This window comes from Cupressus sempervirens, chromosome 6 (assembly GCF_028749045.1).
Source record: "Cupressus sempervirens isolate cs-2001-9-10 chromosome 6, ASM2874904v1, whole genome shotgun sequence".
Classification (NCBI taxonomy): Eukaryota; Viridiplantae; Streptophyta; class Pinopsida; order Cupressales; family Cupressaceae; genus Cupressus; species Cupressus sempervirens.
In genome coordinates, this window is record NC_143123.1 from 611,517,904 (window position 1) to 611,662,082 (window position 144,179).

A 144,179-nucleotide genomic window follows, 5' to 3' on the forward strand; every position below is an offset into this window, starting at 1 on the left:
TCTGGAATGGTGTTGGATGGCTTTGGTTTCGATGACGGATTTGGACCTTTAACACATAAGTTTTATAGTAATTCAACACTTAATCAGTAACTCGAATGCACATTTTAATTTTAATCTCAATATAGCAGTTACTAAGAATGAGCACAGACTACAGCGTCCAAGTTATTTGTAAATCTTAAAGAATACAAAGGATATATGAAATTTTAATAACGTTATTACTCAACAACGAGTAGCAAATTGTTAATAATAAAAATGTGATTCAAACTAGAAGTAAAATTTGATTCATTTTTTCCAATTCCAATCATCATCTAGACTATATCATACACATGGAAGGATGATTGACAGCTTTTTTGCTTTGTTTCTCCCGCTGATCTCTAGATCGATCTACTAAATTAGAGGTTGTTTTATCTTTATTCCTAACACTTAACTCTAGTTGGTGGTTAGTTTCTGTTGTCCCCTCATTTTTCAGGTACCCTACTGCATCCCAAAGGAAGTGTGCCACAAGCTCTTTTGGTCCCCTCCTATTTTATTGTTGTATAGTTATGTAATTAATCATCAAAAGGTTCTTTTGATATCTATCTCACTGGGGTATGCCCCTTTCATTTATGTATAACAAAGGACACTAGTGTTGGGCCAGAGTGGAGGTTTTCTTTCTCCATTCTTTCCTACTAGTGCCCATCAGAATGGAGACTCTAGTAATTTTGATTTTATAATCTAATATAATATAATGCCTTGGTCATTTATCAATCAAAAAAAAATTAATTAATTAAAATAAATTTTATTAAATAATTGCTTACTCTCTCTTATTAATTTTTAATATAATATTTATTAAATTAAGTAATAATAATATTTAACATTTATTTAAAAGTGAACTCCTAATTATATTATTAATAAATTGAATAAATATTATCATGCCCAAAATTAGACTATAACTTTATCTTTAAATGAATTCTTTTATTTAATAAATTCACAAAATATTTTTTAATAATATATTTATTAACTTAATTAATAACATTATTTAGAGTTTATTATTAAAATAAAACTCCTAAATAATTATTATTAAATTAAATGTAAATACATCAAAATAGAACTTCAATAAAAATTTTAAATTTAATTCTTTTATTTAATTTTCTTTATTAAATTTCCATTAAATTAAATGATTAAATTATCTTTTAATTTGATTTAATTATAATAGAAAATCACAATAGACCCACAAAACCAAATAATGACAACTCAATCAAAGACAAAGGACAAAATCAAACTCCAGGGTCAAAATCACGAATTCACGTCACTTGATGAATTTAGATGGGTAAACTAACTCAAATACTTGTCCTACTTTCTAGGATAATTGGCTTAGGGTTTAGGATTTGGACTCAAGAGTTATCTCCCCACTTATACCGTTGAAATACTACAATAAGGTATGCTCATCCTGACAATTCAAAGAAGTCAATACACGATACCTACAATCTGCATTAAATTGATTTATGTACAAACACATATATTCTAAACTAAACAGGCAATGGCAAAAAGTGGTGCGTCATGTAGATCCCGACTAGCAGGTGATTATGACTCCCTTCCTCAACCACATTAGAAACATCAAACATAAAAAAATATACACGCACACCATATGCATGCAAGTATGGGGTAAGTATCTATAGAAATCGCATAAAAATAGTTCATCTAAGTAACATCACGAAATAATTAGAATCACTATATACAATCATTATCAAAGTATAATCATGCATACGTGAAATAACTAGTACTAAAGTAACTCAACACATATATTAACTGAATATGAAATACAATTAATCAATTCCGCTAATCTAGCACTGCTAATCATAAAATATAATAATAGGACATGCCTAAAAGAATCTGGTCAAAAAAAAAATCAAAAAAGTCAACTAGGGGTAGGCATTACAACTAGTCATGATGTTTACCAGAGGCTTGGGGGTTTGTTATATGATGTCATGATGATGTTTTGTATTCGATCTTTTATACCCAACCATGGTAATGTGTCATGTATTTTCTATGATGAGTTTGATTTATTGGTGGTTATTGCTTTTTGTTGTTCTTGTGTGAAACTGAGGTGAATGGTGTGACTTATCTGATATAATCTTTGAGTCTTCAACCAATTATCTTTAGATTTCTTTCCAGTTGCTTATATAGGACTGAGGTGATTATGTGATTTTTTTTTGGTGATGTCATGTTATGTCATGGTTTAGTTTATGTTTACTTGACTTTGGATCAGTCTTGTTAGGATGATCATATTGGTGAAATCTGTGGTTATGATCAATAATGTTTTCAATATCTTTCTAGTTACTTGTTTAAGAACTGATGTGTGGTTCATTGTCATATGAGACCTTCTGCATTTGCTAAGCTTAAGGTAGGTTATTTGTATGACATGTTGGGAAGTGGCTTGCAATGGAGGTCAGAGCCCTAGAGAGAATGCCTAGGTAACCCATTATAGGTTATTTTAATAAGTGATAATATTTCATTAAATGGGTCAAAATAAATTAATAAGATAAGGTGCCACAAAGTCACTAAGGGTTCTAGAGTCCTAAAAGACTGCCAAGGTAACCTTAGAGTTGACTTGTTAGTATGTCTTGTCTGTACGAAATGATATTGATGCCACATAGAGACACTAGAGGGTTTGAAGTCCATAGTGGCTACCAGGGTAACCCTAGAGTTGGCTCATGCAATGAAACTTACCCACTTGCATAGTAGATTTCCTACGTGTCTATGTTGCCTCTAGGATTAGATAATACTTGTGTCTTGGTACCCTTTGAGATGGTTTGCTTTCAAGTGATTCCTTGAACCTAGATGTTGGTTATGACTTGTATTTTGATATTCGTATGGGACTTGAGTTTATCTCTTCAACGCAATAGGAGTGGGCCATTTAAGTTCCACGAGGTTGGGTGCTAGTGAATTTTTTTATACCGTTGAGATTTGACTATTGGATAACATTGTTAGATGTGTTTGTGCAGATGTTCCTTTCATTTTGTTCTTGTGTACTATGATGGATGGTTATACTCTATTGTATTGTATTTGATTTCATAGATCTTACGAGATGATGTAATCTATTTTATGATGTATATTCTTTCATCCTTTCATACCCTGTGACTTGTATAGTGGATGATTGTGCATTCTGATTATTACCAAGTGGCATCTTGTAATTGTATATTATTTAAATGGATTCATACTTGTATTTATTCCATGATGTGAAATTGTTATGTGTTAGATTTAATATTAATAAAACTTAAATGTGATTCAGCGTCATGGAACCTTAAGAGATGTAATTTGTTTATGGTATTTTTTTTATGTGTATGTTATTGCTTCCGCTATATTATATTTGTTGTTGTTAAATTATTATCTTTCAAAAAAAATGTTTAGCAAACTTAGTAAACCTTTAGGTTAATTTCTTTTGGGTTCCCTAGTGGGGCATTACACTATCCCACCCTCTCCCATCTCCTACTTTCTTCCCATCCTCTACTCTCTCTCTCACTCTCTATCCTCTCAACCTCTCTCTTGCGCTCTCTCCTTCCCTCTCTCCTTCCCTCTCTATTGAAATTTAGGCTTACAAAGTGTGTGTGCACTATAGTGTGTACATGTTATGTAAGCTTGAATATAAAAATGCTTTGACTAGTGCATGCGCACTATCTAAAGCTTTGGATTCTTCCAAGCCTAAGGCTTAGATTTACCTTGAGGATCCAACCCAAAGGTTTGGAGTCTCTAAACTAGTCTGAGACACATTTGCAACAAGCATACAAAAAATGATTAATTCTTCTTGTGTACTCTCCTTCAAGTTTCATCATGGTTGAGCATTTATAAAAAAAGGTTACATGATATTGTGGATCTCTATGTTAGCTATAGAACCATATAATTTATTTCGAATTTTAACTATTTTGGGCCTTTCAATTATAATTTCTTTTGAATGTATGTCCATTTTCTCTCAAAAATCAACATGTACTAATTGGGGTGTAGATTTTAGCTCGTTTATCAAATTTCGCAACAACTTAGTTTTTAAGAAACCAAACTCCATTCTACACACTTTGAAAAAAAGAAGTTTTGATTATAGATTAGTTTTCAATCATTTCTAGGGAGAACACACAGATATTTCATGTTTTTGGAATGTGTCCAATTACAAAATTCATTAAAAAAATACACATTATAACATTACTCAAAAAATATGGGATAAATGACACAATGTTAGGTAACTTTTGAATAGAGTGATTAAATAATTTCAGAAACAAATATATATATATATATATATATATATATATATATATATATATATATATATATAGGGGGGCACACTTTGCACTATATTATGTTTTTTTTGAAAAAATAGTACCACTTTCTATGACCCCCTTTTTTGAGGACCTAAAACTAAACCATTTTGAAAAGAAATTAGTAGTTTAGAAACTAGATTCAAATGACTACTACTTCTTATTTTTTCATATTTTAAAATTTTGAGCATAACTATATTCAAATTCTTGTTGAAATTCAAAAATTGTTGATTTCAGAAAAAGAACAAAAAAAAGAAAAAGAAAAGCAGCCACTTATACCCCCATTTTAGCACTACAACTTAGTGGACTTACCCACATAGCTCACTCCATCGAACCAAGGAAGCATAAGAACCAATAGAAGAACACCACCCCCCCCGCCCCCCCCAGCCAATGCAAACAAGGGTAAGGTGATAGGCAGCTGGAAAAGTGGTCCAAAAGATCTGCACGTCAAGGAACCATGATCAAGATGCACAAAAGAGTACATATGTGTGTACTAAGATGATCAATCTCACACACGTCATGAGGCTAATGTCATGGAGGCAAAACATCAACCTCTCATGGCACTTTAATTAGAGTATATGGTGAATTCAAAGTATACAATAATTTGCATGAGTGTCCTCACATAACACTGCTTGAATTAGAAGGCAAATCAACTAAAACAAAAATGCAGATGCAATATGACACTTTATCATAGTGTGTATGCAAGGATGCATACAAATGATGTCTACAACTTAGACCAAAAAAGACAAAGAGTGATACAATAGATAGTACAAACTATGATGAATCATCTAAAGTAATGAAATTGATCCTCAAACCTGAAACAACTAAGATATCAACTAGAAAGTAAAAATGCCAAAAACTAAATAGAATATGCTTGGAGAAGAATCTGGAAAAATAACTAGCATCACTAGAAGGAGTTCTGAAAGACCTTTTCAACAATATAAAAAGTTCACAAATCAGAGATCAAAAGCTTAAAATACGTCTCCTAGAGTGCAAAATAGAACTCTAGACTTTGACAACAAAAAAGCAATCAAGAAAGCATCAAAACTGAAAATAACCTACATCAATGTAACGGGGATGGAACCATCTTTCCAATAATATCTTGTTTGCAGAAAAGAAAGTTTGTATGCCTAAAATATGAGCAAAAACATGAAAAGAGGTCCAAATCAAGCCATGAGGGCTTGCAAGGTCGATGATGTAGTGTTGACATGGCACTAACATCAGAGAATGACAGGCATAAATTTGATGACCATTGACCATCGTGGGAAAAAAAATGCCAAAAAAGGGACCTCATTGGAAAAAACAAGATGCCAAAAGAGCACTGAGTGACCAAAAAAAGAAGTCAGTTCCAAAGAAATCTAACGGCTATAAAAAAACACGCGCATTTCAAGCACCGAAAAAAAGAGGCAAAACACCTTTTTGGGACAAGTAATACCATAGCTTACGAAAGTTCATGCCTGAAAAACCTTTGTAGAGGGCCAAAAACCACCAATGCATGAACAAAACCATTGGGTAGCCAAAAGTGGGCCTGCATTTCATGGATGCAATTCCCACCAATCTTTGCGAAAAAATTGCGTGTCTCCAAAAAACTTGCCGCTTCTTGCATGGGGAATAAAGCTCGCCTAATCAATACAGAAAAGATGCATGTGGTCTCCAAGGAAAGAACGCACAATCATGGGGAACGTAGCCAAAACCATGCCAAGCAGGGGCAGGAAAAAGTCACGCGCAGTCATGGATCACCAAGGACTTTGCTAACATGGACCACCAGATGTGGAGAGGGGAGTTGCCTCGAACAGAGAGCTAATGCAGTGCTTGAGTGCACAAGGGGAGTCTAATCAAATCATGTGACCCCAAAAATTGGATGTCCCTATGCTGACAATGTCAATGGTACCCCAAAAAAGTGCCCACGATGCCCGAAAAAAAGACTTTTTGGATAATAAAAAAATCTTAGTTGCAAAAAAGTACAACATGTGCTCTTTCCACCTTGATGCATGTGCATTAAAAGCCATGCTTTTTTTGAACAATTCAAAAGAAATCAACGTTAATTTTGTTAGAGTAATTATTTGTTCTAACTTATTAATTAAATCACTTTGATTTAATTAATTAAGTTTCCTATTACTCTAGTTTGCTTAAGCTATCTTGTAGGTGCATATAATTAATATTTTATTAATTATAATGTGCAACCCTAGCTTTTTTAGGATTTAGTTTCCCAGCGGTTGTCGCCATTTAGGATCGCCAGCGGTGACTGCTAGCGGCTCCGCTGCGGTTTCTTAACCGCGACGGCTTAAAACAGCAGCAAAATCAATTTTTTTGCAATTTTTTTGATTTTTGATGCAGTTTGGTTGCTTGTTTTGGCAGTCAAAGCCGGATGTTTTGTTTTGCACTCCGGGAGGCGTATCTTGAGCTTCCGATCTCCGATTTTGGACTTCTTTATATCGCTGGAAAGCTCTTTCTGTGCTCTTTCTAGTGATGCTGGTTGTTATTCCATATTCTGTTCCAAGCACATCCTATTCAGTCTTTTGCGTTTTAGCATTCTGGTGGATATCCTGTTTGTTTCAGGTCCGGAGATCGATTTTGTTGCTTCAGTTGCTTCGTTTTGGGCTCTACCTTCTGTTGTTTCAGCCTTATGTTTCTTTTTATCATTGTTGATATTCATTGTAAGCATCTTTATGCAATGCACTGAGATAAAGTGCCACTCTTGCGTTTCGAGATCCTTTTCATCATTGTGATTCATTGTAATCGCACTATTTTATAAAGTGCCATGGGGGGGGATAGTTGTTTGTCGCTTATAGGCCCTCTTTCTCTATTTTCTCATGCAATGTCGATGACACATGCCTTTATTGGTGTTTGTACCTCACTCTCGATGTGTTTGGCTCCTGTGTTGTAGGAGATTTTTGGCCCATCTTTTCAACTGCCTATCACCTCACCTACCTTAAGGGGAGGTTATATTGTTGTTTTATGCTTCTTTGGTTGATGGTTCGTGCCTTCTATTTCCATGGAGGTTCTACAGATCAGCATTTTGACAGAGTTTTGCGGTTCTTCATGCTTCAATGATTCTCTTCTGATCTCTTTGTTCCTTCTTCTGGAACATTCTTTGCTATCTCTTTTTGGAGTAGGATTTTTCCCATGTGGTTTTCTCCATTTCTCCTCTTTATAGAGATTTTTTTGTGATTGGGTACCTGATCAGGCCTTGTTGCCAGGACCCAATTCTCTTTCATAACTGTGCTAGGTTAGCTTACCTCCTGAGCTTCGCTTAAGGGGGGGTGTTAGAGTAATTATTTGTTCTAACTTATTAATTAAATCGCTTTGATTTAATTAATTAAGTTGCCTATTACTCTAGTTTGCTTAAGCTATCTTGTAGGTGCATATAATTAATATTTTATTAATTATATTGTGCAACCCTAGCATTTTTAGGATTTAGTTTCCCTTTTCGAATTTTGTGATTCCTTTATAAGGATTCACCTCTTTGTATTTTATTCATTCACTTATTGGATTATATGAGATATTGCTTTGATACCATGTTAGATTAGGTGAAAAACTAATCTCCCAAGAACACCTGCATGCATAAACCTGTCCATAAGATGGATCTGGCTTTTTGGCCTCCATAATTTTTTCTTGCTTCTGTTCTTTGCTTCATCCATGTGACAGGTTTATGCATGCAAGTGTTCTTGGGAGATTAGTTTTTCACCTAATCTAACAAATTTTTTTGATAAAAAATTAAATAAAAATTGTCACTTCTCCATTTGCATGCTTAGGCCATACAACCTATGTAAAAAAATAAATTGCCTCAAAAATAACTTTGTTCAAATGAGACATTTTTTAATATGAAAATAAGGGTTTTCTAGCACTTTGAACTCAATAGTGATATCCATTTGGGCTCAAAGTGCTCCAAAAAATAGATCGCCCCATATCTAATACAAAATGCTTCTGAAAATTGAAACCCTCTGAAAGTGAAAAACATAGATCTGAAATCCAAGCCAAACCTCTTAGAAACAGAATAGGGGCATGAAGATTTGGAGCTTTGATACCATATTGAAGTTGATGAAAGATCAACCCACAGCTCCCAAGATTCACCTGCATGCAAACACCTATCACAGAAAAAGAGAAACAAAAGCTATAGAGGTTGCAATTTTAGATCTGTAGATAAAACATTCTTGATGAGTAAAAAGAGAAATTGCTATTATCAAAAGTGAATGAATGTAAATTTAGATTACACAGAGATATCATTCTTATAAAAGAGACAAAAACCCTAACGAGAATCCAAGATAGGTTTCATGATAATAATTAATAAGGGAATTAATTATTAAATGCCTAAAGTTTAGCTTAAGTAGAATATAATTAATTAGAAAATATCTAATTACTTAAGTTCAATTGATGCCTATACTTCTATGTGTACGATGAGAACTAAAAATAGATATGTTATTTTTTTTTTTATAGAACAATAATTTTTATTATATAATATTAATTAATTAATAATGATTTGCTAAATATTTTAAAATTATATATTATTATATCAAATTTTATAATTTTAATTAAATTAAATATTATAATAATTATTCTATTAACGATTAATTATAATTAATTATTCAACAAATATGGCCATGTAGGAGTTGGTTAACAATTTGAATTTGGGTATTAGAAAATTTGAGTTTAGATTCATGAGTGTAGGATTTATAACAAGTAATGAAATGTATGGTAGTTGGTTCAATTTTAATTTGAGTATAGAAAGTTTGATGTTAGACCTATGAATGTAGGTTGTGTAGCAACTAATTAAATTGTGGAAGTTGGTTCAATTTAAATTTTAGTACTATAAAATTTGAGATTAGACCCATGAATTTAGGATTTATAACAACTAAGGATATTTGTGAGTTCGTTTAATTTGATTTTTAGTAATAGAAAATTTTGAGGTTAGACCCATTATTGTAGGGTTTATAGCAACATACTCCTTTAATTACTAAATAGAACGCGCAACCGCATTTTTTTATATTAAATATAATACATTATAAAAACGAGTTCCTCATAAAGAGGAATTTAGGTAAATATAAAAATATTCGTAGGTTGTATATTCTACCAACTGCACATTCCAACGACTTTTTATTCACTTTGAGAAAGAAAATCCTTATTAAAAAAGCTTTGCAGAATGTGAAAGGGGATTCCTTAAAAAAAAAACCTAAATTGTATGCACGGAGATTAGTCAAAGATTCTAAATGGAGAAGTCCACGTCTGAATGATAGATTCCGTATGCATGTCAATCAAGAACGGGAGCAAAAACCATGACATGCAGATAAAATCTAAATCTGCAACGGATTAAGAGAAATTCAACAGTTATTTTTTAGATCGAACCAATAACCAATGTATCGCATGACATTTTAACTGGCTAAGATTCCTTGGACTTATCTCCAGGTAGGAATTTTATTAAGAATGTGCTGGTCATAAATAGCCAATTGAACACAACTACCCATTTGATTAACTCCGTGTGAATTGGGCTTTGTAGACAATAACAATCGGGCACGTCGAATAGAGAGTCCTTTGAATTGTTTTAGGTGTAGTTGACTAAAGGTATTCACCGAGTGTGACAATAAAAGGAATTGTTTACTTGGTGCTGCTGGAGTTCAGGAAATGCAAGCAAAGCAACCCATCTTTGTTCCTGTGTTGTCATAACGACCCGGCGTTATATCTTTGAACTTCAGGTATGCTTCTGCACGAAACCCATTGTATTGATTGTCTTTCTGAGCTTTTCCAAAATTTTATCTGTTCAAGGGATTCAAGAAGAAAAGTTGCAAAGGGAGATATCTATGTAAGGAATTGTATGAATGGCACGAAGAGACTGAGTTCATGTTTGAGAGATATTGGGGACAGTTTTTCTGTTGCTGTTTCAATTTGAACTCTTATAGGCCTTCCAGATCACCTAAGACCAGGTGGGTGCTTCACTTTGCAAAGCAATGCAAAGCAAAACAAGTTTGTTGATAGGCTTCGAAATATTAGCCATTAAGAGTAAGTAGATTTCCACAATCCATGAAATCAATTGCTATTATTTTCATCCTGATGCTCTCTTTTATTCACCCTGATGATGGATCACAGAGCACCATCCGAAATGTTGATGCAAAAAGGTCACACAATAGAATCCAAAAATAATAACAATAGATATTAGCCACTACTTTTACAAATTTTTACTGTTTCCTTCTATTCATGGGACCTTGTTTTACACTGATACCTCAATTTTCGACTGCACTGTACAAAGGTTTAAAATCTTAAAACGTATCCTCTATGCATTGGTAGTACCAGTACTTGTCCTGTGTTAAGAGCATTTCCTTGTGAAAGATCGGCAGGGTCTATTAGGAATACAATTTTATATCTCCCTACAGGTAACTTGCTGTATGTTGTTCAGAAAAATACAGTTTTATATCTCCCTACAGGTAAACGAATAAATGCCCATGTCATATAGACCACCTTATATTAAAAGCTCTGGACTAATCATTTCATAATTCTCACCGTCATAGTACAGCCGAACAAACCTGGGACTCAGGCTACCTGTACAAGATTAGCTATAGGTCATGTGAGCTTCAAATTCTCTAATAGATATCCTTATCATAGGATGCTTCTCAACCATGGGTTCTAGTGTTCACTCACAAGTTTAATATTTGTTTTGTGCTTTGCAGAGCCAATTGCTTTAATCTAAATGTCTATCTGGTCCCCCTTAACTTCTACCATTGGCCTCTAGTAGATAATGTTACATTAAATTGAATTCTGTTAAATGCATTAATTATTTATTTGAGCAAATTGGAAATTACTTATTCTCTCTCTCAGCTCTTGTGATTCAGTATGATTGTGAAACTTAATAGACCTATTCTGCATATGTTTTAATGATTACAGGTATGATTAACTAAGATAATGAGCGTCCATAGACCTCTTTCTGATATCTTTTACTGATTGTGAAGGCTTTATATGTTGAATGTTATGCAAGCAATATGATGCAGCTTGTAGGCTATTTGGCAATTTTGTTTTACTCTTGATTTTGTATCTTGTCTGTAGTTAGTGCCGTTGTCTCTCCTAACTTTAGAATACCTTTTTAGCTCCTGTTTTTTAGCAGACTGGATGATTATGCCTTAGCACTTCCCTATCAATTGTACATGTCAATTTTCCATGGTGTCTTTTGCTTCCTCTCTTAGAATTCAGCTCAAAGAAATATGTTCTTTTGGAAAAGACTTTAGAACCCGAGTTTTCCTGCCAATGTAGTTTTCTGGAAACTTGAATTGATTGGACAAAGCTGATTGCTTTCTTGTTTTCGTATTCAGAAAAAAAGCATTGAAGTTTCAGTATTTGAGTTGGCATAATTGTCTTCTCTAAAACTAATATGGAATTTTAAATGAAGTCATGGTCCAATTTTTAAAAGTATCTTTAGTTGCAACACTAAAAAAACTATTTTCTAGCATTCAAGATGATTAAGTGATCAAATCGAAGTAACGAGAATCGGAATCGTATCGGAATTGGCACGGCCGAATCAAATCATGAATCGGGGGTGAATTGCCAATGAATCGGCGATGAATCGGCAAATTTGAAAAAACCCTTTAAATGTAGAGATTTTAACAATTTAAGACTTATTTCATGCACCCTTTATTGAATATAACTTAAACACACTATAACATCATCAAATAGAAGTTAAAACTTAACATACATAAACATGAAACATAAAATCCATCACATACGTAACTATGTTATCATTATGTACTAAAATGTAAATTGTAGGCTAGCTGAAGTAAATAAAAATCAAATGATCATAATGATTCAAATCATAGAATGTATGTAAGATGAAATCATGAAGATCTATAAGACATCAAATCATAAATGTATGTATAAATCTAAGATGAAGATCCATGAAAGTTTGAAACTTATGTCTATCAGTGATTCAGTATCACTATCAATATCTATAGAGTGTAAACAAAATATAAAAACAAGGCTCCAGCTCAAGCCTCTTCTTCTCTCTCACTTTTTCTCTCTTCTACTCATGCTTAACAAATAGAAGGCCCTTTAGGGTTATAACAAAGAGAATAGGTCAAAAAGAAAGTAAAAAAAACAAGTTATTTTTTTAAAATTTACAACTCCATACTTTTCTAGCTGCAGGCGATTTCTTGCCGATTTTTTTGTCCGATTCATGCGATTTTTTTGATGAATCGCCGATACTGGCAATTCATGCGACTCGTCCAAAAAAATCGGGTGTGGCGATTCCTGACTCCAAAAAAATTGCCCACCTTGAATCTTATCACTGAATCGCCGATTCATGCGATTTTCGAGCGATTCTCATTACTATGGATCAAATAATAGAGAGAATTCTTGGTGAATTCTGAAATGGTCAAAAAAAAGACAAAAACAAAATGTCATGAAAGCAGTCAAACATGGCTCTGAATAGAATTTCAGGGGAAGACATGACAATGATATATTTTGGTTAGGTAACAAGTATGCGGTGTTGCATTTACTCTTTGACACCCATTTAACCATGATAATGATATCAAGTCCAAGAGGGCACAGCACCTAACCTAGACAACTTGTCCGTTCGCCCACAAGTGCCAGGAACATCCACCATGATGATTCCATCCCTTGGGGTGGCGTACTTAATTCAGGAGAGCCCATGTCTACCACCTCTCTTTAACTAATTTCCTTCCATCCCTTATATAATTGGTTATTTCACTTTCCAAAACCAACCATCATGGGAAGTGGAGAGGATAGCACAAAGGGTGCCCAAGGGCACAGAGCATCCAATCAAGGCAACTCGACCCCTTGGTCCACAAATGGATGGAACATCCAACCAAGACAAGACAATTCCATCCTACTCTAGGTGGTGTTCTTAGAGGGGAAACCTATATTAGTTCGCCCAAATGCATCTCCTTCCTCACCCATATATGATTGTTTCCTTGATTGATTAGCATTTCACATCATTAATTATACCAAACACATAAGAAAATATATGGTAATTATCTTCATCATGTTTATACTAAGCATATGTCTCATGCATACCACAAATGTATAAGACTGCCATTGCCTACAAATATAGTAATCACTGATCTGATCAATCTGTATACTTGGTTGCTGGTGACTTATAGTCTGATTTTCTCTTTTTGATGCTGATTGGATTGACTGTCTTTTTGGTTTGATGCCCTTCCTCAAATGTTGTTTTCCTCTGTTTATATCTCCCTTTTTGTGTAGGATGTCACACCCTTTCACTGTTAACACCCTTCTGAAAGGGTTACACCCCCTTATTCTATCACTGCTTAATATTTATTTATTTACCATTGCTGCTTCTTGTTTACAAGTTAGTCAGACAAAGTTATTATCACTGCCGTTTATGTTAACTAAGCAAGATCTCTGCTTTAATATTTATGAACTGCTCCTTAATTGTTTCTCTTTCTTAAATATTCCCCCATATTAATATGCCAAGCTCCTCATTATTTGGGCAATTTCATAAATATATTTTTATATGATAGCCTTTGAAAATATTCCAATGTTTGATTAGCTGCATGGTTTATCAAAATAGATAATAAGGTAATATTAATTCTTAAATAACAAAGGTAGTCAGCCAGCAATACGGTAATGGTAATGTTATTGTGTTTTCTGCTATGGAGAGATCGATAAGTGATCTTTTGTATAAGTAATACTTTCATGGTGGGGATAGGGCATGACACATCCACTTCGATGCATCCAAGTGTAGGTAGTAAAGTGTGAGGCATTGGAAGGAAAAAAGATTTCTAAGCTTTTGCAAGTTTGGAAATGGTATTTTTCAGAAAAAATTAGCTTATTGAAGGGCCAGGCCAAGGTCAATAAAAAGTGTTCAGCAGTTTCCAGTAGCTCATTTTGTTATCTATAATTACAATGTCTTCATAAAATTTTTAGTCCTATGGCATTCATTTGTTGTGCTTTTTGACCATATGAGTGAGAATAACCAACACCAAAGCAAACCACCATGACTCCTTGAGTGACTCTTTTGTCAATTTGACCTTTTTAAAGAGAATCTGCAACTCGCCATGACTTGAATCTGAAAACTCTAGACATTCAAAATGAAACATTTTTTTTTTTTTTTTGTGTTGATTAATATTCACTCAAACAGTCAACAGTATAGAAAATGAATCCAATATGAGTAGAATTTTTACCAGGTTTGGGACTGCAGAAACAGGGCATGGAAAAGCACAAAGATTTAGTGATAAGTATGCAAACAGGTGCAAACATTGTTGTTTCATTACTGCTACCATATATTATTCAATCTTTCCCATGTGTGTTGGTTGTATGGAAGATGTGTTGCTTTGGATGATTCAATTCAATAAGTTAGTATTGGAATGGCTGTGTCAATTGTCCTTATGATTTATTTGAGAACAACTCATAAATTGAAATACCATATTTGAATGATCCTTTGGAAAAACTTGAATTAATTATCAACTGCAAGTAAGAACAGAGATTTAGTAATAAGTATGCAAGTGTTTGACAGAATTACATTGGGAAATGGAGTAAATGCTGAATGTTATTTACAGACAATTTTTTGACTAAATGACAATGCTCTTAAAATGAAAATTTCAAGCCTATTGGGTGAAGGGATTTTATAGATGGCAAAAGTTGGAGATGATGGCAAGGCCTAGCTCAAGACTTCAAGAGGAGAACCAAGTAGATGCTACAAGGAGATGGCTCAAGCTTGAGGATTCTTAAATGAGAAGAAAGATTCAAGTCATCAAAGTGCAAATTCAAGCCAAGATCAAGATGAAATTCAAGGAAAATCAAAATCTACAAGGGGAAGAATTTTTTATCAAATTGAATTTCCTCCAGAAATCCAAGTTTTCTTTGAAGGAATTCAGCCACATGAAGGATTTCATCACTTCAAGAAGAATCAAAAGGTACATCAAGCTCAAATCATGGCAATGAGAAAATTTCAAGTATGAAGATGGATGAAGATTTAAGAAAAAGCAATTTGGGAATATGCCATCACTATAGAAGGCTTGGAAATGTTGAGTATCAAAGAGACATTTTCTAGCACCAAAAGATTGATCAAGTCTACAAGATGAGGATGATGAGGTGGCACCTACTTGTCTTCTACAAATTAAGTTATACATGTCCAAGCACAATGAATCCTATCGTGCCAAGTTTACAATTTTCTCATTTGTAATAACCCTTGGCAGTTATAGCTCAAACAAACACTAATTCTTTCTTTACAATTTAATGGTTTGACATTACATCAAACACTTAGCAAGCATTCAACTATGATGTCTAGAATGTATTTGTTTTAATTATTTTTCCCTAATAATGTCTATATGAAAACAAATATATTCCAAGAAGGGAATTACAATGCAATATGATTCTTCACTTGTTAACTATGATTTTATATTCTTGACGGACGCCTTTTCTAGAGCTTCTTCCATGATTCGAGGAGTGAGAACATCAATTGCCCCTCTGATCCTATTATTCAATCTCATGATAAATTTTCTCACTTTCAGGTTCCTATCCTGTTGATATGGTGGTACATATTTCAGTAGTCGAGTGAATTTCTCCCAATAATTATGTATAGTCATATCTCCTTGCTTGAGATTTTTGGAAATCCAACAACTTTTGGTCATAGAAGGTTTGGGGTAACCAACGGTTCCTAAAGATGGTTATAAACTTTTCCCAGGTAATCTCAGTGATTTTAATATTTAGCTCAACCTTGGTGTTTCCCCACCATGTAGTAGCTTCTCTAGTAAAGTGGTATATTCCTCAAACTGCTTTTGAGGTCTCTAAAAAATTTATAATTTCAAAGTACTATTCCATTTCTGTTAACCAGGCCTTTGCATCCTCTCCGGATTCAAAACTAGAAAACTTGGGTGGTTTGATCTTCTTAATATCTACGGATAGGTCACTTTCTATTTGAAGTTTCTTTTGTTTTTTGGTTTGGGTGGGTAAAATTTGAGGGGTTTTCTTCTTGTGTTTAGAGACTTATGTTTATGTTCTGGGAGGGGGCGAGGATTGCATTTCTTCTTGGTTCTCCCCCATCTAAGCTGCCATTTCATTCATTCTTTTTTCCATATTATCTAACTTAAGTTTCATTTCTTGCAAAATCTGAAGTAATAAATCAATGGAAGATTGTGGGTTATTTTCATGCACCATGTCATGGCCTACAACGTTCTCATTGCTGCTCATATTTCTTATTGGTTTGTCCTGAAAATTTTACAAGATTCTTATGTCAATTTTATTGTTTTTTTTTAATACATGTTTTTCACAAGATGAAAGAGATTGTGAGTAGATAAAACATATGAATGAACTAATTTATTTAATCAATTTTAATACTTCTATGTTGCATTTACAACAACCTTAATTTACTAAAATCTCCTCCTTGGAGGATGTTTACATTATGGATTCAGTTATTCTGAATTTTCTTTATTTTCAGTATTCAGTTCAATTTCAGACTTGTACATATCCCACACCATCCAATGTTTAACATATGGGTTAAATAGATTAATGCATACAGACAACGAACAAAAACAACAGTATTCCTTTTATTATTCGCATATGCCAAAGACATTACATTATGTTTATGATGATGATTACAATGATCTCAGAGGGCGTATAAATACTTTCCTAAGAACCTTCCCGAAGGGGTCCATCGGCTACATGACAATTACCCAAGGGCCCATTGGCTACATAACAAGAACCTTCGCGAAGGGCCCTGTTGGCTGATTTACAATCATTTACCGACTACATCATCCCCCCCAAAAAGAAAAGTCGTCTCCGAACAACAACAGAACAAAATTCAAAATTGCACAACTAATGACATCACAACAGAGATACTAGGCAGGGGGATAGGTCCCTAGCATGGTAGGTGCCCGTGCTCTCAGATCACTCAGCTCAGCCCATAGCTTGTAGACTTGCTCCTTCCAAACCTTCAATTCAGCTTCCACTTCCATCTGAAGCTCCAAAGATGACTACATCATCTCTACAATTTCCCCCAACTCTTTCTCCTTTTCTGCTGCCACCTGCTCCTTTTTTGTTGCCAACTGACTCTGTCTAACTAACAGGGCTGCCCTCTCAGATTCCCAAGCCACCCTCTCGGATTCCTAGGCCGCCCTCTCTGAGGCTATCCTGGCAACTGACTCCTCTCGAGCCCTCTCAGCTGCTACCCGATCTGCCTGGCTCCTCTGAAGAGTGTAATACACCTCCCTGTATAACTTGACAAGCTCGTGAATCAGAATCTCAACCCGGCTCTCCACACCAAGATCTCTCGTCGTGGCCCAATCCTGATGCATCTCATCGGTCTCCACATCCGGCCATCCCCGCTCCTCAAAATAGACCGTAAAGGCAGCTGGGCATCCCAATCTCATAAAGGATATGACTCCCTCCAGCTCCTTCACGACTGAGTCCAATGCCAGAGTCTCCGTCGAAGCTAATACTTGGCGAGCCCGAGATACTAGAGCTGTGACATCAGCAAGAAATGCTTCTCTCATCCCTGTCTGCCATGCTACTAGATGTTCTTGCTACACACCCATAGCCATCTCCACGGCTTCCACCATATGCTCAACAGTACTATCTGATGGTCCAATATCCTGAACTGGCTCTGCTACTTGCGCTTGCTGAGTGCCTTCCTTCGAAATATCATCTCGTATAGGAGTTTGCATATAGGCCATCTGAGGAACTGGAGTACGGTGGAACCGCGTACTCAAAAAAGTACTCAGCCTCCGAGTTCTACTCTCCCTATCACACTCAGGTGATGCTAAAAGTGCTGCATCCACCATAACCACTACATCAGACCCTACTACATCCAAGTGCACACCAAGCGTACTCTGGCTATCTACTATCTTTGGTACTAGAAGGTCGGGTACCTCCATGGCAGTCTCCTCTCTCCCCTCCAGTACGCTCTCTACTATAGGTGCCCCAACTTTTTCTGCTAATTGTGCTTCGGCATGAGCTGGCATACTCTCTCGTCTGACGGGTGTTGCCACTCGTGCAAACCCTACAACAAACCCAACTCATGCAAACCCTACAGCAAACCCAACTCATGGTTGGACTGGAGGAGGCCTTACCTCATGCTGCCATGGTGCTGCTACTATAACGGCCTGCTGGGGTGCTGCAATCATCACTATCGGCTGTCGTGTCTGTCCAAACTCTGGTATATGAGCCATGTGCAGACGTGCTGGGACCAAACAAGGAGTGGCGGATAGTGTAGGGTGCGAAAATAACAAGGGGGTGGCTGTGACAATCTGAACCTCTTCCCCTTCTTCGTCCCCCACACTGTTCTCCTCAAAAGATGTCTCCGCCAACACTTTGTATTTCAACACCAACGCTCATAGCGCCGAATGTTTACCGTATGGGTTAAATAGATTAATGCATACAGACAACGAACAAGAACAACAATACTCTTTTTATTATTCGCATATGCCAAAGACATTACATTATGCTTATGATGATGATTACAATGATCTCAGAGGGTGTATAAATACTTTCCTAAGAACCTTCCTGAAGGGGTCTGTTTGCTACATGACAATTACCGAAGGGCCCGTTGGCTACATAACAAGAACCTTCCCGAAGGGCCCCATCGGCTGATTTACAATCATTTACCAACTACATCCAAGATCTATGGAAGTGCATAAGAGAATCGGTCTAGCATGCATTCCATATTTGAATCAGTTTGTTTCTATAAGTTGCTTTACTAGTAGGAGTCCACCTGACTCTTTCCTTCCTCATTCGTAACAAGGCCTGTTTTAGGGTTTCATTGTCCTAAGGCATGGAACAACAAGTGTAATCGTAGTTCGGCATGTTCTTAATCAAGTATAAAAAGATGAGATGTCGCGCTTTCTTGCAAGCTGTTTTATGTACTTACATCCTATACATTTAATCTAAGAGTTTTCGGGTTTACTAGTCTTTATTTAAGTAGTGTGCTCTAGGTTTAGTGTCGAACCCAACACTCTGATATCATATGTAACAAATGAATTCTCCTAATAGAAAAGGAAGACAACTAAAATCTCTTTTTAAGTAGAAATGAAAATAATACTTCAACTAACTTCCGAAACATAACATCTTATAATCCATTTCATGAGATATCAACTAAATAACGATTAACTGAAGTAACGATTAACTGAAATAATAATTAATTGAAATAATGATTAACTGAAATAATGATTAATTAAAATAACGTTTAACTAAAATAACCATTAACTAAAATAACCATTAACTGAAATAATCATTTCCTAATCATTCTTTGTATACAAATAAAGTAGATTACTGTCATTTTACTATAATATAAGATGAAACAAATGCATAGCAGAGATATAGAAAGAACATACTAAAAGTAACTGATGAGTCTATAACTGGTTGTGCAAGCCTTGGCTTTCGAGTAAGAGGAGAAGCATTGACTTAGGCTTAATCTCCAAACCGCAGACCATATTCATCCCCACACAATCTTTTGAAAAGAAAGACTCTCCCTAACCTAGTACTAGGCGTGGGGTACTACTAGTCCAGCCATCCGAGCAATACCGGTGTGTAGAATGTCCGTATAGTTATGGACGAACATGTTTAAGTAACTGGCACTACCAACATCATGTGATCTTAAAAAGGCAAGCATGCCTTTAACGACCTTGGCCAAGGTTTTTGGATGGGTTTCTATTACTCGATCACCACTGCTTGACTTGACAATAGGGAAACAAGAAATATGGACATGCATGAGCTATTAAATGATTTCTTTTAAAATAATAAATAATTATTATGTCACATTTGATTCTGTTTCATGTTATTGCAGATTTCTCTCTCTCACCTCTTTACCCTCTTCCTTGGCCATATAGCCGGGTGAATCCCAGGTGTTTGAATAATCCAACTCTTTCTGCTGAAACTCAACTAGTGTAAGAATATTACATATTCCAATATATCATGATTCATATCATAGTTTCTATGACTTGAATAATGATCTTAATGGCTTGCAAGGAAATATAACTTGATTCGGATATTCTTCAATAAAAAAAAACAAAGATGTATGAACATGTCATGCACATTTGGTCTTGAATCAACATAGAGAGATTAGACCTATCAAATATCCATTCGATTGGCAATTCAAAAGTAATCTATGGAATTTTCATGGACACATTCCTTTCTGTCGTAAATTCTAAAACAATTTAAAAACATATAGCAATTTGAAAATGGAAGGCTGACCACATAACCTGGTCTGGAAAAAAAAAAGACATGAGCCTTGGCTTGATTCTAAGAAGCTAGTTCCTTAGACATGAGAAAATCCTAATGCAAAACTCAAAGTAGATATGAATTACGACTGGTTTGAATCACCTGCAACAAAAGGGTAAAAGAAGGAAAAATATGTAAGAGAGCAAAGGTAAAATCGTGGAAAAGAATGTCTTTGGCTCTCCCGACTTGCATAAATAAAGGAGGCATTCGAAAATGCCAAAGGCTTCCAAGAAGTCGTAACTCTTGAGCAGTTAAAAGATTTCTCTTCTTGAATCACCAATATCATATGCCAAGTGTACATTTCGGCCTCTTATAAGGAATGAATAAATATGGTAAAGAATTTGAAGGTTATAAATTAAAAGGATAATTTATAATCATATTTATTTACTTGCACATAAATATATTTTATTGAGATGGCACCATATTAAATGTTTATCCAAGGTAGTACCTTTTAAATATGTATATCTAAATACATGTTTCATCTGGAAGATTATTTTATCTTCTTGTACACATATTTAAATGTAGGTATTAAATAGATAAAATCTTGCATAAAAATAATACTATGGTGTTACCTTTTTTTTATATCTATGTGCACGCACATAAATATGTATTATAATGAAGTGATGAAAATGTCAATCATAATTTAATAAAGGTATGTATTTTAATTAAGTTAAGATTTATTAAAGCTTTTTTTTAATGTTTATCTAATAGCTCATGCATGTCCAATGATTGTACCCTATTATACAAGTCGATAGGTCCTTACCAAGATAGTTAGAGGTTACACCTGTCGATCAAATAAATGGACCAAGGTAGTACCCCATTCTGTAGATCTCGTTAAGCAATGCTTCTCTCCTTCATCTGCTCCTGCAATCACCCATGCAACAATTTTTCACAATATTACCAAGTTCCATGATAAATCCATAGTAACATTTAACATTGATATTTAACAAGGAATTTAGTTAATAACCATAATTCCGAAACCAAGCAACTGTTAACTCCTGTCATCATCATATGACAAATAACAGATAACGATCATCATCATTAAAAGTTAAACAATTCCATAGGATACAATGATTATATTTAACTACCGTTTTCACCTGAATATGAAAAAAAAACCCATTCAACTCAATGGCTATAATAATCTACATTATGTCAAAATTTGGGATGTAACACAACAACTCCAAATTGAACTCCCAAAATGTAGACTGAAAGGTAATTAAATCTCCTTCAGCAAGTCAATCACTTCTCAGCCATAGTAGACATGGTATGAGAAGTCTTTTCAATTTAGATTGAAAATTAAATCAATAGCACTTTACCTCAGCATTGGATTGATGCACAAAATCAGTCTCAAACCTTTATATTTCAGCAAGGGCACATAAAATCAAAACTTTAGGAAACTCACAAAGACAATAAGCCGATAAGATGATCAAATAATTGAATGCTTTACTCATCAAATGGGCTCATATTTATAATCTCCAAATGGCACAAAGTTTCCCAAATGAACTTCACTCAAAAAGCTTCCCACACACAACATTAAAATATAATAAAGTGTCATTATAATCTAATTTATTAAATGCTTTTGGCTCTAAAAATGACCTTTTCCACCATAACTTAATATTTTGACACGTAAAGCCACTTTTTCTTGTTCCCGCGATTTAAAACTTTTCGTCCCAATTTCAAAAAGCTATGATACTGAGGTGACCAATGAACAACACCAACAAAAATAACAACCTCAGTGTATTTAGACGAATAATAATAACAATTCACCCGTCTTGCGAAAACAACTGAAGAAGCATCAAAATCGAAATTCAACAACAACAAAGTGATCCTGATGATGAAAAATGATGAATGAACTTGACAGGGTGACTTACTATAAATAAACACTCTAAGATTCTTGGAGCTCAAACTGGAAGCCCTAAACAAAAGCTGAGAGCATCACCCAACTCCTCTAACTCAACTGAGCTCATCAGAACCAACAGATTGACTTAGTATAAATAGTAAGTCCTTCAAACGGAGCCAAAACACACCATAGGCTGTTGGAAAGCCTATAACCACACAACTGAGACCCTTGAATCCCATCGTCAACTCACGAGGGTCATGATGGTGAACTAACCTAGCCAACTGCAGGAACCTACTAAAAATGTGGACATTACATCATTGGCTATCAATATTGTAATTTTCTTATTAGCTCACAAGATAGTGTCTTCATGTAATTGGTTGATAGGGTGGAAACTCTAATTAGGGTTTGTAATGGGTAAATCTTGGCCCTTCATTATAATTGAACAATTATAAAATGTCGTCAGTAGAAATTGTGTATCAGCCGACGGGTCCCTTCGGAAAGGAAATTGTGTATCAGCTAACGGGTCCCTTCGGAAAGGTTCTTGTTATGTAGCCGACGAGTCCCTTCGAAAAGGTTTTTGTTATGTAGCGACATGTTGTATGTGGCCGACGGACTCCTTCGGGAAAGTTCTTCGGAAAGTATTTATAACCCCTTCGGGAAGCATTGTAATCATCAGATCATATCATTCAAGCATAATGTAATGTTCTGGCATATGTGAATAATAATAAGAAGAGTTCTGCTGTTTGTGTTCGTGTTCATTATCTGTGTGCAATTCTTAATTAACCTATGCGGTAAACATTTGGCGCCGTTGCCCGATGGACCTGGTACGCAGGCAGACGGATATGAATAAAATGCCGAATCAGTTGAACAAAGATAAGAGTAAGCTGAAGGAAAAAGATGACATACACGTTGCACAGGAAAATTTAATTCTGGCTCAGCAGATAGAGCGCCGAAGGAGATTCCAGAAGATTTTCGACAGAAACAGGAGTGCGGAAGGATTGTTGAAGGAGACTCGACAATGGCTTGATTTGGTGGAAGAAGCGAGGGAGGAATTTCTGAACTTGCATACGCCACAGGAAGAGAATCCTGACGGAAGGAGATCGACTTGCACGGCTCGAAGTGCCGAAGGAGCACGAGCATGGAGTGACCTCTTCGTCCGAGATATACTTCCGGAACGAACAGCTTCGGTTGACGAACCCTCTTCTTCACCAAATAGCGCGGAAGTCGAAAACAACGCGGGTGTTGAAAACAGTGCGGGTGTTGCAAACAACGCGGGTGTTGAAAATAGCGCGGAAGCCGAAAATAGCGCAGAAGCTAGAAACAACGCAGGTGTTGAAAACAGCGCGGAAGCCGAAAACAGCGCAGGTGTAGAAAACAACACAGGTGTGCAGAACAGCGCGGGTGCTGGAAATAACGCGGGTGTGCAGAACAGCGCGAGTGTCCAGAACAGCACGAGTGTGCAGAACAGCGCGGGCGTTCAAAACAGCGCGGGAGCTCAAAACAGCGCGGGTGCTCAAAACAGCGCAGGAGTGCAAAACAGCGCAGGTACACAACAAAACCCTCAACATACAGTGATAATGGCAGGTCCGAAGGAAAAGTTGCCTAAATTTGATGGTGATGAAGTAGCTGATCCCATTTGACATTGTAAAACATGTGAAACCATCTGGAGGGCAAATGGCATAACAGATACAAATGAATGGATCCGACAATTTCCTGCTACCCTACGGGGTGTTGCGATTGATTGGTTTACTGATACTGATCCACAAAAGTTAAACAGTTGGGATAACATTAAGAAGGAGTTCATCGCAGAATTTCAACTTCTACGCGACGATAATGAAATTGTAGTGGAGATATTCAATACCAAACAAAAGAAGAATGAAACAGTACGGGTCTTTGCCAGGAGGTTGAAGGACTTAATCAGTAAAATGGAGAATAAACCGGCAGATGGGCTCCAAAAAAAATGGTTCATTGAAGGCCTTCACCCGAAGCTGCGGAAAAAGATGAAGATCGTGCCACCATCGACATATACTGAAGCATACAATCGGGCATTGAACCTCAAAAGTGAACAGAAGACAAAGAAGAAGAAGAAGACCAGCTCATCCGATTCAGATGACGACGAACCTTCGAGAGAAGATAGCAGCGACGATGAAGGCAGCAACAAGAAAGTTCGTGCTCTTCAAAAGGACATGCTTCGGATGATGAGGGAGTTCAAAAACATGAACAAAGAGACTAAGAGCAACGACCTATGGTGCACGGAGTGCAAGAAAGAAGGCCATACGAAGGGATCATGCCCAAAAGATCAATTTTGTGAGATTTGCCAGATTATGGGACACCCGGTAAAGGAATGCTCTTTCAACTTGAAAACAAGAACACCGCAGCAAGTGTTCCTGACACAGGAGGCATCCCCATTAGGAGGGAATGGGAACACCAGTACGGAAGGTTCCACATCGGGCGGATATAGAAACAACTGGCATGGTCAAAATAACAACAATAGCAGCAACAACAATACAGGCGAAAGAAGTCGAATTCAATATGATGCGAATGGTCGACCGATTGTTCAATGCCGCGCATGCAATCTGTGGGGTCACTTCGCCTGAGACTGTACCACGACAAACACACCGAAGTTGTTATGCAGATGGTGTGGACCTGGTGATCATGAAGATGCTAGGTGCCCGAAGTCCGGAGTAAACTTGATTACTGTTGGGATGGATGAGGAAGAAGTTCTGGCAATCACACGGCAGCAAGCGAAAGTGTACCCCGACCCGGCAGAAGAAAAGAAGAGATTGGAGGAAGCACGGGTAGAGATCCAGAAAGCAACACAGGCAGAAACAACACACCTAAAGGACACGCCGAGTACTTCTGTACGAAACTGCGCAGAACAGAACATTGTACAGCAAATTTCGCAAGCTGAGATACCTGTCAGGATAAGTGATCTATTGCTCACTATGCCTCAGCTCTGATCGGCACTCACAAACATCGTTCCCGCTGCTCAACTACCAGGAGAACATGGAAGGAATGGAGAGTGGAGCAAGTACAGTGGACAAAAAGGAGAAGGAAAGTGGCGCAAGTGCAGAAGATCCGATGTTGTTAGCCCTCTCATCCGAACGCCATCCAGCAATTGTCGAAATGGGAATTCTCAAGACTGTATTGACGGAAACAATTGTGGACGGAGGGTCCGGTGTCAATGTGTTGCCTGAAGACACTTGGAAAAAGTTGGGACAGCCGACATTATGGCTGCCTACATTCCAGCTGCTAACGGCCGATCAACATAGAATCAAGCTATTGGGAGTCCTGACAGCACAACCAGTGATGATTGGAACACAGCCATTCCTGTTGGACTTTGTCGTGATCCCATTGAAGCGAAGAGGATATGATGTCATTCTTGGCCAGGGGTGGCTGATACAAGCCAAGGCAAAGCACGATTGGAAGAAAAATACTTTATCACTCGAAAGCAAAGGCCGGAAGTATGTCATCGATCTACACACTCAGATGGTTGGAGAAGAAGCTCTATCGTCGGATTCCGAAGGAGAAGATGATGAGAGGAGGCAGAGTATGGAACCCGATCAGGAGGGAGTCCTACGATTGGAAGGAGATGATGATCTGGATTCAGTAAATGGTCTTTACCACTGGCAGATAGAGGATTACGAGCTCTTTCCAAGTTGTAATATGCTAAGGATCGACGAAGGTAAGAAGGAAGAAGGAAATGAATGTTCGAAGGAACACAGAGAAGCCGAAGGAGGAAATGAATGTCCGAAGGAACACAGAGAAGCCGACAGAGGAAATGAATGTCTAAAGGAACATGGACAAGCCGAAGGAGGAAATGAATGTTTGAAGCAACACAGAGAAGCCGAAGAAGGAAACGCGGGTATGACTGAAGCTGAAGGACAGAACATACAGTACGAACCCAAAAGAAGGAAAGATTCTACTGTACGATTGCGCAGGAAGAAAGTATTACGTCGAACCACAGATATAGCAAAAAGGTACCGGCAGCAAGGAAGACACACGATACGGTCTGCACAGACAACAAAGAGGAAGGGTTCAATAAAAGTTGTAGTAGTACAGAGTGAATGTGTTATTGACGGACAGAAGGGGCAGCTGACGGAGTCCATGGTAGTGAGCTTCGGGAACAAACTGGGCGATATGGAAATGACACAGAACAAGCGTAGCAGGTTTCAACTCGGACAGTGGGTGTTGAAGTACGATGACCAGAATGAGATCAAACCAGGCAAGTTCAAAGTTAAGTGGGTCGGGTCGTATGAAATCTGGGAAGTAGGGGACAATGGAGCAATAAAATTATGGACTTTGGATGGACAGGAAGTGCCTCAGGCGGTGAATGGCTCAAAGTTGAAGGTATACCACGGCCAGAAGACTCCTGCGTCAAATAATGGCCTTCGGGCGACCCCTTCGTCATTGCAGACCGACGATGCCAACGGTCAGAGGGAAAACTGACTTTGCTATTGAAAAAAAAAAAAAAAGAATGAAAAAAAAGTACCGTACGATTTTCAGGGAAAAGTACCATACGGTTCCATATTTGAAGGGAAAAGTGTCGTACGGCTTCCATATGTACCGTACGGATTTCATAGTTGAAGGGAAGAATACCATACGGCTTCCATATTTACCGTACGGTTTCATATTTGAAGGGAGAAGTGTCGTACGGTTTCCATATCTGAAGAAAAAGGTAGCACTGTACAGTTTTTCATATTTGAAGGTGTACGGTTTTGCTGTAGTACGGTTTTTAATACAATGTACGGATTTTAATTGAAGATTGGTGTACGGTTTTAGGTGTAGTACGGTTTTTTAAAGTGAGGTACGGCTTTTTAAGAGATGCATGTTGTAATTGGGACTACCGTACGAATTGTAATAGCCTGAGAATGTACAGACTCTTGCACTGTACGGATTTCCATCATTCCTGCCGTACGAATTCAGAGTGGGAAACTATTGTACGGATTTGTGGTCTTTTGGTGGTACGGCTTTGTTATTTGATTTTCCTTCTAACTTCTTCAGAGTGCGCATTTTCAATCTCCTCTTGCGTGTACGGATTGTGAAAATCATTTCAAGGGTTGCAATTCACCATACGTGTTTGAAAGAATTCTCCACTGTACGGATTTTCAGTGTAATATGGTGTACGGGTTTTGCATAAATGATAAATATGGCGTACGACTTCTACCTGTTATTGCATTCAGACTTTGGAGGACGTTACAGGATATTGCATAAGGAAGGAGTCAATACAGTGGCAGGATGTATGGTGTAGCTATACATTGGTAGCATAGAAGGGTGACAGGAGGTTTTCTGCTTAAACAAAAAAAAAAAAAAAAAACGTCGACAAATCAAGAATGCTCAGAATGAGTATCAGATGATGCCATAGGGAAGGGGAAGCATCAACGATTGCCAGAAAGAGTGTAGAATCAGCAAGAAATGACAGAAATGGTGTGTTTCGTGCAGTTTTGTGTGGGTTTCAGAGTGCTAATTTGGTCTTGGCGGCGAGGGGCGCTGCCCCTCGACCCCACCGGGGGCATTGCCCCCTAGACCCCCAGTCGTTGCGGATATCAGTCGTGGGAGTCTGACCAGTTGAGAAGACTTAGAGCTGCTGCAAGCATGGAGTGTTTGTGTACCAGAGGCACTGAGAGTAGATGTTGGCCGTGAGGCTGTCTTGGTGGATGCGTAAAGAGCTCGGGAGGAGCTGATCATCCAGTTGGAGGCAGTGCAGCGACACTTGGTTCAGTGTACTCGGAATTGGAAGGCAGAAAGCGGCACAGGTGGCTATCAGGGTCAGATGTCAGATTGGCTAAGGTGACAGTGTTGAAGACTAGTTAGTCAGTCAATGTATTTTGGTTGTTGATTTGTCTCAAAGATTTTGTAATAGTCGTCAGGAGACGACTTTTCTTTTTGGGGGGGATGATGTTGTCGGTAGAAATTGTGTATTAGCCGACGGGTCCCTTCGGAAAGGAAACTGTGTATCAGCTGACGGGTCCCTTCGGAAAGGTTCTTGTTATGTAGCCGACGAGTCCCTTCGAAAAGGTTTTTGTTATGTAGCGACATGTTGTATGTGGCCGACGGACTCCTTCGGGAAAGTTCTTCAAAAAGTATTTATAACCCCTTCGGGAAGCATTGTAATCATCAAATCATATCATTCAAGCATAATGTAATGTTCTGGCATATGCGAATAATAATAAGAAGAGTTCTGTTGTTCGTGTTCGTGTTCATTATCTGTGTGCAATTCTTAATTAACCTATGCGGTAAACATAAAAGGCCAAGGCCTTCTCATTTGTAATTCATTAGTTTTAGAGTAGGTTAGCTAAGATAGAGTCTTAATGAAATTGTTGCCATAATGTTATCAAAGTGATTAATGATTCATTTTTGGTCTTATGGTGGATTTCTTGTTGTTGCTTTAAAGTGTTGTATGGAATCTTAAATCCCTCAAATGGACTAGATTACATTTCATGTTGTTTAGAAGTAATTTAGTTGGATGAAATAAATTATGAATATAAACTAGGTCACTAGCCTCTTCCTGATTGTAAGTGTGTCTTGTGTGGTGAACTTAACTTCAATTGATATTTAATCTTTAGTTTGCATCCATCAATGGGATTGAAGAGGAGATATTGATTTGAAAATCATTTGAGTATACCTTAGAAGCTTGCCCTAGGTGGGTGAAGTCATTGACAAGATTGCATCTAGTAGAGTTCAAGTTCATCCATACTTCCTTTGATTAATAATTAGAAGTAGAAGTAGTAGAAGTTAAGTTTAAGTTGAGTTCAAGAATTGGAAAATCAAAAAACTGTATTTTCATTGTAGATTGTGAAGCCAAATCTTGAGGACTTGATATCCATTGAATGAATAATGTAAGTCCCCTTAGTGATCCTAGAAAATCACATTATTTCATTGAAAAAGTCCACAATTGAAGGGAACCTTGAAGTCATTTCATGATCTTACTTTGCAAGCTTAGCATAATAAGAGACCTTAGTTGAGAGAGGATTGAGTATTTAGTATCTCAATTTGAAACACTAAGTGCTTGATTCAACATGTCGTAGTGGAAGAAAATTCACATTAACACTTAGGAATTTCACTTGGAAGTAAGGAATTTGACTTGGGAGCAATTGAAAAATTCCATCAAGTGTTGGATCATGACTTGACAATTAAAACTCTAATATCCTCACTTGCAACCAGGGTTTGACTTGTATCTCAATTGTGCTCAAATTTACTACCTTATCAACCTAAAGATTTCAAAATTAAGACTAAGCTAACAAACTACTAACCTGTGAAGCAAAAGAGGGGGTCCCCATTTGCAATGGAGCAATGATATGAAAAGGTCACAAAACATAATGTTGTAAAGTATATCTTTGTTCAAACAAAAATATCAAGAAAAAGGTGTACATCGATCAATTGATACTTAGATATGACATGGAATTGAAGACTTCCAAGTGAGCAAGACATCAAGGACTTACCAAGTGGATGGAAGATACAAATTCAGATGTGGTAGAATTGTATCAAATGAAGTATTATTTAAAAACCTCTTTCTCGTCATTTGATGAGTTGCCCTTGATACAAGCATGATTTTCTATTTGAAGAAATGATCTGCCCTACAAAATTGACTAATTCACAAGAAAGAATGTTGAAGATGGTGGCTCAAAGGTATAAACTGCTCGAAGACTAATTGATTCGGAGAAGCCCTTTTTTCTTCATAAATATTTAGATTGTAGTAGTTCATAAAATTAATTAAGAAATGTCACCAAGGATTTTATGGGTACATTTCATGTCAATGACTTGTGCTCATAAGATAACAAGACTAGGATATTGGTGGCCTACATTATTCAAGTATGTGGCCAAGTTTGTCAATAGATGTGACACTTGCCAAAGATTCTTAGGTAAGATGAAGTTTGCTAGTGCGCTCCCCCTCACATCCATATCAGTTGAGGCTTCATTTCTGAAATGGAGCTTTTGATTCTATTGGGAAATTATTAAAAGAGGCAATGGATGTAAATAGATTTGGTGGCCAACAACTACTTTACCAAACAGGTAGAGGCAATCCCCACAAGATATGTTACATCCAAAGTGGTGATTGACTTCTTGATAAATAACATCATCACAAAGTTTGATGTGAATACAAGAATAGTTGTCAACAACTGAATGTGTTTAAGATCCCATGACCTTATTGACATGTGTTTTCTTTTTAGGATAACTCTGGAATATTCATTGCTTTATTGTTCATAAGAAAATGGCCAAACTGAATTGACAAGTTCATCATGACCATCCCTTGTTCCCATAGATAGTTGGAGAGAATGTAGAAGTACCTACCCACAAGAAATCTCAAAGTTAAAATCTTAGTACCATGTGAAATCCTTTTAGTAGAAGCAAATACTTATTTGTTGGATGCACAACTAACTAATAAGTTATTTAAGACATGGATACCCAATACTACCCAAAATTGCATTGAAAGAGGGTCTTGAGCATACAAAGAAAACTAAGATGAAGCAAAGCAAAAACTAGTTGAGAAACTGGAATGTCAAGCTACAAGAGTGCCTTAATACCAATGAGGAAATAAAAACGTTTGTCAGAGAAAAGTTTCAGACTACTATGTGGACCAATTGCATTGGTAGAAAAAAAGATTACTACATCAAAGAGTTTAACCCAACTCAGAAACAAAAGGAGAAAGCATATTTAGGGGCTGTAATTAAAGTGAAAGAAAGGTTTTTAGTGTCACACTTGAGGACAGGTTCACATCATCTAGGGTGCGTGATGTGTAGGTGGAAGAGGCCCAAAGGGCTATTGGAAGAGAGAGCTTGTGCATTTTGCAAGATGGATGCAATTGAGATAGAATGGCAATTTCTCATAGTGTGCACAGAGTATGAAGATATTTATGATCAGTGTGAATTCATTTTGAAGGCAGACAACACACATTTTATTTGATGAGGATAAGATAAACCAAACTGCTAGCATTATTGTCAAGATCCACAGTAGGAGATCTGACATTGAAAGGAATAAGGAGAGGGCTTAAGGTTGTGATCCATTGGTCCCATAGACTTATCAACCTCATGGACATCGTTAAAATATTTCTTTCTTTTGTTCATTACATGAACTCTAGTTTCAAACAAGAAATGATGGGACAGTAAGCTAAAATTTGTTGCTTGACTTTGTTGGGAAGACACTATATTTCATAAGAGTGCTATTTGTTGGAGCTTATTTGAATTGGTCCAAGGAACTAAAACCAATATGCCAATCAATTTGGCATTGCGAGGATGCAAATCACTCTGACAAATTGAAGGAGAGAAAAGTAATACCACCTCCTTAAGAGTACATGAATTGATTGAATTAGAATAATCAAAAAGAAACCCCATGAAAGACACCTACAGTAACAAGAAAAGATCAAATATTTGTTTTACAAGAAGACTATTAAAGGATTTTTTTGGTTGGGGACATCGTCCTCTTGTGGGACTCTAGGCTTAAAGATAAAGGCAAACATGGCAATTTTGAATGCCTATGGGTTAGACCCTATAAATTTGCAAATAAGTATTGCCAAAGCATTTTCTACGTCAAATGTTTTGATGGAATATTCACAGAGCTGCTTGTTCATCGTTAGAATGTCAAGCAATACTTCTATTGATGTTGAGACTTGGCGCAGCTTATATACATATCGTTCTATGTTTTCCTTGTTTTTTTGTTTGTTCATGTGAATCTTGTACCGCCCCTAGACTACCTCTCGAAGTTGGTTGGATTTTTATTGTACTTACAAGTGAAACATATCCACAACTAGAGATAATGTTGATGCTCCATTGATCACTCCCCCAGACTACATCTCGAAGTTGGTTGGATTTTTGTCATACTTACAAGCGACACATATCCATAGCTAGAGCTAATGTTGATGCTCCATTGACTTGTACAAGTTTTAATGTTTAGCCCCTTTTGTGCTTCATGTGTAATATTATATTGTACCCATTGTCTATAACTGATCTGAGATCATTTCTAATGCATTTCCTTCTGTCAAAATCACGAAGGTGTTGTTTCTTCGATTCTTCATGTCCATAATTATGTGTTAGAAGTTGCAAGAATATTAGAAAATCCTAAGTCAGCAAAGTGTTTTATTCGTATTCTACTATTTTCACAGTGTTGCAGACTTTTTAGTGTGGATCTAGATAGTTCTTGCTCAACCAATATCCAATTCCTATGTGAAATTTTGACCATTTGACTTCTCTCTCCTCCCATTTCCCTTTCTATTAGTCATCAGTGGAATTTCAATGTGGATTCAAACTTTGTTTTCATCTCTCGTCCTTCTCTTTCTTCCTACATGAAACCATTATAGACTCTATAGAGTCTTCTTTTCCTTCCATTTTCTCCCATTTGTAAGAATTCAATGCCATTTAGATATTTTCCTTGTGTCCCTTTCTTGTTTTCTCATTCGAACTTCTAATCTCTCCATGATCCCCACAAAATCCTTAAGCCTTCTTTTCATACATTCTCATGGACTTTTGAAGTGGATCTAGACTTATTAATCCTTCTTTTTATAGATTCTTATGAGCTTTCAAAGTGGATATAGACTAATTCCGTGGCCTCGCATCCACTTCCTTTGTCCTGTTTTGCAAGATTATGCTACACCACCCCTACCACCTTCTTGTGGGATTGTGTCCACCTTTAGCCATCCATAACCTTTAGTTCCAATCTCTTTCTCCTTAATCTCTCCCCCAAGCCTTCTTTTAGGCTTCCCTTGGACATTTGGTCTTCCACATCTGAATCTAGATCTTCTATCCCATTGAATTCCCACACAGGTCTTTTAGGAATTTTCCATTAATTTCCTCATGTGCAAAGGCTGACCTAACTTCCAAACCTACTTCATGCAATCCACTTCCCCTATCTAGTTTAGTCTCAAAAACCAAATCTATCATTCTTGCACCCTATTTCAGCTCAAACTTCCATCAAATTTTCCAAATTACTCCTTTCACTCCCTTGAATCTGTAATGTTCCCAACGAAACTCCTGAGGGAAAGTACTGGAGGGAGGCAAGCACCCAAGGGAAAGTATTCAAGGGAAAGCATTCGAGGGATAGTCCCAAAGGAAAGTACCCAAGGGAAACACTTGAAGGAAAGTTCCTGAGGGAAAGTAGCCAAGGGAAATTATCCGAGGGAGAGCACTCGAGGGAAAGTACTTGAGAGAAAGAAACAGAGGGAAATACTGGAGGGAAAATGCCCAAGGGAAAGTGCCTGGGGCGAGGGAACATACCCAAGAGAAACACCCAAAGGAATGTACCCGAGGGAAACATCGGAGGGAAAGTACTCGAGGGAAGATTTTGATGCCACGGTATTGTTTGAGGAATGTGCCAAAGGGAGTGAGCTCGAGATGTTGAGGGGAAGATATAATCCACTGTGTACACCAAATAATAGTCAGACAAAGAGGCGCATGCCAACACAGAGATATAACAGTTTATTGCCGAAACTCAAAATATTATATTTGCAAAGCAAAGATGCCAAATCCGAAGCAAAGTAATACAAGACAGAATAGGGTGAGGGTTGAATCCCACCGAAACCGGAATAGCCAAGTAGGGAAGATCTTCCACTTCTGAAATGACAAACAATACCGAACTCCAATAGGAATAATCCAAATCACATATCCTAACAACTAATCCAACGGACATATATACCCCATTGGAGGAAATATCCTGAGGGAGAAACAACGTGCTGACACATGACACAAAAAACACCTACAGCTACGGAAAAATTAATAAAATTTGGGTCCCTTTATTAAATAATTAAAGGTCCAAATAATATTATTTAAATTTTGGGGCCGTTAATTATTTAAAGTATTTTATTAGAATTGGGGACATTACAGAATCGCCTAGAAGCACCATTCATGACCATTTGACATTGTAACTATCCAATCATGCTTTTTATGTCAAGAAAACAGTATTAAACCCTTATGCCATAGATTTATATGCTAAATTCAAAATTGAAGATGAGGAGGCCCATGCCAAGATTAATGAGGTAGTTGATTTTTAACTCTCGAGAATCTTCACAGCGAATCTTGATTGCCCATCTCACTGATTTTGATGAACCCTATGCTGCAAAATCATTATCTCCACCTCCATCAAGTTTCACAAGAAATAATTGCAGTGTTTTAAAGGCAATTAAAGAGCTCAAGATTAATGTGACGACTCTCACACATTTCTTGCTACAAGGCCATGTATTGGTGACATGAACAAACTGGACAATCTCTGCAGTTGCAAGAACTGCCTATCTTTTCCTACAACTCATATTCTTCATTGAATGGTATAGATTTAAGGGAGTTTTTGCTTACAATGACTTGCTAGAGAAGTCACAAGTGATCTGAATACAAAGATTCATACCTACTCCATAGGACTGCAGAAGAAACTTGACAGAAAATTACATTATAGTGTAGCTTATAACGTAGTAGAGAAAAAAAATCAACTAATAGAAGTTTAGAGAACTTCTGGTTCAATAATCAATAACAGTAGAGTATGGAACTTGCTTTGGCCCATGCTGAATCTAAGTTTTATTCCAGCATCAAGAGTTCAGTAGATAAGTCCTTATTCAAAGTGGTCTATGGAGGATATCCAAGAGGGGTAGTGGGCTTGATTGACTTATGATGGAATTCATGTTAGTCACGATACTGAAGATCATACAAAGCATATTCCTGATGTACAATGGAAAGTTAAACTGAGGATACTTGAAATGAATGGTCAATAAAAGCAAAGAGCAGATTTTCTTGCAGAGATGAAACCTAGCAAAAAAGTGAATTAGTTATGACTCACTTGTGTTGCAAGACAATTATAACAAATTGAACTAAAAGGTTGGCCATTGATGAAGTCTTGAAGAGTATTAATGACAATGAAAATGTAAGAGACCTAAGCAGGGAACTTATCATCAGTCCTATAGCAGATTTTCTTGCAGAGATGAAACCTAGCAAAAAAGTGAATTAGTTATGACTCACTTGTGTTGCAAGACACTTATAACAAATTGAACTAAAAGGTTTGCCATTGATGAAGTCTTGAAGAGGATTAATGACAATGAAAATGTAAGAGACCTAAGCAGGGAACTTATCATCAGTCCTATATTTGATGGACCAGATCTATACCCATTTCAGCAAGATTACGAAAAGAAGCTTGGAAAACAAACAGGACAGTCTCAGAAAATATGAGCAGATTGAATGAATAATAAACACCAAGTTTTCGGCTACAGGATGCAACTAGTGTAAAACGTTCTTACTAAAGCATAAGGAGTTTCCAGATGGTTGTGACACTTGAAATTGAAAAAAAGAAGAAGAGCCATCGAGTTTAAGTAAACCCAATGAATCTGTACCAGGAGTTTCAGATATTCTCTGACAGGAAAGAAATGTTGTATAGAAGCTGACTGGTAGTCCCTCTGCCTGATTTTAATTTAGAGGGCCACTGTGTAGATCGGATCTGCAAGATTTAGGACCACATGATAGGAATCCAAAGAAAAATAATTAAATGATCTATTAATTATGGTATAGGGAAAATTCATTTGGATAAAGATGAGGGAAAGTGAAATAATATCTAAGCTATAATTTTTAGGGGTAGTGGTTCTCCTGAATGGAAAGAGCTATTTGTCGATCTGAGAAAGGGAAAATACAGGACAGTCCTGTTTCTTGATTTCAAAATTTTGTAACTTCAGCTCATTCTATATGTAGACTGCTTTATTTCTAATGTTTCTCTTTGTAAGAACCCTTACTAATTCTACCCTTTTCTTTAGTTTTGGATGTTTGATATTTTGTCAAACATTTTGCATACAAGGTCTCATTTATGATTTCTTGTAAGAACCCTTAGTAATTCTGCTCCTTCATTTTTAGTTTTGGAACTTAGACATTTTGTCAAAAACTTTGCATGCAAGGTCTCATTTCTTATTTTTGAGTTCTTTTTTGTTTTTCTTTTCTTCTTAAGGTTGTTTTCAATGCCAAATAATGAAGAACATGTAGAAATGCAAATCCTAAATGCATATAACATAATCATCAAGTTTCTCATTGAAAGTTCACTTTATTAGCATAATAATAGACCTAAGAATAAATATAGGTCTGATACAATTACAACAGAAAATAAAGTGTTTAGTTTTTAAGTTTATTACAAATCAAAATGGACACGTACATACCAGGAAGCAAGGATAGAAGCCCAATATTTCGAAGGTACATCCGTCTCAAGTGGTGACCAAAATGAGTGATAACAGCATAAAATGTTCTCTAAAAATTTGATATAGTGCTGACCTTCAAATCCTACCTGAGCTTTGTCCAACTCTCCCAAAATATGCATTACCTTTATGCCAAAATAGCATAAAATATTCTAGCAATGACAAAAAAATTATTCTATGTCCAATCGCTTCTAAACATTTGTTCAAATCAAGTCACCCTCACTGGGAATGTCATTAGAATTTGTCTTTGCCTTAAAAAATGCATGAATCATCAAAATGGGATTTGAAACCCACACTCTAGAAACATAAAATGTAATGTTCTCATCATAAAATAAAGAATTAATCAAACCTTTGTTTATGGGCCAATTGATTTAGTATATCTCGGACCCATTTTTTATTTAATTGTTTCCATAGGAGTGGCCATCGGCTATCTTTGTAAACCCTCGGGAAGTTTCTCTGAAGGGTATTTAAGCATGACATGTAGGAAATAGTTGGTATGCGATTTTGATTATTCCCTTTGAATGCGAATTCTTGTTGGAATTCAGTATTGTTCGCCATTTCGGAAGTGGAAGATCTTCCCTACTTGGCTATTTCGGTTTTGGTGGGTGTTTACCGTACTAGTAAAGAAATCAACGCATACAGACAATGGAATAGAATAGCAGAATTTATTCGCATATGCCAAACATACATTATGCTTGATAATATCCGTAATAGTAGATGATTGATGATTTACAATGATCCCAGACGGGATATAAATACTACCGCCGAACCTTCCCGAAGGGTTCCGTCGGCCACAACATTACATCCGCTACAAACTATTTACTCGTCAGCTACAAAATACCGCCGGAACCATCCAGTCGGTTGATACCATCCCCCCCAAAAAAACAGTCATTTCCTGACGACTAACAAAATTAAGAGACAACTTACAGACAACAGAAGAAATACTAGAGAGAAGGGGGCGTCCCAAAAGTGTGTTGCTAGCGACGTAACTCATACACCTGCTCTGTCCTGATGCGGAGATCTGTCTGAATCTGAGAATTAACCTCGACGGCCTCCTTTAGAAGAAGCGCCGCATCCATAGCCTACCTCCTAGCTAACTGCATTTCGTGCTCAGCCACATCCTTATCTCGGACCACCGCCTCTGTACCTTGCCTAGCCACGTCCCTCTCCTGCACCGCTGTTGCCAAATCTGCCAGTAGTGTTGCCCGCTCTGCGGCCCATGCTGCCTACTGGTCGGCCAAGTCGGCGACTATCTTCTGTCTAGCCTCACTCTCCGCTGCTAATGATCACTCTGCTGCAACCCTGTCCGCCTCCGCACGCTGACGACCATAGTAAACATCTTTGTACAATCCCACAATCTCATGTGCCAGCTTCATCATAGGGGTGTCACTGAGTCCCAACTCCAGCTCAGTAGCCCAATCTGCCAACATCTCAGCTGTCTCCACCGTCGGCCAGCCCCTGTCTACAAAACATGTCTGAAATCGTCGAGGACAGATCCCATGGATATATGCTTTGATCAAATGCCACTCCCTCTGCCGAGTCGGGGCCTAAATTGCCACATCATGTCCCTTCTTCAACGCAGACTTCATAGTCCTGAGGTAATCCCGGCACCTGTCCTCATCCGACCCGTAATCCTCCTTGGAAAAGTTCTCCAATGACCATTCCGCATCACTGTTCTCCTCCTCATCAGCGGGAGCCATGCCCACATCCGGTGCTGCCTTCTCTGCTGTTGGTGCAACCACGGCATGTGGCATTCCCTCCTCCTGAAGCTGAGGCTTTGGTACTGCTGGTGATGTTCCTGAACGCCTAGGAGACTGAATGGACGGACCCCGCTTGGCAGGAGTGAGTTGGAACTGCTGCCTCAGAAACTCACTAGCTCTATCCATCACCTTCGGTTGGTCTGACTGCGCGAGCTCCATGTTCTCCTCCGGTACTAGCTAGGCTGACTCAGCCTCTGCTAAAAAAGATGATGAAACAGTGACAACTGCATCACAATCAATGACCTCCAACCGAACCTGTGGCTCAGACTCCGGTGGTGGCAACTGTGCTCTCTGTGAGACTGCGATAGTGACATCTGCTGGTACAATTGGAATCACCTCCGCTACAGTCGTCGGCAATATCTCGTCGGCTGTCCGTGGAATAACATCTATCGCTGTCTGTGGGACCATCTTCGTCATTGTCCGTGGGACATCTACGTCCGCTGGAGGAGTCATAAGGACCGGGGCATGACGCTAACCAAACACTGGAATGACTGTCGGAAAAGTAGTCAAGTGCGCCGAAGTTGACAGCAGAGGAGGGGTAAAGAATGTGGGCCTACTACCCGCTGCCTCACCAACAACTTCTGCCAATGTGCTCACCTCTTCTTCCACGGACTCAGCCCCGTCACTCATCGAAGTGCCCTCTCGTCTGCTATCTGTCTCTTCGGAAGCAGCCAGTCTACGGAGTACTTTCTTGTGACCTGTTGCTGATCCTCCTGTATCCAAGTGTCGCCAGTAGAATATGGGAGGCTCCCCGTCTGCCAACTTGCCCCTTGGAGGAGCCTCAAAACCATCTAGTGGAATCTGGCTAGCTGCAGCCTCCAGAAACAGCCTGATGGCATGGTGTGGCATAAAAAATGTTTGGTGCTGAAGCGTCATGAATTCCTCTATCCCGCTGACAAGCACTGAGGCCCAATCATATACCACTCCCTGCATGATACCATTCATAAACACAATCTGCGGCAATGCTATATCCGAAGCTCGAGTGGCGCCTGTCAACCTGCTCTTGATGACGTCCATGATACACCACCAATGACCCTCCCGAATAAAGTCCCTGCGAAGTCCTCTGCACTTTGTCCCCTGAACTGCGGCCTCCCTCTCCACGGGTGTAAGGTCCCTGCACACTAGATCTATCCAATGCTCCTTCTGTTCCCGTGAGAGTTTATGATTCTTGATTTCCACTTTCCTCCCATCGGGGCCAGGGATGCCGAAAACCCTAGTGAAATCCCTAGGTTTAAAGGACATCGTCATCTACTGCTGCTTGTACAAGAATGTGCTTGTTCTGCTCCGGGCGCTATGTCTTTATCATGGTGCGCAATACTGATTCGAACAACCGGATGGAAAAGATGGGAAGCTGGATGGCCTAATGCACCTGTGCCCGCATCAAAATCTGTTTAATCTAGTCTGCCTCCGGGGTCTCCTGCCACCACTTCCAACATTCGCTCCCACTAAGACTCTCAAACTGGACGGTGAGATAAGTGAGTTCCTCCTTGGTCTTCTATTTCTTGCCACCGGAACCGGAGGGGCCTGCAACTCGAATCCCCGATGCCAAAACCCTTGAATTCTTTTCCATATTGGCTGCCAACTGACTCTTCCACGGCTTCCGCTTGCCCACTGACTCCATGCAAAAATGGCTTATTTCTCCTTATATTTGTTTCCTTAGTCCGTTACAAAAAATCTCACTTTGGATGTGTCGAAGTCACCTTTCCCACGGACCATTACGGTGGCAGAGATAACTAGTGGAGTCCGACCCAAATGAGAAACCCAGGCAATCAAAACGTCTCCTACAAATTTCCTCCCTACTTTAACCGGTGAAACTTATCCTATGGCCGAGATCCCAACAGAGCTTATGGTCTCCTCCAGTGCAGGGCAGACATAACCATGGAGGAATGCGTGAGTTGCTCGCAGGAAGCAAATGCGTGCAATTACAAATTTCGTGGGTCTTCCACCTCCAACATCAGGAGCTAGAGACAGTAATTGGCATCCTTTTTGCAGAACTTGAATAAAAAGACTTTCGAGGCCCTTCGTATCCTGTCTACTGTCAATGCCACCAAATGGAAATATATGGACATCGAGCAGTTCGCCACGGCATCTGTCCAAACACAAATAAGCCACTGCCAATCTTCTATAAAGTATGTTGTTGGATCAACAGCTACCTCTCGTTCATTTCATACCATACAAGCGCAATTCGTCAGTTGATGGATGCGATGTTTGGTGCAGAAGGACCCAATTCGGGAGGAAACCAGACTACCTGCCTTGACTTTTGTTCACCCGCAGAGAAGTCTGCTACGCCGGGCCAGAGGAGGAAGTTTGAAGTTGGGCGAAAATTGCTTGTTTTGCTTGTATACCCGCAGGCCTTTCTGGTGGAGGAGTTTTTAGAGTTTAGAGCCCGCGGACAGGCTACCCGCGGGGCCTTTGGCTTTCTCGCCCGCGGACCGTCAGTTGCCCGCGGGGCTTTGTCTTTAACGCCCGTGGACAGACTGTTGCCCACAGGCTTTCCTGTCCGCGGGGCCCCTCAATTTTTTTAATTTATTTATCTTTTTTTTGTTTCTCTTTTTTTTTTTTTTTTTATATATAAATTTTTTTTTTTTCCTTTTTTTTTTTTTTGTTACTTTTTATTAAATTTTTAAAACACATCAAATAACAGAGGTACCTCCAAATGGCATCGCCGCCAGAGAGTCCTTTAATGATGACGACGGAGGATTCAACGACAATGACAACTTTCTTGCGCAATAAAGTTTCAATTTAGATCCGTTAACTGACTAAGCCATCTCCTGTCCCTCCAAGGTCGCCAGTTTGATTGCTCCATTGTCACCAACCTCTTGGATCTGGTATGGTCCAACCCACCTCACCTTGAATTTTTCTGGCTTGATTTCATTGCGACCATCATACTTCAATACTAACTGCCCCGGCTGGAATCTACTACGTTTCAAATACTTATCATGCCTGAGCTTGCGTCTGTTCTATGCCACTTTCGTCGCCCACTGTGCCAACAACCGTTTCTCCTCCAGCTTATTCAAATTATTCAACCACTCTTGTAAGCTTCTGTCCTCGTCCAGTTTGTTTTCCAACGCTATTCGGAGACTCGGAATCATGAATTCCACTGGGAGCACTGCTTCCTGTCCAAACATTAACTGGAATGGTGTATGCCCTGTCATCACCTTGTACACCGTACGGTAAGCCCACAGGGCAGCGAGTAAGTTTTCCTCTCAATCAACACCTTCCACCCCGCAGGATTTGTAGATGATGGATACTAAGATTTTATTGGTGGCCTCCGCTTGTCCGTTTGCTCTTGGATAGTACGGACTCGACAGTGAATGATAAATCTTAAAACTGAGTGGTGAGCAGTCGAATAACATGATTAACAAAATGACCTCCCCTATCACTTGTTAATTGTAACAGGATTCCATACCTGGTGATGATCTGTTCATAAATAAATTTCGCAATGCTGACGGTCGAGTTATCTGGTAACGCACATGCCTCCACCCACTTGGTTAGGTACTCCATTGCAACAATGATGTACCGGCACCGTCGAGTCTTGCTCACCCTCAGTAGTCCAATGAAATCTAGTCCCATCTCTCAAAAAGTTCCTACGCGTGTGAGGGTTGAAGTGGCATGAAATCTCTCTTCAGGGGCTTCCCGGCCCGTTGGCAAGTGTCACATCCAACAACCCATTCCCGCACGTCATTGTACACCGTCAGCCACCAAAGACCCGCGAGCAAATCTTCCGTACAATGGTGTCGAGCCCCATGTGTCCTCTTGTGGGACCCTCATGTGCTTCTTTTAACACCTGTGGTATCTCTTCTTCCAACACACACTGCCGAAGAATATGATCCGGCCCCATTTTGTAGAGCAATCCATTGATCAATTGAAATGTACGACTCCTGATTATCAACTTGCGCCTATCATTTGGTGACATCCCAGTGGGAAACTGTCCTGTTGACAGGTACTCGCCAATACTCCTATACCATTCCAGCAGTACCCTAATCTGAAATAGCTGCGCGTCAAGGAAGTCGTCATTCACACCCTCCACTGGTTCGCCTGTTTTGATCCGCGACAGGTGGTCGGCACTGACATGTTTCTTCCCTGGCCGGACAATGATTTTGAAAGTAAATTCCTGCAACAGGAGTAGCCATCTACTGATCCTCCCTTGGATGACAGGTTTATTAATCATGTACAGCAGGGCCTGGTGATCTACATAGAACACGAACGGTGTAGCAAGCAAATAATGATGGAATTTTTGCACAGCATAGACCATTCCCAATGCTTCTCTTTCAGTCGTACTGTAATTCTGCTCGGCCTTTGATAACAACCGGCTGGTAAAGTATATTGGATGATCCAGTCCGTGATTACCAGTCTGTGCCAAGGTCGCGCCAATCGCATAGTTGGAGGCATCCACATGAACATGAAACTCCTTATTTTAGTCCGGATATGCCAGGATGGGTGTCATAGCCTGTCGTACCTTTAGCCCTTCAAATGCCTTGTCCTACTCTTTATCCCATCTAAATGATTCTTCCTTGCAGGTTAACTTATCTAACGGTTGGGACACCTTGGCAAAAATTTTAATAAATCTTCGATAATAACCTATATGCTCGAGAAAAGATTTTACCTCCGTCACACTGGTAGATGGCTGCATTTCAAGAATGACTCTCACTTTGTCAGGATCCATCTTTAACCCTTCCTTACAGACAATGTGTCCGAGCAGTCTTCCGTGCGGAACCATGAATCTGCACTTCTTGGGATTCAACGCTAGCTGGGCTCTGCGACATCTCTCCATGCATTCACCAAGTGCTGCCAGGTGTCCGTCCTCCGTGCTAAATATTGACCAATCATCGAGGAAGGCTTTGAAGTTTCCTATGGACATCCTGTCAAAAATATGCAGTATAATCCGCTGGAATGTGGCCGACGCGTTACACAACCCAAATGACATCTGGTTGTACGCATAGACCCCATCTTCGATGACAAATGTTGTCTTCAACTTATCCTCCTCCGCTATAGAAATTTGATTGTATCCGGAGAACCCGTCCATAAAGGAGTAAATTTCATGTCCCGCAACCTCGTCCAGAATGCTGTCTGTGAATGGAATCGAAAAAGGATCTTTGATCGTTACTGCATTCAGGCATCTGAAATCGACGCATATCCGGATCTGAGTAGTATCCTTTAATGAAATGACTATCGGCGACACCATTCACTGGTCTGCACCTTGAAGATAATGCCAGCTTCCAGCATCTGGTTGATTTCCTCTGTAACCCGGGCCGCATAGTTCTTGTTCATCCTGTAGGGTCACTTTCGTACAGGTACAGCTCCCTCCACCAGCAGGATGCGGTGCACACACAATTCCGACGATACTCCCTTAAGGTCCTTGTATGTCCATGCAAACACATCCTTGTAGTCCATAAATATCTTGAATGCTGCGGCCTTGAGTACTGAATCCCAATTATCTCCGACTAGTATGTTCTTCGGCTCTGCCTCGTCCCCCAAATTCATTATTTGCAATGTAGCTTCATTATACTTGATTGTCTCCCCTTCACTGAATGCATGGGCGGGTGTAACATCCAACGGTGCCTCCCCCTCCTTTACTTCAGTAAACTCCTTCGGATATTCATTCTCAATTGACAAAACATTGCAGCTGTGAAATAATTCATAGTCCTCCATTTGCCAGTGGTAGAGACCGTTGACGGAATCCAAGTCATCATCCATTGTTCCACCGTCCAATCGGAGGACGCCCTCCTGATCCGGTTCCATCCGTTGCCTGCCTTCGTCCTCCTCTCCCTCAGAATCTGACAACAGGGCCTCTTCCCCTACCATTTGGGTATGCAGATCAATGACGAATCGGCGGCCTTTACTTTCCAGTGATAAGGTGTTCTTCCAGTCATGTCGAGCTCTTGCTTCGATAAGCCACCCGCGGCCCAGGATGGCGTCATAACCCTTCCTCTTTAACGGAATCACCACGAAATCCATCAGGAACGGCTGAGTGCCAATAGTTACCGGTTGTGCCATGAGAATACCCAATGGTTTAATGCCATGTTGATAGGCGGTCAACAGCTGAAATCTCGGAGGCCACAATGTCGGCTGTCCAAGTTTCCTCCAGGTATCTTCTGGCAATACATTTACGCCGGACCCTCCGTCAACTATGGTGTCTGTGAGAACATGGCCAAGTATCCCCATCTCGACGACTGCAGGGTGTCGTCTGGATGTTAGTGCCAGCAACATCTGATCTCGTCCTACAGCAATTTCCTTTTCCTTCCCTCGACTTGGTTCTCCCAGTGACTTTTCCTTCCCTTGAGTTGATTCTCCTGCAATATTTGAAAGAGCAGATCGAAGTTGAGGCATGGTGAGAAGCAAATCACTTACCTTTACTCGCACCTTCGTTTGCAAAATTTGTCGTACTATGTTTTGTTCTGCGGAATTCCTCGCTTAAGTGCCGACAGTGTCCGGAGGTGTTACTGCTTGGGATACTTTTCCAACCTCCGCCCGTGCTTCCGCAAATTTCCTCTTTTCTTCGGTGGGGTCCGAATATTCTTTTTCTTGTTGCCGAGTAATTGCCAGAACTTCTTCCTCATCCGCCCTGACAGTGATCAAGTTCACTTCGGATTTTGGACACTTTGAGTCGTCGTGATCGCCGGGTCCGCACCATCGGCACAATAGTTGAGGTGTATTCGCCGTTGGACACTCCCGCGCAAAATGTCCCCACAAGTTACATGCGCGGCACTGAATAATCGGCCGTCCATTTGCATCATACTGGATCCGGCTTCTGCTTGTATTGGTATTGTTATTGTTGTTATTATTCTGTCCACACCGATTATTCCTGTATCCTCCGGATGTAGCACCGGGTGTATTTGTGTTTCAGCCACTGCCCGACGGGGAAGCCTCCTGTGTGAGAAGCATCTGCGCAAATCCTCTTGTCTTCATGTTAAAGGGGCAGTCTTTTGTGGAATGGCCCATGATCTGACAAATGTCACAAAATTGGTTCTTCGGACACGATCCTTTAGTATGACCGTCGGTTGTACACTCCGTGCACCACAGTTCACTGCCTTTTGGCTCCTTCTGCATGTTTTTAAACTCTATCATGCGAACCATATCCTTTTGTAGGGCCCGAACCTTCTTGCTGCTACCTTCGTCGTCGCTGCTATCATCTCCGGCAGGCTCGTCGTCATCAGAATCAGAGGAGCTAGTTTTCTTCTTCTTTGTCTTCTGCTCACTTTCCAAGTCCAGTGCTCTGTTATACGCATCCACATATGACGACGGTGGCACAATTTTCATTTTCCTCCGCAATTTCGATCCTAGGTCGTCCACGAACCATCTTTTCTGCAATCCGTCCGCCGGCTTGCTTTCCATTTTGTTTATTAAGTCTTTTAATCTCCTGGCATAGACGCGGACAGTTTTGTGCTTCCCTGTTTGGTATTGAAAATTTTTGCTACGATTTCATTATCATCCCGCAAAAGTTTAAATTCCGCCAGGAACTCCTTTTTAATGTTATCCCAGGTATTCAGCTTTTGTGGATCTGTATCCAAAAACTAGTCAATCACCACACCCTGTAGGGTTGCCGAAAATTGCCTGACCCATTCGTTGGCATCTGTGATCCCATTTGCCCGCCAGATCGTCTCACATGTCTTACAATGTCTGATGGGTCGGCGGTACCATCGCCTTCAAACTTCGGCAACTTTTCTTTGGGTCTCGCCATCACAACACTGGAGGTCTGCACTCCCACACCGGAGGTTTGCACTCCCACACCGGTGGTCGGCACTCCCACACCGAAGGTCTGCACTCCCACACCGGCGATCGGCACTCCCACAGCAGTAGTCTGAACTCCCACACTAGCGGTCTGCACTCCCACACCGGAGGTGTCGACAGTTGCGAACCTTGGTGAAGAATAAGGATCTTCTGAAGTTGTTTCTTGCGGAAGTCTATCCCGAACGAAGAGGTCACTCCACGCTCGTGCTCCCTCGGCACTGCGAGCCGTGCAAGTTGATGCTCTTCCGTCTGAATTTTCCTCCCTCGGCGAACACAAATTCAAGAACTCCTCCCGTGCTTCTTCCACCAATTCCACCCACTGCCGAGTCTCCTCCAACAATTCTTCGGCGCTCCGATTTCCGTCGGCAATCTTCTAAAATCTCCGTCAGCGTTTGGCTTGCTGTGCCAGAATTAAATTCTCTTGTGCAGTATGGGTTCCATCTTTTTCCTTGACCTTATTTCGATCTTTATTAAGCTGATTTGGCATTAATCTTCATTCCTCCCTGCCTTCCAGATTCAGAAGGCAACGGCGCCAAATGTTTGCCGTACTGGTAAAGAAATCAACGCATACAAACAATGGAACAAAATAGCAGAATTTATTCGCATATGCCAAACATACATTATGCTTGATAATATCCGTAATAGTAGATGATTGATGATTTACAATGATCCCAGACGGGATATAAATACTACCGTCGAACCTTCCCGAAGGGTTCCGTCAACCACAACATTACATCCACTACAAACTATTTCCCCGTCGGCTACAAAATACCGCCGGAACCATCCAGTCGGCTGACAGTGGGGTTCAACCCTCACCCTATTCCGTTTGTGTATTACTTTGCTCAGATTTGGCAAATCGGAGCACCATCTTTGTTGCAGATTCATATATACATCTCTAGAATCGGATTGAATCAATTGTTTTGGCATTAATTAGCGTAGTTGGTGAATGTATTGCTCTGGTATCTAGTGTAGCTCAATCTCACACACCATACAACCCATTACCAGTTCCTTGGTCTAAAGAACACCTACCATATGGCCTAATCAGCTGCTGCTCCACCGTACAACCTATTCATCCCTCCTGTCTCATGGTTTCCACTCCACATACCGTACGGCCATACCATACGACATTGCACTCCGCCTTCCCCACGGCTCCATATCAACACTATACAGACACAATCCGTACAACATCTCCCTAATACCGTACGATCATATCAGAAGCTCCTTATGGCTCACAATTGCATCCCAACTCCACCATACGACCTCCATTGTGTTCACTGCCTATCATACACCACCATACGGTCTTTTTATTGTACATCTGGCGAATGATTGATAGCCATTTCACCATTGCAACGTGTCAGAAGGGAAACGAAACTTTACATAAAATCCTTTCAGTCCATATATCCATGTCATGACACCTAAGTTGTCAGTTCAAGTTTGGGTTCAAATTACTAGTTCACTCGATTTTTTTTTAATGGGGTTTGGGTTTGTTAGTACTAAAACATGCGAAAATCATACTCACACATATATATGTATGTATGTATGTATGTAGCCTAGAAGCATGAATTAAGATTAGAATGTCACATGGTATCATAAAAACAACAAAAACACTATGAACTTGTAATCATAGCATCATATCAACACAAAATATTAAAATAATAATATTGAGTTAAAGTTTTATTGCTTTGACTTTAAAAAATTGGAACTTAAAACTAAGTTTCAATCATCTAATGGATTATCTAAATCTTCATCTTCTTCTTCTTCATCAAAGGTATTAGTTGATTCACAAATAGTGCAAATGTTAATGGGATCAGCTACACCAATAACATTCTTGCTTTCCGAGTCCTCAATTGCTTATTACTTTTTTACCATACATTTTTTGTAATCGACATTCTACTTGAAAAATGTTTTATAAGTATCTTGCAACAAGCTTCTGATATTTGGATGGGATCACACTAGTGTTTAGGTTATGGGCTTCAGTGTAATTCTTCCATTTTGACCATTCTATGGTTCACTTGGTGTTTCCTCATCTTGGATTTGTTATCTTTTGATTGGGCTCTTCTTTCTATTAGGCTAACCTAGTAGCCATTTTCTTATTGTAATGCAACAAGGATGCAAGGTTTTCTTACTAGTTCTTTCCCTGTGGACTTATCGAACTAGTTTTATTAATAATATATTTATATATAATGGCTCTGTCCATTTTTGCCCAAAAAAAACCTTCACCTATTGAAATTATTATTTAATGTTTAAAATATGATTTATCACTACAAACAACTTCCAATTAGTCATACAAGGGTCATTATCAGCAATTGGATATAAAAATTCCAGTAGAAGAAATCTTAAGAGTTAGTTTAATTTGATGTAATAAATATCTAAACTTCAGCAAATTTTGTTTTGAAATGTCAAAGACCTTAATTTAAATTTTGTAATAATTGTTTTCCACACTAAATTAAAGAATGTTTCTTGTGGAAATGTGCCTAGCTCACATTTTTTCTGCCTAGGTCTACCCTAATGCAACCTAGGTTTGGCTTGGATGAACCAGTCTGCTTGGGTGAACCAGATGCGAACCAAGAAATAGTTCAAGCCCTAGCCAAACCAGGGTCCCAGATAGGCAAACCAGACTTCATACCAAACACCATGAAATGATACCAAATGGATGCCATAGATGTGCCATGATAAAATTTGCAATTATCTTCAACTTCTATCAACACCCAAAACCAAGGAATGTGATAACCTGCAATAAAAAAACCCTCTCCCTGGCTGCTCAAACTCTACAATATGCTCAATAGGAAAGGCTAGATGGATTTATCTCTCAAGATGGACTTGGATTGTAGTCCATTTCACAAATTTCTAAAGGTTTCCGTCCTCAAAAATCAGCAAAAAGAAACAGAATTCCTTCAAGAATATAAGCATAGGAAATAACAATATACAACCAAGCATTTGAAATAAGCTCCACGACATTATTTTTATATCATTCCCAAGAAATTTGACCCTCTTCACCAATGCATGTGGGGACTAAATGAAATCACTTTTTTTTTTCCAAAAAGGTACCCTTTTTTGCTTTGACATCAGTTTTAAATCCAGACTCTAAACCTTGCAGCTGGCCAAACAACACATTTTTCATTGAATAGCTCTCTGTTATCTGTTGGATATTTGTAACTCAAAAAACTATCAAACTTTTAATCTAAAAATGAGCATGTTTAAGCCTCTTTTTTTCCTATTATCTATATATGACAAGCATATTACAATATCACACGATCAGTGGCTGTAAACTCTACAGCAGTCCAAAAAAATTACATAACAGCATTCCTATCTATTACAGCATATATAATATTTGTTGACATCCATAGCCTGAAGTTCACCAATACATGTCTACACTTATGTTGCCAAATGAACTGGAAGAACATATATCATATCATATTAGACCACCCTCTCTACAAGGGATCCAGGCAGTCCAGCCTCCGTCATCTTCTTTCCAGCAGAGCACTCTCTCTTCAGCTATGAAATGATGTTTAAGCCTGTTATTATAACAATAATAATAATAGATAGTATATACTTGATATATAACTTGTTTTACTTGGCAATTCTCTAATATATTTGGAATAAAAAATTGATTCATAGACTAAAACAATGCTATCTCATTGAAATTGTCCAGTGATAAGTGCCGGAACAAAATATTTGGAAGTCCAAGCATGACGATAGATGGTGCTGTTAGACAAGATGATTTTCAAAGCTCTCTTCCTCCAAAGAAGGTAAGATTCGTGAATTCATAAATTTGATTACATGATTAACTAGGAATGTATTTTATTGTTTTATTTTTATCCAATATGACATGTTTCTTCCAACAGGGACAATACAGTGCATATGCAGTTTGTTGGCTTCTTGGAATCGGATGTCTTTTCTCTTGGAATAGTATGTTGACAATTGAAGACTATTATCAATATTTATTTCCGGTTAGTACTGCAATTATTGATTTTCTTTTCTTTCTTGCCTTTGTTTTCCAAATATAATCTGTCCAGAGAAATCCAAGTTGTGATGGCCTGTCTTGTATTTGTTATTAACTTATTTCTAAATAAAAACAAGGAAACCATTATTGCAAAGACACTGCATTAAATAGTAAATATTACCACTTGATTTTGTTGAGTAATTTGAGATAACAAATCACTTAAATTTTTTGGTGAGATAAGATAAGATAAGATAATATTAATGTCCACGAAAAACAAACAAGGTTTATGGGACTGAGCATACAAACAGAAGAGCCGGCCAAAGCAGAAGCACCAAACGGTGACTGAGAAGAAACAAAAGCCAGAAACAAAACAAGAAAGAAGACAAGGTAAGGACTAAGGGTCCTTCCTTGTCACGAAGAAATCAATAATAGATGGGTAAACCCGTGAACAATCCATAGTCTTAGACCGCTGTATAGAGCTGTTGTAGGACTGTCGCTGCCTGGAGAGACTGGTGCAGTATCTAACTGATCTAGAATGAGAAGTACTGGAAGGCCTTTTCAAATCCCATGGAGGAGACAAGGGAGAGAAAAAGGCAGTAATGAGCTGGTCTGAAGTACGCCCCTGAGCTAGAAAAGATTGCATGGTAATCTCTCGAAGATGGGTGGCCTCCTGAAAATAAAGTGCAAGACACCACTGATCAATATAACTAAAGAACATCGAAAGAGAAGAATAGTCTCTGAAAAGGTAGTAAAATCTCCCTCTAATCTCATAGTAAAGAGGAATTGAAAAATGAAGTAGATCTCTGTCTCAACCTCTGCTAAAGTACACAACTAACATATCCGATCCACCCAATCCATATGGTGATCGGTCTGAGCCCAGAGGCGATGAGAACCAACCCTGAATGAGCCTAGAGAAAACTGTAAGGCATGATTCCAACGCCGATAGAGATAAGCAAGGCGAGCATTAATACCATCCTGAATCACAAGAAAATACTCAGCATAGAAGGCCATTCTAGGTTGAAGACCTCCCAAGGGATTACTCTAGGTAGTGGTAATGTACTATCTATAAATATCATGTCTGACGTGCTCATTCAACTCCTGACGTGAGGGGAGAAGATGAGTAGGAGGATCAAGTGAAAACCGATAAGGAGAAAGACGATATATCTCAATACCAATCGAACCCAACAAAGAGGTGGCCTGGGCGTACTAACAATGGGATCTAGTAGAGGTGTCAGATCTCATGATCTCAACAGAAGAATAGTATGTCAAATGAGAGAATCTGTGCTGGTCAACCCCTAACTCCATAAAACCACAAAGCCGATGAAGAAACCAAATCAAGTCAAAAATGGTGGCAAGTTTGAGAGGGTGAGCTCCAAACTCAACTAAGACAATGCTGTGAGAGGTGAGTCTGTGACATCTTATGATACGCCGTAACATCAACGTCTAAACCCTCTCTATAGAAGCCCTATCAGAAGCAATAAGAGAAGGCCCCCAAGCTACTGAGCCATAGAGAACTTCGAATGGACTAAGGAGTCAAAAAGAGACAACTTGGACAAAATATCCTGGAAATGATGCCTGAAGCACTATCTTTCCAACAAAGCAAGAGAACCCATGCCCTTACTGACTCTGGACTGAATAGCTGGTCTCAAGCTAAAGTGTGGCCCCGAAAACTTCACACCGAGATACATATAAGAGGAAGTAATCTCAACCTCCTGACTCTAAAAGAAGAAATGAAGATCAGAGGTCTTTAAACAATTAAAGACCATAATCCTAGTCTTAGACAAATTGACCACAAGCTATCACTGATCACAAAATAAGCCAGACCATCAAGGAGTCTTTGCAAGCTATCGGGAGAAGAGGCCAAGAGAACCACATCATCAGAAAGAAGGAGAATGGAAATCAAAACCTGATGTAAATAGCACCTATCACTCGGTTGAGAGGAGTTCACAAGGAAATCCTCCAACTCATCAATATACAAGCCAAACAGTGTAGGAGAAAGAGAAAAGCCTTGCTTCACACCAATGGTGCTCTGAATCGGAACAAAAAAACCGTTCGGAGTCCTGAACCTACCAGTTACCTTCTCATAAAGCCTCATAATAGCAGTCTGTAACATATCTGAGATCCCAATCTCATGAAGTCTCTAAAATAAGGCCAACTTAGGAACAAAATCAAAAGCCTTATGGAAGTCCACAAAACAACAATATACCTTCTGAGAGCGGTGCCTAGCCTCCTCAATGATAGCCCGCAGTGTGAATACATGGTCCATAGTCTGATAGTTTGCCCAAAAACCAGCCTACCCTTTAGCTCTACAGCCACTTGTATCAAGCTCACCAGATAACATGGTGTTCAGAGCAATGGCATACAGTTTGGCAAAAGTATGTCCGATCATAATAGTTCTATAATTACTCGGATCAGAAACAAGCCCACACTTGTGAATAGGGTAAACCACATCTCTAGACCAAGACTTAGGAAACCTAGTGCAAACCACTCTATTAAAGAGTGTAGAAAGGTAAGATCCAAGAATCGAAGCACCAAGTTTGAAAAGTTCTGCCTGGAAACCCTCTTCATCTGCTACTCTGCTGCATCTCAAAGATCTAATGGCCTCAATAACACTAGAGTAGGTGAAAAAATGGCAATGAGATGAAGTGGAGTGAAGAGGTGGCTGCCAAGGAATGTCATAAAGCATAATGATATGGGAGGTCAAAGAGTGGTAGTCGAGAGTGGAGGATGGGGGGGAGCACCGGGGGAAGAGGGTACGATAAAAAAGATCTGTGGATTCTAAATAAGCATGAAGCAAAGGGTTTTGCACTGAAAAGAGGCAAAAGAACTTTTCTTGCAGCGAAGAAAACGGAGTTACGAAAGGTGCAGATGGGTGAAGGTAGGAGACTGAGTCTCAAGGGCGACGCAAACCGAGCAATGGGAAGCTTTGCAATCAATATCAAACCATTTATTCATAGGACAAGTATTATGGCGCTTAGCTCTGATAGAGGAAGGGGAATGGTGAGGAAAAGAAAGGAGAGCAAAATCCCAGATGGCAGAGGCAAGTGAGTCAAACATGTCAGATGCGACAAGCAACTCACTAAAACTAGCAGGTGGCAAAAGTCTCCTAAGGTGATAGGTGAAAAGTTCACCATCACTCTCAGGGTAATGAAAGTGAGTAGGAAAGGAGACGATATCAACCGAGCAATGAGAAGACTGAAAGGAGTGCGACAGGTGGGGTGAAACGTTAAAATAAATGCTAAGAAGAGCATGATCAGCCAAGGGGAGACGCGAAATGGTGAAACTACAAATGGAAGAAATGAAAGAATGAGAGGAAATGACATAGTCCACAACACTCACACCACCACAGTGCGGCCAATAGGTAAAAAGGTCAGATCCAAGAAGGAAGGATAAACCATTTAGAATCAACAATCCAGAAGACTCACAGAGCTAGAGGAGGTGACGGCCATAACTTGAAAGTGGTCCAAGAACATCCTCCGAGGTGTGTTGAAGTCCCATAGTAGTCGGGTCTAACTGAGAAGTGCAATTCGAATCAGAACCATGATCATGCAAAGGAGTCTAAAGATCCTTGGTACGAGCATTGAAGTCTCCAAGAATAATAATATCTCCCAAAGCCTCAAACTGTGAAATGCTCTCTTGAAGGTCACAAAAAGGATCACCATTCTCCGGGTCATGAATGGCATAAGGAGAGGAGGTTGGTGGGAAATAACAAACAACAATAAAAATATCTCTCTTTTGGTATTTCCACCGACCAATCCGGACCCACATAAATCTGGCAAAGGCAGAGTGAACAACTCAAGTTAAGCCATAAATATCATCACGAACCAAGCAAACAACACCCCCAGATCCACGAACCCCATAAGAATTTCGGACCTCATCTCTGCAAACTGACAGCCACTGATAACCCGGATAACCTGGAAGAGGGCGCATGGGGCTCTCATGAGTCTCAGTAACGGCCAAAATATTTGAGGACCTCACAGCATCTCGAAAAAGATCAGGTAATGACCATAAGGAGCCACTACCATTCCAGCAATTGACAAGAAGAGAAGGGGGCTTCCTCCTGTCAAACTGCTGTCAGAACCGTCATGCCGATTTGGAGGTTATCCTCTCTACCCAACCAGTAGGAGGAGAATCACGAACCACTGCTCTAAGATTCCTGATAACAGCCCATTTCCTAGCACACCTAGCCTCTGCCACAATTCCCTAAGCATGTTTGAGTTCTGTAACTTGTGCCTTAGTAAGATCTTTGTCCAGATAGATTTTAGAGGGGAGAGAAAACAACTTTCTCTTCACTCTAAGGGCACGAAGCCTATCTGAAAAAGAAAAGAATTTGATGAAAAGGATGTCCCTCGCACCAAACCAGCATCTATCCAAGGTAATATCTGAGATACTAAGTTGATTAGAGAGAGGAATGTCCAACAGCAGCAGGGTCGAAAGTAGGTGCAAGACCACGGACACGTAAGTTGAGCTCACGTGCACGCTGCACCCATTCGTCATCAATCTTACCTTGAACAATTTTGTCTATACTCAACCTGGGGGTAGTAGTATCTATATTGGTGCAAAGAGAGGCCCATGATTTCACCTTTTGTTTAGTTTCTGCAATCAGAGAAGAGTGTATTGTTGCCATTTCGGTCTTCTATTCTTTGATTTTGTCCAGCCCGTCCAGCTGTTCAATGAAAACCTCTACGTTGGATTTTAATCCTATTGTTTCAAAGATGAAAGTATCTAAAAAATGTTGAATATTCGATTCTGTGGACTGTTTAATGTCTGCAATTTCTGCCGTCGATTCAGAAACCCATTCTTTCAGCAAGTTGTTATCATTTTCCATCTTCAAAACATGATCACATAAACGCTGATATGTGATGGTTTGAATTTGAGAGGAATCACCTGTTGTCATTGTAACTGCTAGTATAAACCAAGGTTTGAAGCCGTAAGAAAACTAAGCTGGATGAACAGCAAAGAACCGGGCCAAGATATATATATATATAGAACAAACAATCCAATGAACCCGAAATAAAATACGCAAATCTGAAGACGCAGTGGATCCGATAAATAACACAGAGGCACCTGGAATGAAGCAAAAACGAAAGAGAGAACACCCTATTTGCTCAGTGATGGTGGTGCCCCTCCATTCCCAATTCCTTTTTGGCAATGTTCCCCCCTTCGACGTGCTCTTACAAAGGAGGTGCATTGGATCAATGCAACTATTGATTGATTGATACAACATATCCCGATGTCTTATTCAAATCCAGAATAGATCCGTGCAAAAATGCATTCCATTTTCATTAACATGTTCATGCATTACAAACCCAAACTGATTTTTGCTACAAAAAGAGGCCATTGTTTGCATTTTTAAACTACTCGAGGATAGCTTCAGGTCAGCGAAATGACTTGGAAGTCTGGAAGGCAGATTAAATCAAGAAAAGATTGACAAGATTGAGCATGATTGTTTTTAACGTCTTTTTTTAAATGAAAAAAGTGCTTCATATAAATGTCCAACGAATAGAAAGCTACATCATTTGAGATAATGCGTAACCAGCTGAATGCTTAACCAGTTGATTCTCTCCCAATATAGGTTAGTCAAGATAGCACTTGAGCCTACACTTCATGGGCAAAGAGTTAGCAATGAACATCTCTTGAAAGTAACTCAAACTTAGCTTGTACAATCAACAGCATCTCCTGTCCAAAAATCCTCAACTTCTCCATACTAAGTGGGGAGGCAACATCATGAAAGATGGCCTGGCATCTTGACCTCCAAAAAACAGTTTTTGGTGCCAACTAAGTTGTATACTGTAACCCTTTCAGCAATTCTAGACCATCCTAAAATCCCCTAAAAGAGGCTCATTTTAAGAGAAAGGTGTAATAAAAAGGATATTGAATTTATCTTGCAGCTGTCCAAAGACCCTCAACGTGTTGGACAGTACCAGAAGACATGATCAGTTGTTTCTTCTATCCCCTATATAGTGCAAAATGCAGCTGTAAGTTTAATTTTTCTTTAAATTGCATTGACAGATAAGCCTTGGTATATTACCAGCCATCCTGTCTTCTTATGTTTTGAGGATGTTCTATGTTTGCTGGAAAAAATGGCATCCTTATGTCCTGGACCCATCATTGTCTATTCAATCAAAGGGCAACTGAATTGTAGTGGCAAAGTTGATTATACAAATCCTTTGATTTATAGTTGAGGAGTGATTTTCCTATGTCAAACTTCCAATCCCTTCAATATAGTCCTACACTTTGTAAATGCATTTTAAAAGATAGCACATAAGAATCATATCACGTAGTTCTTAAAAAGAGTATTTCTCTGCTGGGGTAAAAACTTCAGCCCTGTTTCAATTCTGCCAATAGTTCTCTTCTTGTCTCTCATTATTTCTAAGGTCGCCTCAATAGAATAAGCCCTTCCTTGCTACCTTTTTGACATCCTGTTCACATTTATTATGGAGTTTATTTTATTTTTATTATTTTCCTATGAACATGCTTGTTTTCTCTCCGCCACAATGTCAGACTTTATTACTAGTTAGAGTATGGTGAACTCATAGTGAGGGCTAGCAGGCTTTGAGTGACCTTTCCAAACTTTTGATCACATTTTTTATTTCTCTTTGGTCCATCATGGAGAATTCTTGCAAGCCGTCTTCTAATGTTTTTTGCTTCTTTTATGGTTGTTGAAGATCTTTAATTCTATAACAAGACATGACATTCCGAATGTCACACACAACTGATATTTCAGAGATCTTCATTAACGTCATCATGAAGCTCCATGAAACTGTTGCTTGTCAGTTTTAAACTACCCACAAACTTTCTGAACTAGTTTTGGTCAAAGGCTGCATTTTAAAATTCTTTATTACTACCATCACATGGACAGTTTCTGACCATTGGTGGGCTCTCTCACTTTGTCAAGCGTAGTATAAGAATCAAAATATGGTACATTATCTCATTGATTCTCTTTCGGATATATGATGATGAGCATCAATACTTTCTAGACTGGCACTCTTCCTTACATCAAAATTAACATTGGTACTGTCTTTTGTTGATGTTGTGGTCCTCCTTGCTCATCCTACTAAGGTTTTAATGAGAAAAATGCTTTTTTTCTTTCCTAATAGGTGGTTAAACATAGTAAAATTATGATAATGATAATCAGACTTCAACACTTTTGAGAGATTTTATTTGCTGGTTTCAATTTTCCTTCAAAGAAAAGCAAGTGGAGATCATGGGAATTGATACTTACTCAAGAATACAATCTACATGTTCGTCTCCCAATTTCAATCCTGCTTCCACACCATGGTTAAGAACTTAAAGAGACATGTCACCATTTCATTTTTGTAGTATCAATGCTTTCTTGTATTCCTGGTTTCAGTTTTCCTTCAAAGGAAAGCCAGTGGAGATCATGGGAAATGATACTTAAGAATACAATCTACATGTTCATGTTCCAATTTCAATCCTGCTTCCATACCATGTTCAAGAACTTAAGAGACATGTCCCCATTTCATTTTTGGAGTATCAATACTTTCATATATGTGCAGCCTATCCCTTAGATGCATCTCTTCAACTTAATATTTAAACCAATTTATCTTTTTGAATCATGTTTAGGATCTATTAACTTGCAGATAGTCACGAGGTATAGAGTAGTATGATTCGGTGCATAATTTCTCCATGGTGCATTTGTCTAAGAAAAACTTGACATCTACATTGATGTCAAGAATTTTTTTTAGATCATTTTCCATTATTCTATACTTTAGCCTCTAGGTGATTTGAACTCTAGTTAGAAGAAATATCCATATATAGCCCTTTGTTCTTCAGAGACAACAATTTGCTGGAGAGGGATATATAGTATCAACAATCAATTCAGGTCATGCAGACCGTTTGACTACAGCATATCAAACTAAGATGGATTACTATGTGAAACATTTGTTGCAAATTGTTGGTGGCACCATATTTGTCCCACGGGCTTCAGATTCTTCTTGGCCAGTTGAGGGCCTGATCGTACTAGTTGAAAGCTGACAAATGTTCACATATTCTATTAGATGATAGATTGTTGTCGCTCTCCCAGATACAGAGATAGTGTATCTTTTTATTGACCATTTTTTCACTTGAAGACGTTAATTAAATTTATGGGGATTATAGTTTACGAAATGCAATATGTATGTCGTATTCTTTAGTTTATTTTTCAAGTAAAACTAGTAAAGTGTGATTACTGTATAGGGGTTCAATAGTTCACAAGGAGCAATGCATTAAGTTTTGTTTTGCCAGTGAGAAGTGCTTTCTCTAATTTCAAATATTTTAATATAGGTTGGAAATATTATGTTCTGATTTATAGGATGTAGTTGCTTCAAGATAAATAGCCTGCCCTTAGATATATTTGATCAGACATATTTCATATTGTTATAGAATAGTAAAAGATTTATTCGAGTTATCTTCCAGTTTGTGAGTTCGCACATGCAATTGCATGATGAGTCATGAAATGCCATATCTTATATATTAGAGGTCAAACAAAGTGGTATACAATGCTTAGAAAGAACTAAATTTATAACTATTTTCTTCACAAGAACTCATGCTGCTTTCTAACTTTTGTGTAGGATTACCACTCATCAAGAGTATTGACGTTGGCATACCAGCCTTTTGCATTGATAACAACTGCTGTACTCGCATACTATGAGGCTAGAATTAATACCAGACAACGCATCCTATCAGGATATGTTCTCTTTTTTACAAGTACACTCTTGATCATTATTGTAAGTATTCTGAGATGATGTTTGAAGTTCTGCTGATCTATGTTTAAATTGTTATCTGCTATAAAAAACAGTTTTCAGCAGTGCACTTCCTTGAGGAAGATGAATTTGGTGCTAAAATAATATTGCATGTCAAAAATATATTTATTTTTTCATTTGTTAAAGGAGTTCACCAGATTTTGTACATATATTTCTTAACTATAATTTTATTTTGTCAATAGCTGGACCTTGCAACCTCTGGGAAGGGAGGACTGGGAACTTTCATTGGCATATGTGCAATGAGTGCCCTTTTTGGCTTTGCAGATGCTCAGGTCCAGGGAGGAATAATGGGAGATTTATCATACATGAATCCTGACTTTATTCAGGCAAAGATTTTATCTATTTATTTTTTCATTTGAATGGTCTTCATTTTATCTTTAGGATGGATTTTCAAGTTTTTAGAAATCCTATTTTTGGAATGTGCAGTCTTTCACAGGAGGACTTGCAGCATCAGGAGCTATTACATCTGGTTTGAGATTAATAACAAAATCAGCCTTTGAAAACTCAAAAGATGGCCTTCGAAAAGGGGCTTGTAAGCTTATTGTACAAGTTTTGTTTTTCTTTATTTACAAAGTACAATTAGAATCCTATAGTGCTTTTTCTTAGCAAATAAATGACCTTTGGAGCAATTTAAAAGGCTTTGTCACTATTGTCCACTATGGTTATATGTCAAGGAAATGTGTTACCCACCCTTAATTTCCCCTTCAAGGGGCAAGTAGAGAAAAATGCGCATGAAAAGTTCCACCAAAGCAGACATCCTAGAGACTTAAGCTTTTGGAGAGGTTATCCCCTCATTGATGTCCGGATTTTGGAGAGCTTGTGCCCTTGTTTCCCTATTTTTGAAAGTTTTGGAGATGCATCCTTTATTAATTGGTCTTATTTGAGGACCATCTCTTGCACTTACTCTCTCATTCTCTGTTCCCTTCCTCTTTTGTTGATTAATATATACAAAGAGATGAGCATAATACAAAATAAGAGTTTATTCTATTCCTTTCCTCTTTTGTTGATTAAATTATGGATAGATGGGGAAGAAGGAAGGTAAGGCAAAAAATGCATTTGGAGGAGTGGCCCAAAGAGTATGTGCATGATATGTGATGGTTTATAGCATGGGATGTTACTTCTAGAGCCCTACCCTGCATATGTTTGTATTTTACTTTTGGTTTAACTGAACATCCTTCGGTTTGGAACATCATTGTCAAAAAAATAACTGGGGCCTTGCCCTACCATTTTGTTTATGTGACACAAAAAGAGTGAAGAGGGATATCAAAAGATGATAAGGTGAAAAGGGTTGTTGAAGCCTATAATCAACCTTAAAAGATACAGCCAGTGGCCACATGCACCTCCTATGTTGACTCTGCTCAGTGATTAGGAGGCATTGATTTCACTATTGTGACCAACAATGCATAGATCATGCTCATGGATCCTTAACTCATCTCTAGTTGACCTCATAGGTATGTGTAGTTGGTAATGGAGAATATCAAGTCATTATTATACATTAAGAAGTTTACAGAATTACATTCATCTCTTTCATCATGCCAGCCTTTTCAATTATGGGATACAGAAACACCAAACAAACAAGATAGTTGATTTCATTCATATCTGGGCTGTCTTAATTGATTGCACAAAATGAAGCAAAAACACAAATGAAATAATGGAGCACCGCTTACTGTTCCCAAATATAATTTACTTCCATTCGCTTATCTGTATTTAGGAAACAAAAACTGATACAAATATTTTAAATTTCATCAAATTCCTTAAAATATTTAAGGCCATCAAACCAAAAGTCATTAACTCCCAACAGATATTGACATAAGAGTTGCCTCTCAGATCATAGCAGCTTAACCAAAGGAATTAGGAGATTTATGCAGCCTAGAAGCTAATGGGTTTGTTTACCGCCTCCAAAAAAGGAAAAACATGGGCAAATTATTCCATGACCACCTGATTAACAAATTGAAATTGATGGTTCAACAATATGGCCAACTAATTTAATAGCATGAGTGCTAGAAGCATTGAGAAAAACAATATGAGATTGTACAACAGATGGGAAGAAAGAACAAAGACTTCAAAAGCTTTAATTATGAACTCTGCCATTAATCTTGAAGTTGAAGGAAGAATATAAATTTCAAACTGTAAGGGTACCAAATGTAGAAATCTATTGAAGACTAAAGTTTTGATCCTCAAAAGTTCAGAGTTTGCTCATGAGTTCGATGCATATTATCTTCAAAACTGACAATTTATTTGGTCATTGGCATTTTTCATAAATGTTTATGTTGTCTTTGTTAGACTTTGAGGATGACAAAGATCTTTTACTTGTGCAAGAAGTTTGTTTTCTGCTGGATATGAGAATCAAGCAGACTATTAATGTTTTTATTGTTTCTTTATGTTAGTAAAGGTTTGACTTGTTTCACATTTTGTTTTGCAGTGCTGTTCTTTTCAATAAGTACCTTGTATGAGCTCTTCTGTGTTTTTCTCTATGCTTTCATCTTCCCACGTCTTAAGGTTGTAAACTATTACCGATCTAAGGCAGCTTCCGAGGGATCAAAAACGGTGGTTTCTGATCTTGCTGCAGGAGGTATTGCAGTATCAGACCAAAATGTAATGACCATAGTATCAGATTAAAAAAATTGTCACTTATATTGCTTTCTTTATTGAGTATGAATGCACAAGCATCTTTCTCTTACTGATTTACATTCATTTGTTAAATGAAAAGGACGTCGAGGAATCAAAAGTTAAAGAACGCCTGAATAACAAGGAGCTGCTGAAACAAAATATTGATTTTGGGTTTGATCTCTTCATTACCTATATACTTACACTATCAATATTCCCTGGTTTTCTATCAGAAGATACAGGAAAACATGGGCTGGGTTCCTGGTGAGTTTCCCTTTTTTCAGGACCTATCACTAACATGAATGATAAAAGGATTGATATTCTCAGCATTGATTAAAGAGGCCTTCATAATCAGGTTAATTTATTAATACAGTTTCTTCTGGTGCACAATATTATCTGCTTTAGTTTTTGGAGATTAGCATTTTCAAATGATGGTGTTTTAGATTTTACGTATTAGTGATCAAGTTAAATTTAACACTATCAAATATTGCTTGTGGAAGACTTAGATAGCTATAATCTTTTCTGTCTAAACTAAGGCGTTGTGTAATTCCTTTTCATCATCTTATCCTCAAACATAAGAATTTTTATTCATACTATTGTCCAATTACTTTAGTTTTCTATCCCACATGACTAATCATTTTGAGCATGCTCAAGATTGCCATCATGAATCAATTTTCTTTCGAGTTCTTGTAGCACACCCTATGGTTCACTAATCAAATTTATTATTAGAGTATGGGTCATAAAACATGAATTAATTTTCCTTTTTTAAAACATGATGTAAATTACATTCACTTTTTTTCTGGAAGTTAGTTTCAACATATTAAGAAGGGAAAATTTTACAAAAACAGTGATGAGGCAGTTGTATACTACAAGTCGCAAATCAAAGGATAGATAGATTTTGAAAAGTAGTTTATCAAAGACCAGCCAAATTCTACGGTAGCAAATAAAGACCCAACAGAACAGTGAATTTTCAGGAGGCATTTCTAAATCAAAAGGATGTCAAGACACATGATAAGGGAGCTAGGCTCAGCTATCCATTAGCATGGCTTTGTGTTTCAGGATTCAAGGTTGTCATATCCTTGTCTTAATAGATCAAGTTGTGTTGGAAGTTTGAGGCTTCTTACATTCATACTATTATAGAATTCTAGTATATATGAATGCACGTATGTAATGTCCCCACTTTAGCAGTCGACCAAGTGTATGTGTGTCAGCCTAGTTCTACATGGTCTCGAGGGCTAACGAAGAGTTTAAAGGGATCTTAGAGTGTTTTGGCCTAGTCATCTCTAGTTTGGGCCAAAACGGATTTGATTTACTTAGTTTCAGGCATACTATTTTTAGTAAGTCAATAGGACACAGGGGAGGCTAGTTTTGGTGATTGAATTTGATTCTCCGCGGCAAGAGCTTTCCGACGAGCTATATTTGGAATCTGATTGCTAATACAGTTTTATGCCTAAAGTATCATTAAAGTAACAATTAATTTAGTTGTCAAATATTAAATTTTATGGGAATGTGTACAAATCAAAAGGGGCGCCTAAGGGAGACATAAGTGATTATTTTAATATCTTTTATATCACACATCTTTTATCCCGCATTGTTTATGTGAGTGGAATGGACCCTTGGAGAAAGAATAAAAGGGAGTGTTTGTGGCTTCGTTCGACAGGTTGAATATGAGAAGAAAATTGATGTGTGAGTTGCAAATCCATTCTTGGCACTAGAGGACATCTATCCTCTCTTGTGACATTCTAGACGTCATTCCTTAGGGGTTTGGCCTTTGGAATTCATTGCTATCAGCTTCATTAAAAGGCAGATTGGGCGCATTCCCAGTGACAAGCAGATTGGGTGTTTGCACATATCATTCTTGCTTCTTGTCCGATGCTTATGCCATTGTGAAGGGATGATTTTATGAGGGTCTTGGACTGATTGAAGGCAGATTTTACTGTAGCAGCACTATAGCGTGACACTATTCATATTACCATAGCAACAAGATGGGAAGCAATTACTGGAAAATTATGTTATAATGCTGAAGTAATTAGTGAGTTGAAAAGTCTGCTATGTATTTGATTTTATTAGTTGAAAATTAATATTATTTCAGTAGTAGTTCAATCTTCAGTTTTCATATTATTATAAATTCCTTCTTGTTCATGTTATGTGGTTTCAAATCTATGCAAAAACATAAAAACAAACAAACATTTTATTTTTGGAGCCATAAAAGGGTTTAAACATTTAACGAAGAAATTAAGAGTTAGATGCAAATTATTTGACTAAATTTCTATCAGCAGTTGGTTCAGTTTTTGAGCAATTCTAGGGTGTCCATTATAGTGGTATCAGAGCTATAAGTCATGCCATCCTGTGAAAGCCTTACAGAGAATTTGGAATAGCCAGATACAGGGAAAAGTGTTTGACGAAATGTCAAAACACTAAAGTCAGAAATAAAATAGGGTTAGAATGTATGTTTGAGCATGCGATAGAGACCATTAACTTCCGCCATACTAAAGCAAGACAACAAAGATTTAGACTCACAAAGCGAGCGGTCTAGTTCATCCATGTAGGTGGACATAGAATCCAGTCATATAGACACAGAGGAGATATTCTTTGAACAAGACAACAATATGGGTGACCAAGATGACAGGAATACAAGACTAGGTGGAGGTAGAAATGCCGGTCCAAATCAGATGGTAATTTTCACATGGTTACTAGGTACATTAGAGGAGGGGTTACTAGGTACATTAGAGGAGGGGCAGCGTATGCAATAGGAGCATAATTGGTGAATGGATATGATGTTGCAGCTTATGGCTAGACAGATGGGCGTCAATATTAATCCAGGTGATGCAAACAATGGAAATGGGGGCAATGATAATAATGGAGGCCGAGGCAACAATAATGGTCCTGAGAATAACATTAATGGTAATAATAATGGACATGGCAACAATGGGATGAGGCTGATAACTTTAGACATGTTGCATGCCCAGCTTGGACAGCAAGCTCGAGACCTCTTCCACTCCCCTTCCCACCCAAAGATCCGGTTCAACTAGTAAACAAACTGCAGATTACCAAGTTACAGGATCAGTTCAAGAGGGATTGGGAGGCTAGTGGACCGGAGTTTCAGGAGAATATTTCCCTCAAAGATTATATGGACTTGAGGATGAGACACATGCCTAGAGCAAGTGAGAGAAATCAAAACTTTGAGCTGAGAAAGAAAGTTGGGAAACTTTCTTTACCTTATTATGATGCCTCAGGGAAGATGACTGCATGAGCTTGGGTGCAGAAGGTAGATACATACTTCCAGCTGAATCCGATGCCTGAGGAGGAGGCTATCAAGTATGCATCTATTCATTTGGATGGCCCAGCGCATGGGTGGTGGCACCATGGCATGGTAACCTTGGGGCATAATTAGATCACATCTTACGAGGAGTTCACTGAGAGACTAATAGAGAGATTTGACACCAAAGATCCTGATTTACAGTTTAAAGAGTTGGCACAACTCAAGCAGTGGGGATCAATTGAGACATGCATTAGTGAATTTCAGAGGTTAGCTGTGTTGGTTACAGATATTTCAAAGAGGAGATTAGTAGTACTATTTATGGATGGACTCGCAAATCCTTTGAGGGCTTGGGTCAAGGGGCATGAACCGGCTAAATTACAGGAGGCCACTAAGAAGGCTCATGACTTAGCACCTTCTTCTTTTAAGAGCATATTTCAGCCTAGGGATTCACATACGAAGAAGGATAAGGATAAGGACAAAAAATCTTTTTACTAGGATACACAACCAAAAGGGGATAATAGGAAGTTGGATAATGACACCCTGAATGAGTTGAGGAGGAGGAAGTTGTGTTTTCATTATAGAGAGCCTTGGGACTTATCTCATAAGTGCCCTCTCAAGGCTAAGGCAAATTAAATGGAGTATTTTTCAGTGGAGAAGTCATAGTCAGGGGGGGGGATCAACACTCTAATTTAGATGAGAGTAGCACTCTAGAGGAGAACATCATTACTAAGGATGATAGGTCATCGGCATGATTGACAGGGGCTCAAAAGGCGATCTCATTTAGGGTTAGGGGTACTATCCAAGGGCAAAAAGTGATCTCTCTCATTGACACTGGGGCTACACAGAACTTCATAGATGCACGGTTAGTAGCCACAAGAGACTTACAAACTGAGGAGCATGCTGGGTTTAGAGTCATGGTAGCTAATGGTGACAAATTATTATGCACTCGGAAGATATCTAAACTTCACATCAAGTTTGGAGATGGCTATGAGTTGGAGGATGAGTTCTATGTAGTAGACATGGGAGACTATGATGTCATCCTCATCATGACATGGATGGCCTCGCTAGTTGAGTTCACACTCAACCTAGCAAAACTAGAGATGAGATTCCAGCATGAGGGAAGATCTATTGTACTCAGAGGACTTTCGGATGGGAGTTGCAGAGTAATCTCCCTCAGGAGAATGCAAAGACATTTTTGGCATAATGACATAGATTGGGTAGCAGAGTGTTTCATCATGCCAGCCCCACAGGAGCCATAGGCAAAGAGTCATCCACCAACTATCCAGGAGATACTTGACAAGCATGCCAAAGTATTTGGTGATATTCCACAAGGGGTTCCTCCTAACAGGAGAATAGAGCATGTTATTGAGCTTGAGGAGGGAGCCAAACCAGTCATGATTACCCCCTATTGTCATCCTGAGAAACACAAGGATGAGATAGAGAAGGCAATCAAGGAGCTATTGGAGATGGGGCAAATTAGGTCTAGCAAAAGCCCTTTTGCTTCAACAATTTTTCTAGTGAAGAAGGATGGGACGATGCGTATGTGCATCGATTACAGGGCACTAAATTAAAAAAAATTAAAATTAGGCATCCCATTCCTAGGATTGATGAGTTGATTGATGAGTTGCATGGTGCACGCTTCTTCACCAAAATCAATTTATGATCCGGATACCACCAAATCAGGATGAGAACAGAGGACATCAAGAAGACAACCTTCCGATGTCACTATGGTCACTTCAAGTTTATGGTTATGCCATTTGGGCTAACCAATGCACCTGCCACATTTCAAAGTTGTATGAACTAGGTGTTCAGGGGTCAATTGAGGAGATTCATCTTGGTCTTCTTTGATGACATCTTGGTCTTCAATAAGACCTGGGAGGAGCACTTGCAGCATTTGGAGGAGGTGTTATCTATTCTGGATAGAGAGCCATTGTATGCTAAGGAATCAAAATGCGAGTTTGGCATGACTGTTGAGCTCCTTTACCTTGGGCATATCATTAGTGCAGATGGTGTTCGGGTTGATCCTGAAAAGATTAGAGCTATTATGGATTGGCCTACTCCCACAAACCTCACACAGCTTAAGCGGTTCTTTGGTTTATGTGGTTTTTACAAGAGATTCGTTAGGGGATTCTACTACATCCCAAATTTTGACCTAGTTTTAAAATTTCTCACAGCCGTTGGATTTAATGGATTTTTCTTTTGTGATCATGTGAAGTACGTAGTTATTTATATCCGTTGTATTAGTTGTTGATGCAGATAGTCGTTAACCATTATTTGTTATATACGATGATTAGCAGTTGCTTGATTTTTGAATTATGGTTAATAATTTAAAGTCTTTTAAATGTCTATATAAAAATTACTATGAAACTGTTATTATCGTGGAAGTGTTTCACAGGTGATTGTAGGAGAAGATGAAGGGGGGAAGCAATGCTAAACGGGATCATCGAAATGGGATACTTGCTTAGTCCAATCAACAAGATTGACAAGTATGACCTTAAACTTCTTTGGTAAGGACCTAACGACTTGAACGCATGATACATCAGTGGGACCCACATGAGCTATTAAATAAATAATTTAAGAAACATAAAATAATTTAATTAAAATATAAAACGTACCTCAAAAGATTTAAAATGATCTTTCACCATATTATTATAATATATATATATGTACGTACATATAGATATAAAAATGAAGTGGCACCATTTTATTATTTTCTTATAATAAAATAATGCCACCTCACTAATATATTTACATGTACATATATAAATATAAATTATAATAATATTCGAATTACAACCTTCCAACTCTTTTTCCATATTTATTCTTTTTCTTGTTTATAATCAATTAAACACTTGGCGTATTAAATTGACAAATAATCTTTAAGTTATGAAACTCAAAGAGTCTCCTTAGACCTGTTTATATCTTGAGTCGAGTGAGACAAGAACGCAAGAGCACATTCTCGTTTCTTTTCCTTTTAATATTACATTTACCATCGATACTCTGCTTCATACCTATCGAATATATGCAATACCAATGAAACCCCTTTTCCATTTCATAGTAGTGTCATTTTAATACTCTATCATATATGTTCTTTTCTCACTGAGGAATTAAGTATTTCATACACTGAAGTTATGTCTACAGTCAACTACAGAAGAGCAGATTACCAATCGGTTTGCAAGACTTCAAAAAAATTCGAATATACATTAGGTCATGTGATAATCTTTTCCAGTTAATGTTATTCCAATGTTTTAAAATTGATTTCCATAGCAGCTAGCTAGGCTCAAAGACTTCTTTCCTTTCTAGATTATTTTCAGTTTATAACTTTTGCTGAATATTGCATGTCATTTGTTATTGATATTTTTTTTTAACTTCCATAACAACTAGGACCATCGTAGATAATGTTGGATAGAACCTCTTAAGAGAGCTTTCTAAATGCAATAAAACCTAAATCAAATATACAGTATGGAAATCAGAATTCAATAATATTTTCAACTAGTCTCAAGAACATATTCTTCCAAGTCATAGTTTGTGATAAGATATACTAATCAATGAATCCTTTTAGAATTTATGCATAGAGCAGATTGCTCAGAATTTCCAAACACCTGGGATTCACCGGCTGTATAGCCATGTAAGGTGAAGAGGTGGAATGAATTTGCAAGAACGTAAAAGAGAAATTAGATATGATTAGATAAATTAATAAACCATACTTATTAGCTCATGCTCGTCCTTATAAATGTTTCCTGTTGTCAAGTCGAGCAGTGGTGATTGGGTCGTTGAACCCATCAAAAATCCTTGGCCAAGGTAGTTTAAAGGCATGTTTGCCATCTAACGATCACTTGATGTCAATGGTGTCAATTATGCAAACATGTCCATTTCATAACTATGTAGACATTCTAAACACCAGAATGCTCAAGTGGCTAGACTAAGAACATCCCAATCCCGATCCCGAGGTAGGGAGGGTCTTTCTAATTCAATAGATTGTGTGGGAATAAATATGATCTGAGGTTGGGAGGTTACGCCTATGTCAATGCTTCTCCTCTTACCAAAAACTGAGGCTTGCACAACCAGCTAAAGACCCTCTGAATGATTCGTGTATGTTTCTTTTCTTCTTTTTTTGATAAGCATTTACTTACTTGTATATAGAAAAGATACTTAATCGATAACTTAGTTATTTCAGTTAATTTCAGTTAATCATTAATACAATTATTTTCAATTAATCGTTAATCTAGTTATTTCAGTTGATCATAAATATAGTTATGTTCAGTTAATTATTAAAACAGTTAATGTCATATGAAAAGGATTTCAATTATCTTTTCAATGAATGTTTGGAAAATCTTTATATAAATTGTCTTTGTTTTCTATGTGAAAAACCCTTTATTTCAGATTCTCACAGATTGCCGCACCTTTGACAAATCTTACCAAGAAAGGAGCCTTCACATGGACAGAGGTAGTGCAAATATGTTTTGACCACTTCAAACAGGTGATGTCATCTTGTCCAGTTCTAGCTCTACCTGATTTCACGAAGCCATTTGAGCTTCAATGTGATGCTTCAGGAGACAAGATAGGAGCAGTATTGATACAAGAGAGACACCCCATTGCATTCGAGAGTAGGAAGCTCCGAGGAGTTGAGAGGAGTTATTCTATCTACGATAGGGAAATGTTGGCCATAATGCATGCATTGGCCAAATTCCGATCATATTTGGTTTTTGGGTGTTTTGTGATCAAAACTTATCACAAAGTATTAAATACTTCATGAGCTAGCGTGATCTTAATGATCGGTAGCAGAAATAGGTTACTAAATTGCACGCTTATGACTTTGATATAGAGTTTGTCAAAAGTAAGAAAAATGTGGTGGCTGATGCTTTATCCCGGAGACCTCACTTATGTGCTCTAGCAGAGGTTTCAGAAAATTGGAGAGATCAAATTGTAGCGAAGTATGCAAGAGATGATTGGGCTTCTGGGATAGTGTAATGTCCCCTTTTTAGGATTCATAGCATGATGTTGTCGTTAGCCTATTTCCCCACGGTCCCGTAGGCTAACTAGGACATTAAAAGGACTTAGAGGCCATTTGGCCTAGATAGTTTCAGTTGCAGGTCTTTCTGAGGGGTTTTGAGGCAACTTTGGGCATACTTACTATTTATAGTAAGTCATCTTGGACATGGGCGGACATCCAGTAGCAACGGTATGTCGATGGTAATTGTTTAAAATCGACAAGAAGACTTGTTTATCACTAATAAGATTTGTTATGCATTGATAAAGCTATTTTATAAAGTTAAATTTGAATATTTAACTTTATTAATGCATAGAATATAGTTTGTGGAAAATATTTAAATTAAAAGAGTCCCCTTTATTTTATAACACATTGGAGACATAAGTTACATAAAGGGAGTTATGTTTTATCCCACATTGAGAAAACGAAGGATGGAGCCCTTGTGAGAACACTATAAAAGAAATGGAAGAGCTTCTTTTAAGGATGCTTAGAAATATCAAAGAAATTGGGAAATTTTCTGGAGATTGTCTCAATAGTTTGAAGGACGAAATCCCTTCAAGCTGAAAATCTTGATGCCATTGAAAGATATGGTCTTGAAATTCAACATGGTAACAGTCCGAAAAAGCAGATACGAAAAAGCAGTCCGAAAAAACGGAACCGAAAAATCAGGCTAAAAAAGCAGTTCGTAAAAGCAGTTCAAAAAGAAGATACAAAAAACCAGTCCGAAAAAGCGGAACCAAAAAAGTAGGCTGAAAAAGCAGTCTGTAAAATTAGTTCAAAAAAGCAGATCCGAAAAAGCAGTTCGAAAAAGCAAATCGGAAAAGCAAAGCAGAAGGGGCAGCATTAAAGGAAATTATTACAGCCATCTACAACCAGGTTCCTTTGTTAGTATTGCTTTTTTAGGTATTATAAGTTTCAGCTCTAAGTGTGCATTATACCAGCATTATCATTTTGTAATCCATGTAAATGCCAAAAGTCTTGGCCATATTTCATGAGCATTGTATTAAAAATTTCATTGCAATTAAGAAGATAATAGTTGATGGTGTCATTTAAGCAATTCAACACCATTATTTATCAGCTAGTTAGTTTGCATACCAACTGTTTGTAACAATGCCAGTTGGCTGTAGGTGTTCATTTCTCATGCTTAGATCATATATATGCACTGAATATTGTCAAAATTCGTAGCACACTCATGTTAGGTCATTGTGTAGTCCATTGGAGTCTTCTAGCACAAGATTCTCATTGATACAAATTGAAGAAAGAGTCATTTAAAGCTAGCTAAAAAAATATATCAGTCATACGTCCCTTGCATGTGAATTGTTTGATGAAATTCCTTGAGCTTTCATCAGCATTTTTTGAGAGCAGAATTGAGGAGGGTCATTACAGATAGGTACGGGCACCATTCAAGATGACAGGTATGCGGTGTTGGATGGGTTTATTTGATCCCTACATCACAGTTTAGAGAGGAGATTCCGAGGGCATTTCATGATGCACCTACAACTGGGCATCCAGGGGTCTTCAAGACCTATAGGCAAATCTGAGAGTGATTCTCATGGAGAGGGCTCAAGAATGATGTTGAAAAGTATGTTAGAGAGTGTGCAGTTTGTCAACAGAATAAGGAAGAGCACACATTTCCTACAGGTTTACTACAACCCTTGCCCATTCCGGACACGGAATGGGAAAGTATTTCTATGGACTTCATCACTGGTTTACCATGAGTGCAAGGAAGAGATTCTATTTATGTGGTGGTAGACAAATTAACAAAGTTCGCTCACTTCTTTGCTATTTCTTCTACTTATACAACAGCATAGGTTATGGATTTATTCTTCAGAGAGGTCTTTAGGTTGCATGGGATACCAAGATTTATTGTTAGTGACAGGGATAGAAAGTTCATGAGCGCCTTTTCGTAGGAGTTGTTCAGGCTGTGCGGTACAAATCTTACACCTAGTACGAGTTACCACCCTCAGACAGATAGGCAGACATAAATAGTAAATAAATGGGTGCAAGGCTATTAGTAGAACTATGTGACTACGCAACAGAGAGTGTGGGTCAAGTCGTTATACATGGGGAAGTATTGTTACAATACCACAAATCAGATGACCATCAGGATGACTTCATTTATGGCATTGTATGGGTATGAAGCACCCAGCTTCATGGATTTAGTTTTGGGGAACAGCCGAGTGCCCAAAGCCAAAGACCTTTTGCAGGATAGTCAAGATATCCTAAGAGCACTCAAGGAGAACATACAATAGGCTCAAAATCAGCAAAAGTTGTATGCTGATCAGCATAGGGTAGAGCGCAGTTTTGAGGTAGGGGATATGGTGTATCTGAGGTTACAGCCATATAGGCAGTCATCACTCAAGAGGAGCGGAGCAAAGAAGCTGAAGCCTAGATTTTATGGTCCCTACAGGGTGATTCGCAGAGTGGGCGAAGTCGCCTATGAGCTTGAGCTTCCAGAGGGCAGTCGAGTGCACAATGTATTTCATGTGTCGAGGCTTAAGAAAGCCATTGGTCAAAGTGTAGTTCCTTCTACAAATTTACCCCCTTTGGATGAGGAGGGGAAGCTCGTGTTAGTACTTAAGGCTATTCTGGACACCTGAGAGAGGAAACTCAGAACCAAGATAGTGAAGGAGTATTTGTTCAGATGGAAAGACCTGCTAGAGGATGATGCTGCATGGGAGAGTGAGCAGGTTATTCAGCAAGCTAGACTGAGATTGCTTGAGGACAAGCAATTTCAAAGGGGGTGGACTGTAACGTCCCCACTTTAGCAGTTGACCAAGTGTGTGTGCATTAGCCTAGGTCTACATGGTCCCGATGGCTAACGAAGGGTTTAAAGGGCTCTTAGAGTGTTTTGGCCTAGTCATCTCTAGTTTGGGCCAAAACGGATTTGATTTACTCAATTTCAAGCATACTTACTATTTTTAGTAAGTCAGCAGGACACAGGGGAGGCTAGTTTTGGTGATTGAATTTGATACTTCGTGGCAAGAGCTTTTCGACGAGCTATCACTTATGCTATTCAGAGTCTGATAGCTAATATATTTTTATGCCTGAAGTATTATTAAAGTAACAATTAATTTAGTTGTAAAATATTAAAGTGTTACTTTAATATTAAATTTTATAGGAATGCGTGCAAATCAAAAGGGGCACCTAAGGGAGACATAAGTGATTATTTTAGTATGTTTTATATTGCACTTCTTTTATCCCACATTGCTTATGTGAGTGGAATGGACACTTGGAGAAAGAATAAAAAGGAGTGTTTGTGGCTTCATTCGGTGGGTTGAATATGAGAAGAAAATTGATGTGTGAGTTGCAGATCTATTCTTGGCATCAGAGGACGTCTATCCTCTCTTGTAACATTCTAGATGTCATTCCCTTGGGGTTTGGCCTTTGGAATTCATTGCTATCAGCTTCATTAACAGGCAAATTTGGCGCATTCCTAGCTACAGGTGGATTGGGTGTTTTGTCATATCATTCTCGCTTCTTGTCTGATGCTTATGCCATTGTGAAGGGATGATTTTATGAAGGTCTTGGACTGATTGAAAGCAGATTTTACTGTGGCAGCACTGTAGTGCAGCACTATTCATATTACCATAGCAGCAAGATGGGAAGTCATTACTGGAAAATTATGTTATAATGTTGGAGTAATTAGTGAGTTGAAAATTTTGCTATGTATTTGATTTTATTAGTTGAAAATTAATATTATTTCAGTAGTAGTTCAATCTTCAATTTGCATATTATTATAAGTTTATTCTTGTTCATGTTATGTGGTTTCAAATCTATACGAAGACATAATAACAAACAACATTTTTATTTCTGGAGCCATAAAGAGGTTTAAACATTTAATGGAGAAATTAAGAGTTGGATGCAATTGGTTCAGTTTTTGGGCAATTCTAGGGTGTCCATTACAACATATGTTGGCAAATGTGTGGTTTTTCTTGTTGATGATAAAGTGGCCAAATACTTAATTTAATTCTACACATCTAGTGCTTGTAGAAGCTATACTTATTACTAATACTTCCAAAGACCTTCAATGTCTATAAATCAACCATTTGCTTTCCTCGAATGGACAATGTACACAAAATTTATGTTTTTCTGAATGTGAACCCACTACGAAGAGCTTAGAAATCAAATTTTGATTTCTGCTCTCTCATTTATTGCATGAACCTCAATATTCGATTCAAAACATGCAAAAATGTATAATTAGCCCAAGTGAACACCATGTGCAATATTTAAACATTTAGACAATTGGAAAATGAAAAACATAAAAAAGAAAATTAACATCTTACTAAGATGATCTCAAGGAATATTAAGTAATCCTCGACAAATAAGTTAAAATTTATAACTAGTGTAACGCCAGTACTGGGGTACGTCAGGATGTCAAGATGTTGGGACGAGCTTCTAGGACAGGGGAACAAAGGGCCTCAATTTCGAGACAGTGGCAATTTGGGGAGGTTGTATCCTATACATGTAGAACTTGAAATACTAGTTAAGAAATGATGTTTTAGTATTTCATACCAAATTGAAATACTTGAACATAGAAAAATCACAACACTAGCCATAACCATTGAACATTTAACATAGTAACATAGTACATACCCAGTAGTAACATTCAAAACTCAAAATTCAAATAGAAATTGAAGTACCCATCTTAACTACAACATGGTTGTGAAATGACGGAGGTGGGGTACTCAAGTGCTCCAAGTAGCCGGTGCATGGATGTCTCAAAGATGGGTACTTTGCAATTTTGGGAGGGGTGCAAATGGAGAGTTGATTTAGAGGTTTTTGATGTTTTTTAATTGAATGGTGAGGTTAAGCTGTAATTCTGATTTATATATGATGGAAATCTAAGCCATGGGTTCGGATCTAGGTACAAGAGTCCAATAAGTTGATATGTGATTTTTTTTAGGGGGGTTTTGAATTCTTATATATACCAAAAAAATAAATCATTTGATAGTATGATACTTCATCATTAATCTATGCCAAATGCCACAGACAAATATTAAATGCTAACTGATAGCTCACAAATATTCAAATAAGCCAAATCATATGCCTATGTTCATGATTCATCAATCATCAAAATGATTATCAAAAAAGTCATCTATTAGATTTCATCTTCAACTATTCCAAGTTCCAGATCATTTGAACCCAAAGTTCCACTTGCACTAGATGCACCATGTGTAGGGATATCATCATCATAAGCCGTAGCGAGCCTAGTAAGATCCTCAATGGTTGCATCCAAATTGGCATCCACAAGGGCTACATACCAAATCTTTGTTGCCCCACTCTTATAGTAGGGATCCTTACATGACAAATGATGCAATTTGGGATGATTATAAACCAAGTCTTCAACGTTTTTTGAACCTAACCAATTACACTTCACTAAGTGGGTAAAGAACTATGCACCTCAAGTGCATTCAGCAGCATAAGAACTTGTAATCTAGATAGAAAGCCAACAATATAAAAAATGAAAATGCAAAGTAAATAATAGAATGTTAAAGTACTAAATTGTAGAATACAAGTAGTACAAAAAAATTTAAAAACATGTGAGAGGATCTTGATTGCAAGAGGTTGGAAGTACAAATCACATTGACCATGGAGGTACCACCATGTGCAACATCCATGTCAAATTGGTCATTAATAGCTATAGGAGTATGACTTCTTGAGACAAACATGCCAAACTATTTCCTGACTATATCTTGGAAGAGTCTAGTAAATGCCCTCTTGTACCCATTAGCAACTTCAACAACTCTATACGCTAATAATCTCCCTAGGTTAGAAAGTACTTCTGACTATAGTAACTTAGAGATAGGGCATATGCAAGGAGGTCCAATGGGGTGGTCATCTTTTCCCAACGATAATGAAAGACTGATCCCACCTTTTTTCAAAAGATTTTACATTCTATGAGTTCATCCTCATGTTTTTTTACTGTCAATTTTACTCTCACAATTGTGTCCATGCCATCATAGACATCCCTATTAGAATATTGTAATATTTCTTTTATGGTCATCTTATTTTTTAGTTTATCTGGTAGTTTTTGTTTTTGTCCTTAGTTCGCGATTGTTTCTTTTAGAAACATCATCTTTGTAAATCTATCTAAAGAGCTTTCATCTCCTCTATTTAATATACCATCGATTCACCATAACATGGTATTAGAGCACGTCAATGGGATTTCATAAAATTTGGTGAGTTTTTTAAGAAAACTTTGAGCCTCTTCTAATTGGGATTTTCTTTCCAGATTTGTTTTTCAATTTTTAAAATAAAAATCATTGAGGTATTTGATGAAAAATTTGTGGTTCGTTTTTGAAGATTTTAGCTAAAAAGATGAGTTTGGTCAAGGCCTTTTATCATGTGATTTCATGGTTTGAGCAAAAGTCTAATTTTCGAAGGTTGCTTACATGTGCATTTTGTTGAATGTACTTGCCTATGTTGTTTTACTAGGTGAAGTCTCATGTTTTGCCACATGAAGGTTTCTCTTATGGATTTTCACAATTTTTCCATTAAAATATTTTTGATGGGTTTTCAAATCTCCCTTCAAATATTATCTATAGGGTTTTAACTTTTAAGAATTCTTCCTCAAAAATTATTTGTTGTGTTTTAACAAATATTTCATCAAAAATTCTCAGTTTGGTTTTAATAATTTTTTCTTAAAAATTATCTGTTGGGTTTTACCATTTTTCCTCCACAATGACGTTTTGCACTCTCTAATTCGTGTCTTGGATTATGTTTTGTGTTTTTGAAATTTTTGCCTCAAAAATTGTGACTTTTTGCAATCTATTTTGGGTTGTCATCCTTTGATCAACATACTGCTTTAGTTGATTATATGCCCTCAGAATATTGTCCCTCAGTGCCCTCATAATATCCTGACTATCTTGTTGCAAACCACCTACACTAGGTACCCTACTGTCGTTGCATAGCAAGCCCATGAAACTAGGGGGACTCATACCCATACAAATTTCTAAATGGGGACATCTAAATAGACACAAAGTGAGTGGAATTATAACTGTACTCACATAGATATATCCACTTCACCCAAGCCCGTTGCTGAGTTGATACATAATTCCATAGATAGCCTTCTACCCACTTGTTAACAATCTTAGTCTGACCATTAATCTAGGAGTGGTAACTGGTACTCAAAGTCAATTTTGTCCCATTAATGTAAACATCATACACTCTACTGCCCAATCAACTACATCATCGTGTCGTACAAGATGTTGCATACGCCTGAAAGAAATCACCTTCAGATTACTACTTCTTATGGCTTTAAGAATGTGTTTTTCCGTTCTTAATAAATCTCATCTCCATCTTTTTAGTGCTGATATAAATATCCTCAATGGTATGCAACCAACTCATGCTAAGTACCACATCAGTGCTTATGTCTACCACATAAAAAACTGCCTTAAAAGAAAAATTATTTAGCTTCATGTGAAGCTCAAAAATCATCTTGCTACTCCTAAGGGTGTAACCATCAGCCACCTTTGCTTTAAGTCCCTCAAAGTCTTATGTGTTAATCCCTCTCTTGGCACCAAAAGTCAATCAATGAAATTATGTATAGCACCTGTATCAAAGAGAGAAATAAAATGCTGCCCTGCCAAAAGTCCATGCATCCTAGAAGCACCTTCCTTTCTCATGCTAGAAAGGTAAAATACCTTGAGGTTAGAATCATCTATTACCTCGTCACCATGACCTGAAGCCTCATGTGTCATGTGCTCATTATCAACTGGCTGTCCAGAAAAATCAGAACTGTCCTCATCATCATAGAACCGCTCCATCATTTATTTGTACCCTTAGGCTTCATAGGGCAATCATGTTTTTCATCATAGGGCCCTTTACAATAAAAACATAGTCTCCTCCTACTTAGACCATTCAAAGTCTCTTGATCTAAAGGGGCTACCATGGGACGCTTAGAATCAACTCTATCATCTTTCTTAGGGGCTGCCCTATCATATGATTAAGTACTAGGTTTTGAAGAAAACTTGCTTTGTGGAGTAGATGAGCCAAGATTCCTTTATTTTTCATTGCTTCTTGTAAGGTAGGTGGATCCAAGGACTTAACCCACCCTCTGAGTAGCTCAACTAAACCCTTAATAAAAAGCATGACTCATCTCCTCTCAGAAATATCATGCTATCACAGATAGCCACTGAAACTCACTGATAAAGGCCTCAAGGCCGCCTATCTATTTCAATTGTGCCAACTCTCTGAAGTAAGTCTTAGGGTCCTTCCTATCAAACCACTCTACCAACCTGTCAACAAACTCCTATAGGAAACTATCTAATTGTGATGTAGAAAAACTAGCCCATGGTACCACCAGTCATGAGCTCCTCCATCCAAATGCAGCATAGCAAAGCGAATGGCATCTTCCTTGGTCATGGGACGCAATGCAAGATAAGTATCAAGCTTATGAACCCAAGCTTGTAATGTAACCTTGTCACTGCCATCAAAGTATGTCAAGGTCATCTTGCTGGTTGCCTCTCTCAAATCAATTTGTCTAGGCCTCTGTCTCTCAGGTGCATGCCTACCTCTAGTGTGCTCCCGCTTCTATGTAAGAAATTTGTCAAAGCTCATATTTTGCTTGATGGCCAGTGGAAGAGCATCCCACTCAGCATAGTGAGAAACAACATGATCAGCAAATGGCACAACCTCTCAGTACTAGCCATGTCAACCTCAGGTCTCAAGAAAGTAGGCCATTGTCGCCTATCATAAGCACCTGTATGTCCGGTCTCGTCAATCCTGTCATCATCTCTAATCTTGTCCTCAACTTGAATCTTGTCCTCAACTCTAGACCTGTTATCAACTTTGGACCTATGTAAACTAACAAAATCACTCCTAGTGCCTCCTCTCTACTCCGACCTCTAGGGAGTGCAGTCCACTGCAAAGTATCAGATAGTTGTGGCAGCACATCGACAACAGGTTTCTCAATGTCTCCTTGGCCTCCCTGTCAATATTAGAACCAGTGCCAGCGTCCCTGTAACCTATACCACCAGAACCTCTAGATCCACCAGCACCCCTATCACCTATGTTGCCAAATTGTATCTCAAGTTCTCCATCACCAGGCAGAGAATTATGACCTCTGCAGGTGTAGTGCATACCAGGAATGAATCTTTGTGCCATGTTGAACCCCAATTCCTTGCTAGTTGGAAGGAACCCACTCTAATATTTTTTTTAGTTTTTGCAATATATATGTTTTTTTGTATTTTCAAATATTGTAATTGCAACTCTTTTATATTGCAATTGAAATTCAAAGTTGCAAGCATTATAAGTTGTTACATTTCTTGTTCTTATAGAATGCTTGCAACTTTGAATTTCAATTGCAATATAAAAGAGTTGCAATTACAACGACCAGGTTTATTAAACAATGAAATTATAAGAACCCAGTTTATATGCAATGTGTAATGCCAACTTTAAGTATTTGCAATATCAGTTAGTATGAGGTAGTACACTGCCCTTGAAATGCCAAACATCACCTAGGTACAGTGGTAGGTTATCTAAAATGGGCCTGCAGCAGCTAATAAAATCATGCAACTCAACCGCAGTAATCACAGCCCTCAAATATGTCTAATAATGTTGTTAATCTCCAAGATAAAATCAATTGGAATTCAGACCCAATTGGATAGATCCAACAGTGAGCCAACATTGCCCCTACAAGACAATAACAGTCCCAATCTGCACTTCAGCGGCTAGGGAAAAACAACAATAATTCAACACTGTTGGACGTCCAACATTATAATAGATATCTCCCTCAACTCTCAGCATCAGCAGTGAATGTAGCCCTCCAACTTGGACGCCACTTTTCAGACTTAGCAGTTATCCAATTGTCATAAAACAACGACAATTGATTGATAATCAGAATTCAGAATGGCAACACAATTCACTATGCATTTCAATAGCTCAAATTGTGAATGATAGGAGGAATTAGTCCTCACCAAAATCCAATGAAACCCTCAACAAATTCACAAAGAGATAAAAGAAAATGACATGGAATGAAAAGAAAATGACATGGAATGAATAGGTTTATTCATGGAAGCCATTTTTATAACCAAAAATGAGAATTGGCTTCTCAATTACACCAAATCGCCCAAGAGCTTCTTCACAATTTTCACTTAAGAGCCTTCAAGAACACACAATCAAATTATAACAATATAATGATAGTCATGTATTAAGATAGTCTCAATAAATAACTTATAATATGAAGCTCCATTAAATGACCCAATCAAACACTAAAGATGTCAGTCACCATGTGCCTTAACTGCACTGCTAAAAATACTAACCGCCCAAAATTGGCTTACTATAAATAGCAAGTCACTCAACAGAGACCCTGAAAACAAATTGTCAGTTGACGAGGGTCGTGATGATGCACTGGCATTGCCAAGCTACAAGAACCTACTAAAATGGGGGCATCACATATAACCACAGGACATGTATAGTCTTCTACAAGGTAGTTAGATGATGACCACTAATGGAGGGTATTAGAATACTGTAGTGTTTCTTTAATGATCATCTTAGTCAGTCTTTAGTTTATTAGGTAGTTTTTGTTTTCGTCTTTAGTTTGTGATTGTTTCTTTTAGAAATAACATCTTTATAAATGTATATAAGGAGCCTTCATCTCCTCTATTTAATACAACATTAATTTACAATAACAATCCTCCTAAACAAGGTGCATCTATCTCAGAAAATCAAAGCATCTTCATGATAGACTCAGTGAATTCCAATACATATTCCACATGGTCCATCAATTGCCATCCAAGACCAATGACTTGACCTTTTGAGCCGTCTCAAAATTTGAAGCTTTTCATGCACCCCATTTGTCGCAAAGAACCATTTGACCCAGTGTCTCTTGCACCTTCAAAGTCATCTCATAACAATAGCATGACATGCAAGTTGACTTTCAAAAACCTAGGATCATTGTAGTAATAAGTTAATAACAATATGACTATGTAAATAAGACAACAAAAAAATGACAAATATAAGCAAATTTATATAAAAATTGATATTGAACATGACTAATAAAATTAAATTTACCTTCAACTCCAATCTTGAGAGAGATCTAAATATTGCTTGTGTCATTTGGTGGTTCATTACAAACATATGGATCTCCTCGCCTTCTTTGTATATTTGTTTTTCCCACTCTATTTGAGAGCCAATTTATTGCATCACCAAGTTGAGGGGGTGTATGTTGCATGGTGTACAAAAATGTACTCAGGGGGTGTATGTTGCATGGTGTACAAAAATGTACTCAGGGGGTGTATGTTGCATGGTGTACAAAAATGTACTCATATCTTCCCTAAACCAAAGCACCTACATCCCTACAATTTTTTGCATTGTTTGTAATTACCTAGACCACGTTCGCATTACCAACCATCTCTATGGACTCAATGAGAATTCTAAAATAAACTCTACATCTTTCTCTTCCCCCTTCACAATCAAATACCCTCAAACACATTTCCCCTTTGGGGGACACTGCAATAACATTAATAAATGGACAGATTTTGATATCTTTCATCCATTGGAAACAATAGAAACACTTGATTCAATCCAAGAATCTCTAATCGGTTGAAGGGAGGTCTCTATAGCATTCCTCTTTCATTGCAATAAGATGTACATACGTTTTCAAACTCAAGACTTGTGAAGCTGTGAGGTGCATTATTGATTGCTAACAACAATTCTCACCAACATGATGATCTCACCATGTTGAAAGGAAGACCATAGCATAGAGGCAACATGCAATTCAGAAATATCTCTTGCCTCTGTTTTAAATGCCTTGTCCAATGGACCTCTTTTACAAGTGCATAGGAAAGAAAGGATGTTTGGAGGCCACTACTATATTAGTGGGTAAATTTATTGTTTTTAAATTTTTGGCTCCACCAGTATAAGCACTTTATTGTTCATAGAACCATTTTATTAGCCTCTTCTTGTTCTTTTAAAAATCCTACTATGTGTACGGGAGACAACCCCTTCTTTGGTCCTTCACACATTCCCATCCCTTTACCAATAGGGTCCATAAAGTGAAGTTTCACTCACAAATGTGAGCTATTTTTGGCGAATTACAATAATTACAACCCCAATATATCCCCTACCTCCTGCAACTTGTGAAATCCTTGTGTTATGTATCCATAAAGGAGATCCTATGTCAATTTTGAAATTTATCGTTTCCTTCCCCAACCACTGCACTTTGACTACTGTCCATTCTTGCAATTATAAGAAATTATATAAATTTAAATTAGAAAAAAACTAAAAAATTCAAGCATAATGCAAAATAAAGATACAAAAACATTATAACAAAGAGCTAAACTTGTTTATTTTCTATTAAAAATTTGGAAAAAAACTTCAAAATTTTCATCACAAACTTGAAAGAAACCATCAAAATAAAAATTAAAAAGTCATTAAAAGACTCAAGAATAGGGTCAAAAGACTCAAGAATAGGGTCAAATGCTTACCTTAGATGCTTAGATCTCCTTCGTGGAAGCTATTTGGCACCCCACAAATGATCCCCTTTGAAAATAATCACTTGCACTTTGAAATGCCAACATGAAGACTAGATGAGAATTGTTACTATGAAAGGCCTCATAAAGGGTCATTTAGGGTATTGTTGGATAAAATACAATAAAAACTCTCTAAAATGTAATTTTTAAGTCAAAAAGTGACTTAGTTAGCCAGATGCACTTGGATGTTGTCCAAGTGCACCTGGATGTTGTTTGGGTATTGATTTACAACTTGTGGATGTAGATGGATTCACTTGATGTGCATCCAGATGCATCCACAAATAGTGGACAGGTACCTGAAGACTATTTGGACAACATCCAAATACAGATCTGTATCCGAGCACATAATCATTGGATATTGGGCCACTAGGTGCGAATCTAGTAAGGTAAATGGAAATTCGTAATATACTCAACATATTTAATAATGTATGTTTTTGAAGAATATTTTTTTTTAATGATGTATTTTAAAATGTTTGACAAAATTGCCAAACTGTTGTTGAATTTTTGTCAAGTCTTCAGTTTTTAAATTTTTGGGGCTGCCAAGTAATTTTTGAATCTGAGTTTTTCAAGTAATGTACTATAAAGTATAAACAAATATAAAAAGTAATGCAATGAGTTCTAAGTGTTCCATTCATTCTCATGAGAGATGTGTTCATGCAAACCATAACTCATGAAACATGAGTCAATGAGTTTGACTCAAGACGCTATACAGTTGAATACTGATAGCAATATCAAAATTTGACTAGCTGTTGAAAATATCTCCCACTTATCAGTAATTCAACTACCACCATTTAACCAACTTAAGTAGTATTAAAATAAAAACTTAGTCCATTAAATAAAATTGTTATTAAGTTTCATAAAGTTTCCTAACGTAGGGATGGGAGGACCAATTTTGGACCAAGGGACTAAGGCCTAAATTTGGGGATGGTGAGGGGATGGCAGTGGAGCCATGGTTGGGGTGCAGTGCTGATATAAAAATAGATGTGAATTAAATCTTCAAAGAAAAATACGCAATATAACATCTCTATGAATGGGCCCACGGAAGGCCAACAAATTTGATTGAAGTTAAATGTTGCAATTGGTATGTAATGGCACATTCCATATTGCAAGCAAGCTAGCAAAGTCCTTGACAAAGGTGGCTGAAGTGATGGTGTTGTGTGGGGCCCCTACAGGGGACACAATTTGTTTTTATGAGGAACGCAGCTTCATGGAACACTAAATAAGCCAATTACAATAATAACTTTTTCTTCCCAAATATCTTTGGTTTGTACTAATTATTTGTGCAATAATAGTCTTAATTCTCATATTCATATGAGTTATGAAACTGTAATTGGACTTTTCCCTCTATATACCCAGCATGAACTTCAACTACATAGTAAAGAATTTTGTGCTGCTAGCAAGTAATTTTCCACTCATCCTATGCCTAACATACATTAATGCCTAGGTTGGTACATTTCAACCTCCTTCACTCCCACTAAGATCTTGAGATTAAGTATAAAAGATAGCTTTTAACTTCTACACTTAGCAATGCAAGATCTGCTGTTCCTTTCAAATTTTCCATTCTGCCTCTAATCTATCCAGCACATACAAAAAGATGATAGAATTAGACCCAAACAAGGCAAGAGAGCAATACAAAACAACAAAATTTGCAACAACAAAAAACACGATATCAATTTCAAAAAAATAAAACCCGTTTGTCATGGATATAAACAATGCAAGGATGATTAGAAGCACCCCAATTTGCTATGCTGTGCCTTGTAACAACTGACCCTGAAATTGTATTTTCCAACTTCCTTTAACTTTCAATTGTGACTTCAGCCTAAAACATCATGTAACTATCCCCAACAATAATGAATATCTGTTTTCTTTCTTCTCTCTTCTCTTTCCCAAGTGTCAAGATTGCTAAAAAATGAAGCTTGAAATATGAATGTTTTATATTCAGAAATATTAGTGTACTCAATACTAAGAGGCCCATCTTATTATAAATTTGAGAGATATAGCAACTGTAAATTAACAAACCTTTCTAACACTACTAAGTCATTCGGATGACTTTATTACAAAAGGTAAGCCTTATTCTAGCAATTGTTCTTAACCCTTAGATATTGAGAGTAAAAACATACAAACAGAGAAGAAATGCAAAACTATATATTGTTTAGAAGCCTTTTCTGAAGTATGTTTTGGAATAGGTTGCCTTGTAAGCATTGTAAAGGCATGGCCCTTAGTTGAATTAAGCTCTGGATTCCATCTCTCCAAAATCTTGAACTGAAATATTAATCTCCCAGATTATAGGTTAGCCTTCCATGTGGAACTACATCCATAGCACTCAATCACTTTGTCTCTTGAACTTAATAAGGGTATGATTCCCAAGATCCAAATCCTCTATAATTATTTGGGAATCCATTTATACTAAGTTTTATCTACACTAGCTCCCTTCTTATCTTTGAAATGTGAACTTCTTAAAATGTGTATTCTTCATAAACTAAATCAAAGTAGCTAGTGGAGCTTCAAGAATTGATATATTCTAAGTTGCCAGTTCAAGTTCACATTTGGGTTCATGTTTACCAGCATGGAAATTGTTTAGAATGGGTTTTGGGTATTAGTAAGTAACATAATATCATATAAACACCAAAAGCCTCATTAACTTGTAATCATGGCATCATGATCATACCATCGTAGCATCATTACGTTCAAGTTCAACATCAAAAAATTAAAATAATTTCAAGTTCAATTATCATTGTTTCAGTTTGCAGCAATTGGAACTTTATACTAAGTTTCAATCATATAATGGATTCTTCTTCTTCTTCTTCAATGGCATTAGTTGATTCACAAATAGTGCCAAGGCCAATCTGATCAGATGCACCAATAACATTATCGTTGTCCAAATCAAATTCAGCAACTGCAAGCTGAGAAGTGGAAGCATTAGAATGTAACATAATATCATATAAACAACAAAAGCATCATTAATGTGTAATCATAGCATCATGATCATACCATTGTAGCATCATAAATTCAAGTTCAACATCAAAAAATTAAATTGATAATTTCAAGTTCAAGTATCATTGTTTCAACTTGTAACAATTGGAACTTTATACTAAGTTTCAATCATCTAATGGATTCTTCTTCTTCTTCTTCTTCTTCTTCTTCTTCTTCAATGGCGTTAGTTGATTCACAAATAGTGCCACTTGGCCAATGGGATCAGATGCACCAATAACATTATCGCTGTCCAAGTCAAATTCAGCAACTGCAAGCTGAGAAGTGGAAGCATCCAAGTCAGTATCCCCTGCATTTATATCCCACATCTTTGTATTCATTTTGCTTGTGTGAAAGGGTACGCAAATTGCATTGCACATATATTAAGTTCTCCATTCTTTTTTACTACAACCTATTGCACTTTATTAGATGGATGAAACAATGTGTGCTCAAATTTATTTCTAATGCAAAAGAACTAGCCACCTATGGAGACATGAGAAAGTAAAAAAATTAAAATGATGAAAGATATAAGATTACTAGCAAGCTATGAAGAAAAAGTACGTTAAAATTATCAATAAAACTTGCGATATAATTTTGATTGCAAGAGGCTACAACAATTGAAATCGTTGACCATTAGGTGCCACCAACTATAAGCATCCTTCCTAAACTGATGATAAAGAGCATCTTTACTTAGTCCTCTTACGTTCACAAACATTATGAACTCATTTGTAATCAAATCTACTTCATCATCATTAGGAAAGAGTCTAAGGAATATTACCTTGTACACATCATACAACTCTAAATCTATATATGGAAGAAGCCTTCCCAACATATCAAGCTATTGGTTTCTATAATATTTTGGCATCAATGTACAAGTATGAAGATGTTGGTTATCTTCTTCCATCATTCAACAACAACTGCTTACAATTGTTTGAAGAATGTTTCGTCAAGGTTTTCCTCTTTGTCATTTATGATTTTCTTCATCTTCTCAAACAGTGAGTCGATGCCATCATACTCCTCTCCAATGCAAGGCCTATCTATGTTAATGTAGTGAAGCAAGCCCATAATAGGCTCAATAAAGTAAAGGAGATACTCCTCACATTTCCCCTATGAGTCATCCAATATCCTTTACTTAATTTTTATTGCCCTCTCAGTGCTGTTTCACCACCATATAGACAAATTATTGTTGATCACAACATTGCAAAGCACCAGTTTCATTTTCACAAGTCATCTTAGGATGATTAAATTTGATGCAAAAAAGATCTTAGCAAACTATAATATAATTTAAAGAAAAAAATATAGGTAAATAGAGACAATGTTCAAAAAAGAATTCACATTACAGAATCCGATTATAAAAATTAAAAAATGTAAAATTATACTTGTCTTAAAATTAAATTACTACTTCCAAGTTCAAGTTCAATTACCTTTAATAGCTCCAAATTTGAGAATAATATGAAAGTTCCTTGAGACATTTTGTAGTCTATGAGGAACATCTAGATGTCGTCAGCCTTTGCATACACCTCTTTGATCCACCTAATTTGCTTTCAATATTTTGTTGCATAAGAATGAGTGAACGGACAACACAAAGTATCCAAAAGATATGTTGATATTGCTCTTCAACTAGAAAATTGACAACTCTATAATTCTTTCAGTTGTCCCTTATGACTTGAACAACATTTCTAAGTCCTACTAATTATTAAGAAGTAATTGGTAAATATTTGCTTAATATTAACAGAGACTAAGAGGTCAATACATACAAAAGAATAAAATGATGTTTCCTTAGGAAAAGATCGTAAAGAATAAAAATATTCTATTTTAGCTAAAAGAAAATTAAAGAATGCTAACAGATAACTATAGACTAACTAATATTAAAAACATTCTAATACTTACAATAGATTACAAATAGATAACCATTAACTAATAATAGAAGCTTATCTATTATCGTAATACTATCTCGATGACAAAGATAAGAATATTAACAATAAGTTGCCCATCTTCTTCTTTCCTCTCGCAATCCACGAATTTCAAAAACATTGCCCCTTTATGGGGCACTAGTGTAACATTGATCAAAGGACTATTTCTAGCATATTTCCACCAATATAAAACAAGCGATACCCCCTGTCACAATCTATGAATACCTTATGGTCTTCAATGCTTCCTCAACACCCTTCACCCCTCTTTCCAACAAGTTGTTACATATCTTCTCATACCTAAGGCCTTACACCCTCGTAGAGCTTCGTTGACATTTTTCAACATCTTCGTATAGACAGAAAAAAACATTGAAAGCAACCCATTCAAATATATTCATCTTGCTATATCTTGGTTAGCAATATCTTGACTCTCATTTTGAAATGAAGTTTCCAAAGGTCCCTTTCTTTTGTATGGAATACGTGCTTGAGTTTCAAGTTCATGCTCAATTGTGGTAGTATAAAGGGTGGTCTTCTATCACAATATTCAAAGATGTAGGATGCATTCCCTTTGATATTTTTTAGTGAGCATATTTTGTCAATGTGCTTCTCTCTCTTTTGCTTCTTCATGCTTTATGATATATTTTAATATTGTTTCATGTGGTATAGGAGCTTCTTTTTTAAGGGCATTTCTTGACACCTCTTTTGGGGTATCCACACAAATGGCCTATCGCTCGATAATATGAACTATTCCTTTCTACATCACAACCATGACATTTCCCATAGAATGCATCACCTCCTAGAGGGGGTTTGACAATATCAACATACAAAGGCAAATCAGAATTTGGATCTATTCTTCGTTGTTCATTATTTCCTATAGAGGAAGAGGTAGATGCCATTGTAGTTCCTATGACAAGAAATTTTACAAATTCAAAATTAAATTAAATGGAAAAAGAATAAGTAGTTCATATGGACAATTAAAAAGAAATAAAAAGAATAAAATACTTACTCAAAAAACTGAACAAAAAAAAAGAAAAAAAATTGACCACTTCCACACAATAGAAGGTTGCAAAGGAGTGGGAATAAGGCATAAACACTTGATCAAACTTCAAAAATCAATCTTCCAACCTCAACCAAATTTTTTTAATCACCTATTTCATCCAACTCAAGAGAAAACAATCTATTTGCACACCAAATGAGACATACAACCCAACATAAGCCATTACAAAAGCACTTTTTAGGGTTCCAAATGCCAAATTTAATTTAAAATTGCAAAAATTATAAAATTAGGTGTCACTTTCCCACTCAAGTCCATTGTAGCAAACGGTTTTTCATATCGAAAACAAAGACGGTTTAAAAAAAGAATTTCCAACATTCATAAATAGATCATTGAATTCCTTTTCCTATGACATTAACTGTTTTTAGCAATTAACTGAAATAACCATAACCATATCAATGTTCATCTAAAATTAACTAGTTTAACAAATAACTGAAGAAAATGTATCCATAATCATCTGAAATAACTAGGTTAATGATTAACTAAACATAATTATATTCTTGATCAACTGAAATAACTAATTTAACGATCAACTGGAAACAACTGTATTTATGATCAACTATAATAACTAATTAAATGATCAATTGTAATAACTAGTTAAACTATCAACTGAAAATAACTGTATTTATGATCAACTGAAATAATAAAATCGACTATCCTTTCTTCATACAAGTAAGTAATGCTTAACAAGGAATGAAGGAAAGAACATACAAGATTCAACTGGAGGGTTTTTAGCTGGTTGTGCAAGCCTCGGCTTTGGTGAGAGAAGCATTTACATAGGCTTAACCTCCCAACTTCGGACCATACTTATCCCCACACATTCTATTAAATTAGAATGGCCCTCCCTACCTCAGTATCAAGCTTGGGATGTTCTTAGTCCAGCCACCTGAGTATCTTGATGTTTAGAATGTCCGCACAGTTATGAAATGGACATGCTTGCATAACTGGTGCTACTGACATCAAGTGATCATTAGATGGCAACCATGCCTAAAACTACCTTGGCCAAGGATTTCAGATGGATTCATTGACCCGATCACCACCGCTCGACTTGACAACAGGTTTCATTACAAGGATGAGCATGAGCTATTAAGTACGATTTATTTCTTTTATTTTGAAATATCAAGTCTGATTTTTATTCTCGTTATCCTTGCAGGATTTCATCTCACCTCTTCACCTTTTCCATGGCTAAACAGCTGGTGAGTTCTAGGTGATCCAGATTCTTAGAGCAATTGGCTCTATTAATTTATGGCAAATGATTGCTTCCAGCATTTCACATTTCTGTGATTAAATACTTACAAAAATTCTCTATATTTTAACTTCCATTGGCTAATATTTTATGATTCCATGACTTGGTACTTTACCATGAATCATAACAATGTTTTCCTATTATTATTCAAGATCGAATATAGCTTGCAATCTATTGTTATGGAATTGGAAAGCTTTACTGATTATGAAGGAAATAAATTTAGCAACATGGAAAGACTGATCATTCACATGACCTGGTATATTATCTGAAGTTGCCTAAGCTTTGTTGGACACTAGATATATGCCCTTCTTCAATCGATCTCTCAGAGTACGAAGGCAGCTTCACTTCCAAAGAAAGAAATATGTGCGGCAGCATGCACAAAAACATCAACACTTATATCTGCAAAAGTTTCCAAGTTGACAAAGGTTCAAAGGTTATGAAAACCGGAGCTAAGAGCATGGAGAATATATGACAGAATTAGGAAAGGAGTCGGGTTATGGCAGTCGAGTGTATAGGCGGAAATTATCATGCCACAGCAAGGCAGTCGGTGTTGAGGGTGGCAAAGAGAATAAGAAACGTAGCCGAGTGCGTGGAAAAATATGATCCCGACTCCTCTCATGGCTTCCATATAAAGTAACAATCTGTGACTTCTTGACTTCCACTGGTTTAAAAGATTATATGCCAATTCAAATCGCCAAGTGTTAAATCGATTGAAAAGAAAGGGAAAAAATAAAAAGTTGGAAGAAAGAGTTGGAAAAATTATAATTCAATTATTATTATAATATATATTTACATATGTTCATGTAAGTGTATCAATGAGGTGACATCATTTTATTAAGTTATTATAATATAATGGTGTCATTTCATATATATATATATATATATATATATATATATATATAATATTAATATGATGAAAGATCAATTAAAATTCCTTGAGGTATGTTTTTATATTTTGATTAGATCATTTTATGCTTTCTTTGATTATTTTCTAAATAGCTCATGCAGGTCCCACAAATGTATCTTATGTTCAAGTCGTGTCATTTCCAAAGAAGTTTAAGGTCATACCTGCCAATCCTGATGACTGAACTAAGCGAACATCCCATTTTGATGATCCCGTTTAGCAATGCTTCCCCCCTTTTCATCTTCTCCTGCAATCACCATGAAAACACTTCCACCATAATAACAATTCTATAATAAATTCATATAAACATTTTTAAAAACTTTAAATTATTAATCATAATTTCAAATGAAGCAACTGCTAATCATCTAATAACAGTTAATGGTTAACAACCATCTTCATTAATAGTTCATACAACATATATAAATAACTACCTATTTCACATGATCATGAAAGAATAATCCGTTAAATCCAACGTTTATGAACAAGTTTTAAAATTAGGTCAAATTTTTGGGATGTAACATCCATGGATAGTCCAGCCTAGTCTAGCTCAGGTTTGAACTGGGTTCGGTCAAATCAAACTGTCTACCTTAGGAATAGGCCATGTCCAGACCCATAAGCAACCAGACAATAACTCAAATTCAATAGCTCAACTTTGTGACCCATTTGTAGTAATATGCAATCTCCCCTTTGTATCTTTGTGATCTTCCACGATTGTTTCAAGAATATAAAACTCTTAGGTTGAGGATCATCTTTTGTATCTCTTGTAATAAAACAACAGTATCGATGCTCACTACTAGACATACTCTTGAGCATATATCAAACGAGAATAATATAGAAGGCTCAAATAGAAGCCGCAGCTCTTGATAGCAGTTACAAAAAGATTATCGACTTCTTGGTTCACCAATTCAAAAAAAGAAGATGCCAAGTGTACTCATCTCTTATAGAGACTTATAATTATGAGAAAAAGAATTCGAAAGTCTCCTTATTAAAAGAATAATCTATAATTTTGTACATTTATATATTTGTACATTTATATGTTATTTTCGAATGGTGTCATCATATTATTATTGTGTCCAAAGTTATACCTATTAGGATACGCATAATCTATATATGTGCATAATTGGAAGATTATTTTATCTTCATATCCTCTCAATGTATATATATGTATGTATGTATGTATGTATATGTTAATAGAGATGAGCTTGAATAATTTAATACTATGGTGGCACCATACTTTTTATACTTACGTGCACATATATATACATATAATGAAATGATGAGAATACCAACACAAGCCATTTAAAGGTACGTATTTTGATTATGTTTAAATGCTTAATGTTTTATTAATTGTTCAATAGCTCATGCGTGTCCAATGTATGTACCCTATTATGCAGTCGCTAGGTCCTTACCAAGATAGTTAGAGGTCATACCTGTCAATCAGATAAATAGACTAAGATAGTGCCCCATTCCGTAGATCCCTTTTAAGCAATATTTTCCCCCTTCGTCTGCTCCTACAACCACCTGTGCAACATTTTTCACAATAATAACAAGTTCCCATGATAAATTGGTATCAACATTATAACATAGATAGTTGTAAAGAAATTAGTTAATTACCATCATTTAGAAAACAAGCAATTGCTAACTACCATCATCAACATATGACAAGTAACTGTTAACTACCATCATCAGTAAACGATTATACATAATAATTGATGACAACCAATTTCATATGAAACAACGGTTACATATAACTACCTTTTTCACATGAACAGGGAAAAATGATAGTTTTTAACTAATCATCTCAATGGCTATAATAATTTTTAAATAGGTAAAAATTTTGGGATGTAACATACCCTTCCCCTTATGTTTTCATCATCCCCAATGAATTCCACAAATAAATCTTAAAAATAACATATGCCCAAGTTTTTTTTTTTTTTTTTTTTTTGTTTTTTTTTAAACATTGCAGCTCTAAAAGAAATGAAGACAAAGATTAGGCTTTAGCCTTGGAGAAAAGATGGGGGTATTTTTGGAAAATCTCACTGCAGTCTTCCCAAGTAACATTATCCTCTACGTACTGATCCCACTGGACCTTGCACTGAGTCACGTCTCGATTTCGTAAGCACAGCTTATGGACCTCGAGTATTCTGAGTGGTTCTATTTCCACCACTCTTGGATTTCGTACCTACAGTAGGTTCTAATCAATTATATGATCATGATGAGTGATATATTTCTTAAGATATGACACATAAAAAACGTCATGCATCTTGGCAAGAGTTGGAGGTAGTGCAATTTTGTAAACTATCGGGTTCATGATTTCCAACACTTCAAAGGGTCCCACATACCTTGGGGCTAACTTGGCATTCTTACCAAACTTGATGGTACTCTTTTGGGGTTTTACCTTTAGTAGCACCTTTTCTCCTACTGAGAATTCTCTAGGTGTCCTTTTAGCATCTACATAACTTTTCTGTCTATCATTGGCTTCTTTCAATCTTTGACAAATTTGAATTATCTGTTCTTCCATCTCTTTGAGCATTTCGGGTCCGACAATAATTTTGTCCTCAACACGATTCTAGCTTACAAGGGTTTTGCATTTGCGACCATATAAGGCCTCAAAAGGAGACATCTTAATGGTGGATTGATAGGAATTATTATAAGCAAATTCCACCAAGGGCAGATACATTTCCCACTAGTATTGCTGATCCATACAGTAAACTCTTAAAAGATCCTCCAAAACTTGGTTTACTCTTTCTATCTGACCATCAGTATCGAGATGATAAGCCGAGCTAATATTTAACTTAGATCCTAATGTTGTGAATAATGTTTGCCAGAATCTGGAGGTTATCCTAGCATCCCTGTCTGAGATGATTTTCTCTAGAATTCCATGAAGTCTAAAAATCTCTTTCATGAACTTGTGAGCGATTTCTAGAGCTCCATCAATTAAGCTTCCTGGTATGAAGTGAGCAACCTTTGTCAATCTATCCACCACTACTAGGATGGTGTTGTGTTTGTTTCGTGTCATAGGTAATCCTTGTACAAAATCCATTGAAATTATCTATCATTTCTACTCGGGTACTTCGTTTGGGTGTAGGAGGCCAACTAGGTAACGATGTTCTACTTTTAATCTTTGGCATTCCATGTCATGTCCCTCTCTTAGCAACATAATTATAACAGGGGATTTGCCTATCATTGACTCTCGTAGGCAAATAATTATGGGAAGAGGGTCGATTTTTGTCTTCCAATTAAGTAAGCGGGGCCTACTCATTCCAATATTAAATAAAGGTTGTATTCTAACTTTATAAAGTTTATTATTTAATTTTATAAAGTTAATATTTGAAGTGCAAGATGATTCCGGATAATTTCCAGAAACTTCCCGGCAAAGAGATAAATAGAGGGCATAGGGTTCCTTTTGGAAGCAAGCGATTTTGTGGATTTCACTATTTTTCATATTGGAGCAATTTGTGGTCTTCGGTCTGCAAATTTCTAATCTATCTGTGAGAACGATAACTCTCATGGATAAGCAATTCTGAGGGTGTGAGATATCACCCGAATTATTGCACTTGGAGGTAGCATTCAGCTATTTCAGGTTGGGCGAATTCGTGGCCTGGGGCCAGCATCAAGGATTAATTAGGAGGGGACAAGTCACTGCAGTGGTTTCCTCCCTCTGGAGATAAGCAATCGGTGTTTTTTTTATTAAGCTCGCCATCCACGGGAGCGTTTTCCTTCCCAAATTCGAAACTTCTGAAACAACCGAAGGAACTTGTGTTGCTGTCTGTTGTTAGAACTCCATTCCGCACTCCTTACTGTTAAATAGCAAGGCTGCAGTCACACATATTAACGGCAGGGTATAGGCGAGCGGATCCGATTAAGTATTCACCATAGGCGGATATAAAGGAGGGCGGCAGTTTCCAACGTTGCCGGAACTAGTTCTTTCAGTAACCAAACAGGTAGCACCTCGCGATCAGCACGTTCCTCCATCAGCAGACCATTCGGTGGAAAAAGCCTCTCATTTAATTCAAGCGCCGAATTCCTTAGAATATGAAGGAAATATTTCGAATGGTAACCATCGCTACCGGCAACCCATGAAGATATCAAATTCAGGGAGAAGAATTCGAGCATCGAGCAGAACACCTGTGCAGGCCCAACCAGAAACAAGTTCCAGTCATTCTAATAATACCAGAGGAAACAGTACTATTTTCCCTGAGTTAGACGACGAGGTGGATATACAGATGACAGAGGCAAGGGAGCAATTCTGAGATGGCAGGGCTCTGTTGTTCAGACTTGGATCAGATTCTTCCATAAATATTGCTAGTAGATTTATATCATGTTGGCACTTTCATCTGAAGGTTTCTTGGTAAGCATTTGTCAACCGATCCAATTCAGTATTGCTCTTCTTTGACCCATATAGTAGAGGGCTTATTTCAGTGGTATCAGAGCAGTAATCCTGCCATCCTGATTGGGTAAAGATACTTTAATTCTCAGAAAACCATATTCAAGGACGGAGATATGGGTGAAAGACAGAGTCCGCCAAGATTTCCCAGAGTCGACGATGATGAAACCAGAGAATTTTACAGAACCATGACTACCGGACAACAAGAAATAACTCAGACACTACAGGCTTTGACTACCATAATGGAAAGAGTTATTCAGCCCGGGATTCAGGATCAAGGAAGAGGCACATCTGATCACGATGATAAGAGTGTGGCCGGATCACAAGGTGCTCCTAGGCGCAGATCATGGACAGAAAATAGGCCTACTCGTCCCACCTTCCTAAGGGAAGAGGCTCAGGAGATGGGAGAAGACGATGCACCGGAAGATTTTCAGGATGATCTCAGGGCTGCTACGGCAGAATGGCAAGCATTACCCCCGAATGTGCATGAATTATTGAACTTTGATCGATATCTAAACCAAAGAAGAGAACATATGAGGAATAGCCGCCAGAATAGGAGACCTAGAGGAGGTCATGAAAGTGAGTTACAACGAGCTGTCAGTAAACTTACTTTGCCTTTCTTCGATGGGAGTGGTCAGATGACAGCACAAGCTTGGATTCATAAGTTGGACACCTTTCTAGCGTTAAGGCCTATGTCGGAAATAGATGCCATCCGGTATGCCACCTTACATTTGGAAGGCGCAGCTCATGATTGGTGGTCACATGGAATGGTTACTCTACAGCACAATCAGGTAACATCATACCAGGACTTTGTGGATAGATTGGTTGAACGTTTTGATAAGAAGGATCCAGAAATTTATTTTCGCGACCTTGCACAATTAAGACAGACTAGCAATATCGAGGTTTATATTAGTGAATTTCAGAGGTTGTCAGTCATGGTACCAGATGTATCGGAGAGGAGGTTAGTCATCTTATTTACAGAAGGATTGTCTGAACCCCTCAAGGGATGGATTAAGGCATTTGACCCACCAACACTGCAGGAAGCCATGAGGAAAGCACGAAGTATGGAACTTACAGCTCCTTCTAGCCGGTTTACTCCCAGGAGTACTACCTCTTTCAAAGACAACAGGAAGTTTGATAAAAATAAAGGGAGGAGCATTGAAACCAAAGGGAAATCTACCACGCCCCTAGATACAGAAGCATTAAATGACTTGCGAAGGAAGAAACTATGCTTCTATTGCAAAGGTCCATATGACAGGGATCATAATTGTCCCTTGCGACCGAAAGGAAAAGCCAATAGAGTTATGTGGGCATATTACGAGGGATCAGATTCCGACAGTACGGAGAAAGAGGGTGAACATACTGGTTCAGAATCTGAGGAAGAGACAGGAAAGTCAGAACAGAGAGAAGAACCTGAATTGCATCTACAGCAAGGGCGCTTGTCTAGCATTCAACAGGAAGGATCTTTCAGGTTACGTGGTGTCCTAGCAGGGCAGAAGGTGATTACATTAGTTGATACCGGAGCTACACATAACTTCATTGATGCAAGCTTGGTCGAGCGTCGTGGTATTAAGACAGAAGAATTTGAAGGTCTTCGTGTACAGGTTGCTGACGGATACACTCTTAAGTGTAACAAGATAGTCAGAGACATGCCTTTACGCCTGAATAATTATGAGTTCAAAGCGGATTACCACATGGTCAATATGGGTGATTTGGATATCGTTTTGGGAATGACATGGTTACGTTTATTGGGTGAGGTTACTTTCCGACTCAGGGACATGGAGATTAAGTTCGAAGTAGATGGGAGGCAGCATGTATTGAGAGCTATTCGGAATAGTGATATCCGAACGATCTCTCTTAGACGATTGGAAAGATTGGTGAGACATGAGGATCTTGAATGGGCAGCCATGTGTACTCTCATGCCTACACAGGAGGAACAACCCAAGACAGAATATCATCCCGACATACAGATATTGAGGGAAAAGTATAGTAAGGTATTCAGCGATATTCCACCTGGTACACCACCTGATAGAGGGATCGAGCACATCATCGAATTGGAAGAAGGCGCAAAACCAGTCATGATTACTCCATACAGGCATCCCAAAAGGCTTAAAGATGAGATAGAGAAAACCATCAAGGAACTCCTCGCGATGGGACACATTAGACCTAGTAAGTCTCCTTTTGCTTCCTCAGTAGTTTTGGTTAAGAAGAAAGATGGTTCGTTACGGATGTGTATAGATTACAGGATGCTGAATAAGAAAACCATTAAGAATAGATATCCTATCCCACGGATTGATGAGCTAATAGATGAACTGCATGGGGCATGCTACTTTAGTAAGATTGATTTGAGATCAGGTTACCACCAGATTAGAGTCAGAGAACAGGACATTGAGAAGACTGAATTCAGGTGCCATTGTGGACATTTTGAGTTTGTAGTAATGCCATTTGGATTGACCAATGCACCAGCCACTTTCCAGTCCACCATGAATAAGGTCTTCCATCATCAGCTGAGAAAATTCGTGTTGGTATTCTTTGATGATATCTTGGTATACAGTCGAACATGGCAGGAGCACATGACGCATCTAGAAACCGTATTGAAGACCTTGCAAGAAGAGTCCTTGTATGCCAAGGAGTCCAAATGCGATTTGGGAATGACTGAGTTGTTGTACTTAGGCCATATTATCAGCCGAGAAGGAGTACGGATGGATCCTGATAAGATTCGTGCTATTGTGGAATGGCCTACTCCTGAGAACCTAACTCAGTTAAGAGGATTCCTTGGGTTATGTGGCTTCTACCGCAGATTTGTTTGCGGGTATTCACGACACGCGGCCCCTATAACAGATTTGCTTAAAAGGGGAGCTTTCATTTGGACAGCAAAGGCACAGGCTTGTTTTGACAGATTCAAGGAGATCATGACTTCATGTCCAGTACTAGCATTGCCTGATTTCTCGAAACCATTTGAACTCCAATGTGATGCCTCAGGAGATGGTATTGGGGCTGTTTTAATGCAGGATAAACACCCAATTGCATATGAGAGCAGGAAACTCCGTGGGCCCGAGAGATCATTCAGCATTTACGACAAGGAGATGTTAGCTATCATGCATGCACTAGCTAAGTTCAGGCAATACTTAGTAGGTGGCAAATTCTGCATAAAAACTGACCACAACAGTTTAAGACATTTCCTCGGGCAAAGGGATCTCAATGATAGGCAGCAGAAATGGGTCAGTAAGTTACAGGCATATGACTTCGATATATCTTATGTTAAGGGCACACAGAATGTGGTAGCAGATGCCTTGTCACGCAGACCACATCTTAGTTCAATGATTGAGATCTCTAAGGATTGGAAGCATTTGATTATTGCAGAATATGCCAAAGATTCATGGGCATCCAAGATAGTTGATGGGACACTTGTTGATACCAGGTATACACTTGTGGATGAATTGATTATTTACAAGAGCAGGGTATTTTTAGTCCCAGGGTCGAAGGTGAGGCAGTTCATTATGCGAGCTCTTCATGATTCACCTATAGCTGGTCACCCCGGATACTTTAAAACATATAGACAGGTGCGAGAACGGTTTACATGGAAAGGACTTAAGAAGGATGTTTTGCAGTATGTTCGTGAGTGTTCTATTTGCCAACGGAATAAACAGGAACACACCTTTCCAGCGGGGCTTCTACAGCCACTTCCCATTCCGTGTCAGAAGTGGGAATGCATATCCATGGACTTCATTACCGGGTTGCCCAAGGCTCAAGGACGTGATTGCATTTATGTGGTGGTGGATAGGCTAACAAAATATGCTCATTTCTTTCCCATCACCACTACTCATACCGCAGTAGAGGTAGCTGAAGTATTCTTCAGGGAGGTTTTCAGGTTACACGGGATACCCCGCAGTATTGTCAGTGACAGGGATAGTAGATTCTTGAGTCATTTCTGGCAAGAGGTGTTTCGATTATGCGGCACTGAGCTCACACCCAGTACTAGTTATCACCCGCAAACCGATGGACAGACGGAAATAGTAAACAAATGGGTGGAAGGCTACTTGAGGAATTATGTGGCTGATCAGCAGAAGGCTTGGGTAAGATGGATTTATTTGTGTGAGTATTGCTATAACACCACTTTCCACATGTCTATCCAAATGACACCTTTTCGAGCATTATACGGCTATGATACACCCAGTTTCATTGACTTATTGATGAGTGATGTTCGGGTTCCACGTGCTGGGGATTTACTGCAAGAAAGTAAAGATATCATTCGCTCTCTACGTGATAACATCGCTCGAGCACAGAATCAGTATAAGCAATACGCAGATCAAAAGAGGACGGAGAGAAGTTTTGAGGTGGGCGACATGGTTTACTTAATGCTTCAACCATTTCGACAATCTACTCTCAAAAAGAGTGGGTCGGAGAAACTTACACCCAGGTATTATGGACCTTTCAGGATCAGTAGACGAATAGGGGAATTGGCTTATGAACTTGAGCTTCCAGCAGACAGCAAAGTATATAATGTGTTTCATGTATCACGTCTCAAAAAGGCATTGGGACAGAATGTGATACCTTCTGCAGTCTTGCCGCCTCTGGATGATGAAGGGAAATTGATCATGGTACCGGAATTCATTTTAGGAAGCAGAGAAAAACAGCTCCGCCGAAGAGTAATCAGAGAATATTTGGTTAAATGGAAGGATCTACCAATCGAAGATGCTACTTGGGAGAATGAGACCATTTTGCAGCATCCAGCTCTGAGATTGCTTGAGGGCAAGCAATATCTGGAAGGGGGGACTGTCATGTCCCTCTCTTAGCAACATAATTATAACAGGGGATTTGCCTATCATTGACTCTCGTAGGCAAATAATTATGGGAAGAGGGTCGATTTTTGTCTTCCAATTAAGTAAGCGGAGCCTACTCATTCCAATATTAAATAAAGGTTGTATTCTAACTTTATAAAGTTTATTATTTAATTTTATAAAGTTAATATTTGAAGTGCAAGATGATTCCGGATAATTTCCAGAAACTTCCCGGCAAAGAGATAAATAGAGGGCATAGGGTTCCTTTTGGAAGCAAGCGATTTTGTGGATTTCACTATTTTTCATATTGGAGCAATTTGTGGTCTTCGGTCTGCAAATTTCTAATCTATCTGTGAGAACGATAACTCTCATGGATAAGCAATTCTAAGGGTGTGAGATATCACCCGAATTATTGCACTTGGAGGTAGCATTCAGCTATTTCAGGTTGGGCGAATTCGTGGCCTAGGGCCAGCATCAAGGATTAATTAGGAGGGGACAAGTCACTGCAGTGGTTTCCTCCCTCTGGAGATAAGCAATCGGTGTTTTTTTTATTAAGCTCGCCATCCACGGGAGCGTTTTCCTTCCCAAATTCGAAACTTCTGAAACAACCGAAGGAACTTGTGTTGATGTCTGCTGTTAGAACTCCATTCCGCACTCCTTACTGTTAAATAGCAAGGCTGCAGTCACACATATTAACGGCAGGGTATAGGCGAGCGGATCCGATTAAGTATTCACCGTAGGCGGATATAAAGGAGGGCGGCAGTTTCCAACGTTGCCGGAACTAGTTCTTTCAGTAACCAAACAGGTAGCACCTCGCGATCAGCACGTTCCTCCATCAACAGACCATTCGGTGGAAAAAGCCTCTCATTTAATTCAAGCGCCGAATTCCTTAGAATATGAAGGAAATATTTCGAATGGTAACCATCGCTACCGGCAACCCATGAAGATATCAAATTCAGGGAGAAGAATTCGAGCATCGAGCAGAACACCTGTGCAGGCCCAACCAGAAACAAGTTCCAGTCATTCTAATAATACCAGAGGAAACAGTACTATTTTCCCTGAGTTAGACGACGAGGTGGATATACAGATGACAGAGGCAAGGGAGCAATTCTGAGATGGCAGGGCTCTGTTGTTCAGACTTGGATCAGATTCTTCCATAAATATTGCTAGTAGATTTATATCATGTTGGCACTTTCATCTGAAGGTTTCTTGGTAAGCATTTGTCAACCGATCCAATTCAGTATTGCTCTTCTTTGACCCATATAGTAGAGGGGTTATTTCATTCCAGGCATCCTGCCACAAAATCCGTTATCTCTCTTTTCATTCGTTTCCAAAAATATAGTAGTTTTATACCTGACAACATTTTAGTCACTTCAAGGTGTCCTGAATAAGGCATTGAGTGGGATTCCTCTAGGATCACTCTTCGAAGTTTGGTTTTTTTGGGTATATAAATCTTGTCATGATACCTTAACAATCCATCTTCTTCTATTCTAAAATATGAGTACCTAGGATCCTGTGGATCTCTGATAAGAGCTTGGTTAACTTTTGTATAAAATTCATCATGCTTTAGATGTTGAAGTACCTGATCCCTTAATCTGAAATTTATGACGGCCATTGCGGAAATATGTCTTCTTCTATTTAAGGCATTTGCTACCTTATTTTCTTTACCCTTACTATAATTAATGTCAAAGTCGTAATCTGCTAGAAATCCCAACCATCTCCTCTACTTGGCATTAAGGTTGGGTTGAGTAAAGATATACTTTAGGCCATGGTGATCGGATCGAAGTTCGAAAGGTTTCCTAATCAAATAGTGCCTCCACATTTGGAGGGCATGCACAATAGCTACTAGTTCCAAATCATGAGGAGTGTAATTTTTCTCGTAGTTCTTTATTTTCCTTGACTCATACGCAATCCCCTGTTCTTCCTACGTTAATACACCTCTACTCCTTCCCTCGATGCATCAGTTATAGCTACAAATTTCTTTTGTGGGTCAGGTACTCTTAGTATAGGTGCAATAGTTAACTTCTCTTTCAAATACTCAAAAGTTCACTGACATTTTCAGTCCATATAAATTTATTTCCCTTCCTCTGAAGTGAAGTGATCGGGTAAGCTATTTTGGAGAAATTTCTGACAAACCTCCTATAGAATCCTGCCAACACCATGAAACTTCTGACTTCTATCACATTCTTAGGATACAGGCCATTCCCTAATTGCTTTGATTTTTGAAGAATCTATGGCTATTCCTTTAGTGGAAATAATATGTCCTAAATAAAGGATTTATTTCTGATAAAAAGCACACTTAGACAACTTCCCATACAGTTTATGTTCTTTTAGCCTTTGTAGGACTTTTTCTAGATGCCCTTGATGTTCTTTTTCGTTTTTCAAGTAGATTAGGATATCATCTATGAAGACCAATACAAACTTATCCAAACAATCTTGAAAAATGTTGTTCATCAAATTCGTGAAAGCTATTGGAGCGTTGGTTAACCCAAAGGGTAATACTATGAACTCATAATGCCCATATCTAATTTTGAATGTAGTCTTGTGAATGTCTTCATCCTTGATGCGGAGCTGGTGATATCCCGACCTTAAGTCAATCTTTGAAAATACTATAGTGTCTTTCATTTAATCAAAGAGATCATTGATTTTAGGAAGTGGGTACCGGTTCTTGATGGTGACCTTATTGAGCATCCTATAGTCTATGCACAATCTCATAGTTCCGTCCATCTTTCTAACAAACAATACTGGGCCTCCCAGGGTGAAACACTGGGTCAAATAAGTTTCTTATCTAATATATATAATGCAACTGCAATTGTAACTCCATTAACTCTGTGGTGATCACCCGATAAGGAGCTCGAGAAATTGGTTCAGCTCTGGGTACTAAATCTATGGTAAAATCAAAAACTTTGGATAGAGGTAGTCTTGGGAGTTCTTCTGGAAACACATTTTGGAATTTCTTAAGGTATGAATACTCCTCGAAGGATTCCTTCAAATTTTCTCTAAAATCTCCATCTTCAAAGATGTGGTCTTCTCTATACGTGGCATCCATAGGTTTCCTTGAATCTTCAATCCTTACTGCAAAGATCTCACAACTTTTTCTTCTACATTTCTTGAGTTGCATGGCAGATATCTGTCTTGGTTTAATTTCATGTATTACTCCCTTAATGCCTATCGGTTTGCCTTGGTCATCCAAACAATCTACAGTTTTGGCAAGACAATCAACCTTGTTCCTATGCTCACTGAGCCAATTAATGCCTTTAATAATGTGGTAAGACCCAAGAGATGCTACATACAAGTTCAGTTCAGTGGAGAAGTTTGGAAAATCAACCAGTGCCTCAAATAGACACTGCTCTACCTTATCCCTTGACTGATTTGCATACTCGACTGTCCATGGTTTTGCCATAAAACTAGATCTCTTTAGAAATCTATTTAATAAATTTAGGTGATATAAAATATTCAAAGGCTCTAGTATCAATTAATATAGAAACAGGGTTTCCATAGATCTTACCTGGAGTTTCGATCGGGCCTATTTGTTGTTCCACCTGCTGATTATCAAGCATCGTGTGAATCCTTTGATGGTAAACATGTTGTCGTGGTGGAAGGGGTGGTTGGGGTAGTTGATTGGTGTTTGTCTTACCAGGACATTTGTTAGCATAGTGATATTTCTGTTAACCAAGCCTCTGCATCCTCTCTGGATTCAGAACCACGAAACTTAGGTGGTTTGATCTTCTTAATGTCTATGGATAGGTCGCTTACTATTTCAAGTTTCTTTTGTTTTTCAGTTTGGGTAAGTGAGGCTTGAGGGTTTTTCTTGCTGTGTTCAAAGATTTATGTTTCTGTTCTGGAAGGGGGCAAGGATTGCATTTCCTCCTAGTTTTGCCCAATCTGGGCTGCTAATTCGTTCATTCTCTTCTCCATATTGTCTAACTTCATTTATGTGTCTTACAAAACCTAAAGTAGTAAATCAATCAGAGGTTCTGAATTGTTCTCATGGACCATTTCGTGCTCTGCAACATTCTCGTTGCTGCTCATGCTTTCTTAAAAATTTGCCCTGAAAATATTTGCAAGACCCTTATTTCAAATTTTCTATTGCTTTTTTTTACATGTTTACAATAAATAAAAGAAATTACAAGTAGAAGGATCACACGAATAGACCAATTTATTTATTCGATTTTAAAACTTCTCTGCTAAATTTACAACCTTTATTTACAAAAATTTCCTCTTCTAAGCGTGTTACATTATAGATTCCGTTACTCTGAAATTTTCTTTTCAGCTTCTCGTTGAATTTCGGTTTTGGTTTTATACATATCTCGCACCATCCATGTCTATGAAAGTGCATATGAGGGTTCGCCTGGCAAGCATTCCAAGTTTGAATCAATTTGTTTCTATAGGTTGCTTTCCTGGCAATAGTCCACCTAACTCTTTCCTTCCTCATTCATTGTAGAGCTTGTTTTAAGGTTTCATTGTCCTGAGGCATGGAACAAGTGTAATCGTAGTTTGGCATGTTCCTAATCAAGTATGGAAAGAAGGGCTGTCATGCTTCCTTGTGAGGTCTCTTACATACTTGCATCATGTTACATTTAATCTAAGAAAATCTCAGGTTTACAAATTTTGTTAGGTAGTGTGCCCAAGATTCAGTGTCGAACCCAGCGCTCTGATAACTTATGTAACGAATGAATTTTCTTAACTAAAAAGATTGAGCTACATTTTAAATTAAGAACAAATATGAAAACAATACTTCAGCCAATTTACCGAAGTGAACATCTTTAATTCCATTTCATGTGAAATTAACTGAATTAAGATTCAACTGAAATAACTAATTTCTATCATAATTACAAAACCTAAAACATTATTATTAATTCTGTGATATTTGATATTCACAAGAGAAAGTAAATGCATAGTAAAGGATGGTAGAAGAACATACAAAATCTAATTGGAGAGTCTCATAATGGTTGTGCAAGCCTCAGCTTTCGAATAAAAGGAGAAACATTAGCTTAGGCTTAACCTCCCAACCACAGACCATATCAATCCTCACATAATCTTTTGATAAGAAAAGCCCACCCTACTCCGGGGCTAGGCTTGGGGCAATATTAATCCAGCCATCTGAGTAATACCAGTGTTTAGAATGTTCGCTCAGTAATAGACAGGCGTGTTTGATTAACTGGCATCACCAACATCATGTGATCTATAGAAGGAAAGCATACTTTTAACAACCTTGGCCAAGGTTTTTGGATGGGTTTCTAATACCCAATCACCACTGCTCGACTTGACAATAGGGTAATTAGATGGACATGCATGAGCTATTGATTAATTCTTTAAAAGAAATAAAATTATCATATCAATTTCTGATACCTGTTTCTTGTTCTGGAAGAACTTTCTTTCCACCTCTTCACCCTCTTTCTTGGCCAACTAGCCGGGTGAGTCCTGGGTGTCTATTTATAGAAGATATCAATTCATTTGCTGAAACTCAACTGATGGAAAATAATATTTTATACTAGCATGAAGTCGTCCTTAAGACTCAAGGACTTCTCGTAAGAAATTTCAAAGGATTATAATTCAAATTTGAAAGACAAGCTGATTTGAGATGGAAATCATAGCATGACATATGTATTCGGTTCAAACTTGACATGGTTAGATAACTTGATGTGCTTGATCGAATGAACTATTCGATAGACTTAATTTACTTCACAGCCAAACAATGTTATTTGAAAATCCTTGAAAAACTATTTTGCATCTATACTTTCAGATGCAGTACATATACCAAAATAAAGATTAGAAAAACTAATCACATAACCTAATCAATGAAAGAATGGACCTTTGATTAATTCTGAATGGCCGGCTCTCGAAAGTCTGATTTGCCAATGCAGATTTCAAATTGCGGAGACCCTTCAATAATAGGAACAGTAGCTCGATTTCTCTCCAATTTCAGTTGTAAGAACAAGGAAAAGAAAAGAGAAGAAGGAATGGAATAAAACAATAGTATTGATGCTCACTACTAGACATACTCTCGAGCATATATCAAATGAAAATAATATAGAAGGCTCAAATAGAAGCTGTGGCTCTTGATAGTAGTTACAAAAAGATTATCGGCTTCTTGGTTCACCAATTCAAAAAAAGAAGATGCCAAGTGTACTCCTCATCTCTTATAGAGACTTATAATTATGAGAAAAATATTTCAAAGGTATTCTTATTAAAAGAATAATTTATAATTTCATACATATATATATATATATATATATATATATATATATATATATATATATGCAAATTTATATGTTATTTTTGAATGGTATCATCATATTATTATTGTGTCCAAGGTTATACTTGTTAGGATACTCATATCTATATACATGTATAATTGGGAGATTATTTTATCTTCGTATCCTCTCAATATATGTATGTATGTATGTATGTATACGTATGTTAATAGAGATGAGCTTGAATAATTTAATTCTATGGTGGCACCATACTGTTTATACTTACATGCACATATACCATTTAAACCATTTAAAGGTACATATTTTGATTATGTTTAAATGCTTAATGTTTTATTGATTGTCCAGTAGCTCGTGCATATCCAATGTATGTACCTTGTTATGTAGTCGTTAGGTCCTTACCAAGATAGTTAGAGGTCATACATGTCGATCAAATAAATGGACTAAGATAGTGCCGCATTCCATAGATCCCGTTAAGCAATGCTTCCTCCCTTCGTCTGCTCGTGCAACCACCCGTGCAACATTTTCACAATAATAACAAGTTCCCATGATAAATCCATATCAACATATAACATAGATAGTAGTGAAGAAATTAGTTAATTAACATCATTCAGAAAACAAGCAACTACTAACTACCATCATCAACGTATGACAAGTAATGGTTAATTACCATCATCAATAAACGATTATACATAATAATTGAAACAACCAATTTCATATGAAACAACGGTTACATATAACTACCTTTTTCACATGAACAAGATACAATAGTTTTTAACTAATCATCTCAATGGCTATAATAATTTTTTAAATAGGTCAAAATTTTGGGATGTAACAGGTCCCATTCAACCTTCATGAATCATTCCTTTCATTTTGTGAGAAATATGAATTAAATTTAAAACTCACAACCTTAAACCTAAAACATATGCTCGGCACATGAAGGTGCCGAGTGCTAGTTTTGCTCGGCACTTGAAGGTGCCGAGTCACAGATTGCTCGGCACTTGATGGTGCCAAGTGATAGGCAACAGGTGCCGAGTGACTAGATGCTCGGCACTTGAAAAAGAATGCAGTAGGTGTCGAGTTAGCTCGGCACTCAAAGAAAAAATGCTTGGCAACAATGGATGTCGAGTAAGCTCGGCTCCAACTGAGAAAATTTATAACTTAAAAAAATTCTAACGTGATTGCTTTCACCATTAAAACCAGAGAGCCAAGCTTTAACCTTTCAAACAAATTTCTCAAAAAACAATGAATAGAAGAGGAAGAACAATAGATTCAAGTATGCCTACTTGCGTTTCTATTCAACTAAGATTTAAACTATTACAAAATCTGGGAGCATTTGGCTTCAACCAGAAAACCCTAAATTAACCCTAAATATTCAAACTGATGAAACTTCAACCTTTAAACTTTAAACTTGCAGCTCTAATGGCTGCATACAATAGAACCTGGAGCAATCACTGCTTCACAGGTCGAACCAATAAACTACAAAACTTACAGAACGACAGGAAGAAGCACGTGCAATTGCAAGCACGACAACGATTCCTTCTGTCTCTGCAACGACTAATCTGCTGATCAGCTTTTTCCTTCTTTCTCTACTCTGCAACTTCTGAGCTCTTCCTCTAACTTCTCTCTGTCTGGTCGAATGAATCTGAGACATTCCTTTTTGTCTTCCTCCAAAAATGTTTTCCCCCTCTTTTCAGAATTTGAAAACTCACCTACCCGTATTAATTTTTTCTGTCTGTTCTGCAATCCGTCAGGGGTGGTAGGTGGGCGTTTGGCTCCAGGGGCAAGACAACCACCGCATTAAATTCCAACACATTTCCCTTGTGACTAGACTTCCAACTTCTTTGATTTTCACTCACAATTAAAAAAAATGCCCTAATGACCTAGCTCTCTTCCATTTTTATAATAGATGAGATCCCTCAACAATAACTTCTTGATTGCCGACCAGGTGGCTAGTCCAATTGCCATCATGGCTCACATTTTTATTCCTGTGCCATCATCTTTTGGTATAGTGGTTGACATGAACAATAGATGTAGAAAACAACTCTTTAGACCATATCCAAGCACGATCTCCTATACTTACCGTTTATCTGCATTAAACATCCTTCATGCTGTACCATTGAATTGAAGCTTGAAATATAATCCATGTTCCTCGGGGACGCGTACCTGACCTAAAACCCGGCGTTTTGGGGACGAGGACGTCTCGGGGACGGGGGGACGGGTAGGGGACGTCCCCTAGCCGTCCCCAAAAAGTGAAAAAATGCAAGGGATGTCTCGAAAACTTGGGGACGCTAGAGGGAAAAAAGGGGGACGGCCAGCCGTACCCGGTACGGAAAGGGGACGTTTGGTACTGCTGGTCATCCCCCTTTTTTGTTTGCATAAAATTTAAAAAGTTCAACATAAAAATATATTTTAAAGCCTCCAACTTGGTCGGCCAGGTTGGCCCCACCCGTCCAAATGCCCTAAAAGGCAGTAGAGGCAGAATAGGAGCAGCAGGCTGTTTCATTTTTGTATGTTTTGTTTTTTATGTTGAACATGAACATGATTATGATACATTGATACTTATTACTTTATGGCAGCCCTCTACCCTTTGGGCTTATAGCTTTGGGCATATTTTGATTTTGATTTTTAGATCTATCATGTTTATCATTATGACATTATGATATTGACAATTGTTAATGTTCATTGTTCAGTTTTCATAGATATTGATATGCATTTTGACAATTGAGTACTAAAATTGGATATTATTTCCTAGATGGCATTCAAATGTTGTATGTTATGATTTTATAATGTTTAAATGACATGCTCATATAAATGACATGTATATTTGCAAATTTCAATGTATATTTTAAAATTTTCCTATATATATATAGCCGTCCCCCCCCCCCCCCCGTCCCCAAAATCATCAAAAAAATTTGCCGTCCTGGAAACCCGTCCCGTCGTCCCCCGCCGTCCCCGTACCAAAAACTCGGGGGAACATAGAATATAATATATTATATTAAGAAATATTGGTGGATTCATTATAAAGTGGTCATCTCCTTATAAAGAATGTCAAAGATGTAACTGACAATAACTTAATATCTAACCTTTGTAACACATGACTAACACACTACTATCTAAGGTGAATTTATTACAGAAGTTAAGCCATATATTCCAATACTCGATTCTCTAATTATAATTTTCAATAAGGGTTGCTATACCCCGTGTAATGTTTTTGGGAGAGCAGGACTTTTGCAAAAGTATTGTACTTTTCATAAACTATTTCCTTAAGCTTTTATAAGACCATTTTGATTTTTATGTACAAATCCATGTACTTGATATGTGATGTCATGCATATATGCATAACAGTTTAGCTTTATAACAGCTTACGAAAACTTAAGATCTGTTGTTATACTTGGATATTTTTCATTTGAGGTTTTTCTAAAATAATTTCAGCATTATGGAATATATGAAATACTTCTTGTAGTTGAGTAATTTGTTTAATAGGGCTTTCCAAGTTTGTTATGTTGCTAATCAGCATTCTTTTCAGTAGGTTTTGGCATATGCATTTGGTAATGTCATCATTTCAACTTGCCCAATTGACACATTGTCTATTTTGTAAGGTTGTCTGATTTGGGACAGTTCAATGGCAAATTATCCAATAAATACAAATGATAAATAATGCAATCTACATGAGAGCTTTTAAAGAAGAGAGTTTTTTATGCAAAGTTAGTAATTTCTGCAAAACAATGTTTGGTTATAGATCTACCACTACCCCCATTTTGTTAAAGCAGCTCAAGACATACATGTAGATTGTGAAACAAAGTGAATCAAAAGAGAAGATGAATTGCCTCACTTTGGCAAACCAAAAGTCATCCATTGTAGAGATAGACTGTGCTGATGGATGAGAACAGACAACTTTGGTAGTTATACCCTTCGGGTTAACACTATATATCATGTGATCATTGGGCCTTTGATAGTTTTGCAGTCGAGTTTATCTAAGCAGAGCACCCTTTCATCATGTTGCTCCTAAGCTTTCCAACAGTTTTCTAAGTGTAGAGATTTTGAGCTGTAGTCACATTAAAAGGTTGTCTACTGGTTTTGGGAGGTTGTCTACTGGTTTTGGGGGGTTATGTTCTTACTTTTTCTTATTTTTTGATGAAATGCCATGTTAGTCAACCATAACTTTATGAAACTCCAAGCTTAGGCCTATAATAAACCCCCCTCTTCAACACTTACCCCATTTCCCAATGTGGCTGCATATATACAAGCTCTGCTTAAATTTAAGCTGCTGGAGTGTTCCCTTGTAAATCTTTAACTAGGCGAAAAGGATAAATTAGAATTTCTCCCTATTTTTGTGGGGCAACTATTGCTTGAAAATGGAAAATATGCTTTGGAAAAATGGGGGGTCAAAAATAAGTAGCAATTGATTGTTGGGAAATATGTCTTGAGGCTTCGCCATTTTTTTCCTCTCATTTATATTTTTCAACGTTGTCTCCAATTTTGTTTTACAAGTGTAACATACCATTTTTACTAAGCTGAAATAAAGTACATATTCTAGGATTATAACCGAACATCATAACGGAATGACATGAAGTAGTTGAGAAACAATGCATCATAACTATAAATCCAAAACTAAATAATGACAATATCCATTTCATATGAAAGACAACTAAATTAACTTCCTTAACTGTCTTCTACAATTACAATTTTTAAGATACAAATCAATTCAACCAGATCTACAACTATACATTTCAAGTAATATAAAGGTACATACAAGTAAAAGATTTAGGATACATACTGAGTTAACTGAATTAACTGACAGTGTGTTGTGCAAGTCTCAGCATTTGGCAAAGAGGAGAAGCATTGGCATAGGCTTAACCTCCCAAATGCGGACCTTAACATATCCCCACACAATCTCTTACAAATAAGGCCCTCCCTCCCCGGGTTAGGCTAGGGGCACCATAGTCCTACCATTCTTAGCATATCGATGTTAGAGTGTCGGCTAAGCAGCAAAAAAGGCTAAGGAATTCCTCCGTCAACCTTTCCTCTATAAGCTAGCACTCTCGACCTCTAGGGATCATTTATGGCAAGCATGCCTCTATAATACCTTGGCCAAGGATTTAGGTGGGTATTAAACAACCCGATCACCACCGCTCGACTTGACAACCGATTACATCTTGGACAATCATGAGCTGACTTGGACTTATGCAATCCCTTTCTTAATTGATCATATATTTTAGACACTGAATAATAATTTTCTTTTCTTTTCTCTTGCAGGATTCCTCTCCTCTTCACCCTTTTACACATGGTTCTATCGGCCTTGAGTGCATCCTAGGAGACTGCTAATAATCATGAGATTCTTTTAAGTCAGAATTGTTGTAAGAACCATTTTGAAATCAATCACGACTGGTAGATATCAAATAATAGAGAAAAACAGAAGATATTTCAAGGCAGATTTTAGTATTTTACACAATCTGAAAGAACTATATGATTATATTGGTTGGGCATTCCTTTCCCCAGAATTATAGCAGTTCATCCTTATGGGCATGTACCTGATGCCTATGAATAGGAACTTGTTATAATATTTATAAAAAAAAATACAAGGAGCAAAGCCAACGCTTCTTAGATGCAAATCGAACACATGCAAATACTGCATTTGAATAAAAGAAGCTTCTTGAATCGTAAGGCATTGCATATAATGCGAATAATTTGATAAAGCTACATGACCTGGATACAGAGAAAAACAAGGTCAGTCGTTAGTGTGGTAGCAACCACTATGTATGAAATGACTTCACTTGAGTGGCTCAGTATTGCACTACTAGTATGGTATTATGCTTCTGATATAAGACGAGTAATAAGAAGAACTTGGTTCATAGAGAATCGTATACAACAATGAGAGAGCATAACAGAAAATGCTCTCTCAGCCACAGGCAATGGAAATATAGTCTCCTGCTACGGTTACAAGGAGCTCGATTTGCAGTTACAAGAATACTTTAAGTTCAAATTTTAAAAACCAATGCCGATAAAGGTGGCAACACTCTTGTTTTGGAATCATAAAGAAGTATATATTTTCTCCATAATTTTAAACAAATATAATGTTTATATATATATAATGTCATCATGCTATTGAATTATGTCTATGATTGTACCTACATATACATATATCTATACCGTGTGTAATTTTGAGAGTACATATAATTTCTTTTTATCATTATACTCTCTCTAGATGCGCACACATATATTTATATATATACATGTAAGTGCAATTCATAGACATTATTAGAGTATCATGGTGGCATCACAAATATATATATAAAATATTGAGCACATCCACAATCTCAAAAATGAAAGAGAGGTAATAGTTCTTTCATGATATTAGAGGTTTATTATTTCTCTTGTTATAAAATTAACCAAGTAGCTCATCACTGTCCAAGGTATACTCCGTTGCCTAGTCATTAAATCCTTCATCAAGGTAGTTAGAGCCCATATCTGATAGTTTGATGATGCACTAAATTGGTGCCCCATTTCTTGAATCTCGTTTAGCAATGCTTCCCTCCTTCATCTGCTCCTGCAACCAAAAATGAATTTTCCACAATAATAACATGTTCCTCCATTTAAGTTGAAATATCAATAAAACAGAATAACTGATAGCTATCACAACGGCTAACCACCTCTAATCTTTATATTAAAATATAAGCATTCATTTTTGTCAAAATAATAGAAATCAACTAACAAGTCATTTTCACATGAATCAATTCAGTAAATCATAACTTCCATTTCACAAGATTATGATAGCCAGGAGTGTCTAGCTAACCATTATAATGGCTATGACATGATTTTAAAAGATTGAAAATTTGGGATGTAACAACAAGAAATATTTACCAAAGAATTTATTATAAGATACTATTTAAGAGGACTGCATAAAACTAAGCCACTCTTACCATCCATGGGACACCAGCTTCACAAATTGCTGCTCAAAAACTTAAGCAGCAGCTGCTAACCAAAGTAAGTTTAAGCCAATGCATGGAAACCTGACCTTAGTCCTTGTATAAGGGATTATAAAAAAAGACAAGTAAACACCCTCTAACACAAAAGCTTTCCTAGAAATCATTTATCTTTCAAAGGACAAATTAATTACTTGTCTGCAATCAGTAGCATGTCAGCACCGCATAAGCTTCAAGGATTAATCACTATAGTTATCGGCTGAAAATGTTTTGCACGAGAGAAAAGACCATTTGTAGACCTAGTAAGTTTTTAGTATTTATTATTTATAGTTATACCATATAGCCCTATCCAAGTACAACCTATGTCCTAAACAGCTTCATGCATAGGAGAACATTGATTAACAAGACAAATGCCATTTAACCTCAGTAAAGATAAAAAATTAGTTACCAGGGTTCGTCACTTTGCCCTCCAGACCACATATTGGTTCGAACCAATACCAAATTCAGGTCCAATTCATCCAAAATTTGCCTAGGGTTCAAAAATATTTGGTGTGTCAACGGCTCCCTGATTTTCCTGCAAGATGTTATAGTGTAGGCATCCTGGGTTGCATCTTTGACATAAAGTATGTTTAACTGCACAAAATGGACTAGACTAGATCATGAATGTGGAGATGATGAGCTTCTCCAGTGGTAGACATGAATAGAATAAATCCACCATTGACGGATAGAAGCTGCAGGTATAACTCTGCTTCTTTTATAACATGATACACTTCTTTCCAAGCACTTGTTGTAAGCCTATTGTAATAAATAGAGCTTTTGACAAAGGAGCTCTTTTGTTTGTATTCAACTTGTCTAGCAAGGCCTAAAAGATATGCCAATCAATTGGACAATGCTTTGTAATGATGCTATGATTACAACTACAAGTTTATAGTTTATGGTATTTTTGTTGTTTAAATGATTAAATCATATGATTTTAATCTTTTATGATACTATTTGACATTCTAATGTTAACTTATACTTCTAGCCTTCATAAATACGTATGTATATATATAATTTTAACATATTTTTCTACGAACGAACCCAAACCCCTTTCAAAATTTTTGCCATACTAGCGAACCAGTTCCTCGAATCCGTATTTTGAATCGAACTCTAACTGGTAACTAAGGATAAAAATCAAGATATAATAATAGTATTCAAAGTTTCAACTTATGTTCCTTCCATTTTGCATGAAACGAATAAACAATGTCACAAAGTAATTTCTCTACTTTACCAAGGTCAAATGAGAAATACAGTAATGGATGCATAATTCCAGAAATAAATATTTGTTTTGCTATTAGACTAGGAAACAATATGACTTATTTGGGATTGTCATATGACTTCCATTTTTCATCACAGGTATGCTATTACTCTAATAGCAATGTTCAACGTCGGAGATCTTATTGGACGATACATTCCTCTGATTAAAGTTCTGAAGCTGGAAAGAAGACCATGGCTGACAATTGCAGCACTTTCTCGCCTAAGCTTCATTCCTGCATTCTATTTCACTGCAAAGTATGGAGACCAAGGCTGGATGTTAATGCTATGCATTTTATTGGGCTTGTCTAATGGATACATAACAACTTGTGTATTTACCCTTGCACCAAGGGGATATAAGGTCTTTCTCTGCCTCCTCTTCTCTCTCTCAGACACACACAATATTTATTGATTCTTGGATTATCCACTAATTAATGTTTGGGAAAATTGCAGGGACCTGAACAAAATGCTGTAGGAAATATATTAGTCGTATTCTTGCTAATGGGAATAACTTCAGGTGTCATCAGTGATTGGTTGTGGCTAATTGGTAAGGGATGGTGATGTCTTATCTTGATACTTCCAAGAAGGCTACTGGAGAGCATCAGAACAGTGCTTGATGTAACTTTAACATGTCTCTATCAATTATTCCATCTATATTTTTTAAGTGCTTTCCCCATTATCTAATGTCTATATGTATGTAAGATAATATCCGTTAACCTACAAGGTTGTTTCTAGCTTTGAGTTCATAAATCTTTGTACTGTCAGAACTGTGACAATATAAAGACAATGCTATCGCCCACAGATATCCATTACTATGTATTTTGAGTTATTTGGATGAAAGGTTAATCTTATTCTTTCAATGATAATCAGTTGTCGCATCATGTGTGAATAGAATATGCATCGGGAGAAATACCATTTTATAGTTGGACAGGAACTAAAATAAACAGCTCTGCATGACAAATGCTAAATAAAAATTATTCAAAATGGAAGTTTTACAGTTGACATTCAGGAGCATATAAAACTTAGGGAATTATTCAACAGAAAATATTGTTTGATATAAATTGAAGTGAATCTTCACTATCTAGTAATTTCTTTTGCGAATTATTTTGGGAATAAAAAATGAAAGAATAGCTAATTTACAATTAGTAGCCACTAAAGTTTTACCTACTTTCAACTCACCAATTTCATTCGAAAAAGCTGAGTGTCAACATGAATCCAACTATGATACCTCTTAAAAGAATTACTCGTGTCACAGATTCACACCATTTCAAAAGAGTCACTCTTGCTTACTTGTACTAGGTTATGTGTGGCGTAGGTGATGGTGGTTTAAACGATAATATTAACAGAAAACATCCAATCATCTTACATACTTATGAGCTGGTTAAGTTAGGGCTCGGGGCGCTAGTGTACCCTCCCGTTTCTTACATTATCTGTCTGGATTATCATCTCCATCTCTAGAGAAACTTGACAAGCAGTTACCATAATTGACCATTTCTGATGCTTATGCAATGGCAGCATTCGCACATCCTCTCTGCTAATCTGGAGACAGGGCAGGTCCCTTCCTTCAATATCCCCTTTCGCCCGCGAAACAGTAAAATTTCAATACTCCACTTCGTATTAATACTCAATACTTCCATGAGGGAATTATCTGTCTTGGTGTTGGTAACAAGGATATCCCATTCAAAAAATAACAATTTCATCCGCTTCCTCTAACAAAATCGTTTGGTTCGATCTACACGTTGGAGATTTGTCATTGAAAGACATTTTTCGTTTTACGTGGGCTCAAATGCAACATTCAGCCATTCCTGGAAGTTGGCTGTAATTATGATAGAAATAAATTTGCCGTCAGATACGCAAGTCAATCCATCGGTAAGAGCAACACCAACATGTTCAATGCTTTGAGGATTCCTTCTGTAAAGACAATTCACAGTTGGGTGAAGCCGTTAGAGAGCTTAACGGCTGAGTAGTCTAGTATTCCTATTTAGTCGGGTGGAGGGGATTGTTCTTTCTTATTTTGAGAACGTGAAAATTGAACGTCATTTCATTTTAATGTTGAATGTGTTGTTTATAAAGACAGCAGGGACCAATAGTTTTGGCGTAAGGAAAATATTGAATCTAAGTGTGCTTTGTGATGATTTTGAGTCAAAATCATTGTCATGAGCAGTGATTCAACATGAATCTCTCTCATGAGAATAAATGGAACACTTAGCACTCATTGGATTTAGGTGATGCTCATAGGGGTGAAGCACCGGGACTTCCTGAGAGGTCACCAATCCTAGTGCTACTCCAACTTGAGTGTGCTTAACTATAGAGTTTCCTCCATGGTTAAACCCAAAGCTTGCAACCCCATTTGCAAAACCTTCACCCAAGTGTTGTGTCTTAATGAATCATTCATTGGAAAGCCCCTTAAGCTCATCCATTTATTCTCATGAGAGATGGATTCATGTTGAATCACTACTCATGAAACATGGGTCAATGAGTTTGACTCAAAATCAAACAATTAAATTGTGATAGCAATATCACAATTTGACTTCTTGTGGAAATTATCTCCTACTTATCAAGTGTGCTTATCATCAACTTTTATAAAAAAGATTTGATTTGTTGAGTTCTACTTAATACGTAATGTTTAAGTTGTGTCATGCATTTTTAAAAATAATATTTTCAAAAGAAAAATCAATCTAATTTTTTTTAATATTAATGCTAATGTAAGATGTCTTTTTCAAAATAAGGAAAAAAATTCATGAGATCATTATTTCTATAAATAATTTGAAAAACTATTATGAATCAAATAAGCTAAGAGCCCTAGTTAGATAGGTTTTAAATGTTGTTACCAAAAACAATTCTATATATTCTTGTCTATAAAGAATATTTTAGTTTTTTATGTTGAAAAAAACATTGTTAGATGTTGTGTTCACAAATGCGAACCGATTTTAGTCCTCTTATAGCTTTAACTAAGGACTCACCAGTTTAAAAGGGTTTTGGAATGTTACAACTCTTGAAGCCCCTTATTCCCAATTAGAATGATTGGAAGTTGTGATATCAATTAGTTAGTAAGAATATTCTATAAGCTAAGAGCCCTAGTTAGATAGGTTTTAAATGTCGTTGCCAAAAATAGTTCTATATATTCTTGTCTATAAAAATATTTTAGTTTTTTATGTTGAAAAAACTTTGCTAGATGTTGTATGTCACAAATGCGAACCAATTTTAGTCCTCTTACAGCTTTAACTAAGGACTCACTAGTTTCAAAGGGTTTTGGAATGTTACAACTCCTAAAGCTCCTTATTCCCTATTAGAATGATTGGAAGTTGTGATATCAATTAGTTAGTAAGAACATTCTATAACATATGACATAATCTAGAATATAAAGAGTTGGGATTGCTAAAAGTATTATTGAAACATATGTATGTAACATCAAATGCCAAACGCCAAAATTGATGGAGATGGTTAAGTTATTTACTTCTGGGGTTTGATATCAAATATTGTATCATATTTTCTATAATAGAATTTAAGGGGACATTTGATTGAAGTTGTATGCATTTTTGGTACTTCATAATAATATATATTAGATAATCCCAAGTGGCTACTCTAACTATCTTACATATGAAATGTGCTTAAAAGCTTGGGTATCTTTTGTATTTTAGTTTTTGGTGATAGTTATTAGAGATGAAATGGAAATATATTGAAAATCCACAGAAGAACAAGCAAATTTAAATCAAATAATGAAGAATATGTGTAGCATGGTAAATAAATCCTATTTAGAAAATTTGGGTAAATATTATAATTGAAGCTAACGGTTTAGAAAAAAATTTAATTGTTGCAAGTGGGAGCTTTATTATCCTTATCTCATACAACAACAAATTTGTGTGGTTGGCTGACAATATTAGTAGGTATATGTAGCAAGATGGTTTGTATGAATGAGGAATCTATCATATACTTAATTTGACAATATATGGTACGTCAGATTATATAACATAAGGTTGCAGTGCAATTTGAATGTGTTGCTATGGAATTTAATAGAATTATGCTAATGTTATGCATTTGCAACTCTTGGTTGATTGTACAAGTGATTTTTCAATACAAATGATTTAGAGGCACTATTACAAAAATCTAGAAATAATTCACAACTAGTAACTCTTGGTAAGTAATTCTTAATCTTTGCCAATAGATCTACAACATTAATGGAACATTGAGCAAAGACATTTTGATCAAAAGAGGATAGGAATGCCCTTAATGTTAAATTCTACATGGTAGAATGAACTTTGCTTCTATTTGAGGGTTATGTTCTAAATAGGATAAGATAGAATAGTATCAACATTCAATAAGAATTAGGATGTATAGATCAGGGTAAACATTAAGAAACCTCCCTCAAAAAAAAGATATAAATTATTAGCAAATCTTTCCTTATTTTGAAAAACCAAATTATTTTTATCTGTGAATCTCTCAAAAAAAATTATTTTAAATATTATTTACATTGGTGATTATTTTGGAACCATAATTTTTGAGTAAGATAAGATAAGATAAGATAAAATTATTAATGTCCACGAAAAACCAAAACGATTTATAGGACTGAGCATACAAACAAAAGAGCCAGGCAAGCAAAGGCACCAAATGATGAATGAGAAGGAAACAAAGCAACAAGAAGAAAGAAAGACAAGGAAAGGACAAAGGGTCCTTCATTTTCACAAAGAAATCTATAATAGAGAGGTGCATCCGTGGACAATCCATAGTCTTCGGATGCCGTGAATAACCCCTATAGGACTGATGCTGCCTATAGAGACTGGTACAATGTCTGACAGATCTGGAATGTGAAGTAGAGGAAGGCCTTTTCAAACCCTGCAGAGGAGACAAGGGAGAGAAAAAGGTGGTAATGAGCTGATCAGAAGTTCGTTTGTGATGAAAGGACTGCAGGGTATTCTCTCGAAGATGGGTGGCATCCTGAAGATAAAGTGCTAAACACTATTGATCGATATAACTGAAGAACATTGAGAGAGAAGAACAGTCTCTAAAAAGGCAATAGAATCTCCCTCTAATCTCATAGTAATGAGGACAACGAAATATGAAGTGAGTCTTGATCTCAACCTCCATCAGAGTGCATAACTGGCATAATCGATCAGCCTGATCCATATGGTGATCAGTCCGAGCCCTGAGACGATGAGAACCAATATTGTAGAAAATGTTGGTGAATCTCAATAATAATAGGAAGTTCACTAATCATCATGGAATATTACAAATCAAAATTGAACATGTTTTATCTCAAGGAAATTATGAGGATAATTACATTATAATTTAAATCAATAGTGAAAATTAAATATTGGTAATATATCCCTAAAGTAACTAATAATCATGATAATTATTGGTGAATTAATTTTAATTTCTTCAATAATATCTAATATTTAGGTGAATCAAATCTAATCATGTATTGAATATTGTGACAGATCTTCGAGTTTAAATTTTTTAATAACATAAATTAAGTGATTTAAAATATTTTAGAACTAAATTTAATAAAAATGTGGCAATTTAGGTTGCATTAAATATTAAATTATTAGCCAAATTACTAGCAAAAAATAAAATTGGCAAAATTACGAATATTCACCACCTGTTACAAGCTAGGGTTGTTGTTGCACTAAAAGTTTGACTTGTTAATGCCAAATACAACCAATCGTCTTATAGAACTACAAAAGGTGGTTAAGTCATGTTGTGAATCTCGAAGGGGAATCTTGGCAATTTGTCCAACAATCCCCTCCTTAGTGTTACCTAAGGAGATTTGAACCTGTGACCAAGCTTTGATACCACTTTAGTATCAAATTCTTTATCAACTTGTAAACTAGCATAAGATTGATCATTCTAAATTGACTTAGTTTTGCAATTACTCATAACATGACCAAAGAGATTGCATTTGTAACATCTTAGACCATTCATTTTAGGAAAGGAATAACTAAAATGAAACTTTTAATACCTCCTTAACATGTATCTGCAATTCGAATCCACCCACCAAGTGTTGACTAAACAAATTGTGGACACCCTACACACTCTGAATAAGAATATTGTCAACTTGGATGACTCTCTGATGAGAGCCAGCTTAGGTAGGGACACTGCATAGAGAACTGGGATGGATTTCGAGCAGGTAGAGTTTGCTTAGACTGAAGCCAAGGACAAGGTGAACAAGGCGGACCAAGTGGAGACCCAGAATAGGAACCAAGAAGAAGTGAATAGTCAAAAGGACAACGAAGCTGCAGAAATTCTGCAAGACCGAGAGAAGGATAACCAATAGTCTGCTTCACTTTTGGTTTTGTTCTTTGTTTTGGTTTCTAGCCTTTGCCTCCTGGGTTCGGGCCTTTTGTCAATTTTTGGCTTTTAGCATTAGTCTCTAGTTAGCTGGACTTTTTAATTTTCTTTTTGCTATGATGTAAACTTTTGAGTTTTAGGATCCCTGTAAAACCTGTTTTGCTTAATCAAAAACATGTATATGCAATTACTTATTCTATGTCCATACTAATGACACATGAAGCAATACCCATCAAAGAAAGAAGTGAACCTGTTTGAGTATCTTCCATGAATGAAGTGCTTGATATAACCTAATTTTTATCATTAGAAATCTGATTAAAATCTACATTTTTACTTGCATTTGAAGTGGTAGCATTCTAATTTGTATCCTTGCTTTTAGATTTAAATATCTCGAATAAAGATTTATCTTTCTTATCACTAGAACATTGTCCAAGTTCAAAACCAATTCCTATTAGATCATCATTTCTTCTTTGTTTCCTTAACATATCATCCAAAGTAGTGTTCTCATATTTTTCTAACTTTCTTCTATATGTTACTACTTCATTCATTAACCTTGTACATTCCTAATCTTTAGAAATTAACTCTTCCTTAGTAACAAAGACAATTTTCTTTTGTTCCTCAACTTGTAATTTCAATTCTATAACTTGTTGATTTAAGTCCTTAGTTTCTTTTTCAAAGTTCTCTTTTTTTCTTAAGAATTGATTTTCCTGAACACTTAAATTCCTTTTTAATTCAGGTGTAAGGGATTGGTGTTCCTTGAAATTGGTATTTCTAAATCAGGGTGTTGGTGCTTCCTAGAGTTGTGATCTTCTATTTTTAGCTTTGTCTTATTATCCATCCATCTAAACATGTCTAAGCATTTAAAATTGTGATGGTATATGTTTATGATTATACCATGTTAAATCCATAATAAATAAAGACACCCATGGCAATATCCAATTCACCTTTATTATGATTTTATGATTTCATGCTTAGACATGTTTAGATTGCTACAATCAAACAAAAATATTCATTGCACAACATTTTGAATTATTTCCAAGCATAAAATTGATTTTTCTTCTTGCAAATATGATATATGTGTGTGGATTCAATCTATGTGAGTGAATTTAATTTGTCTAGCTTTGGTCACCTAGAATAGTTTTCTTCACTTTTGGGAATATTTATCTATAGAACAAGTATTAAAGTATTATTAAGGAACACCTTTGAGTAATTTTTTAGGCCAAGACTTAATCATGTGTCAAACTGTTAAGATATGATTAAATGATTTAATAAGGAGGGTTGAAGACATGGCAAGAAATTGTGTAATGCGCTTAATCATTTCATAGTTACATATTGCTCTAAAGATATTAAATGTATAATGTAAACAAAAGCAAGTTATCTCAATTGATGTCATATATATGTAAAAATAAAATAAGGTTTGTCCTCGTCTGAATGATGGATTGTAGAGTATGATAAGATGTTGATTTTTAAAAAATTACACTTTTTTTTCACCAAGAGTGATCTAACTATAAGGAAGCAAAGGTGCACAGAATCACTTCCTACACTAATCTTTGAGAGGACGATTATGCAAATTCAACTAACTATTGTAGAGACCTCAAGAAATGCATAATGATATAATCAAAATAACAATTAACGCATAACACAATGATTACCGTGAGGAAACCCTTCTGGAAGAAAAACCCCACCCTCCAAAACTTGCACAATGTATTATCAAACCAAGATGATTACAATACACTTGCAATGCATGTTCTTACAAGAGCGCATCACCATAACTTGAACTCAGAGAGACTTCTTCTAGCACTTAGTCTTGCAAACTGGACTCAATTACACAAACACCTCTCCAAGCCCTCCTTTTATAGTGATTTTACAACCTAGAACCACTTGTGGTTTTACAAAATCATGGGAAAAACTACCATGCTACATGTTACCCATTTTTGACATTTACATTTTCAAGATGGAAAAAAAAACCAGGTTAAAATAGTAATCCCGTCCATAATTTTGTCTCTTAATTTAGACCCTCATAAAAGTCATAAAACAAGCTAACTATGCTCTAAAAATGGCCCTCCTATATTCTACTATGGACAAGGCACCTTTTGGTATTTTATACACTCTTTTCTAAGATATAAACAAGTGGAAAACTTCCACAAACAAATTCTGGGATTTTTCAGAAAAAGATTGCAAGGTTGAGACACATGTTCTCAACATTCTCCCTCTTGTCAAACACCTTGCAAGAGTTAGGGGATCCAAAATATCATGGACTTAATTGCTAGGGGCCGAGAGGCCCATAGACTCTGAACACCATTCGAACTTCTTTGTGCTTACAGTCTTAGTTAATGCATCATCAACATTCACCAAAGTCTCCACCTTTTCCAGCTTCACCTTTCCATCCTCGACCATATCTCTCATAAAATGATATTATACGTCAATGTGCTTGGTCTTAGCATAAAAAGTCAAGTTCTTTGCTAGGCAGATTGTACTCTGGCTGTCACTATAAATTGTCACTGCACCCTATTTGAGCTCTATAGCTAAACACAATCTCTTTAGTTGGATGGCTTCCTTGCAGACATGAGTAGCTACCATATACTCTACCTCAGTAGTGGACAAAGTGACCATAGCCTATCACTTGCTCATCCAACTAATTGCACCACCAAATAATGTAAACACATATGCATTGGTGGATCTTCTACTATCAACATCACTAGCCCATTTTTAATCCACATAACCTCGAATATCTAAGGAATGCTCATTTCCTGTTCCATGAAAACATATCGAGTACTTTGAGGTATCCCACAAGTATCTGAAAACTCCTTTTACAGCATCCCAATGTACTCTTCCTAGATTAGACATATAATGGGAAAGTACTCCCACTACTTGGGCAATGTCTAGTCTTGTACAGACCATAGCATACATCAAACTTCCAACAACACTTTGATATGGTACTTGGCTCATCTCTTCCATCTCCAATGGAGATGTGGGACACTGTGAACTAGAAATCTTCGTTCCCATTGTAACAGGAACACTCAATGGTCTTGAATCCTGCATATTGAACCTTTTCATAATAGTACTAACATACTTACTCTGGCCTAGCCAAAGCTTTTTGTTCTATCTATCTTTTATAATCTCCATTCCTATAATGTGCCTAGCTGCACCAAGATCTTTCATTTCAAACTTTATTGAGAGCTAAGATTTTAACTCTATAATCAAACATTTTCCTTTGCCAATAAACAACATGTCATCAACATTCAAGGCAATAACCAGGAAACCATCACCATTAGATTTGAAATATATATAGTGATCAAATTTAGATCGCACAAATCCCAAACTCAACACATATGTATCAAACTTTTGGTACCACATCCTAGGACTCTGGTTTAAACCATACAAGGATTTATTCAATTTAGAGACCAAATGACTTTTACCTTTTACCACATAGTTCTCTGATTGTGACATGTAAATTCCTTCCTCCAAATCTCCTTGAAGGAAAGTAGTTTTCACATCCATTTGCTCGATCTCTAGATCATAAGCTGCTACAATAGAAAGAAAAAATCTAATGGATGTCATTTTGGTTACTAGAGAAAAAATCTCACCATAATCTACTCCCTCAACCTAAGAGTAACCTTTTGCAACCAAACATTCTTTATTCTTCTCAATGCTTCCATCTAGACCCATCTTCCTTTTGAACACCCATTTACAACCAACAAACTTTTGTCCTTCTAGCAATGGTACAAGGTTCCATGTTTGATTCCTCCTAAGAGCTACCATTTCTTCATCCATGACTATTTTCCAGGTTTCTAAATCATTCATACCAAGAGCCTCTTGTACCAATCTCCAATCATCAAGAGAATACCCATAGCTTTCAGGTGGTTCCCTTTGTCTAGTAGATCTTGGAACAAGATCTGGTTCAGGTTCAGCTTCAGGTACCTCTTCTTCCTATGATGATTCAAAACTCATAGAGCTCTCTTCAATTTCTTATCTTTCTAAGGGCCTTGATTCAACTTTCTCCAGTGTAGCAAGGAGTTGAATCACATCTTTCATTTCTTATATTTATTCTGGCTACACTATAATAGAAGAAGGCTTAGTTTCTCTAAAAATAACACTTCTAGAATAAAATACCTTTTGTGCAACAGGATCTCAAAGCTTGTATCCTTTCACACCATAACTATTTCAAATGAAGATACATTTGACAGCTTTGTTGTCCAATTTTGTTCGCTTCTCCTTTGGCACATGAGCATATGCTTCACACCCAAACACTCTTAGATGTCTAAGTGAAGACTTGTAGCCCAACCATGCTTCCATTGGTGTCTTATCAACAAGAGTTGATGTAGGAGACCTGTTTATCAGGTAACAAGTAGTGGCTATAGATTCAGCCTAGAATTTTTGTTCCAATCCAGCTCCACTCAGCATACTCCTAGCTTTCTCATTAGGGTCCTATTCATTCTTTCTACAATTCCATTCTGTTGTGGAGAATACAGAGTTGTCTTCTCTTTTTTAATGCCACAATCTTTACAAAATGCAAATCATTGGAGCAAAATTCACCACCATTATCCATTCTCAAACATTTTATTTTCTTTCCAATCTACAACTCAACCATTGCTTTAAATTTTTTGAAACAACTAAAAACTTTAGCTTTACTCCTAAGGAAATAAACCCATGTTCTTCTACTAAAATCATCAATGAAAGAAACATAATTAACTGATCTACCAATAGAAGGAACATCAACTGGACCAAATACATCCAAATGGATTAGATCCAAAATACATGAGGACTTATGAGAACTCGAGTAAAACTAAATGTGGTTATGTTTACCATAGATACAATGCTCACAAAAATCAAATTCAAGTTTGTAGTCATTCAACCCATCAACAATGTTCTTATTTTTCAAGGTCTATAGAGCCTTCTCACCTATGTGGCTAAGTGTCTGGTGCCATAACATGGTCTTCTCTGCAGGCAACTTTGATTCAATAAACTAAGCACCCTTGGGTACCCAAAAACTATGACCATCTTTTGAAAGAGAAACCCTCTCCTTTTCCAACAAAGTAGTCCTCTTCATAGTCTTATTAGAAGTACTATTGCACTCAACCGTAGATGCATCAATTTGGTACAATGTACCCAATTTGCTTCCTCTTGCTATTACCATAACATCTCTCACCATTTTTATACCTGCTTCAGAAAATTGTGTATGCATAGTTGCATCTATTAGCTTACTAATAGATAACAAATTCCTCACTAGTCTAGGGATATGCAAGACACCATCAAATCTTCTAATTCTACCATCAAAAAATTTCACATGAATACTTCCATGACCAACAATATCAAGAACTGAGTTATCACCCAAATACACCTTACCACCATCAAAAATTTTAGACTTACTAAACCAGTTTCTATTAGGAGTCATGTGGAAAGATGCACCTGAGTCTATTAACCATACATTTTCATTTGCATAACTGGCCAAGGTTGTGATGAAATCATCTCCATCTTCCTTTTCAGACTTAGAATCAGAATCTTGCTTCTTCTTCTTCTTCTTCTCCTCCTCTTTGTAGTCCTTTCAGAAGTGTCCAGGTTTGCCATAATTCTAGCAGATTACCTTAGACTTACCAGGAGATTTTGATCTCCCCTTATTCTTGGACTTAGAATGACCATGCTACTTTTAGTTCTTGCCTCTTTCTTTTGGTCTTCCTCAAACACTCAAATCCTCTTTGGAATTTAGAGAGACCTTTATTCTCATCTCCTTAGAAAATAGAGAACCAACAATATTCTCCATCTTCAAGTTAACTGAAGTGCTCCCTATGACCATGACAAGGTTGTCCCATGAGTCTAGAAACAAACATAGCAATATTTGGCACCTTTCTTCTTCATCCATTGGCACCCTGACAGTGGTCAACTAAGTCACCAACATATTAAATATTTCTAGATGCTCAAAAATTTGTCCACCTTCTATTCTCAAGGAAAACAACTTCTTCCTCAAGAAAATCTTGTTCACAAGTGATTTTTCTTGATAGATCTCACTTAGCTTCTTCCAAAGCTTCTTTGTAGTAGGTTCTTCATGGACATTAATAAGAATTGAGTCTACAAGACACAATCTAATGAGACCTTTATATTTTCTATCTGTCACATCATATTGTATGGCTAAAGTCAGATCTACGAGCCTCAACTTCTTCTCATCAATCACATCCCATAGATCTTGATCATTCAATAGATATTCCATCTTTAGCTTCCACATCTCAAAGTTTATGCCAGAAAACTTTTCAACATCAATTCTCCCCAACATGCTTGCCATCTTTTCAATCCTACAACACAAATGAAATACTTTGCACAAGCTCCCACTCAAATATTTATTAGCTTAGAAAACCCTGTACCCCACCAAATAGAACAAAAATTGGCCAGGCTTTGATACCACTTGTAAGGAAGCAAAGGGGCACAAAATCGCTTCCTATGCTAATCTTTGAGAGGACAATTATGCAAATTCAGCTAACTATTGCAGAGATCTCAAGAAATGCATAATGATATAATCAAAATAACAATGAACACATAACACAATGATTACCATGGGGAAACCCAAGTTCTGAGATAAAAAACCCGCCCTCCAAAACCTGCACAATGTATTATCAAACTAAGATGATTACAATACACTTGCAATGCAAGTTCTTACAGAAGCACATCGCCACAACTCAAACTCGGAGAGACTTCTTCTAGCACCTAGTCTTGCAAACTGAATTCAATTACACAAACACCTCCCCAAGCCCTCCTTTATAAGTGATTTTACAACCTGGAAACCACTTGTGATTTTACAAAACCACGTGCAAAACTACCATGCCACATGTTACCCATTTTTGACATTTACATTTCCAAGATGTAAAAAATAACCAAGTAAAAATATTAATCCCGTCTATAATTTTGCCTCTTAATTTAGACCCCCATAAAAGTCATAAAACAAGCTAACTATGCTCTAAAAATGGCCCTCCTATATTCTACTATGGACAGGGCACCTTTTGGTATTTTATACACTCTTTTCCAAGATATAAACAAGTGGAAAACTTCCACAAACAAATTATGGGATTTTCCAAAAAAAGATTGCAAGGTTGAGACACATGTTCTCAACACTAACTCTCTTTTCTTAATAGGGTTTGTCTTTTTATATGACACCCTAACATATAAATTTGAATGGTTCACATTCAAGTCGTCAAGAAAAGACTAATTGGAAAGTGATTTTCTTGGTACTAGGATTAATTTGGTTTACTAAGTTTAGAATTGAGCCAAGTATGAAAGAAACAAAACACGTATTTAGATTAATCAAGGCTCAAGTAATTTGTGCACTTGCATATATAAATATGCCACTTATACATTAATTATTACATTGAGATTTTAAAAAAATGTCAAAGTAAATCCAACATGAAAATATGCAATTCTCACCACTAAACATCTCAATAAAACTATCTAATTTATACTTCAAATCTCAATTAAAAGATGTTTAACTTAACAAATAAATCAATATAAGCATGACTTTTAAATAATAATTACAATAAATTTCAAAATCATCCGATTAATGTAATTAAATTTAATAATAATAAAATTTATTCAATTTTTTTTAGTTTTCTTTTATAAATAATGTGTAGTCCCTCCTGTGTTTGCATTATGTATCATGGCCTATTTTGATTCAAAGACACTTTATGGTATTCATGTTTTTGTGCATTTGAGATGCTTCAATGATTTGACATTATTTTGATTGCCAGTATCGTAGTTGATATATGTTAGATGCTACATTGTTCAATTTGATCATATCTACATGATGAGGCTAGTGATGTGACATGATGCTTTATGATGATATCTAATTCTTTTGTATTCATATATAAACTCTTTTTATGGATATAGGACAGACTTTATCAGATTATAGTTTTTTTTTTTTATTGATAAACAACTAAAGCCTTAGTATATATTTTATTAATGAAAAATAGTTTTACAGTTCCTCCATTCAAATAGGCACTAGTAGGAAAGAATGGGGAAGAAAACCTCCAGTCTTGCCCAGGACATAAGTCCATATATGTTTACAATGCAAAGGGGCACATCCTAGATAATAAAATTACATACCCTCTGATGGGTTGACTCATAAAGTCAAAATTTTAATTATTATTGGAGTATAGTTGATGTGTTTGTGCTACAGATATTTATATCATTCTTGCAGTAAACTTTTATTATGGTGCGAATGAATGATTTAAATAGATTATTTTTAATGAGATTAATTAAATGATTCTTTGCACTATTGCTTCAACTATATTATTGTCATTCATTTACACTTGATCAACTTGTTTATTGTGCAACACTTATATTCCCGACAGTGGCATATGGAGTTAGTGATTTGATTTTTCATAGCGAGCCAATGCCATCCCTATATGAGCGACATATATGTGTTTATTAAAATACTAAACCCTCAAGTTAATTGGTAAATGTGGATCTATTATGCATTTGTGATTAGACCCATGAGTGTGTCTGTGTATTTAGGAATTTATCGTTGTCGTGAAAGTTATTAAAATATTGTGATTTAATTATTTAAAGAAAATTATATGTTCGATTTAAATTTAATTTCTATTACCGGGTAAGTTGTCATAGTTAAATCCTAAGCAATTATAATTACCATCTATTTGGGATAAGGGAGCAAATTAGATTATTTCATTTTAAATAATCTAATTTATATGTCACTTTATAAAAGCATATATTGGCTAAAAGTAAGTTTATTCTCCCTTCTCACTTTTGAAATTCAAGATTTTGGAGCAAATCCTCCAAAACCCCTTGCAAGCATTTTAGTATTATGTTCATTGGGTGAGTTGTGCTTGTAGGGTCACCACAAGAATAGGCTTGTTGGATTTAGAGTGAGAAAATCCTCCTTTGCCAATCGTTTCATCGACTTTGGTGACTCTATTATCTTTTGGCATTGGTTTCCATTTCCACCCTTTTGGTTGCAAGATAGGGCTTTTCTATTTTAATAGTTTTGGCATGTTTTAGCTTTGAATTTTGGTTTCTTTAGGGCCGAAAGTTGAGAACTAGTGTTACTATCTATTTTCATATGTTTATTTGGTCTGGTTTGGCATGTGTGAATATCTAAGTGTTTTGGGGTTTGAAATTTAGAATTTTTGTAGTGTTGTGTTGGTCATTTTTGCATACAAGCTTGTTATTTAATTTTTGGGAGTTTGGCCCCCATTTAAATAATGGATTGACCATGATGAGGTAATCCTCACTTAATATTTCCTTCAGGGTCTTAAGGACTCCATCATTGGAGATGTCCATATGCATCAGTCAAGGACACTTGCATTTGTTGTTGAGAAGGCAAGGATTGTCGAGAGCAATGTGGCTACAGGGTTCAACAATATAATGAGTTCACAAAGTCATAGTGCATGACCTATAGGGCTAGGTGTACCTCCTCCTCATACATGCTCTTCTAGATAGGTTCATACCTTGTTGGCACCTTTAAGAGGTGGGAAAAGTTAGAGTTGTAGCCAACGCTCCTTCCAAAACCAATAGAGTGATCAAGGTTAGGGAACCTTTGGAGGGAAGGCACATGACTATCCCTAAGGTTAACAATCATATCAGAGTCACCTGTCTTAGAGTGGATAGGATAATTCTAATAAAGGGAGTGCCTAGTAGTCTAGTGCACATCAAGGAGGACACGAGTCTGGATATGGTTTTAGTAGTGGGGCATGTTTTGCTTGTGGTCATCTTGTCCATAAGGCTATAGGATGTCCCTTGAAGACATCATCAGGACTAAGAAAAGGTGAGTCTATAATGGGGGATATAGGTAGATCCCATAGACTCTTTGTGACAGTTGACAACCATCAAGTTGAGCATCAAGGTATTATTGTTGAGACTATAGATATGTTCTTTCACTTTTTCACCTCACTACTTTTTGATTTCGATGTTTTAGATTCTTTTATTTCTCCATCCCTTGTTCAATGATCTGGGCTAGTGGTAGCATGACAAGTAAATAGGTGGCAGGTTGAGTTAGCCACATGATCCATAATATAGATATGGATTCCTTGGGTAGTGGTTACATGTTGGACTTGGGAACCTTCACCATCATAGTTGATCTTCATAAGAGAACTTATGACATTGTGTTGGGTATGAATTGGCTAGCCTCCCATTAGGTGAATATTGATTTTTGATAGAAGTTGGTATAATGTGTTAATGACATAGGTGGATAGGTTGAACTTGGAGGGGTTTAGAGATCAGTCTCACTTTGGATGATCTCAACTAAGCAACTGAAATGGAGTGTGCAACATGTATGTCAAATGTTTGTAGTTTGTGTCAGTGACATAGAAGAGGTTAAGAATTGAGTGGTGTTACTTAATGATCAACCACTTCTCTACGAGTATGCAAATGTGTTTCCTAATGAAATATTGGGTATGCCACTGCAACACAACATTGACTTTTGCATTGATCTCATCCCAGGAGAGGATCTTATTTCTTGGGAACCTTACCACATGACTATGCAGGAGTTGAGTAAACTTTTATTGTAGTTAGAGGAGTTGTTGGCCAAGGGCCACATTATTCCTAGTGTATCCCCATGGGGTGTACCACTCATCTTCATTAAGAAGAAGGATGGATCATCACAATTATGCATTGATTATTAACAATTGAATAAGTTGATGGTGAAGAATAGATATCCCTTATTGAGGATAGATGGCTTGTTTTATTTTATGAAGGGAGCGAGAGTATTGTCGAACATTGACCTTGTAAGAATTTGGTATAGCTCTAATACCATGTAAGAATTTGCCTTAGGGAAAAATCACCCAAGATCAAGGAACTCAAGCACAAGCACAAGAATAGACCAAAAAAGTATGATCAGAATAACAATATCCAAAATTTATTTATTGTCATTCAATGTTCTTTCATGTCATAGTACACTAGGAGTGCCTAAATATAAAGGCCTTTAGAATGCTTCTAGAATGTCTAGAAGTCAACACACTCATAAGTCTTACAACAAGGCACACATCCACCACGACTGGATTATCCTCCATTAAGCACATGAGTAAGTGTGATGATGAGAGGATAAGCCTATAAAGGTGTAGCATGTAAAATTATGTTATAGACACCATGTGCTAAAATAGGACTGGGAATAACTATGTTGTCTACATGACAACTTAGTTAATTATGCAAACTCCAGTGTTGTAGACACCATGTGCTAAATTAGAGTTGCTTACTCCAGTGTTGTCAACATGACAACTCATAAGAGTATGCAAACTCCTAAGTGTCTCACCTAAGAAATAATAAAATAATGCATTGGCCTAAGTAAACTTAAGTAAAGTGTAATAAGTAAACACTTATTTACACCAACACCCCCCTTAAGTGCAACTTAGGGGAATGCACTTAAGCTTATGAAAGCTAGGATGAAAATGCATAATGGGTCCCAGTTACTAGGCCATGTTAGGTACCCATGTACAAAAGCAATGAAATCTCTCATAAAATGGAGAAAGAGGGAAAACCTCATGGGAAAAACCCTCCCCCAAAAAGAGAGATGAAAAAAAAGGATGCATGGATGGATGGAGTAATCAAGACCCCCCCATTATGACATACATCAAGTATATACAAAAGAAAAGTAGAAGGAAAAAACCCCATAAGAGGAAAATGTCCCCCCCATAAAAGAGAAGAAGAAGGAGACAAGGTAGTCCCCCCCCACCAAATGTAGAGTGTCGATCAATGATAGCTGATTCAATGTAGAAGCTGATCCATGACTGTTGAATAATGTTCCTCTCCTTTGGAAGAAACAATATCATAGGTATAAATGAGATGCTTCCCCAATATGTAGAAATAATCCTAAAGATGAATGGTGTCTCTGAAACTTGCTCAACTATCCTTATGTTGATACTGATAGTCACTCCTTCCAATGTTGCTAAAAAGAACATGGTCAGATCTAGCAAGGATAGATGTAGAACAAATTCTAAAGAACAAATTGTCTCATCAAATGATAAAGAGACCTCTTGCAACTATTGTACATAAGGATCCACAATCATATCAACTTGTGAAGACTGATCATGTAGAGAATGGACAGGAGGGTCAGAGTGAGCCCTCGTAACAATTGAAGAAGATTCTACTTCATCAAAGAGAAGATGTAGATCATCAAAGATGTCTTCCAAAACTACTATGTGTGACTCCACGAACAAACCTGAAATATTTGTCAAGAAGTCATCCATTGATGCTAGAGCTGGAAGACAAGGTGTACCCTACTGTGCTAAACTACATGAACCTATCACTGTGGAAATGGATGAAGTATTTTCCTCAACAAAGAGAAGACAAATATCATCGATGATGTTTCCCACATCTTCAATGTGAGACTCCACAAATAGCTTTGCAATATCTGGAAGGAAGTCATCCCATGAAGCTGAAGTAGGAAAACATGGTGTTTCCTACTGCACTAATTCAGAAGCATCTATGGCTGGAACTAGATCAATAGTAGCAATAGTAGCATCAGGAGGTGTGATCTCATCTAGAGAGGATGCAGCTATAGCTAGAGGTAAAAAATCTTTTGGGAATGGAGAAATGTGTGGATCTCCATACATCTCCCAAAGATAGATCCAAATATCATATAAATTAGTTGACTTCATGTCATCAAGTGAATCCATAACCTCCACATCTACATGTAGAAAGAGGGCATGACAAATGATGGAACTAGTGTCACCATTGTATGAAAGTCCTTTTGCATATGGCAATGCATTATGTTGACTAAGATAAGTGAGAACCAATTGACTCCACTACTTAAATCTTCCTCATCCATGATGTTCTAATCAATGTACCCCCAAAATGCAAAAAATCAATCAACCCAACCCCCCCCCACCCTCCCACAATGTATGATTTGGTGCTTTATATGTAGTGTGTGTACAATAGGCCACTTGTAAAAAAGTACAAGGTGGACTTCTGATTTTGTTGTTTATAACTACCTTTTGAGACTCAAATCTGTCACTAAGCACTATAGTACAGATGTACAACAATTTTGAAAGGTAATCAAAGCAATACAATGTAGAAAAGGCCCTAAGACTGAAAGTGATATTTCTTTCCACACAACCCTATAATCTAAATGCAGATCTAGAAAGTAGACAAAAAATTAAGTACTTTCAAAAAAATGGAACTTGATTATGTGTCCAGATGAGCCCGTACTAAGCATTTGAAGTTGCAAAATTGGGATTTGTGATTTGTAGAAAAATTTAGGAACATAGGTATCAAACATCTTGCACCAATGTGTAGATCACGAAATTTTACCGCAAAATGAAAAATATTGCTCACAAAAAGGAGTCTGTATGAGGGAGATATTGCTATTTAAAAATCACCTCTACAATTGTTTTTCCTAAATCACTGCTGTCACACCTCCAAAAATTAGTTGACTCTAGATTTCACCTCAGATGTCCAATTTTAGTGAAACAAAAGTCAATTTGGGGTTTTTTTGACCTTTTGAATGTAGTGCAAATATCTGATTGGCACCAGCAAGCTCCAATCTTCACTTGCAAAAATATCTCCTACTAGCCTGATGGCCAAAAAAAATAAGGAAAAAATACATAGATCCGAAAAATAATGTAGAGAAATTGCAAAGACTAAAATAATAAAATATGCAGATCTAAAAATTAAATTCAGAGATCTAAAATGATGATACCAATTCTGCAAATCAGGCCTTTGGGTTCCAATTTGCAAAAAAAAAATTGCCTTAGATTTGACTATGGCCTAGGGTAGGCAAATTTATAGTCAAATTTTATTGAATCGATGTTTAGGATGTAATGGCAAGGTCCACTTTGGCTCTAGATGCTCCCAATGAATGTGATACTCTAGATCTGAGTCGAGGTCCTCCAAGAGGTGAAGCAAGCAAATGGTCTCCAATGGCTATGTAAAGGGAAATTCCCTTAGCTTTGATACCATGTAAAATTTTGGTATAGCTCTGATACCATGTAAGAATTTTCCTTAGGGCAAAATAACCCAAAACAAAGAAGCTCAAAAACTAGCACAAAATAGACCAACAGAGTATGGTCAAAATAATAATATGATATTCAATTGATGTACTGATGTACAAGTACACTAGGAGTGCCTATATATAAAGGCCTCTAGAATGCCTCTAGAATGTCTAAGAGTTATCAATATGATAAGCCTCACAACTGAGCACATGTCCACCAAGAGTGGATTATCCTCCATTAAGCACAAGAGTTAGTGTGATGATGAGAGGATAAGCCTACAAAGGTGTGTCATGTAACATTGTGTTGTAGATACCATGTGCTTAATTAAGAGTGCAAATAACTATGTTTTCTACATGACAACTTAGTTGATTGTGCAAACTCTAGTATTGTAGACACCATGTGCTAAATTAGAGTTGCTACCTCTTGTGTTGTCAACATGACAACCCATATGAGTATGCATACTCCTAGGTGTCTAACCTAATAAATAATAAAATAATGCATTTATCCTAAGTAAACTTAAGTAAAGTATAAATAATAATTATTTACACTAGCAGACCTTAAGTCTAGATACCATTAGCTTCGGATCCATGAGGTTGATATTTATTAGAAAACTTTTTGCACACGCTATGGGTATTATGAGTTCATGGTTGTGCCCTTTGGGTTGACCAATGCGCCATCAGTATTGATGAGTTTGTTGAACAGGGTATTTCACACTTACCTAAATCTCTTTGTCCTTGTATTTTTGGATGACATACTAATGTACTTTGAGACTATGGAGGAGCATCAAGTCCAGTTGCACCAGGTATTGAAGTACTTACGTGACCATTAGGTGTATGGAAACTTGGGTTAAGTGTGAGTTCTTTCAGTCAGAGGTAAAGTATTATGGGCACATCATTGCAAATGAGGGTATTGTAGTGGATTTGGCTAAAATCCAAGCTATCAAGGATTGGCTACCACCCACTAGTGTTCCTGAGGTTCATAGTTTCATAGGGTTGGTCAGATACTACCGTCGATTCATGAAGGATTTCTCACATGTGGATCACCCAATCACTTCTCTTTAGCAAAAAGGGAAGAAGTATATTTGGATTGATTATTGTGAGTCAATATTTGAGGATCTTAAGGATTGATTGACTAGTGCACCAGTCTTTGTAGTGCGTAATCCAACATGTAATTTATGGTGAGCACTAATGTGTCATTAGAGGGCACGGGAGAAGTATTGATGCAAGATGGTCAAGTGATTGCATATGACTCTAGGAAGCTCAAGAACCATGAGCTAAACTACCTTACTCATGACTTGGAGTTAGCATTGGTTGTGCATGCACTTGTGTGTTTGAGATGTTTCCTTTCGGGGCATAGGTCTGAGTTCCATAGAGATCATCATAGCTTGCAATATATCTTTAATCACTTGAACCTAAATGCATGGCTATGTTGCTAGATGGAGTTTTTTCTAAGTACAATTTTGATGTTCATTACATGAAGGGTAAAGAGAATGTTGTCATTGATGCCTTGAGTAGAAGTCATGAGATATTAGTGTTGTCCTTGGGAGCAAATTTTCACAGTCGTATCTTAGATGCTTTTCCTAGTGACATGTGGTATTAGGAGGTTAGAGTAGAGATTGAGTCTGGGCGTACCCTTAAGGGGAAATTTTCTAGCTATTCTTTAGAGTTCGATGGGATATTGTGGTACTTAGAGTGCATTTATGTGCCAATGTTAGAAGATCTTCATTTCATAGTTTTGTTAGAAGCACATCACACACCGTATTCCACACATCCTAGCATTAATAAGATGCATGTCAACCTTATAAAATTGCAATTTTGGATAGAGATGAGGCGCAATGTTGCTGATTTTTTTGCTCAATGCCTTGAGTGACATAGGGTGAAGGCAGAGAACATCAACATCATGCATGTCATTTGCAACCACATTTCATTCTAGAGTGGAATTAGGACATGATATCTATTGATTTCATCATAGGGTTTCCTATGTCATCACATTGTCATGATGCTATTATGGTGACATTGGACAAGTTGTCCAAGATAGCACACTATTCACCCATGAGAGAATCCTACACAACTGCTTGAGTGGCTCATGTTTTCTTGGAGGATTTTTTTGGTTGCATAAGATCCCTTGTAGGATCATTTCAAATAGAGATCCAATGTTTACCTCAGCACTGTGGACATCTCTCCAACATGCTTTGAGTGTGCAACTCAATTTTAGTTTGACTTATCACCCAAAGACTAATGCACAGACTAAGAGAGTGAATCAAGTTCTAGAGGATGTGCTTCGTATGTATGTAATGGACCAGCAGGCAATGTGGGAGGACTATTTGTACCTTGTAGATTTTTCTTATAACAATAGGTACCATAGTTCTCTTGTTATGACATCTTTTTAGGCCTTGTATGGTAGACCATGTCTCACTTGTTTCAGTTGGGATTAATTGGAGCACCGAGTATTTTTGGGCCAAAAGATGCTTCAAGATATGGAGCAACAAGTTATTCATATTAGAGATCATTTGGTTACTACCCATGATAGGCAGAAGAAGTATGCATATGCCCATAGGTTGGATCATCACTTTTATGTTGGTGACTGGGTGTTTTTGAGAGTGTGTTCATGGAAGATCTCCATCTATTATAGAAAAGGCTCTAAGTTGGCATTGTATGCACCTTAAATGGTCACCTTGACTATGTGCCCTGGTTTCATAATTTATCTCAAGCTTGACTCGATATTTACATCACCATTTCCTTTGATCAAATTAAATTATTTGAATTATTCAATTTATTTGAATTATTTAATTAATCATTATTATTTTACATCAATTTCCTTGATTAAATTGGAGTTAATTTATTTATTTAATTTTAAATAAATGGTTGGATCATCTTGATTTTTGTATTATTTAATTAAAGGAATTTGCTCCCTTTTAATTAAATAAAATCCCTCCTCACTTAATTTTATGTGCAACAATTATTATTTTAAAAAGAAATAATTAAATAAATGTCACATACTTTATTTTATAAGAAAAGGGATTATTTTACATTTAAAAATAAAAACACCCCTCATCTTATAATTTTTATGGATTTTTACACTCCACATCTCTTAATTAAATGCTAATTGCACATTCTCTTATGTGGGTCACACCTTTTCATTTCATTTTCATTTTCCCTCCAATTTGGGAATGCCTCTTGGCTTTGGTATATAAGGAGACCTCCTTCCTTCATTTTGGAAGAGGCAATTTTATTATCACTATTATTTGGAGCTTTCATGTGATTTCCTTGAGGACTTGGAGCATTCTTATGAGAAGATCATGACTTCTTATGCTACTATTATGATAGACATTTTTTGAAGCTTTCTTGGAGACTTGGAGATATATTGCATGTTCATGATCATTTGAATCTTCTGTTCATTGGATGTACTTGTGAAGACCAAGGCTAATATTCATATGAGAGTCACCACTACAAACCTTTGGAGGTCTTTGCACATTGATGATAGGAAGCTATGAGTCAATTCTTGAGATCTTGTGCTTTCATGGTGTTATTTTGAAGGATTTCAAGTATAAGGATTCATAGAAGTGTGTTTGCACATTTGTCCACATTTTTCACATACAAGAACCATATTTTGTTGAACCTTTTGAGATCCTAGATTGGATTTCTCTTGTTGCTTATCATCTTGTGTTGCAACCTAGCCTATCACACACTCATGATGTTTTTCATATTTCTATTTTGAGATAATATATTCTTGATGTAACCCATGTACTTGATTGGGATTCTTTGTAGGTTGAGGAAGAGAAACTTTCTTTGGAGCCCATTCACATCCTTCAACATCAGAGGTTAATCCTCAGAGGTCAGGACATAGAGAAGGTAAGGGTCCAGTGGGATATGAACAATGAGACTTATGTTATTTGGGAGGATGCCACATGGTTGAGAGAGATGTACCCCTATCTTTTTGCAAAATTCTAGGAGGCAAGCTTCTAGGAGTAAGTCCATACCTAGAATCTGTAGGGTTGTATTGGGAACTTGCATTGCCTTTGGCCACTCATCATGATATGAGAAATGGTATGTAGGATAGGCGATGGAGTGGCTTCTATCATGTAACCTAGACTAGAAGGGACAACAAGGTGATATGAAATTTTTTTAATAAGTGACAACAAAATAATTAATGGATAATAAAATGTAATAAGATAAGTGAACACTTGTACATTCTCAATGCATCTTGAGGGAGTCGGTGTGAGGGTGCAATGCGAAGGGCCTCCTAAGGGAGTTGACTTCCATACCACAGATAGCTTGGTCTTTCCAATGCCAAGAGAGTTACACTCCACTTGAGTCTTTGCATAGTTATCCCACATATTGTCTAACCAGAACCTATTGTATTGCATTGTCTCATGATCTTGGTTTCAATCCCTTGTTTTTCTTGGTGTGAGTGTTAGTATTGGATGATTGTTCTTTGTGTTTGGGGTTAGATCACTATCTCCATCAACATGGCAGGAGTGGGCCTATAGGTTCCACATGGTTGGGAAGTGTAGCTACCTATACCAATGTTTGGGACCAACATATAGAGTTGGTTTTCTTTCAATTAGGTTTGGAGCTTGATGCTTTACCTTAGTTCTCCATCGATTTTGTAGTACATTTCCTTTTGATTTATGTTCTTATTTGATATTATGTTTTGAGATATTATCTTATGGATTCCTCACTCCTTTTCATTGTGATGTTGCTTATGTTCATATTTTATTTATGATGCTGTGGTTTAGATGGATAGATGTTATTTCTTTTATATCATTGTATTTTAGGTTTATTTGGTCTTCTTGTATGATTTTGAGTGATTACTCCTCGACTTTGGTGGTTCTAATACTCCTTGCTATGGAGATTCTAACCCTACTCTACTTTCTAATTTGGTTGATTGGCCTTATGAGTTAACCTAGGTGACAACGTGACAAGATTATACAATACTAGCTACGTATCATACGACAATGCTGAAGAATATCATATGATACTAGTGAAGTACTATACTAGCACTATATGGAATATTGTACAATACTAAAGAAGTATCATACCACCCTTATTTAGTCCATCGTGCAACATTGAGATGGTCTATTGCCTGGTAGTGTTGTTAAGTATCGTCTGGGGTATTTCAAAAGACCTATTTAGCCAAATAATGTGTACTTCCCAACTTGTTTGATATATTCTGGAATGTGATTTGGACACCCTTTTGGGAGTTCTTTCTCCTATATATTGACTATTTAGTTATAGGATGTCTTAGGGCTTGGGTGATTTTCTTGACCATCATTTTATCATCTTAGAATGGTAAATTGATTTGTATGGATTAAACACCTAGGAATCTTGGATGTTGGATATAAAATGAATATCATAATTGAATTCTAGTTGTAAGTTGGGAATGAACATTGCATGCTTAACTCATGTAGTTAGCTAATGAATGTGTTGGTAAGTAGTGATGCTTGGGGATCTTTGGCAATTGGTTTATGTTAGTTTTTCAATGCTTTCTTATGTAATTTTTTTTATTGTTGTTGCATCTTACATTTTTTTTTAAATAGCCTTTTTTAATCCTTATTCTAAGGATCTCCACGTGGAGCATTGCATAATGGATTGTAGCCAAATTATTTACCAATATCAAACGTATCTTACAACCTAGCTCACTAGGGGCACTGGTATGAAAGAGTTTACTGGAGGAAACCTCTTGTCTAACCCCAAAAATTAAAAGAGTTTTATAGTTTCATTAACTTATAGCCATCTTATTTACAATTGTAGGTATTGATGAAGAATTTGTGACCTTATTTTTATGATTATGCTAGTAATACTGTACTACAATATCTTGGATATTACATTCCATTTTTTTGACTTGCATTTGCTTTGTATAATAAGGGTTAAACAAGAATTCAATAATATTTTTGTTACAAGAAATAACAAATGATGCAACATTGAAGCATATCTAACTATCCCCTTCAAAGTAGTAGATTGAGTAGAAAAGACCACTAGCCCTTTCATCAATCATTTTGAGCCTTTTTGAACCTATGTTGAAGCTTAGAAATCTTACACTTCAATAAAGGACATCCTCCAAATAACTAGGTTATCTAGTGGAATATTAAATGCATTAGTATTTGTCCATTCAATTCATAGTAAACCTTTCGCTACTCATAAGGAGTGTTGGTTAATAAAAGAAGAAATAAACAAAATATTTTAAATCTCTTATAATCCTTTAAATCTCTCCTAGATAAACATAATAAAAAGCTATACAAGTAGATAAATGAAGGGACCTTCTACCCAAGTAACCTGGGAGCACCAAACACCTCACAATATGAGCTAGGTATGCAAGGTTAATAAGAATGCAAAGAGAAAATCCAAATATATGAATCCATATTTTGCATTTCAAATGCTAATTAAAGTGTCTACAAATCCATCTCTCAAATCAAGACAAGCTCTAGAATGGTTGAAATAACATTATAGGATTTTATAATGTGTCACTAGATGAGGAAAAAATAAGACCATGAACATGAACGATCACCACTAAACAAGAAAATAGAGCCAAATGGAAAGAAACACCAAGGGAGAGGAATTCCAAGATAAAAAACATGTGCAAAAACCAAAATAGGATAGAGGAATGCAAAAATTCTATCTATCTATCTACTTATCTATCTGTGTGTGTGTGTAAAAAACCAAAGAGAAAGACAAACACAAAAATAACACTAGGGAGATTACAAAGACCATGATAAAGGTATAACTAATATCAGTCATGCCACATGGGAGAACACAAATATAGACATAGGTATACATACATACATATATGGATTTCCTTTTGTTATATTATTGAACACTTTGAATTAGATATTGACAATTGTGACTTCCCATACATATACATAAATGATCACTATAAATCAAATGCATAGAACTCACAACAATTCTTAGTTTATCAATGACCCAAATAAGTGCAAAAATCAAACTAGATATCCAATGTAGAACAAAAATTATCAATATGAAAATACCACAATTCAGTCTACAAAACCAAAATGTATATTTTCAATGTTATCCTTTGTCAACAAAATCCTCCCATTCCAAATAATGGTAATTTATGGTGACTATAATAATGTTATCACATGTCCATCTAGAATTATTAAAACTCTCAAATATGTGATATACTATAACACAACAAAAAATGAAGTTGAAGCAAATCAAAATTTTATTGACACATAAGTATACACAAATATTTATAACCATAATATCTACTATCATAAGTGATACCATTAATAACCATTCAAAATACATAATGTTGGAAATATAGATGAAGTAACTGAGAGGGGAGGGGTGAATCAGTTACCACAAAAATAATTCCAAAATTCCCTTAGATGTCTATAATACTTACTGCTGATACTTGGTAAATAGTGTAGGAATAATGTAACTCGGTAGGTTAACTAGTTACTACTCATCTAGCATTCATAGTTATTAATATGCATGCAAAGGTTAAATAAATGAACAAAAAAGACACCAGATTTAACATGGAAACCCAATATGGGAAAAACCACCAAGTAACTAGTCACCAATTTTCACTCTTCTGAAGTGAGCCCTGTTAGGAGCCAACCCTGTTAAAGGTTACAATACACACTGTTAGGTGTGACCTTGTTAGAGGATTTAATCACCCTGTTAGGAGCGGCCTGGTTAGAGGTCTTTAGAACAATTCAACTAAACTATCACCTTGTTAGAGGATTTACAAAATGGTTGTTAAACCAACTCTGTAAAGAGATTCTGGATTCACTGTTACAATGATTAGAAAGCAACAATGAGGTGACCTGAATGATATGCAACTTATCTTTTGCTGATTATAGATCTCTGTTTTGCTTCACTTGATCCTTACTGATTGAATACAACTTTGCATCTCCTCCAAGATATCTAATCCTTCATCAGAATTTGCACAATATTCACTTATTCCATCCTCATCCATATACTCACTCACACTTCAATTCACAACTTGAACATCTAAATATATACCTTTCAAATTATCAAGTCAACTCAAATATAAGTTACAACAACTGAAAAAATCAGTCGGCTAAACTTATTGCATGAAACAATTGAACTTAATATCAAAATAATAAGATCCTTCGCTAGCCGACCCAGCTCGGTAACCACTGCTCCAGAATGGTTTTCTAGTGTTAACGAAGTGAAGCTTGGTAAACACTGCAAACCCTGCAAAAATCCTTTGGAGACCGAGTGAACTCGTTTAGCACTGACCTTCCTTTGCTGTCCTTGTGAGCTCGGTAGAAGCTAACTTTTTGCCACATATCCTTTGATGACCAAGTGAGCTCGATAGACATTAGCTTTTCTTCGTTAACCTTGGGAGCTCGGTTAACACTAACTTTCTACTACAAAATCCTTTGATGCCCGAGTTAGCTTGGTAGACATTATTTTTTCTTCGTTAACCTTGGGAGCTCGGTTAACACTAACTTTTTGCTACAAAAATCCTTTGATGCCCGAGCTAGCTCGGTAAGAACTAACTTTACTGATTAATGTTCAGGAACGTTCGATAGACACTGTAAATTGCTTTACTAATCATCTGAGCTTGGTAGACTCTGTCTGATGACTAATATGACATTTGTGTAACATCAAAGACATTACACAATTAACAATTGTATCCAACACATAAGAGTTAGCTAGAGTAATAAAGTTTATCCCATCATGTCTTATAATAGATTCTACAAAGCAATCAAAATAACAAAGTATGTAGCTTATGAGATGAGAGCATACTATGCATTGTATAGAACTAATGAAAAGGTGCCAAAGTGTATAAAACCACAAGACTAAAACTACATCCAACCCAAAAAGATATGTTAAAAACTAAAGACCTGTATACATAAATTGATCCCACTTAATAAGGGGAGCAAAGAAAAACATTGGCAGGCTTTAGTTTCTCAACAAAATATGGGATATGCCAATTTATTCTTTATTGGGATTTCTTTTAATTGTATTGTGCATTAGGTAACTTTTAAAGGAACAATCTATATTTTATTTGGATCAAAGTAATCTGTCATTAGCTTAATCAACTAGGACAAGTTACCATTTACGAACTAGAGTGCAACAACATAATAGTCACATTGATGAGATGCATAATTTACTTTAGTTGGGACTTTAAAGCCAAAAAATCCAACAAAGACTTTTTCCCTAGTTTCTACTTAGTTGTTATATGATAGAGTCTGTATGAAAAATGACTATGAAATAAGATCTTCACCCATCAAAAAAATTAGTAACACTATAGATATGTTGTGGCTGTAACATTGCTCAAAAAATTACATATTACAAACTACATGCTTTTTTTTGAATCTAGTTATCTTCAGGCACTGCTAAATAAAAAATTCATAATACATTTATCTTCAGGCACTACTCACATATTTGGTGATATATTATGGATGTAAATTTTTTTCTAAATCAAAGATAGACTAATCCATGAAGTTTATCAACAACTGGGTCACATAGGTCAATAATCTCCAATAGAACATATGGGACAACCAATAGTGTGTCAATGATGTTATTATTGAAAATATAAACTATAAACATGAACAATCAATCAAGGTGATCAATGTCCAATGCAATTAACAAACAAAAAAATATATCATATCATAAGAGAAAAAATTATAATAGATAGAGTTATTATTTTTTGTGATGTTAAGTAACACATATATATGTCTTGTTTACAAATACTATGAATAATTTTCTTATTTTCTAATATTACAAAACATTTCACATTCTAAAAATTTATATTTCCTATTGGTTCGTTGTTCCATACATAGAAGCATATGACTATTGGTTTGTAATTAATTTTACTTTAAATTTTGGAATGTGAGTTGGGAAAAGTTTTCATACCTTGTATTTATTGTTATTTGTGCTCCTTTGCTACTATATTAGATATTTTGGTGTATTTACAAGAAAATCACAGAGTAAGGTATTTCTAATATTGATCCATATTCAATAATATAATTATGTGACGGTAATCTTTAATGAATTGCAATCCTTCTTTTTCCTACATCAAAAGTTGTGAAAGAAATATTTATTTAGTTTTATTTTTTTATTTTTTGTTATGCGAGAAGATTCTCAATTAGGATATCAATAGGGATGTTACATTTCACATTTAAAATATTACACTACAAATATGCAAAAGTGATGCAGGCGCAACCTAGGGAAGTCAACAATCCTGTATGCAGGGGCTTCAAGCTCAAATTTGTGGAGTTGTGGTTCATGCAATTGGGAATGTGTTTGAGGAATATTGAGAAACCTTGTCCTAAGTGCACATGATGATTGGAGTTATCGTATTGGAGTTAGAGC

The 144,179-nt window shown here is 37.0% G+C and overlaps 1 protein-coding gene and 1 long non-coding RNA gene across 6 annotated transcripts; one reads left to right on the plus strand and one right to left on the minus strand.

Annotated features, from left to right (window-relative positions):
* Nucleotides 1-9,409: 9,409 nt before the first annotated feature.
* LOC149553720 (equilibrative nucleotide transporter 3-like) lies at nucleotides 9,410-114,528 on the plus strand. 4 transcript variants are annotated; one of them, XM_089789083.1, is made up of 12 exons: nucleotides 9,410-9,689; nucleotides 9,781-9,976; nucleotides 10,047-10,204; nucleotides 49,586-49,682; nucleotides 49,779-49,883; nucleotides 58,450-58,605; nucleotides 58,824-58,967; nucleotides 59,068-59,173; nucleotides 61,064-61,236; nucleotides 61,352-61,512; nucleotides 113,765-114,023; nucleotides 114,116-114,528. In XM_089789083.1, exons 3-12 carry the CDS (start codon nucleotides 10,122-10,124, stop codon nucleotides 114,221-114,223), a joined length of 1,392 nt encoding a protein of 463 aa, XP_089645209.1. In that variant the 5' UTR covers nucleotides 9,410-9,689; nucleotides 9,781-9,976; nucleotides 10,047-10,121; the 3' UTR covers nucleotides 114,224-114,528. The 4 variants fall into 4 exon arrangements, with proteins under 4 accessions (XP_089645209.1, XP_089645211.1, XP_089645210.1 ...); XM_089789085.1 differs by lacking the exon at nucleotides 10,047-10,204 and having other exon boundaries at nucleotides 9,411-9,689; XM_089789084.1 differs by lacking the exon at nucleotides 9,410-9,689 and having other exon boundaries at nucleotides 9,743-9,976.
* LOC149553721 (uncharacterized) lies at nucleotides 84,985-115,669 on the minus strand. Of its 2 annotated transcripts, none has more exons than XR_016353145.1 (2): nucleotides 115,033-115,669; nucleotides 84,985-85,224 (listed from the first exon to the last, which is right to left on the minus strand). It is a non-coding gene; the product is annotated as an uncharacterized LOC149553721 (long non-coding RNA). The 2 variants fall into 2 exon arrangements; XR_016353146.1 differs by having other exon boundaries at nucleotides 84,985-85,256.
* Between the last annotated feature and the right edge of the window lie 28,510 nt (nucleotides 115,670-144,179).

Bases quoted from the DNA above. Each gene is read 5' to 3' on its own strand.
- LOC149553720 (XM_089789083.1), top strand. From the start codon at position 10,122: ATGTTTGAGAGATATTGGGGACAGTTTTTCTGTTGCTGTTTCAATTTG. The intron at 49,683-49,778 runs GTAAGATTCGTG...TTCTTCCAACAG, and splicing joins GCTCTCTTCCTCCAAAGAAG to GGACAATACAGTGCATATGC. The intron at 58,606-58,823 runs GTAAGTATTCTG...TTTTGTCAATAG, and splicing joins GTACACTCTTGATCATTATT to CTGGACCTTGCAACCTCTGG.